At 45.2% G+C, this 144,179-nt stretch overlaps 1 protein-coding gene across 1 annotated transcript; it reads right to left on the bottom strand.

Annotated features, from left to right (window-relative positions):
- Positions 1-41,421: 41,421 nt before the first annotated feature.
- col6a1 (collagen, type VI, alpha 1) lies at positions 41,422-123,528 on the bottom strand. The gene is made up of 35 exons (XM_068036125.1): positions 123,182-123,528; positions 122,561-122,690; positions 117,376-117,579; positions 115,704-115,863; positions 110,314-110,427; positions 108,574-108,594; positions 108,443-108,463; positions 108,295-108,339; positions 104,259-104,312; positions 102,616-102,660; positions 102,503-102,529; positions 101,025-101,051; positions 100,851-100,895; positions 99,491-99,544; positions 97,589-97,651; positions 94,300-94,362; positions 92,834-92,887; positions 92,046-92,081; positions 90,652-90,714; positions 89,770-89,832; positions 86,466-86,528; positions 85,211-85,273; positions 82,140-82,190; positions 80,490-80,525; positions 76,802-76,864; positions 69,775-69,840; positions 62,625-62,660; positions 62,450-62,486; positions 60,888-60,896; positions 59,779-59,912; positions 57,414-57,523; positions 50,153-50,333; positions 46,566-46,737; positions 46,370-46,399; positions 41,422-44,633 (listed from the first exon to the last, which is right to left on the bottom strand). The coding sequence occupies exons 1-35, from the start codon at positions 123,267-123,269 to the stop codon at positions 44,032-44,034; spliced, it is 3,030 nt and encodes a 1,009-aa protein (XP_067892226.1). The 5' UTR covers positions 123,270-123,528; the 3' UTR covers positions 41,422-44,031.
- Between the last annotated feature and the right edge of the window lie 20,651 nt (positions 123,529-144,179).

Raw genomic sequence — 144,179 nt, 5'->3', positions numbered from 1 at the left:
TCTATCAAACACGACTCATACCTCATTCATAGCTTCACCCCACCCTCACACACTTAACACTGCTAGAAGCTGCACACTCACATCTCACAGATTGCACACACTGTCAGCTGTTCAACTGTGGCAGGCATATCACCCAAAAGCATTGCACCACATTCACCATCGCAATTCCCTCTGTCTTGCAGGACAAGGTGGCGCATAATCAGAGGCAGCAGTATCTAACTTGTGGGGACCAGGAAGAGCTGCATGTCCTCATTCCCATGGAGGAGGCGATGCTGAATATCATTGCTGCAGTCATGACTGAGGGGGGCTGAAACCACCGAGGATGATGGTATGTTCCTACCTAATCCACCTTCTCACATCAGACTTCACTCTCATCCCAGAATCTGTTACGATTTACAATCTACACCTCTTCCTTAACTGCCATTCTCTCATCTCAACACTGCCCTTGTGCCTTTTACTTTCAGATAACCAAGAAGTGCTGGCTGGCTAAGCAATGGTGTAGGAGGCCTAGAGGAAGAAGAGACTAATGAATAAGAAACACCATCACTCAGTCTGGCACTTGCAGCGACCAGCCCTGTGCAAACTTTAGAAAGTCGCATGAGAGGTGGGATCTATATGTGGTGAGTCATTGGGCATGAGTGACCTGCAGCCAGGGCAGGATAGAGGACGGCATGGGTGCCAATTTCCTGAAGTGCGAGGCTGCACACCAGCTCGACTGTAAACATTCAGCTGAGAACTTCAATGGGACAGTGTACAGAGAAAGGCTCCTGCAGATTACTAGGATTGCTGTGGCGCCCCCTCCCCCCCCCCCCCGCCAGGGGAGTGGTAGTGGGTCCATGGAGCATGAACCTCCTGTCATCTCTCAGGATACAACGTTCGTGCTCCCACCACTGCCACTCCGCCAATGCCCTTGCTGGTGCCTGTCAACCAGCTAGCCCAGACTGCTGCCGTCCATGCCAAGGCGATGCAGTTTGAAGCCGGGTCTCTAGACCCAGAGCTGCTCAAGGGTGTCCTGCAAGGCCATCTGCAGTCTCTGCCAGTGAACGTCAGCAGCCTTCCACCAGCCATGCAACAGCCCCTGGGGTAGCACTGCGTAGGACAGGTAAAGGCACTTGCAAGATAGGCAATAAGGGGATGCACAAGGGTGATTAGTGGAGTTTAGTATGGAATATTGGATGCATTGTTGGATAAAGTTGGTCTGGAATGGTTGTTTTGTGGTAGAGGATGCTGTGATGCTCTGTAACACAGCGATTCTAAACTCTGGGACTGTTGTACAATAGGGATCTGGAGTTGTATTCATGGGGACCATCATCGAATGATGCACTCATGGACAGCCTGGCCAGAACGTGGATGTGTTAGCTGCCTCCTCCCCACCACCTCCTCCCCTTCCTTGCCCTCCTGTGTGCTCATCAAATTCCTGGTGGTAAGGGCTGTGCCCTCATGGTGGTGGAGGATACAACAGACCACCATGAATCAGGACACCTGCTTTGTCAAATACTGGTGGGCTTGTCCAGAGTGGTCAAGGCAGTGGAACCATTGCTTCACCACCCCAATCGGCTGTTGGATGACATTCCTTGTAGCAGCATGGCTCTCACTGCTCATACGCTGGCCACGTCTGGTTGATTTGCGAAGTGGAATCATGAGCCAGGTGTAGAGCAGATAGCCCTTGTTACCCAGCAATCATCCTCTGGTTTGACATGGTGGCTGAAAGATTGCTGGAACAGTGGACTGGTGCAGAATGAAAGCGTGATGACTGCTGATAGGGTAGCGGGCATTCATCAGCATGATGTCTGACCTTGGTCACACACTAACTGCTCATTCAGCGAGTGGTAACCTTTATGGTTATGAATTGAGATGCAGCTCCCCAAAGCCACATGTGTGCAGTTGAAGACGCCCTGCAACATGGGGAAGCCCACTATCCTGGAAAAGACACACGTGTGATGTCCCCATTGTTGGCAGACAGTGCCTTTGTCACCTCTCTGATGCAGCAACAGAGGGCGAACTGGCAGATGTTAGCTATGTCGCCTGTTCCAGACTGGAAGAATTCCGGAGCAGAGAGATTCAGGGCCACAGTCACCTTCACCACCAGTGGTAACACCGTCCTCACATGGCGCTGAGGCTACAGGTGTGGCTGCAAGAGGTGGTAGTATTCAGTGAGCACCCCTTTGTGAATTGCAGATGGCAAACGCACTGCTCCTGGCTTAGGTGGAGGTAAGAGAAGTTCTCCTGGAAGACCCTAGGTGGATAAGGCCTCCTGCAGAGAGCCCTTCTCCCTCTCCTCTTCCTCTTCCTCCTTCCTCTGTGAGCAGCCTGTGCTCTTTGCTGCCTCTGCTCCCTCTCATGCTGCATGAGGGGAATTCCCCATGCGGATGAACATATGTTCAACTGTGCATGTTTAAGAGAGGGTGTTAACTAGGGAAGCGAGTTTGAAAATGGCAACACAGGCATTAAATCAGCGTGAGACACTGACTGACATCACAATCTGCTGACTCTGCATACTTACAGCGCATGCTTGTAATTCCCATGTAAGGCCCTCACCAAGATGGCGCTTGGTGTGAGCTGCGCTGGAAGTGAGCGGAATCAGCGCAGACGCATTTTGGTACTAAAGCGGCAGCAATAACACCAAAACTACTAGCGCTACAGAGCCCAATTGTGTGACCCCAATTTTCCAGGGCTCTTCAGTGATGCAAAGGGGTGAAAGTTATGCTGCATAAAGCTCTGGTTAGACAGTACCTGGAGTAGTGTGTTCAGTTCTGGGCACTGCACCTCAGGATGGGTATATTGGCTTTGGAGGGGGTGCAGCAAAGATACACCAGAATGATACAAGCACTAAAAAGATTAAAAATTATGAGGACAGGTTGCATAGACTATGTTTGTATTCCCATAAATAGGGAATGTTAAAGATGATTAAAAGAGTTGATAGGATAGATAGAGAGACGCTATTTCCTCTGATGGGGGAATGCAGATTAAGGGGGCATAACCGTAATATTAGAGTTTGGTCATCCAGGGTGATTATAGAATGACTACAGCACAGAAGGAGGCCATTCTGCACCAGCTCTCTGCAAGAGCAATTTCGCTGGTACCTTTCCTTGTAGCCCTGCAATTCTTTTCCCTTCAGGTACTTATCCAATTCCCTCTTGAAAGCCACAATAGAATCTGCCTCCACTACCCTTTCAGGCTGTGAATTCCAGATCCTAAACACTCACTGCCTAAAAATGCTTTTCCTCTTGTTGCCTTTGGTTCTTTTGCCAATCACCTTATATTGATGTCCTCTGGTTCTTGATCCTATCACCAATGGTAACAGTTTCTCTCTATCTATTCTGTCTAACCCCCTTATGATTTTGAACATCTCTATCAAATCTCCTCTTAATCTTCTCTCCTCTAAGGAGAACAATCCCAGCTTCTCCAATCTATCCATGCAAGTGAAGTCTCTCATCCCTGGAAACATTCTCGTACAGCTTTTCTGCACCCTCTCTACAGCCTTCACATAATTTGTAAAGGGCGGTGCCCAGGATTGGACATAATACTCCATTGGAGATCAAACCAATGGTGTATAAAGGTTTACCATCACATCCTTGCTGGATCTCGGGCTTTATAAATAGAGACATAGAGTTCTTCAGTTACATGGATAGATTGGCGAAGCTGGGGTTGTTCTCCAAATGGCCAAGGCGGGGTCACCCCAGCTTTTGAGCCTGCTGTCAGGACCCCCGCAGCGAGAACAAAATTCTGGCCGATGATTCCATGATCACCCTCCTCAACCTTCCCTGGTACCTCATCACAAACGCATCATGTTGGTCAAACACAATTTGCCTTTAACAAATCTGTGCTGGCTATCCTTAATTAATCACATTTGCCCACATGACTTTTAATTTAGTCTCAGATTACTGTTTCTGAAAGCTTTCCCAGCACCAAGGTTAAACTGACTGGCCTGTAGTTGCTGGGTTTATCCTTACACCCTTTTTTGAGCAAGGATGTAACATTTGCAATTCTCCAGTCCTCTGGCACCACCTCTGGATTTAAGGCAGATTGGAAGATTATGGCCAGTGCCTCTACAATTTCCACCCTTACTTCCCTCAGCATCCTTGGATGCATCTCATCAGGTCCTGGTGACTTATCAACTTTAGTACAGCCAGCCTTTATAATACCTCCTTTTTATCAATGTTTAGCCCACCCAGTAAATGTCAATGATATCAGGAGGCACTTTTTCACACAAAGGAGAGTGGAAAACTGGAACTTTGTCCCCAAAAAGCTGTTGAAGCTGCAGATCAGCTGAAAATTTCAAAACTGAGATTGATAGATCTTTGTTAGGCAAGGGCATTAACAGATACGGAGTAAAAACAGGTAGCTGGAGTTGAGATATAGATGAGCTATGTCCTAGTTGAATGATGGAACAGGCTCGATGGGATGAATGGCCTACTCCTGTTCCTATGACATCAGGAAGAGAACACTCTGGGATAACCCTCTGCTGCCAACCATTCTTCACCTCTCACCAACCATTCTATATGGGTGTACAAGGCCAGCAATAGGGCTTAATCCTCTTTAAATAACAATTATACAGGTATTAGAATTAGAATTAGAACATTACAGCGCAGTACAGGCCCTTCGGCCCTCGATGTTGCGCCGACCATCTGACCTACACTATTCCATTTTCATCCATATGTCTATCCAATGACCACTTAAATGCCATTAAAGTTGGCGAGTCTACTACTGTTGCAAGGCAGGGCGTTCCACGCTCCTACTACTCTCTGCGTAAAGAAACTACCTCTGACATCTGTCCTATATCTTTCACCCCTCAACTTAAAGCTATGTCCCCTCGTGTTTGCCATCATCATCCGAGGAAAAAGACTCTCACTATCCACCCTATCTAACCCTCTGATTATCTTGTATGTCTCTATTAAGTCACCTCTCCTCCTCCTTCTCTCTAACGAAAACAACCCCAAGTCCCTCACCCTTTCCTCGTAAGACCTTCCTTCCATACCAGGCAACATCCTAGTAAATCTCCTCTGCACCCTTTCCAAAGCTTCCACATCCTTCCTATAATGCGGTGACCAGAACTGCACGCAATACTCAAGGTGCGGCCTCACCAGAGTTTTGTACAGCTGCATCATGACCTCGTGGCTCCGAAACTCGATCCCCCTACTAATAAAAGCTAACACACCATATGCCTTCTTAACAGCCCTATTAACCTGGGTAGCAACTTTCAGGGATTTATGTACCTGGACACCAAGATCTCTCTGCTCATCTACACTACCAAGAATCTTCCCATTAGCCCAGTACTCTGCATTGCTGTTACTCCTTCCAAAGTGAATCACCTCACACTTCTCCGCATTAAACTCCATTTGCCATCTCTCAGCCCAGCTCTGCAGCCTATCTATGTCCCTCTGTACCCTACAACACCCTTCGACACTATCCACAACTCCACCGACCTTCGTGTCATCCGCAAATTTACTAACCCACCCTTCTGCACCCTCTTCCAGGTCATTTATAAAAATGACAAACAGCAGTGGCCCCAAAACAGAACCTTGCGGTACACCACTAGTAACTAAACTCCAGGATGAACATTTGCCATCAACCACCACCCTCTGTCTTCTTTCAGCTAGCCAATTTCTGATCCAAAGCTCTAAATCACCTTCAACCCCATACTTCCGTATTTTCTGCAATAGCCTACCGTGGGGAACCTTATCAAACGCCTTACTGAAATCCGTATACACCACATCCACGGCTTTACCCTCATCCACCTGTTTGGTCACCTTCTCGAAAAACTCAATAAGGTTTGTGAGGCACGACCTACCTTTCACAAAACCGTGCTGACTGTCGCAAATGAACTTATTCTTTTCAAGATGATTATAAATCCTGTCTCTTATAACCTTTTCCAACATTTTACCCACAACCGAAGTAAGGCTCACAGGTCTATAATTACCAGGGCTGTCTCTACTCCCCTTCTTGAACAAGGGGACAACATTTGCTATCCTCCAGTCCTCCGGCACTACTCCTGTCGACAATGACGACATAAAGATCAACAACAACGGCTCTGCAATCTCCTCCCTGGCTTCCCAGAGAATCCTAGGATAAATCCCATCTGGCCCAGGGGACTTATCTATTTTCACTCTTTCCAAAATTGCTAACACCTCCTCCTTGTGAATCTCAATCCCATCTAGCCTAGTAGGCTGTATCTCAGTAATCTCCTCGGCAACATTTTCTTTCTCTACTGTAAATACTGACGAAAAATATTCATTTAACGCTTCCCCTATCTCCTCTGATTCCGTACACAACTTCCCACTACTATCCTTGATTGGCCCTGTTCTAACTCTTATCATTCTTTTATTCCTGATATACCTATAGAAAGCCTTAGGGTTTTCTTTGATCCTATCCGCCAATGACTTCTCGTGTCCTCTCCTTGCTCTTCTTAGCCCTCCCTTTAGATCCTTCCTGGCTAGCTTGTAACTCTCAAGCGCCCTAACTGAGCCTTCACGTCTCATCCTAACATAAGCCGCCCTCTTCCTCTTGACAAGCGCTTCAACTTCTTGAGTAAACCACGGCTCCCTCGCTCGACAACTTCCTCCCTGCCTGACAGGTACATACTTATCAAGGACACGCATTAGCTGCTCCTTGAATAAGCTCCACATTTCGTTTGTGCCCATCCCCTGCAGTTTCCTTCCCCATCCTACACATCCTAAATCTTGCCTAATCGCGTCATAATTTCCTTTCCCCCAGCTATAATTCTTGCCCTGCGGTATATACCTGTCCCTGCCCATCGCTAAGGTAAACCTAACCGAATTGTGATCACTATCGCCAAAGTGCTCACCTACATCTAAATCGAACACCTGGCCGGGTTCATTACCCAGTACCAAATCCAATGTGGCATCGCCCCTGGTTGGCCTGTCCACATACTGTGTCAGAAAACCCTCCTGCACACACTGGACAAAAACAGACCCATCTAAAGTACTCGAACTATAGTATTTCCAGTCAATATTTGGAAAGTTAAAGTCCCCCATAACCACTACCCTGTTACTCTCGCTCCTGTCGAGAATCATCTTCGCTATCCTTTCCTCTACATCTCTGGAACTATTCGGAGGTCTATAGAAAACTCCCAACAGGGTGACCTCTCCTCTCCTGTTTCTGACCTTGGCCCATACTACCTCAGTAGACGAGTCCTCAAACGTCCTTTCTGCTGCTGTAATACTTTCCTTGATTAACAATGCCACACCCCCCCCCTCTTTTACCCTCTTCTCTGTTCTTACTGAAACATCTAAATCCCGGAACCTGCAACATCCATTCCTGCCCCTGCTCTACCCATGTCTCTGAAATGGCCACAACATCAGGATCCCAGGTACCAACCCATGCTGCAAGCTCACCCACCTTATTCCGGATGCTCCTGGCGTTGAAGTAGACACACTTTAAACCAAGTTCTTGCTTGCCAGTGCCCTCTTGCGTCCCTGTAACCTTATCCCCTACCTCACTACTCTCAACAGCCTGTACACTGGAACTACAATTTAGGTTCCCATTCCCCTGCTGATTTAGTTTAAACCCCCCCGAAGAGCACTAGCAAATCTCCCTCCCAGGATATTGGTACCCCTCTGGTTCAGGTGAAGACCATCCTGTTTGTAGAGGTCCCACCTACCCCAGAAAGAGCCCCAATTATCCAGGAAACCAAAACCCTCCCTCCTACACCATCCCTGCAGCCACGTGTTCAACTCCTCTCTCTCCCTATTCCTCTCTTCGCTAGCACGTGGCACGGGCAACAACCCAGAGATAATAACTCTGGTTGTTCTCGCTCTAAGCTTCCACCCTAGCTCCCTGAATTTCTGCCTTAAATCCCCATCTCTCTTCCTACCTATGTCGTTGGTGCCTATGTGGACCACGACTTGGGGGTGCTCCCCCTCCCCCTTAAGGATCCCAAAAACACGATCAGAGACATCACGTACCCTGGCACCTGGGAGGCAACACACCAACCGTGAGTCTCTCTCGTTCCCACAGAACCTCCTATCTGTTCCCCTAACTATGGAGTCCCCAATGACTAATGCTCTGCTCCTCTTCCCCTTTCCCTTCTGAGCAACAGGGACAGACTCTGTGCCAGAGACCTGCACCCCATTGCTTACCCCTGGTAAGTCGTCCCCCTCAACAGTATCCAAAACGGTATACCTGTTGTTGAGGGAAACGGCCTCAGACTATTAAGCAGATTACTGACTCTGCTTGCTAACCCTATATTGGAATTATGTTTATATAGTGCCTACCACATCCTCAGGATGTCCCAAAGTGCTTTACAGACAATGAAGTACTTTTGAAGTGTAATCACTGTTGTAATGTAGGAAACGCAGAAGCCAATTTGCACACAGCAAGATCCCACAAAATGTGACAATGACCCAGATAGTCTGTTTGCATAATATTATTTGAGGGATAAATATCCTTCCATGACAACATGCACTGCACTGTACGGTTTGATGGCTCCACTTCCAACAGCTTCAGAGTGAAGAATGGAGTGAAAGAGGATTCTGTCCTAGCCCCCATTCTGTTTGACACCTTCTTCTCCCTGATCCTGATCTTCGCCTTCCCTGCAGATATGGAAGTAATCTACTGGCACACTAGGTCAGATGGCAAGCTCTACAATCTATCAAGGCTGAAAGCGCAGATAATACGCTGATGATGCTGCGCAAGTCGCTGACACAGAAACTCAGCTACAAAGACTCACGGACTGTCTCTCCCATGCCTGTAACTTATTCTCCTTGACCATAAGCATCAAGAAAACCATGGTCATGGGACAAGATGTTGCATCTCTGCCCCTGATCACACTAAATAACTCCCCACTGAAAGTGATTAGCAAATTCTGCTACCTTGGTCCACAATGATAGACAATCTGTCTCTTGATGCAGAGCTCGATACACGCATCGGGAAAGCAGCTGCCACCTATAGCCAACTTGGGAAACACGCATGGGATAACACCAAGCTGACCCTGAGGACCAAGTTGATGGTTTATAAGGCCTGTGTTCTCAGCACCTTGCTGTATGGCTGTGAAACATGGGTGACATGCAGCTACCAGGAAAAGAAGCTCAATAATTTCCATCTTCACTGTCTGAGGCACATTATGGGTATATCTTAGCAGGACAAAAATCACAAATGCGACAGTCCTCTCAAGGGCAGAGCTCCCAAGTGTGTTGGCACTAATCAAACAGAGGCGGCTTCAGTGGATCGGACACATCCGCAGGATGGAAGATGGTCGCATACCCAAGGACCTTCCATATGGTAAAGTAGCCGGGGCCAGACAACCAGTGGGACGCCCAAAGCTCCACTTCAAGGATGCTTACAAGCGTGACATGATGGTCCTAAATGTCGAATATCGTACTTGGAAGTCACTAGCTGGTGAAAGAAGGAAATGGCGTCACATCCTGTGGACTGGTGAGCACTCCCACTATGACCAGTTGCATAGCAGCTTGGCAACAGGTACCAATGCTGAAAACAACGACTGGCAAAGTCACTTGGCAGCTTCACGTGCAGCATTTGTGGCAGAACCTGCCTCTCAAGGATTGGCCTGCCTAGGCATCAACAACGATGCTCCAAGAGAAGACACCCCATCGAAATGGATTGTTTGCTATGTCCGTCATCTTTCATAGATGGAAGGATGCCAACCTCCTAATATTGTCCAGGATACCCAGGAGAACTCCCCTGCTGTTCTTCAAAATAGTGCTGTGAGACAGCAAACTGGATCTTGGTTTAACATGACCCAAGCAGAACCCTAAGCAGAGTTAGTAGATGACAGATTCCCAGAGGGTTTATTTTGTGTTTTGCTTTCATGTTTCTCCCATTTGTTTGAGGACAGTTTATACTTGGGGCGATTCACCAGTTTGCTGAAAGCAAGATGTGTTGCAAGTCTCAGATCTTTTGTTGTTTTGAGTCTCATTAAGCGACTGGAAAATTCCTCGGAGAGTTGTGGTTGATGGTCATTTCCTTTCTAAAGTCGTGGATAAATTCACTGAGTAGCTTGTAGAATTCTTGTCATATGGTTTCCCACTCTGCAATACATTGTAGGCTTTATTTGTGGGAATTCTCTCAGGATGAAGGCTCTCCTTTTTTGACCTTTGTGTGTTGACCACTGGTTAAGTGTGAGCAATCTCATGAGCATTGACTTAAGTCACTCTTTGGTTTCTTTGCTGCTTTTCAGATGTCCAGTGTCACTTTCTCTTTCCTGAATAATAAGTAACAAGAGTGATCATATTTACATGATGTGTTGTCAGGTTAAAATATCTCAAAGTATTTTGCCCACACAGCGAAGCGATGTAGGCAGATGCGGTAGCCATTTTGCACACTGCAAGATCCCATCAAATGAATGAGCTTACATCTATCTTTGATGACATCATCTGAGGGAGGAATGCTGACAAAGATTCCAGGAGAACACTCGCTCTTCTTCCCAGCAGGGCCACTGACACCCACCCAGAGACAAGCAGATGGCAATCAGTTAACATTCACATCCCTTGCACTTAAGTTAGTTTTACAGCTTGGTCCAGAAATATTGGCACTGTAAACAGCTACATGAAGTGGCCCAAGCTTGGAAGGCAAAAAGTGACACTCAGCACTATTTTTATTCGTTCATGGAACATGAGCATCATTGGCAAGGCCAGTATTTGTTAAAGGTGCTATATATATTGTTGTTGTTGTTGTAATCCCTTATTGCCCTTGAGAAGGTTGCAGTGAGCTGCCTTCTTGAACTGCTGCAGTCCACCTGGTATAGGTACACCAACAGTGCTGTTAGGAAGGGAGTTCCAGGATTTTGACCCAGCAACAGTGAAGCATTGGTGATATATTTCCAAGTCAGGATGGTGTGTGAACTTGCAGGTGGTGGTGTTCCCATGCATCTGCTGCCCTTGTCCTTCTAAATGGCAGAGGACGCGGGTTTAGAAGGTGCTGTCAAAGAAGCCTTGGTGAGTTGCTGCCTTGCATCTTGTAGATGGTACACACTGCTGCCACTGTGAATGTTGAAGGTGGTGGATGGGGTGCCAATCAAGTGGGTTGCTTTGTCCTGGATGGTGTCGAGCTTCTTGAGTGTTGTTGGAGCTGCACCCATCCAGGCAAGTGGAGAGTATTCCATCACACTCCTGACTTGTGCCTTGTAGATGGTGGACAGGCTTTGGGAAGTTGGAGGTGAGTTAGGCACCACAGAATTCTAGCCTCTGACCTTCTCTTATAGCCACAGTATTTATATGACTGTTCCAGTCTCAGGTTAATGGTAACCACCCCACCCCACCTCAGGATGTTGATAGTGGGGTTTCAGTAATGGTAATGCTGTTGACTGTCAAGGGAGATGGTTAGATTCTCTCTTGTTGGAGATGGTCATTGCCTGGCACATGTGTGATGTAAATGTTACTTGCCACTTACCAGCCCAAGCCTGGATGTTGTTCAGAGTTTGATGCAGGCGGGTAAGGATTGCTTCAGTATCTGTGGAGTAGCGAATGGTGCTGAACATTGTACAATCATCAGCAAACATCCCCTTTCTGACCTTATGTTGGAGGGAAAGTCATTGATGAAGCAGCTGAAGGTAGCTGAGCCTAGGACACTACCCTGAGGAACTCCTGCAGTGATGTCCTGAGGCTGAGATAATTGATCTCCAACAACAACAACCATCTTCCTTTGTGTTAGGTATGACTCCAACCAGTGGAGAGTTTTCCCCCTGATTTCCATTGACTTCAATTTTGCTGGGGCTCCTTGATGCTACACTCGGTCAAATGCTGCCTTGATGTCAAGGGCAGTCACTCTCAACTCAGCTCTGGAATTGAGCTCTTTTGCCATGTTTGGACCAAGGCTATAATGAGGTCAGGAGCCGAGTGGCCCTGGCAGAACCCAAACTGAGCATCAGTGAGCAAGTTATTGCTGAGTAAGTGCTGCTTAATAATATTGTTGTAGACACCTTCCATCACTTTGCTGATGATTGAGAGTAGACTAATGGGGCAGTAATTGGCCAGGTTGGATTTGTTCTGCCTTTTGTGTACAGGACATACCTGGACAACTTTCCACATTTTCGGACAGATGCCAGTGTTGTAGCTGTACTGGATCAGCTTGGCCAGGGGCGCGGCTAGTTCTGGAGCACAAGTCTTCACTACTACAGCCAGGATGTTGTCAGGGCCCATAAACTTTGCAGTATCCAGTGCCTTCAGCCATTTTTTGATATCATGTGGAATGAATTGTATTGGCTGAAGGCTAGCATCTATGATGTTGTGACCTCAGGATGAGGCCGAGATCCACTTGGTACTTCTGGCTGAAGATGGATGCAAATGCTTCAGCCTTGTCTTTTGCACTGATGTGCTGGGCTCCCCCATCATTGAGGATGGTGATATTTGTGGAGCCAACTCCTCCAGTTAGTTGTTTAATTGTCCACCACCATTCACAACAGGACGTGGCAGGACTGCAAAGCTTAGATATGATCGGTTGGTTGTGGGATCGCTTAACTCTATTGCATGCTGTTTCCACTGTTTAGTATGCATGTAGTCCTGTGTTATAGCTTCACCGGATTGACACCTCATTTTTAGGTGTGCCTGGTGCTGCTGCTTTAAGATAGTGGAACTGGTGCGCACTCTGAGTTGTTCCCATTCCTGGTGGGAAACGGTTCTCTGCACCATCTGCTTCTGAGTCTTGTGAAATGAGCCTAGGATTGAAACAAATTTCACCACAACACATATGGGAAACAGCTGGTTAAGAAGTGAGGCAGACTTTCAACAAATGATAAAAGTTGAAGGATTGAAGTCAAGTCATTCGTGATATCTTTTGAAGCAGTCATTTTATCTGTTGCCAATTTGCACTGTATTGGCTGAAAATCTTTTGTAGATCACAAGCATCTTGCATTGGTATCATGGTCTCACTTTCTAGTTCTTAAATTGCAAGAGTTGTGATAGTTTGACAATCTTTCCAATTGGATAATGCATTCTGAGAGCAATTTAATGACTAAACAGGCACAGGCAGGCACCCAAAATTAATCTTCGTGCTCAATATTATGTCGCATCAAATTTACAGCACAGATTCAGGCCATTCAGCCCAACTGGTCTATACTAGTGTTTATGCTCCACATAAGCCTCCTCCCACCCTACTTCATCTCCCCCTATTTCTTTCTCCCTCATGTACTCATGTTGCTTCCCCTTAAACACATCTGTGCTATTTACCTCAACCACTCCATGTGGCAGTGAGTTCCACATTCTGACAGCTTATTTTATTTATTTATTTTTTTAATTTAGAGATACAGCACCAAAACAGGCCCTTCGGCCCACCGAGTCTGTGCCGACCAACAAGCACCCATTTATACTAATCCTACATTAACCCCATATTCTCTACCACATCCCCACCATTCTCCTACCACCTACCTGCACTAGGAGCAATTTACAATGGCCAATTTACATATCAACCTGCAAGTCTTTGGCTGTGGGAGGAAACCGAAGCACCCGGTGGAAACCCACACAGACACAGGGAGAACTTGCAAACTCCCCACAGGCAGTACCCAGAATTGAACCCGGGTCGCTGGAGCTGTGAGGCTGCGGTGCTAACCACTGTGCCGCCCACAAAATGACCATGGCAGGGTTTGAACCTACAATCTTCTGATAACTTCACTAAACACACCAAAGTTAGACGCCTTATCCATTAGGCCATACAACCATTAGCTTATTCTTTGGGTAAAGATGTTTCTCCTGAATTCCCTATTGAATTTATTAATGTCTATCTTATATTTATGACCTTTACTTTTGGACTTTCCCACAAGTGAAAACATCTTGTTTACGTCTACCCTGTCAAACCCTTCCATCATTTTAAAGTCTCCTATTAGGTTACCCCTTGGCCTACTCTTTTCTAGAGCAAAGAACATTAAAGGATTGCTCCATATGGGCTGGAAAATAACTGAAACAACGTATGCCTGATCTTTGGGATTCCTCAATTTTTTTTTCAAGGAAATCGCTTTTAGAACTCACGCCTGGATTTCATCCCTCTCTTACTTTTCCTGGAATAATTATAGTTGGCAAGGTTCATAATTTAAAGAAGGTGCAGTAGGCCTTTTTGATGTCTGAGGTTCTCCCTTCCAACGCCCGCCCCCCCACCCACACACACATATTTCCAAGATAACTCTAAAATAGTTCCTTTATGGGTATAATTGTGCAATAGAGAGATCTAACCTGCTTAAACACCACCAGTTCCCAAATTAACACATTTCATAAAAAATATAAGAAGACATGGAATAAAAAGATAAGGGGATGAAACTTAATCATTCACTGCGCAATCTTCAGAAATTACATAAATTTACTGAGGCAAGCTGTTAAATATCAGTAAATTTAGTGCCATTTAAACAGTAGTAGAGATGGTAGATCACAATGATGAAAAAAATCCCAACTAAATTTCAACAAAATGCATTGACCTAGAAATTGCCTGTTTTTCGGGCACTTTATGGACACCTAAAGCCCCAAAACAACAGGAAGATAGATTGTGCACACTTTAACTGGATATCTGGCGTCTGCCATATTCGGTAAGGAAAATCAAGAGGCGTCCTTTTCCACATCTGAAGCAGGCGTTAGGCTCTTTGCATATGCAAATAAGGGGCCTAGCACTGTTCGAATCTTCTGCTCCAATGTTGGTTTGCCTTGAGGCAACAAGTACCATTGCAGGTGCCACTCAGGGAAACCAGCATTGGGGATCCCCTGCAGCAAATAAGGCAAAAAACTAAACTGAATGTCAGCACCTCTGCTCCTCCTGACCCTTGATTTCCCCCTCTCCCAAGCAACACTGCTCCTGACCTCTGAACCATCCTACCTCTGCCTCTCACCTGATCGTGGACCCCCCGCCTCCTTTCCTGACCTCCAATCACCCTCCCCCAAGGCCCAGAACCCCTGATCTCCCTCACCACTGATCTCTGACCCCAACGCCCTAAAACCCTAATCTACCTCTGTCCCCTTCACCTAAGCCCTGACTCCCAATTTACCATGCTCCCAATCCCCCCAACACACAGCCCTGAAATCCCTGGACCTGCATTGTCTACCGCCCTCCCTCCTAAACCCCCATACCCGCCACCATTGCTGGATCCACTTTGCTGACAGCTATTGTGCCATGCAGACTCCTTCGGCGTAAGGTGCTTGTCTTTCGATCCCCCAAGCATCCATAAATAAACCCTCCTAAATATCTGTGTCAGTGTTTCTGCTTAGTACAAATTCCTGCTGGAAATCATTCCGGAGACACTTTCATGTCTGTAATTGGAATTACATAGGCATTGGAATATATTACCACACATTTGTAAGATAGTTGAAATTCTCCTCTCATTTGGAATGGCTGTATTAATGTAGCGCTTTTGTGCACACAAGAGATTAACCAAGGTTTCCCAGCATGAAGGATGTCAAAAGTGGAGAAAACACTCGCTCCTCACTTTATGGCCTAGAAATTTGGCCATTGTTCGGAGCTAAATGATGTTACGGCCAGGTGGTCTTGGGGTCCCTCTCAGCCTTCACCTGGTCTTACAGGGTTTAATTTTAAACACACCGTGTTTTCAGCTCCCCCTTGGTGAATCCTTTTTCATCGCTTTCTAATTATCAGGCAAAGAAACCAGCACAAACAGGATTTCTCAGGTATTAAACTTAAACTCTAATTCGGTTAACACCTACAGATACACACACGCACACGCTAGCATGCACATGCGATACACACATGCAGATAGAGACAGAAAGAAAACAGAAGAAATAAAATGGAAAAGTTTGCGGCAATATCTGAGGAGGTTTTTTGTGTTATGGTTCTTCGAGCTCACTGTAGTGTCCTTTATTGTAGGTAGATCTTGTTTTTTGTTGGGGCCCAGTATTCTTCTTAAACCTTGTTCGCTGGAGGAGACTTTTCTCTCTTGGGATTCATGTGTCTTCAGTGGATCTGGAGTTCCATGAGAAAGAGATGGGAGCAGGCAGACAGGAGAGGCTGAGCGAGCCAGCCAGGAGAGATCTTCTCAGTCCAGGAGCATTCTGCTTTCTGCCCAAATTGTTTGTACAAATTCAAAAAACTCACGTTGCCCAGCAGGTTAGTCATGTGACTAGCTGGTTTGACCATGTCCATTTGTGTATTTAGCCATCTTAGCAGTCAACCTGGAATGCGAGCTCTCCCACCTTCAATGTCTGGTGATCAAAAGTCCATTGGGGGTTGAATGTCAGGGAATGGCTGCTTTGTTCTTCCAAACACTGTCTGTTAATACACAATCTGGCAATTTTTTTTGAAGTAAGTCCTTTCGTCACTTCAACAACAGTTTGAAATTTAATGTCCATGTGGTGAAATTAATATGCCTCATTCTTGGAAGGTGGGGGCCTGCATGACAATGACCAACTCAGCTCCAAATATGGTAGGCAGGATGTGTGCACGCATTTCTTGCCCACCATATTGGATCAGGTAGTCATACTGCTGTCAGGAGAGCACATTGATAACATTCAAAGGTGGTAATAATTCTCCATTCTTGATTGCCTGAACTCGCACAGCACCATGTGATAATTACCATCAGGGAACCACCCATACCTAACCAAATATGTAACTGGGTGGAGCAGGAGATTCAGTTGGTGGCAGCCTTGCCTCTGAGTCAGAATCACAGGTTCAAGTCCCACTCCAGTTCAGTACTGAGGTGTCGGAGGTGTCGTCTTTCAGATGAGCTGACAAACCCCAGGTCCTCAGGTGGACATTAAAGATCCCACGACACGATTTTGAGGAAGAGCAGGGGCGTACTCCTCATAGCTACCTTGACTACACCTCCTCACACCCTGTTTCCTGTAAGGACTCCATTCCATTCTCCCAGTTTCTCCATCTCCGATGCATCTGTTCTGATGATACAATCTTTCACAACAGCAATTCTGACATGTCTTCCTTTTTCCTCAACCGAGCATTCCACCCCCCCTCCACTGTGGTTGACAGGGCCCTCAACCGTGTTCATCCCATTTCCTGCACTTCTGCCCTCACCCCTTCCCCTCCCTCCCAGAACCACGACAGGGTTCCCCTTGTCCTCACTTTCCACCTCACCAGCCTTCACATCCAAAAGATCATCATACGCCATTTCCGCCACCTCCAGCTTGATGCCACTACTAAACACATATGCCCTTCCCCGACCCTGTCAGCATTCCGAAGGGATTGCTCCCACCGCGATACCCTGGTCCATCACCCCCGACACCTCATCCCCTTCCCACGGCATCTTCCCCTGCAATTGCAGGAGGTGTAATACCCGCCCTTTTACCTCCTCTCTCCTCACTATCCCAAGCCCCAAACACTCCTTTCAGGTGAAGCAGCGATTTACTTGCGCTTCCTTCAATTTAGTATACTGTATCGCTGCGCACAAAGCAGTCTCCTCTACAATGGGGAGACCAAACACAGATTGGGTGACCGTTTTGCGGAACACCTCCGCTCAGTCCAAAAGCATGACCCTGAGCTTCCGGTCGCTTGCCATTTCAACACAACACCCTGCTCTCACGCCAACATTTCTGACTTTTGTCTGCTCCAGCGTTCCAGTGAACATCAACGCAAGCTCGAGGCACAGCGCCTGATCTTTCGATTAGGCAGTCAACAACCTTGCAGACTGAACACTGAGTTCGATAACTTCAGAGCATGACTGGCCCTTTTTAAAAATATTTTATTTTATTGTTTAACCATGTGCCTGTCTTTCATGTAGTCAGAGCTGCTCATTATTCTGCTATTAACACTCTCTCTGGACTAATGCTTTGTCTTTCACCACAAGCATTAACACTCTCTTTGCCTTTGTCCCAGGACAGCTTTGTTATTTAATCTCTCCTGCCCTCTGCCCTAGCACACACCTTTCCCTTTGTTCTCTTCCCCAAGCTCTCCCCCCACCCCGCCACCCTTCACTTGCTTAAAACCTAATTGGTCAAACAGCTAGATTTTGTTTTTTTTTATTTTTGAGATACAGCACTGAAACAGGCCCACTGAGTCTGTGCCGACCAACAACCACCCATTTATACTAACCCGACAGTAATCCCATATTCCCTACCATCTACCTACACTAGGGGCAATTTACAACGGCCAATTTACCTATCACCTGCAAGTCTTTGGCTGTGGGAGGAAACCGGAGAACCCGGCGAAAACCCACGCGGTCACAGGGAGAACTTGCAAACTCCGCACAGGCAGTACCCAGAATCGAACCCGGGTCCCTGGAGCTGTGAGGCTGCGGTGCTAACCACTGCGCCACTGTGCCGCCCTATGGAATATCTTAAAGGAAGAGAGAGAGGTGGAAAGGTGGAGGGGTTTAGGAAGGAAATTCCAGAGTTTAGGACCTCGGCAACTGAAGGCATGGCCACCAATCGTGGAGCAATGAAAACCAGGAATGTGCAAGGCAAGCGGGCTCGAGGAGATTACAGAGATAGGGACAGGTGAGCTCATGGAGAGATTTGAAAACAAGGATGAGAATTTAAAGCTCCAGTTGTTGCTGGGCTGGGAGCCAATGTAGGTCAGTGAGCACAGGGGTGATGGACGAATGAGACTTGGTGCCAGTTCCCATGACTTACTTAACACGTACTTAACACACATGCCATGTTTTTGAGTGAGCTACTGTGTTGCTCTCTTGGGCCATGCATGGATGAGGAGACTTGCCCTGACACCTTGGCCTGTGTGGAAACTGTCTACCCCTGGGGACAGTGGGGGAGGTGCAGAGATTGGTGGGGGACAGGCGGGGTGTTGGGTGCTGGTGAAAGAGAGGTGTTAATCGCAGCCAAGCTGTCAGATGTATAATGGGATGTAATTGAACCCTTATCTTCCTTAGTGCATCAGACCATTTGGGCTGAATTATCGCCACGGAGGCGTGAAACTACAGCCTCCTTTGGGGTAGAAACCCACCTACAAGGGGGAAACTGATTAAAGTCACAATTTTCATGGGGGAAGCCTTTAACTGATGTGGAGACATGTTCCCTCTCCAACTACAGCCAGTGAGGCTGAGAGGAGAGGTGGGTCAGATGAAGCGTGGGACTCATTTACACTCCCCATGGCAACCATCACTAAGGCTGCTGGTTGTCCTGAAGAAGAGAATTGTACATCATGTCAAAGCCTTCCCCTGATCCAAGGGGAGGTGAGATGACTGAAGGAAACCGGAGGCCTAGCACCTGAGGTAGGACTGCCCCTCGCTTAATTGATGTGGACCTCAATCTAATATTGGAGACCATGAGAAAGAGGAGGGAGGCCTCTTCCCGCAGGGTGGCAGGAGGAGGCCATCAGCTGAAACCAAGGAGTCCTAGCTCCAGATTGCTGCCGCCATCAGCGGCATCAGAGACCCATATGTGGCATAATTCAGAGTGTATGCAAGCCACAGGGTAGCATGGACTGGTCAGTTGCAGTGATAGTGCAGAGGTTCTTGCCAACTGCGCCTCAGCTGGTGTCCTCTGCCAGGCATCGGCATACCTGGCAAGGGCTGAGGATGACATGAAGGAGGCTGAGGGTGCCACCTCTCACAAAGCACCTTCATCAACCTCTGCCTCCTTGGCCACTGTCATGCTGGGCTCCCACCTGTCAAGAATGAGGCATATTAATTTCGCCATATGGACAGTAAATTTCAAATTGTTGCTGGGAAGAAGAGAAGGCCTATTCCAAGAGCTGCCACACACCTGGCTGGAAGACATTTGCATACCAATAGGGACAAGAGAGGTTACTTCCCTTATCCACTAATCCTAAAATAGACTTTGATCACCAGGTACTGTGTATAAGAGGAGACATTCCGGGGTCTACTAGGACAAGAGAATCCACAAACACAGAAGTGGTTACACCAGTTGGTCACGTGACTAACCTATTGGCCAACTTGGGGAGTTTTTTGAATTGTACAGACAGTTCGAACTCAGAGAGATTGTTTGCTCCTGGAGTGAGAAGACCTCTCCTGTCTGCTCCCATCTCTTTTTCACAAGCCTCTGGACCCACTGAAGACACGTGAACCTCAAGAGAAAAACGTTTCCTACATCAAACAAGGTTTAAGACGAATACTGGGCCCCAATGAAAAGCAAGACCTAGCTACAATCAAGGACTCGACAGCAAGCTCGAAGAACCGTAACCAAAACCATCTTCAGATATTGCCTCAGACTTTTCCACTTTGTTTTCTTCTGCTCTTTTCTGTCTCTATCTGCATATGTGTATCGCGTATGCATGCTGGCGTGGGCACGTCGCATATCCATAGGCGTTAACCGAAGTAGAGTTTAAGTTTAATAAAGTTCAACCTTTCTTCTTTAAACCTAAGAAAGCCTGTTTGTGCTGGCTTCTTTGCTTTACAATTGGAAAGCAGCGAACAAGGATTCATCAGGGGGGAACTAAAAACACGATGTGTTTAAATTTAAACTCTGTTATGGTAAGACCAGGTGAAAGCTGAGAGGGAACCCCAGACCCTTTCTCACCTGGTCGTAACACCACTCTGACTTTGGGAACCTCTATGCAGCAGGGCCAAGTGACAGAGGCTGCCCCTGCCATGATGCAGGTGCAGCAGCCTCTGGAGACACTCTTATGGGCACCTCCACGACAAGGACCATCGCCACATGTATATCAGCCACAAGCCGAGACGGGCGAGCAGGCTGCCTCCACCTCCTCTGAGACTCCCAAGGGAAGCACTGCACAGAAGTGGATGAACGGAGAGGTCACTGCATCGTGCTGAGCACTAAGTTGGTCACTGCTGTGTCTTCTTATAGTCTCTGTGAGCTGATTTCCTTTCTATACACTTTAGAAATGATGACACATCAATGCACACATCTGGGACTCCTTTCTTTGCTGCCATAACAGGAAAAATGGTATAAGATGGTGAAGGAGGTAATAGGTTCCTCCACAGTGAGGGCAAAGCCTCTGGACAGATATGCTTCCTCCATTGGTGGTAAGTGATTAGATGTTCCAGGCTGCGTCTTCCATGCATGTGTTGGCACAGGTATCTCAGACTCCCTTCCATGCCATGCCCCTCAACCTAGGTCATGTTATATGTTGGTTCTGTACACTGCCTCCTTATTTAGTCTAGCCAGAGAGATTCTTAGTCTGTAGTAGTTAAAGATTAATGTTTATTTAATTATAACTATTTACACTCCACTCTTGCCTGTGTGACTCCTCCAAAAGCCAAGCCATATCTATTCTCAAGTCTCTCGCACATGATCTCTTACATCATCATCGTAGGAGGTATTCTTTACACTCTCTCAAAATCAGCCCTTTCAGACCCATATACGACAGATCAGAGGAGCTCAGTTGAAAAATTCCTGAATAAGGAGATCCCTGACATTCATGGCATCCTAACAAGCCCTTCACACTCTGAGCCGTGCCCAGCCATCTCGCTGTGCTGCCGGGGCACCTCTCTGTTCAGCATCATCTCTCTTTGCCTCCACTTCTTCCTCCTGTCTCACCTCCTGCTCCTACTGTTCCCCTGATAGATGTCTCCTTCCAGGACCTCACTGGTTTCAAGGTCCGTACCTTTCTGGAAGGCCATATTATGAAGAACATAGCAGACGACCACAATCAGCGAGATACTTGCAGGAGGGAATTGGAGGGCACTACCCGACCAGTCCAGGCACTGGAATGGCATCTTCAGAAGCCCAATGGCCTGCTCAATGGTTGTCCTGCTAAGCGGGTGGTATTGGCTGTATCACCTCTGTGCCTCTGTCTGGGGTTCCTTTAGAGGGGTGAGTAGCCATGTGTTCAAGGGGTATCACTTGTCCCCTAGGATCCATCCACATACTTTGGAGGTTGGAGTGAAGATCTGAGGCAGCCTGGACTGCTGGAGGATAAAGGAGTCATGCCAGGAAAGTGTGCACACATGGAGGAAGCACTTGTTATGGTCACAGACCAGCTGAACAGTGAGGGAGTGGAAGTCCTTCCTGTAGATGAATCTCACAGGTGTCATGACTGGGTGCCATGATGGCCACATGGGTGCAATCGATGATGCCCTGCACCTGGGGCAATCCAGTGATGGTGACGAAATCCACTGCCCTCTGTCCCTGTGGGACTGCTTCTGTCCTGGATTGAATCTACTGTCCAGCTCTGGCAAAGAGGGCATCAGTGACCTGTGAGATGAGGAGGTGTGCTGCTGCTTGAGAGATGCCTCTAAGGTCCGCAGCTGATCCTTGGAAGGAGTCAGAAGTGAAGTTCAAGGCCACAGTGACTTTGACGGCCACTCACAGGCCATTGCAACCAGTGCTGCGAGGTGCAAGGTCTTTGGTGACGAGGTCACAGATGTCTTTGACCATCTGTCTGGAGAGTGGCAGTCTCCTGTGGCACTAGATCTCTGTCATCTCCAGGTAGCTCCATCTTTGGTGGTAGATCCTGTGTCAAAGGTATAGCCTCCATTGCCTTCCTGCCCCTCTTTCCTCTCCCGTGCCCTCCTGCTGCCCAGGGTTCCCTGCTTCCTATGAAAGATATTGCACCTCATAGCCATTGGGCCCAAAATCTGACAGTCGTGTCCTTTTTGCCAGCTGGAGCCTTTCTTCTGGGCAGGTGGCCGCTCAATTGTCCTTGGCAGTCTTACCGCCTGCTCTTCTGCCCCCACGATGCAGGGAGGTGCTGACCCAGTCCAAAGCCCGGGCACTGAGTGCCCACTCTCTGTCCCCTGTCCAGCACCAAGAGCACCCCTTTACCAAGTGCCGAGTCCACCTTTGACCCGCTGACTCTCTTACAGGCCTAAGGTGATACTCTAGAGCAGCCGTGACAGGTTCTCCACTCTTTACCTGCCTCTCTTCAGCTGATTCAAAAGATGCACGTAACCCATGCGTGCCTTTAAAAATTGCAACATCCAACCTTGACAATGGACTTAGTGAGATTTTATACTGCTTTAATTGGCCTCAATTGGGAGGAGAGTGGGATTCCTCTCCCACCCTCCCCCTGCGCTGGTTATCATTGCCAGCACCAGGAATGAGATACTGTAACTGGCACACTGGCTGGTGTTGGCATTTCTGGGGCACCAACCACCTCCCCCCCACAACCCCCATCTCCCTTCCTGCCTTCGGGGGCCGGAAGAGGCCCAAAAGTTCAGCCCGTTGTCTCTCCCTGTCTCTTTCTGTTAAAATTGAGGCGTTTGCCTAACCAGAAGCTAATGTAGGGCAGCGAGCACAGGGTGATAAGCAAATGCCACTTGGTGTGAATTAGGATGCGGGCAGCAGAGTTTTGGGTAAATTGAAGTAGATCCTGATTGATCTGTGCCTCAGCTCATTTTGATCAGTTGTTAATCCCAGTTGGAGTCATACTTCCAAATTACACCAAGCCTTCATACCATAGCATGATCTTAAACATTTTCTTGGGTGTGAGAGGTAACAATCCACAGTAAAAAGGTTCTTTTTCTTTTAAGAAACTGGGTTCATTTCAATCACAACTCTTGGGTGAGCAGCTTCTGCATCTCTGCTTCTGAAAGAGCCACCAGTGGGGCCTCCTGAAACAAGGTGCCCCATACAACAGAGGCCAAAACCTGGCCCCTTAGCAACAAGTTATTTTCTGAAAAGAAAACAAGTTCTTACTGACAGCTTCACACCTCCCAACACTGCTTGGCTGCCATACATCTAACTTTGTCTGGCTCCACTGCATTCTATATCATTCCTGGCAGCCCAGCTTCCAATTAAAACACATTGACTGTAGCCGGGGCTTGCGCCAACATCCCGCTTTGAATTTGGCAAATGTGACCAGCCAAACAGTGATTTACTAACATGAAAATAATGCCTTAAACGTGTCTTTACCTTACCAAGCCAAGCTGAGGGCCAGGTTAAAGAGTACAGCTCCTTAAAGAACACATCTGAGCATAGTCTGTGCCTGACCTAATCCAGTAAATGGCATCTTCCATTCAATAATGGATCTGCATTACTGTTACAGCCATGTGGGTGGTTATCACTGTTCAACTCCCAATTGACCGCAGCAAGTGTTTTTGTTACTAGGACTTTTACCCCTTTGTGTTTTATTTGTTAAATGAACAGACAGCAATAGGTTTTCTTGTAGGTTTAAAACAGAAGGTTAATTATTTATTGAGAAACATTCACTCTCCCGAAATTGTTGCAACCACACCCACACACATATTCACTTGTGCGCACACACACATTCACACAAACAAACACACAAGAAGAGACAGATAGAGAGAAAAAGGGTAAGTGGTTTAAAGTGAGGTAGGTGTTCGGGGTTCACGGTAACCTGTTGAATCTTCTCGGAGGTCAATTTCTCTTTCAAGTTGCAGGCCGGGGCTGTTTGTAGATTTCTCTGTTGGTTGAAATTTCAGTCTGGAGACAGGGGATCACCTACCATTCTCTGCTGCACAGGTTGAAGTGTAGAACTCACAGCAGGGCACCTTCTTTCTGGATTTTCTCCCAGCTCTCAGCTAGAAAGGCTTTGGTGATGTCTGTTCTGATTTTCCCTCTCTCTCTCCATACAGCTTGTCTTAAGGGCAAAATGGTCTCAGATCCTGCCTCTGTTGGGGGACATAGATCTTCCTCCCTGTGGTGATCGGCAATGACCCAGGATGTTGCTACTTCACACCTTCTTTGTTTCAGAAGAACCCATTCAATTCAAAAATGTCTCTTGATGAGTTCAGGATGAATGTAATTGACACCTTTTCATTAGAATGTATCCTTTTGTCCTTGCCAGACAGTAAGACCCTTTTAATATACGGTTTTTACCTCAGGCGGCCATTGTTTCCAGCATTGTCCACTTTTTAAAAGAAAAGCCCATTTTTATAACTCTTCCGTTTGGGTTCTTGTATTTTCAATTGCTGCACTTTGCGTGGGCATGGCAATTACAAAGATATCTTCCTAATCTTGCTCCTGAATGGCCTCGCCCTAATTTTAAGGTTTTGGGTGACAGATTGGTCAGTGCTGTTTTTTGGTTGTGGGGATCACGGATTTATGACCTGCCCGCATGTTGCCATGGAAACAGGCAACATTCAAATTCCGTGCTGCCTCCTCATTTGAATGATGGGAACTTGTTGTTCATGTGGCACACGCTGTTGGTTGGCTCCCCGTTCAACAGGGGGCCTAAGAGCGTGGGAAGCTCGCACATGTCCCAACTAGCCTCCAGCACTTAAAGGCAATCTGTCCCTTTTAAAAGGAAGTTGCATCAAATTACAGAACGCTGCTGCTGAATGATATCAGTGTAAATCTAAACAAGAGAAGCCCGCTGACTGCAAATTGTCATTATTTGCACAAATAGCTACTCCTGTACAGCTGGTTCTCAGTCTAATAAAATATTAGGTATTTTCACTTTACTAAATAATACTATATAATGCTCATGACGTGAATGTGTTGCATGTAAGCATTGTTTTAACGATGCTTTTACGAAAACATGTAATTATTTACAGTAGCAATTTGACGATCATTTCACTGGTGTAGACAATGATGAGACAGAACAAATCAAAGATAAAGGATAAACATATCTCCACTAACATCATAGTGTTTGCCAACTGAGCTGCTTTTAATGCGGTTAAAGGTTGCTTGTGAATAGCATACATCCCCAATCACTTTACAGATCACATCCAAAACAAACAACTACTGGCCAGATTAGTATTAACAGCAGTCGCACCATATTTAGATGTTTAACAGGCTCAAGGCAGTGTATTATTTTAATTTAAAAAAGAAGTAATTTCCCATAAACAGACATGTTTCCTTCCCACCAATTCTCCTATAGGGTACTCACTCAAACCTAACGTTTTTGGGAATATTTTACAGAGCTGTGCAAACCCAGTCCAATTCCTTAGTATTATTTAATCCTTTGCGGTTTTTACATTATTTGCAACATGGTGGAAAATTTAAGTAAGTCAAACTGACAACTTTTCCATGATTACAGGGGTCAAACCATCAAGAGATTACTATAAACAGAAAATGCTGGAAATACTCTGCAGGCCAAGCAGTGTTAGAACGGGACTTGCTCTCTGTATGAGTCCAAATTGAATGCACCCGAGTATCACAGCAGCAACACCTCTCTTCTCAAGCAGAAAGGAAATGTAAGAACAACATTAACTACATTAATTTATACAAAGCGGATGCCTTATCTTTTTATTCTTTTTTTCTCCCTTGTGTTTTTTTCTCTCTCTCTCTCTCTCTCTCACCCACCGGAGAGCTTATTTCGTGCACACCCCCTGAAAGGCTCTGTAGACTCCCCGGGCGTCCGTGGACCCCAGGAGGGCAAACCGCTGCACTAGCAGACTGGGCCTTATGAAGACGGTCATCATTGTCAGCCACAATGCAGAACGAGCAGCCCGTCCCCCCAGCATCTTTGGGACAGTCTCGACCTCTTTCCCGGGCACACGTGTGTGTTTAGGAAAAAAACAAAATTGCGAAACTTGCAAGTCCTAGCCAAGATCATGAGCAACGCTCAGAAATCGCATCTCTCACAATGAATTTGCAAGAGCTGTCACCTCTGTCTGTAGATATCCCTTGATGAAGTATAAACAGGCCCTTCTGTAAAATATAGAACTTAAAAGTTTAATCGTCCCTTACAACTCATCCCCTTTACACCAGAGATCCTTCTTGCTGATCTCTTTAGTAGTATGGTGACCTGTTCTACTTGTACAGATGTCAACTCTCTCATTTAATCTTAAATCTTGCATATCTACTGTCTCCCCTCCACTCACAAACCTACTGGATTCTCTTAGTCCTAGGCCAGTCAAATCTTATTAGCCTTAGTAGCCAAATATTTAGTTTATTGGTTAGAGGGTTGGTTTTAGTGGTTAGAATTTTAGAGTTCAACTATTTTAATGTTAGCTAAACAGTTAAATTGTCTTTAAGCAAAAAAAAAGTTAGGACATGTCACAGATCAATTTGTGTGTCCTGGAAAGCCACATATGCAGATTTAATAGTCAGGGAGTTTTTGGCATCGAGAAGTGGCTGATGTCATTACATATAGTGGACATGGGAAGCTGAGAGTCTCATTGGGTAGCATGTCTCAGCTGGTATTCATCCCACTGCTGCAGAGAGTTGAAGAGGAGAGGGAGTGGGTCATCACCAGGCAAATTGAGGATCAGGCAGGCAGTACAGGAGTTGCCTGGGATTCATTGTTGAATAACAGTGAGGGTGGCAACACTTCAGAGGAGTGCAGTCAGAAGCGAATCCATGGACACAGTGGCAGACGCAGCTGCACAGGTGGGCCCGAGAAAGTTTAGAAATGCAGCTGTTATGGGGGACACTGTGGCCAGGGGGATAGACAATGGTTTCTGCCACTGCAGGCGTGAGTCCCAATTGGTATGTTCCCTCCTTGGTGCCAGTGTCAAGGACATCACTGAATTGGTGCAGGATATTCTGCAAGGAGAGGAAGAGCAGGCAGAAATCATGGTCCATGTTGGGATCTAATGACATAGGTAGGAAAAGGGTTGAGGTCCTTCAGGCAACGTTTCAGGAGTTCAGAAGGAGATTACGGAGAAGGGCCTCAAAGGTAATAATCTCAGGATTACTCCCAGTACCACATGCTAATGAGTACAGAAACAGGAAGATAGTGTGGGTGATTGCAGAGCTGGAGAAGGAGGGAGGGCTTCAGATGTGGTGGGACCTGTTCTGAGGCAAGAGGGGCTTGTACAAGCTGGACGGGTTGCACCTAAGCAAGGCTGGGACCAATGTCCTTGCCGAGAGGTTAATTAGCGATGTTGAGAGGGTTTAAACTCATTTGTCATGGGGCTGGGCACTAGGACAGAGCTGCAAAGAGGAGAGACAAGGTGCATAGAAAACTTGGAGGGACATAGAGCAACGGACAAAGAATAATGTAGAATGAGCAGGAATTAGATGGGGGAAATGTTACAAATGAGATTGACAAGTTGCCACATTAGGTTATAATATAGTGGTTGCAATGTATACTTGGCTTAAACATGGGCAGGAATGGGAACTAAACATTTCTGGCTACAATGTATTCAGAAGGAATAATGAAGGAAATAGATGGAGGAAGGGGTGGGGCAGCATTGGTCAAGGATAGTATTACAGTTGTAGAGAGGGGCAATATACTAGATGGTTCAACGACTGAATTTATTTGCTTGCAGTTAAGGAACAGAAAAGGAGCTGTTACAATACTAAGTATTTACAATAGACACCCAAAATAGTAAGAAGGCGATAGAGGAGCAAATCTGCAGGTAGATTTCAGAGAAATGTAAAAACAATACAGCAGTAATTTTCAGGGACTTCAATTGTCCGAACATAGGGGAAAAATAGTGTAAAGAGTAAGGAAGGTGAGGCAATCTTAAAATGTGCACAGGAGAACTTTCTAAATCAGTGCGCTTCTAGCTCAATGAGGAAGGAAGTAGTGCTGGATCTAGTTCTGCAAGTACAGCAAGTGGAGTGTGTAAACATCTGGGTATAATAAAATGAGGCTCAAAATAGTTATGGCAATGAACAAAAAAAATCAACAGTGAAAATACCCAACTGGGAGAGAGATAAACTCAGTGATTTGAGAAAACAAGGAGTACAGGTGGCCTGGAAACAGGAAATGAGTATTGGCAAGTCTTAAAGGCCGAGATAGTTCAGGTCTGAAGTATATTCCTATAAGGAGGAAAGATGGGACGTGCAAAGCTTAGAGCTCCCCGGATAACAAGGAAACAGAGGGTTAAAATGAAACAGTAAAAGGAGGCTTATCACAAATGTCAACTACAGAATACAATTAAAAGCCAGGTAGAGTGTAGGGGCAAATTGAAAAAGAATGTAAGGGTAAAGAGAAAATATGAGCAAAGATTGGCAGGTAGCATAAAACAGAACCCAAAAATCTTTTACAAACATGTAAAACATAAAGATAGTTAAAGGGACCAACAAGGAAATCTAGTGGAGGCAGAGGGCATGACTGAGGTCCTGAATGACTGCTTTACAACAAATGTTTAATGTCACAGTAGAGGAGGAGGGAGTTAGAGATATTGGACAAGGTAAAAATAGAAAGGAGCTGCTAATGAGGTTAGCATCGCTCAAAGCGAACAGGTCACCCAATCCAGATAGAATGCATCCTAAGTTGCTGATAGGGTGGAAATAACAGGAACACTGGCCACAATCTTCCAATACTCCATGGATATGGGAATGGTGACAGAGGACTGGAGGACTGCAAATTTTACACCTTTGTTCAAAAACAGAAGTCGAAGACAGTTTGTTCTATCAGTACAAATGGAGTGGCGCAGTGGTTAGCACTGCAGCCTCACAGCTCCAGTGACCTGGCTTCAGTTCTGGGTATTGCCTGTGTGGAGTTTGCAAGTTCTCCCTGTGACCGCATGGGTTTCCGCCGGGTGCTCCGGTTTCCTCCCACAGCCAAAGACTTGCAGGTTGATAGGTAAATTGGCCATTATAAATTGCCCCTAGTGCAGATAGGTGGTAGGAGAATGGTGGGGATGTGGTAGGGAATATGGGATTAATGTAGGATTAGTATAAATGGGTGGTTGTTGGTCAGCACAGACTCGGTGGGCCAAAGTGCCTGTTTCAGTGCTGTATCTCGAAATAAATAAACACACAGCAATGTATAGACACAACTGGTGTTGGCACCTGACGAAAGAGCTCTCAACCATTTAAAATGAAGGAATAGGATTTTAGTCTGTTTATTATTATCTCTCAAAATTCTAAAAAAAAGTCAAGCCAACACGGAGATCTCTGGTAATTTAAATTGAAGAAAGGGAAGTCAGAATGTGACAATCTTTTATCCCTCAAAAACTCTAAAGTCAGATTGATTCTGTTCAAAGTGTTTACAAGTTGTTAATTGTTGAAATTCGCTGGAGAAGGAAAGCAACATTCTGTAAGGACTTCAAGCAACATTCTGTGAGGACTTCAAGCAACGTTCTGAGTACTTCAAGCAACATTGGACTGTAAATTTGCAAGGGCTCTAATTTTTTCTATTTTGAATGTTGTTTATATCTTCATAGTGTTTAAGACTTTAGTTCTTCTAATTAAAGAGTCATAAAGAGCATATAGCTCTTGTTTGACACCAGTGCTGCCATTTTGGACCTTGCTGCTCTAGTTAATGCTCTCTCTTAAACACGCACAGCTGTACATGTGTTTAGCAGCAGGAAGGAGATCCCCAACAGTGCTATTTAAAGGCATCAACAACGATTTGCAGTTAGTTGCTTATTATTTTCTTCTGGCAGTTTGAATTTATTGAAGAGCTGGATGTTTGGGGGAGGTGCTTAAAGTTGGTGAAGTCGGCAGGGAGTGGTGCTACAAATCACGAAGACATTGGCTGTGACTGCAAGGATTCTGGATGCATTCGTTTCTCCCAGTCATAGGTGCCATAGTAGCTATCCTCCCTGGGCTTTTACAGGAGAGGAAGATGGTGCAGAGGCAGAAAAGAAGAAGACAGGCTGTTCACAGAGGAAGGAGGAGGGCTCTCTGCAGGAGGCCTTATCCACCTGGGGTCTTCCGGGAGCACTTCTCTTTCCTCCACCTAAGCCAGGAGCAGTGTGTTCACCATCTGCAATTCACAAAGGAGTGCTCACTGAATGCTGCCACCTCTTGGAACCAGACCATCAGCCTCAGCGCCGTACAAGGATGGTGTTACCAATGGTGGTGAAGGTGACCGTGGCCCTAAATCTCTCTGCTTCAGAATTCTTCCAGTTGACATATCTAACATCTACCAGTTCGCCCTCTGTTTCTGCACCAGCGACAAAGGCACTGTCTGCCAACAGAGGGGACTTCATTGTGTTCTGTCTGATCTTATAGGAGCAGGTGGAGCACACGTGTGTCTTTTCCAGGATAACAGGCTTCCCCATGTTGCAGAGTATCATCAACTGCACACGTGTGGCTTTTGGGGCACTGCATCTCAATGCTGAAGTATATCGCAATCAGAAAGGTTACCACTCATGCAATGAGCAGTTGGTGTGTGACCACGTTCAGACGTCATGCTGATGATTTTTGGTTTTACTAAAAGGAAATCCAGTTTGACAAATTTATTAGAGTTTTCTCAGGATGTAAATAGTATGGTAGATAAAGGGGAACCAGTAGATGCAGTATACCTGGATTTCCAAAAAGGCATGTGATAAGGTGCCACACAAAAGGTTAATTTGCAAGATAAGGGCTCATGGAGTTTGGGGTAATATATTAGCGTGGATAGATGATTGGGTAACAGACAGGAAGCAACGAGTGGGCATAAACAGGGCATTTTCAAGTTGGCAGGCAATGAATAGTGGAGTTCTGCAAGAATCAGTGCTGGGACCTCAGCTATTTACACTCTATATTAATAACTTAGATGACACAGAGTAATGTATCTAAGTTTGCTGATGTTGCAAAAGTAGATGGAAAGGTAAGCTGCGGGGAGGACACAGAGAGGCTGCAAAGAGATATAGACAGGTTATGTGAGTGGGCAACATGATGGTAGATGGAGTATAATGTAGAGAAGTGTGAAGTTATGCACTTTGGTTGTAAGAATAAAAAAGCAGAACATTTTTTAAAAGGTGGGCAACTTGTAAGTATTGATCTTCAAAGAGACTTGGGCGTGCTTGTACAAGAAACATAGAAAATTAACATGCAGGTATAGCAAGCAATTTGGAGGGCAAATGGCATGTTGGCCTTTATCGCAAAAGGATCGGAGTACAAGAATAATGAAGTATTGCTACAATTGTACAGGGTTTTGGTGAGACCATATCTGGAATACTGTGTGCAGTTTTGATCTCCACATTTAAGAAAGGATAGTTACTTGCATTGGAGGCAGTGCAGCGAAGGTTCACTAGATTGGTCCCTAGGATGGGGGAGTTGTCCTATGATAAGTAAATTAGGCCTGTATTCTTTGGAGTTTAGAAGAATGAGAGGTGATTTCATTGAATCATATAAGATTCTAAAGCAGCTTGATAGGGTAGATATTGGGAGATTGTTTACGCTGGTTGGAAAATCTAAAGCATGGGGGCAAAGTCTCAGGATGAGGGGCTGATCACTCAGGACTGAGATGAGGAGAAATTACTACACTCAAAGGGTTGTGAATCTTTGGAATCCTCTACCCAAGAAGGCCATAGATGCTCCATCATTGAATACATTTAAAGCTGGGATAGGCAGATTTTTGGTCTCTCAGGAACTCAAGGGGTATGGCGAGCAGGCAGGAAAGTAGAATTGAATCCTAAGATCAGACCTGATTGTTTTGAATGGCGGAGCAGCCTCGATGGACCATATGGTCTATTCCTACTCCTATTTCTTGTGGTCTTGTGTATGAATGCCCACTACCCTAACAGCAGTCATCATGCTTTCGTTCTACATCAGTCCACTATTTCATCAATCTTTCAGCCACCACATCAAACCCGAGGTGCTGCTGGGCGATGAGAGTTATCAGCTGTAGATTTGGCTGATGACCCGTCCATATCCCAATCATACATGGTCAGCAATCATAATGAGAGCCATGCTGCCACGAGAAACATCTTTGAGCAGACAATTAGGGTGTTGAAGCAAAGGTTTTGCCTTTACTTGTCCTAGCGCTCCGATGCAGGGTGTTACGGAAATGTCTCTGTGTTTTTTAAATATATTTTTTGAGGATTCATTTTTGAAAGATTGAAGAAAGGTTAAACTTTGGAGTTTTCAAAGGGGGTCATGTAAAGGCCACTTGACTTTGAAAAACAGTCCCTGGAATTTTTTTTTTAAAAAGGGCACTGAGAGGTCTTGTGAGGAAAACAAGCCTTTCCGTGAAACCGCCTGACTTCCAAGAACAACAAGCCTTTCTGGGATAAAAGCAAGAAATGCTGGAAATACACAGCAGGTCTGGCAGCATCTGTGGAAAGAGAAGCACAGTTGACGTTTCAGGTCAGTGACCCTTCTTCGGAACCCTTTCGGAAGCCTTTCTGGGAAACCATCTGACTTCCAGCTCAGTAAATATACTGAGACTTGGTTGAGGGAAGGGCATGATTGGCAACTAAATATCCCAGGATATCGATGCTTCAGGCGGGATAGAGAGGAAGGCAAAAGGGGTGGAGGAGTTGCATTACTGGTCAAAGAGGATATCACAGCTGTGCTGAAGGAGGGCACTATGGAGGACTCGAGCAGTGAGGCAATATGGACAGAACTCAGAAATAGGAAGGGTGCGGTAACAATGTTGGGGCTGTACTACAGGCCTCCCAACAGCGAGCGTGAGATAGAGGTACAAATATGTAAACAGATTATGGAAAGATGTAGGAGCAACAGGGTGGTGGTGATAGGAGATTTTAATTTTCCCAACATTGACTGGGATTCACTTAGTGTTAGAGGTCTAGATGGAGCAGAATTTGTAAGGAGCATCCAGGAGGGTTTTTTAGAGCAATATGTAAATAGTCCAACTCGGGAAGGGGCCGTACTGGACCTGGTGTTGGGGAATGAGCCCGGCCAGGTGTTTGAAGTTTCAGTAGGGGACTACTTTGGGAATAGTGATCACAATTCCGTAAGCTTTAAAATACTCATGGACAAAGACGAGAGTGGTCCTAAAGGAAGAGTGCTAAATTGGGAGAAGGCCAACTATACCAAAATTCGGCAGGAGCTGGGGAATGTATTAGAATTAGAATTAGAATATTACAGCGCAGTACAGGCCCTTCGGCCCTCGATGTTGCGCCGAGCTGTGAAACCATCTGACCTACACTATTCCATTTTCATCCATGTGTCTATCCAATGTCCACTTAAATGCCCTTAAAGTTGGCGAATCTACTACTGCTGCAGGCAGGGCATTCCACGCCCTTACTACTCTCTGAGTAAAGAAACTACCTCTCACATCTGTCCTATATCTATCACCCCTCAACTTGAAGCTATGTCCCCTCGTGTTTGCCATCACCATCCGAGGAAAAAGACGCTCACTATCCACCCTATCTAACCCTCTGATTATCTTATATGTCTCTATTAAGTCACCTCTCCTCCTCCTTCTCTCCAACGAAAACAACCTCAAGTCCCTCAGCCTTTCCTCGTAAGACCTTCCCTCCATACCAGGCAACATCCTAGTAAATCTCCTCTGCACCCTTTCCATAGCTTCCACATCCTTTCTATAATGCGGTGACCAGAACTGCACGCAATACTCCAGGTGCGGTCTCACCAGAGTCTTGTACAGCTGCAGCATGACCTCGTGGCTCCGAAACTCGATCCCCCTACTAATAAAAGCTAACACACCATATGCCTTCTTAACAGCCCTATTAACCTGGTTAGCAACCTTCAGGGATTTATGCACCTGGACACCAAGATCTCTCTGCTCATCTACACTAACAAGAATCTTCCCATTAGCCCAGTACTCTGCATTCCTGTTACTCCTTCCAAAGTGAATCACCTCACACTTTTCCGCATTAAACTCCATTTGCCATCTCTCAGCCCAGCTCTGCAGCCTATCTATGTCTCTCTGTACCCTACAACATCCTTCGGCACTATCCACAACTCCACCGACCTTAGTGTCATCTGCAAATTTACTAACCCACCCTTCTACACCCTCTTCCAGGTCATTTATAAAAATGACAAACAGCAATGGCCCCAAAACAGATCCTTGCGGTACACCACTAGTAACTAAACTCCAGGATGAACATTTGCCATCAACCGCCACCCTCTGTCTTCTTTCAGCTAGCCAATTTCTGATCCAAAGCTCTAAATCACCTTCAACCCCATACTTCCGTATTTTCTGCAATAGCCTACCGTGGGGAACCTTATCAAACGCCTTACTGAAATCCATATACACCACATCCACTGCTTTACCCTCATCCACCTGTTTGGTCACCTTCTCGAAAAACTCAATAAGGTTTGTGAGGCACGACCTACCCGTCACAAAACCGTGCTGACTATCTCTAATGTACTTATTCTTTTCAAGATGATTATAAATCCTGTCTCTTATAACCTTTTCCAACATTTTACCCACAACCGAAGTAAGGCTCACAGGTCTATAATTACCAGGGCTGTCTCTACTCCCCTTCTTGAACAAGGGGACAACATTTGCAATCCTCCAGTCTTCCGGCACTGTAGATTGGGAGCAGCTGTTTGAAGGTAAATCCACATGTGATATGTGGGAGGCTTTTAAAGAGAGGTTGATTAGCGTGCAGGAGAGACATGTTCCTGTGAAAATGAGGGATAGAAATGGCAAGATTAGGGAACCATGGATGACAGGTGAAATTGTGAGACTAGCTAAGAGGAAAAAGGAAGCATACATAAGGTCTAGGAGGCTGAAGAAAGACGAAGCTTTGAAAGAATATCGGGAATGTAGGACCAATCTGAAACGAGGAATTAAGAGGGCTAAAAGGGGTCATGAAATATCTTTAGCAAACAGGGTTAAAGAAAATCCCAAAGCCTTTTATTCATATATAAGGAGAAAGAGGGTAACTAGAGAAAGGATTGGCCCACTAAAGGACAAAGGAGGAATGTTATGCTTGGAGTCAGAGAAAATGGGTGAGATTCTAAACGAGTACTTTGCATCGGTATTCACCGAGGAGAGGGACATGACGGATGTTGAGGTTAGGAACAGATGTTTGATTACTCTAGGTCAAGTCGGCATAAGGAGGGAGGAAGTGTTGGGTATTCTAAAAGGCATTAAGGTGGACAAGTCCCCAGGTCCGGATGGGATCTATCCCAGGTTACTGAGGGAAGCGAGAGAGGAAATAGCTGGGGCCTTAACAGATATCTTTGCAGCATCCTTAAACACGGGTGAGGTCCCGGAGGACTGGAGAATTTCTAATGTAGTCCCCTTGTTTAATAAGGGTAGCAGGGATAATCCAGGTAATTATAGACCGGTGAGCCTGACGTCAGTGGTAGGGAAGCTGCTGGAGAAGATACTGAGGGATAGGATCTATTCCCATTTGGAAGAAAATGGGCTTATCAGTGATAGGCAACATGGTTTTGTGCAGGGAAGGTCATGTCTTACCAATTTAATAGAATTCTTTGAGGAAGTGACAAAGTTGATTGATGAGGGAAGGGCTGTCGATGTCATATACATAGACTTCAGTAAGGCGTTTGATAAGGTTCCCCATGGCAGGCTGATGGAGAAAGTGAAGGCGCATGGGGTCCAAGGTGCACTAGCTAGATGGATAAAGAACTGGCTGGGCAACAGGAGACAGAGAGTAGCAGTAGAAGGGAGTTTCTCAAAATGGAGACGTGTGACCAGTGGTGTTCCACAGGGATCCGTGCTGGGACCACTGTTGTTTGTGATATACATTAATGATTTGGAGGAAAGTATAGGTGGACTGATTAGCAAGTTTGCAGACGACACTAAGATTTGTGGAGTAGCAGATAGTGAAGGGGACTGTCAGAGAATACAGCAGAATATAGATAGATTGGAGAGTTGGGCAGAGAAATGGCAGATGGAGTTCAATCAGGGCAAATGCGAGGTGATGCATTTTGGAAGATCCAATTCAAGAGTGAACTATACAGTAAATGGAAAAGTCCTGGGGAAAATTGATGTCCAGAGAGATTTGGGTGTTCAGGTCCACTGTTCCCTGAAGGTGGCAACGCAGGTAAATAGAGTGGTCAAGAAGGCATACGGCATGCTTTCCTTCATCGGACGGGGTATTGAGTACAAGAGTTGGCAGGTCATGTTACAGTTGTATAGGACTTTGGTTCGGCCACATTTGCAATACTGCGTGCAGTTCTGGTCGCCACATTACCAAAAGGATGTGGATGCTTTGGAGAGGGTGCAGAGGAGGTTCACCAGGATGTTGCCTGGTATGGAGGGCGCTAGCTATGAAGAGAGGTTGAGTAGATTAGGATTATTTTCATTAGAAAGACAGAGGTTGAGGGGGGACCTGATTGAGGTGTACAAAATCATGAGAGGTATAGACAGGGTGGATAGCAAGAGGCTTTTTCCCAGAGTGGGGGATTCAATTACGAGAGGACACGAGTTCAAAGTGAAAGGGGAAAAGTTTAGGGGGGATATGCGTGGAAAGTTCTTTACGCAGAGGGTGGTGGGTGCCTGGAACGCGTTGCCAGCGGAGGTGGTAGATGCGGGCACGATGGCGTCTTTTAAGATGTATCTAGACAGATACATGAATGGGCAGGAAGAAAAGAGATACAGACCCTTAGAAAATAGGCGACATGTTTAGATAGAGGATCTGGATCGGCGCAGGCTTGGAGGGGCAAAGGGCCTGTTCCTGTGCTGTAATTTTCTTTGTTCTTTGTTCTAAACAACAGACAACTTTGGACACCTGGAGAAGTTGTTTACAAATAAGTGAAAGGTCAAGATTGATGGAGGTCAAAAGGTTGCCCTCCTGTTGTCGGTTTCACTTTTGAATTGTTTTGAGTTGGGGTTGAACTGTATAAAATAAGGAAGAGAACTTCAGAGGAGAGAAGAGAATTCCCAAGGAAGCAGAGAAGACCACAACACCGCTCAGCTTTCAGGCACCTCTCTAAAAGACCCTGAGAATTCCACTATGTCAACTCATCTCGTCTCCTGTCTTTGAAGAAAAGCTGCTAAATTAATTCTCAATGCTGCCTGAAAAGAACTTCTCTAAAAGATCCCAGTGAGCCATCTACGTGTACACGGAGGCCTGACTGTATGCCAGTTTCGGAATACAACATATCTCATCTGCTGTTTGTTCAAAAATGAGCAAATATTCAGCCCAAGTGTGTTTTTTTTGTCTGTAATTGAGCTCTAAAAACAAAAATCCCTTTATTTTTCTGGTTAACTGATGTATGTGTGTGTGTGAGTGTGAGGTGATTAAGGTAAAAAGGGAACTTTAATATTTCAATCTGTGTGTTTATGCTTTACTTCATTACTGGTTTAGACTTGTTTTATAATAAACAGATAATTTTGTTAAAAGCAAAATTCTGTAGATGCTGGAAATCTGAACTAAAAACAGAAAGTGCTGGAAATACTCAGCAGGTCAGGCAGCATCTGTGGAGAGAGAAGCAGAGCTAACGTTTCACGTCTGTGAACTTTCATCTTTTCAATTTTGTTGTTTATTAAAGAAACCTGGTTGGTGTTTTATTCTGGGATAAAAATAGGGTTGACCGTATTGGTAAGTGGGAAAAAATGTAAATATATGTTGTAACCCATGGAGAAGTGGAACTAGAATAAACAGTGCTCTTCTCCAGCCTTGGTCATAACAAGGGGTAACCCAATGGCTGCAGCCTTACATTGAAGGAGAATGCAGGACACCCTGGAGCTGCCCGGGGCCTAGAAGGCCCAACATCAGACTGCACCATCTCAGCATGCGCAGCATTATTCTGGGCTGGCTGAGAGGCATCAGCAAATGCACTATCGGAGTGGCAGGGGTGGGAGCATGAATGCTGTCATCCTGACAGAAGACAGTAGGTTTGTGCTACAGGGAACCGCTGCCACTCGCCTAAAGTGGTGCCTCAGTAATCGTACTAATCTGTTGGAGGACAGATTGTTGGACTGCTGTGAGACCCTTTGAGCACTGGCATCCACAGCCATGTTGGCAGTAGCCTGGGCTTGCATGGCAACAAGCTGAGATTTCATGACTTCAGCCTGAACTTCCACTGCAACACTCTGATGGCTTCTGCTTGATCTGCAATGGAAGCTGAGACATCATCCATCAGTCAGCTCCCCAAGTGCTCTCGTGGAATTGGTCACCACTTCCACACTGGAAAGGATGGCTCTGTGCAAAGCCCTGTGCCAAGTTGGAGTTGGACTCCTCCATGCTCCATGACAATGACACAGGCTTTCTGGCAGGCCTGCCAATGCACCAAGCATTTCTGTGTGCATGCCCATTAGCCTTTTTTTGTACATTGCACCAACAAAGTCCTCATCTGAGTCCTCTGCCGCAGAACCTGTGTGCGACCTCACCCTCTGGGGAACTGACACCTACATTATCCTCTCTTCCTTCCCTGGCTGTACCCCACTCATGCCCAATGACTCACCATGTGTCGTTCCAAACTCTATGCTACCCTTTAACGTTCATGCAGTGCCAGTATTTGAGCTGGTGGCTGAGAGTGTGAGATATAGTGATGGCGTTCCTTCTTCATCGTCAGTCTCTTCTGACTCTGTGCCTTCAGCCTCCTGCCCCACTGCTTGGCCAGGCAGCCCTTCCTGAGTGCATGAAAATGTAAAAACACAAGGGCAGGGTTGGGGTGATGGAACTGGGGAGTAAGTAAGTGATGCAGATTGTAAATCATAACAGATTCTGGGATAAGGGTGAAGTTTGATGTGAGAAAGTGAACGAGGCAGGAACATACCAAAATCCTCGATGTCTCTGCCCTGCCGCTGGCCACTTCCTCAGCAGCGGCCGCTGCAATTATTCCTAGCACCGTCTCATCCATGGGGGTGAGCAGATGCAGCCGTGCCTGTCCCCCGCTGGTTAGCTGCTGCCACCAGCACGTATTATGGGATTCCTTGTTCTGCAAGAGAGAAGTGCGTCAGCAAGTGTGGCGCAATGTGTTTGGGTGATGTGCCTGCCACAGTTAAATAGCTGGAAGTGTGTGAAAGCTATGAGACGTGAGTGTGCGGCCTGTAGCAATTCTAAATGTGTGTGGGTGAAATGAGGCTATGAGCATGATTTGAGTTGTGGTTATAGAGATTTTTGGTAGGTAAGTGAAAGAAGTTTAGTGAATGGAGCCATTTGTGAGGCTAATGGTGCAGTTGTTAGGATATGGCACGTGAAGGTACATTCACTGACCTTGACCATTCGTGTGAGGTAATTAAACTTCTTTCTGCACTGCATCCAGGTCCGTGTGGCCAGACTCCTGGCATTGATTGTAATGGCTACCTGATGTAGCCGTCTGAGTATCTGCCTGGAGGGTCCCCTGAGGGAAGAGGACCTCTCTCCTCCTGTCCACCTCCTGCGCCAAGGTCTTCCGCAAGGCATCTGAGAACATTGGAGCAACTCTCTGCCCTGTTGTGCAATTTCCATATGTTCTTGCTGGTCTTTAACTCTTCTGCAACCAGTTCCAGCGCCAGAATGCACCTGACCTTTAAGAGGGGCCATCTGGTTTGAAGTAATATAGGCTAGCCTATTAATGGTGCCAGCCTTGCACAAACCTGGGCCCCCTGCTGAAGTGTGCAGCCACTCAACAGTGAGTTTAGCACTGGGATGCATGCCACCATCATTATATAATTAGCAGGCAGCATGAAGCTTATGTGTTACCTGTATCATTTTGAATGAACGCAGGTTAATCGTGCATTGTAAACTCTCATCCGATTTTGGGGGTTATCCTATTTCGCCCCCATCGAGGTGGTGGTGAATGGATGTTTCCTGACTGGAGAGAAGTACGCAGCAGGTTTCTCCAGGGGTTAGTAGAGGGACCGTTGCTTTTCTTGTTATCTTGAATTTGGGTATAGGGAGTACAGTTCCGAAGATTGCAGATGATCCAAAATTTGGCAATGCAGTAAATAGTGAGCAGGATAGCAGTAGATTTCAGAAGAACACAGTCAGTCCGGTGAAATGGGCTGACACAAGGCAGATGTAATTTAATGTGGATAAATGTGAAGTGATGCACTTTGGGAGAAACAGCATGCAGAGGCAGTATAATCTAAAAGGTGCTATTTTGAGGGGGGGGTGCAAGACCAGGGGGACATAGCAGGGTGCATATTCACAAATCCTTGAAGGTGGACGGGGATCTTGAAAAAGCTTAAGGGGTAAATAGGGGCTTTGAATACAAAAACAAGGAAGTCATGCTAAACCTGTACTTGAATAGAACTAATTTTCAGGATTATGGGGAAAAAGCTGGGGAGTCGGACTAAACTGGATAGCTCTTTCAAAGAGACAGCACAGGCATGATGGGCTGAATGGCTCCCTTCTGTGCGCTATGTCTACATAGTACTATTCACACACCAGAAAACAGCAGATGCAGATTACTTCCACTTCCGTAATATTACCTGTCTCCACGCCTGCCTCAGCCCATCTGCTCCTAAAACCCTCAACCATGCTTGTATTACCTCCAGGCTCAACTGTTCCAATTTTCTCCTGGCCGACCTCCCATTATCCACCCAAAACTTGAGCTCATCCAAAACTCTGTTGCCCACATCCTAACTCGCACCGTTCCATTTACCCACCACCCCTGTGCTTGCCAATTTACACTGGCTCCCAATCCAGCAACACCTCAATTTTAGGCTTCTCATCCTTGTTTTCAAATCCCTCCACAGCCTCGCCCCTCCCTATCACTATAATCTCCTCCAGCCCCATTACTCTCCAAGATCTCTGTGCTGCTCCAATTCTAGCCTCTGTGCATCCTTGATTTTAATCGCCCCACCATTAGTGGCTATTCCTTCCGTTGTCTCAGCCTTAAACTCTGGAATTCCATCCTTAAACCCCTGCGCCTCTCCTACCCCTCTCTCCTCTCATTGAAGACACTCCTTGCAATCTACCTCTTTCATCCTAATATCTCCTTCTGTGGCTCATGTCAAATTCTGTTTGATAACACTCTGTGAAGTGCATTAAGTATTTTACGACATTAAAAGTGCTAAATAAATGCAAGTTGTTGTTATTGTTTTTGAATATGAAGAATAAGGTGATACAAAGGAGCATGTGGTTGCTAGCCATCAACTAGGTTGAGATGGATGGTCAACCATCTTACTCATGAGAGCAGCACTTAGTTGAGTCATTTAACATTTAACACAAAGAGTTGCTCCGTTAACCTAGTGCCAACAGTATTATAACACAGATGTGCTAAATAAAGTACAAGAAGAAATTTAAATACCAAAGGAAGTTGCCAGACAGTTATATAATGGCAGTGAATGTGAAAACCTTTTATTTAGTACTGATGACCTAATCCATATATGATCCCCAACTGTGTCATTACAAAGGCAACTGCAAACATGATACAGATCACGTAAAAAAAGTCTATATTTTACAAGTACAAAATGAGTTCTGCAAAATACAAATAGATTAAAGCAGATTTTATCTCACACATGGTCCAAAAAGTGACTTGTGTTGTATGGTTCTTCGAGGTCACCCTCTATGCTCATAGCACCAATATAAGATTACTTTAAAGTAAAATTTATTTACATTCAAAAGGGTTACTTGTTGTTCATAACACAGTTTATACATTAAAGGAAAAAGTTGAATGGTTAGGTCTCAGCATGTATGCAGCTTCCGAAGCATTCTCCTAGAATCATTCTCTACGGTATTAAACACCGACCAAGGATCCATTTGTTCTCATCCGTAAAAGTTATATCTTCATTTTACAGAAATGTTAAATAATCTATTGAGTAACATTTTCTCTCTTTCTGCAAAAGCATTTTCCTTCACCATCTTTCACGGCAAACATAGGGGGTGAGGAAAAGATCACAGCCCATGTATTATGCACAACCATGCAAGTTGATACCTGCTTTATATCGAAGCAATGATGGCAGATCTGGGAATTGTTGCTAGACCCCAGTAAGCCTATCCCCTTTCTGTAAATCAGCCTCCTTCGCACTGCATCCTTCAATCGCTGCTCCCTTCAGGACATCCAATTGTCTCTTAATCCCTATTTATACACATCCAATTTTCCCTTGACCTCATTTATAACTCTCCCTTCCCTAATGCTTATTGGACATTTTGATGTAAACAGCAGTTGTTATTGCACATAAAAAAGCAGAAGCAGTCTGTTTCTCTCAAATATTTATTTCCTTTTCATTATCTACAAGAATAACTTTGGGAGAATGACTTAAACCGCACTTGTACTGCCGCTGAGTACTGACATTTTAGGTCATATTGGTGGACTATAAACAACTAATTGCTTAATCACAAGACGTCCTTCCAACTTCCTTACTCAAAGCATTAAGCTCAGCAGATAAATGCACAAATAGCCTTAAGGTCATGTGGCCTGAAACAATGGATCACATGACCTTTACTCAATGATTCGTAGAAAATCTGACCGTTGAAATATCCTTAAATTCAGTCCAAGCCTTGGGTTGAATTTTAAGAATGTCATGGGAACATTTTCAACCATCGTTTTGTTACAAGGTTGGAGTACAACACAGATCTTCAGTGATCTAGTGGAATAGCTATTGAGATGCTTATTTCATTACACAGATGTAAGTTCAGCGCTATCTGTCCATTCTGTCAGCTAACAGTTGACTAAATTCTGTTACTTTTTGGCTCACCTTAGTCATAGTTTATTTGCCCCTAAAGGAATTCTCTCCAACTGTTAAGATGCGCATAGAATATCTTATCAAGAGACACCAAAGAGTTTAGGTCCCACTGGGACTTCCAGAGCAATAGAGCTTTCTATTAAGTCCCACTTCTTTCATGAGTTCTGATCCTACGAAGGCCGCACAAGGGAGTAAATAGCCAAAAGTGAAACAATTTTTCTAAAAGTAGCAGCGCGACTAGCAAGGCTTCTGATATGTTTCACATGTACTCGTAGCAATTCTTTAGAGACTGAATTGAGGGCATGAAGGGCACAAAGCAGGAGCGACATTTGCCTGAACTGGGAGGCCCCGAGGCCACACTGTGATTGGGCCTCACACTTTGAATACATAATCTGGGTGAGTTGTCAGTGCCTGTCATGCCTCCACAGGCAGCTCGCTCTTGTGAAGACTGCTGAATTGTGGCCGTCTGCCTCGCCAGCAGCCACCCTCAGGTAAGTACTGAGGTGGGGCGAGGCAATGACAGTGACAGGGGAGGGGGGTGGGGATTGTGCTGTTTGTGACTGGCAAGAGTGAACTTACCTTTTTGGTGACGGCTGTTTATTAGGCCACATACATGCCAGGAAAACGTGAGCCGAGCAGGTCCAGTGCCCACTGGCTCAGAGCCGCCCAGTTTCTTAGAGTGGTTCTAAAACACACCTTAGGCCCCTCATTGGCACATGCAAGGAGCCGGATGCCTATTTTAGGCTGTCCCAGATGCCTGAAAATCAACCCAAGCCAATAGGCTATTTTCAGGCCTTCATGGTGCGCTGTCAAATTGGTCAGTTTTACCCCCATTTTATGTCCAGAAAATGGGTGTAATGAGGGCCAATTTCTACCCCATAGTTTTTTAAAAGTAGTCCCAAGGCAGCTTATTTGGCTACTATTAGAACATGCAAAGAAAACTACCCTGACTCACCTTAAATTTGGGAAAGTGCGTTTTTGCTGGCTGTGCACAGAGCAGGAATGGGAAGGCAAGGTCTACCCACCCTCCCAGTCAAAACAGAATAGACAGAGGGTATGGTGCTATAAGGGGAAGAGGAGTACACATGGGAGAAGAATTGAATGGTGCGGGGACACTGCAGGGGGAGTAGAATTCCTGAAAGCAAATTCTCTTCATAAAGTAAATACAAATCCTAAGAAAGCAATTTACCAAAGAAAGTAACCACCTTATCAAAATGAGTAAAATAGAAGAGCTTAGAGGGCTTAAGAATTTCTTCATTGTTAATCAAGTGATATTTGTTTGGTAATAGTTTGGTAAAATACACCTTTCAAAAGGGTGGGGTAATCCTTCACCCGGAAGAGATGCCGAGCACCGTGATCCACATCATAGTCAGTTGCCCTGCCGGCTACCAAAGCCCGGAGATTGTTCTCGTGGACATGGTCGCCTACAGCAATGACGAACACATCAATTTTATTCGTTCTTGCTTCCTGTGCCTGCTGTTCTATGGCGCGCACCAGATCTCCCTGGGATCTGCCATCGGTGAACAAGAGGATCTTCCTCTTGGCGTTCCGACTGTTGGCCTGGTAGTTTGCAATCACACGGTTCAGGGCAGCCCCGACATCAGTCGCACCATTCATGAACTCCATTTGTTCTATCCTTTCTGCAAGCTGCTCTGAGGTATCGGAGAACTGCACCTCAATCGCCTGGTTTTTGCTGTACTGAACTACTGAGAGGCGCACCGAGCTGCCACGTTTGACCTTCGCCTCTAGGAACCGGTCTGCCAGCCGCTTGACAAAGGTTTTGGTGGTCTCAAAGTTCTTGCTCCCAACGCTGGTGGAACTGTCAACCAGGAAGGTGATGTCATTTGAGGTGTTGAATTGAACTGCGGAGAAAACAGTAACTGTTAATGCTTTCAGCAAGTCCCCTTCACCCATCACCCCTGTGCTCGCTGACCTACAATTAGCTCGTGGTCCAGCAACACCGTAAATGTAAAATTCTTATCCTTCTGTTCAAATCCCTCAATGGCCTCACCCCTCCCTATCTCTGTAACCTCTTCCAGTCCTACAATTCTCTGCGATCTCTGCACTCCACCAATTCTGGCCTTCTGCATATCGCTGAACTTTGATAAGGCTCTTTGATAACACCTTGTGGCGTTTTACTATGTTAAAAGCACTGTGTAAATCCAAATTGTTATTGTAACGACAGAGTATATGGTGGGGAGCAACAGCACTAAGGATTTTTTTTTTAAATAGGGTTTAGTTGGGTTTTGTAAAGTAGACATGGTTCTGCCGGATGGTGGGAAAGGCACCCCTCCAGTCGGGCAAATTTGTAACTTTGACCCTACAATATTGGAGAGTTTTGGATGAACTGCAGTTCCTGGAGGGTGCAGAGCGGGAGGCTGGCCAGGATAGCATTGGAATAGTCAAGTCTGGAGGTAACAGTGAAGAGCCTCCATTTGAACCACCAATGCGAATGCATCAGCAACTGTCAATTTTGTGATGGCAAACTGAAATCAGTGTTTTAGCTTTTCACGATGAATGGCATTGTGGGATGGTGCTCTAACACCCAGCCAACCAAGTTGGTGTGTTGGACTTTAACAAACAAGATTCTGGATTGGAGACCATCACCTCTCAGAACACCTACATACAGACATCTCCAGAGCCAAATGTTCTTAATGCTACATGCAGTTCAATGGATCAGAAGTCAATTGCCAGAGGGCACAAAACATGTTAGTTTAATGCACAAAGCCTGTTAATTGGGCACTGGCATTAGTAAGTGGTGCTTTGGAAGATATTATACAACAGCACTTTATACCAACACCCAGGTAAATGGACTAAGAATATGGTAGAATTACCTTATTGTAGTCGAAAGAAATCATTGAATTAAACTGGGTTAATGCATTCATTGAAAATGAATGTATTGCATTGCACTGTTTCCACACATACACTGGGTGAGACGCAGCTAATCAGTTCACAAGACTGCAAGATGGTTTCAGATCAACAAAGCCATTCAAGCATCCCAGGTTATTGTCCAGAAAATCCTGCACCACAGAATCTCACTGCCTGGGCAATGATTCCAGAGTTCCTGCCATCACTGCACTACACAGAATCCGGTTCCCCACGTCGATCGTGCTGTGTGGGAAGAAGCTCCTGGAACTGTCGGCCAGGGCCTCTGCCACAGTTGCAGCCTGACGGGATTTTAACATCTGGACCAAGGCGGGAGGAGCTGGTGGCTTTTGCAAGAACTCCTTTTGGGTCAGCAGGAGTGTGTCCCTCCAGCTCCACCCCCCCCCCCCCTTGATCATGGTGGAACACTCCCTCCCACTCTAAGCAGCTGCAAACTTATCCCACCAACCCTCCACCACAATCGACTCTAGACCCATCTCCCCCACCACCCAAATCCGCCTTCTAGGAACCATTCCCACAGGCCCCTGGTTGTGGACATCAATGCCAAATTCCTGCTTCTGCTCAAACATAGCTAAATCCACTATCATTATGATCTTCCAGGCTTCCATGTCCCCTGACTCTCCAGGTGGGCTGACACAACACCCCCCCTCCCTTACTTTAAATTCAGAGCCTTTGCCCATTTCATAAGGAAACACATTGTTGATATACTTACTGGGGCAGGAATAGTCTGGGCACTTCTTTTCTGTAAAAGTAAACATGAAATGTTAATGAAAAGTCAAGATGTACATTAACATTTGCACTTAAAACCCAATAAAAATAAGGAGCATAGGGCCTAACTCTGAGGGAAAGGCCTTGAGCGTGAGAAACAAATCAACGGGGGCTGTCCTCCGAGCTGGGCTGTGACATACCTTTGCAGATGAATGCAGTCACGTTTTCAAGGAAGGCATCTTCCAGCAGCTCCATGAAGTTGTCGCGCTGCAAACTTAGCCCGGGAGTTGCAGATGTTTCGCAAGAGATCTGTTTCAGCGTTTCAGAGGCTGGTTCATTTCGGAAAATGTCGCTCACGCCAACTGAGACCACCTGGAACACAACAAGGAGTCACTGAGTGACCTAGGCAGGAAGTCTAAGTGGTTTAAGGAAGGGATTGTCAGGGGGCAGTGCTGTGAGGGCAGAAGGGTCCGCTGGAACAGTTGAGCTGGGAAGGGGGGAGATGCACAGTTGACTGGAGTCAGACGAGCAGTTGGATGTCGGGTTAGAAAAGGATGCAGAAGTATGGTGGGGTGAATCTATGAAAGGATTTCTAAATCAAAAGCAACAACTTGCATTTGTACTTTATGTAGTAAGGACATATAGGGCAGGTGAATAAAAGCTTGGTCAAAAAGGTAGGATTTAAGGAGCATCTTAAAGGGGGAGAAAGAGGTAGAGAGGTTTAGGGAGGGAGTTCCAGAGCTTAGGGCCTAGACAATTGAATGCATGGCCTCTAAAAGAAGGGTGAAGTATATTGCAGATATACAAGAAACCAGAATTGGAGGAGTGCAGAGATTTCGGAGCATTGTAGGGCTGAATTTTAAATTCAAAGCATTTCCAGACTGGGAGTCACTGTAGATCAGTGAACGCATGGTTAATGGGTGTGTGGGACTTGATGTGAACCAGGGTACGGGCAGAAGAGTTTTGGATGAACTCAAGTTTATGAAGGACCGGAGGTGAGAACCCAGCCAAGAGAGCTTTGGAACAGTCAAGTCTGGAGGTAACCAAAGCCTGGTGTGCTGAGGTAGTGGCAGAGAAGCGGGGTTTGTGAAGCCAATATATTAGGCAGCATGGAGACAAAGGGAATGTGAGGTGGATGGGATGGTAGCAAGTAGGACTTAGTATGAGGTCGGATGCAGATGGCAGAGTTTTGGATGAGTTTTTGTAATGTTGGAAAGTTGAACCTTGAGATGACAGCATATTGATGAGGCACGCCTTGTTATGTAGGTGGAAATGAAAAGTGATTGATAGTATACAGGGCATTTGAAGCTCAGCTCATGGTCAAATCAAAATGTACAAATTTCTTCTCTCCTGATTGTGTGGTCTCTGCCTGTGCATTTAGTAACCTTTCACTGCTTCACTGGAGTGAACCTTCCTTATGTTTGAGTCCAGAGGGTGAGTGGGGGGGGGAGGAATATTCAGCTGTGGGGAGTATCACAGCTGAGCCAGATTTGGTCCTCACTTGAAGCTAGAAATTACCATGGCTACATTAATGAACAAATGCTTAACCTGCTTGCCCAGCAGTCCTCTGTCCATTACTTTAATAGAAGCATTGTGCTGTTTATTTTAAATGGGTTACTGCTCAGTTACAATAGTGGACAAACAAATATCAGATTGGCTGCCGCAGATCTCTCCACTCCTCTGACTCTGGGCTCTGCTGCATGTCCCCTCCCTTCCCCCCAGCATTGGTGGCTGTACTTTCAATCACTTAGGCCCCACAGTGTGGAATTCCCCCCAAACCTCTCTTCCTCTCCACCTCCCTTTCTTCCTTTTAGACCCTCCTTAAACCTTGCTGCTCTGACCACTCTCCTAATATTGCTTCATTTGTTTCAGCATCCTTTCATGTCTGAGTGCAAACCAGCAAAGCATATCTGGATGATTTTCTATGCTAAAGACATTAGGGAAAGATGGTGGTGTAGTGGTAATGTCACTAAACTAATAACCCAGAGGTGCAATCCAGAGCCCCAGGCCAATGCCCTGGGAACAAGGGTTCAAATCCCACATTGCAGCTGATGAAATTTACTTAATAAAAAAAATCTGGAATTGAGAGCTTGTCTCAGTAATGGTGCTATGAAACTAGCATCAATTGTCGTAAAAACCCATCTGGTTCACCTTTGCCTTTCGGGAAGGAAATCTGCCATCCTTACCTGGTCTGGCCTATAGGTGACTCCAGACCCACAGCAACGTGGTTGACTCTGAATTGCCTTCCTGCTGAAATGGCCTAGCAAGCCACTCAGTTGTCAAGGACAATTAGGGATGGGCTACGAATGTTGGCTTGGCCAGTGATGCCCACATTGCATGAAAGAATCAAAAAAAAAGTTATATAAATGCAAATTGTTCCTGCTGGGTATTTTAAACATTCTTTCCCTAAGGTCACCTTTTGATGTACATTCACACAAAAAAACAACTTGCATTTATATAGTGCCTTTAACATAGTAAAAATATCCCAAATTGTTTCACAGGGACATCGTCAAGGAAAATCTGACACCAAGCCACACAAGGACATATTAGGGCTGGTTACCACAAGCTTGGTAAAGAGGTAGGTTTTAAAGAGCGTCTTAAAGTAAGAGACAGTCATAAAGAAATTTGAGGAAGGAATTTCTGAGTTTAGGGCCGAGACAACTGAAGGTACAGCCAGCAATGGTGGGGTGAAGTGAATAATGGATTCACAAGAGGCCAGAATTGGAGGAGCGCAGACGTCATGGAGGTTTGTAGCGTTGCAGGAGGTTGTGGACATATGGAGAGATGGTTACAGAGGTATGGAGGGCGAGCCCATGAAAGGGTTTGAGAATTTTTAAATTCAGGTATTGTCAGACCCTGGAGCAAATGTAGGTCAGTGAGCACAAGAATCATGGGGGAATGGGACAAGTTCACAAATACCTGCACACATGCACGCACACACTTTCCAGTCACAGGCTAGCAATCAGAAATCGGCACACTGGTTGACTGGTTCTCCTCTCCTGCACCCTGGTGCCCATTACGATACCCGACCTACTACTCCAGTTGGGGATCTGTTGGCTCAATGCAACTTAACTCACTGACCAGCTGGGTTAAGGTCCCAGCGGGTGAACAGCTTAACAGTACGCCTGGCAGGACTTTGACTCATTGGGCCAGCTGGAGGGAGCTTCCCTCCTTTTAATACACGTGATCAAACAACAATATTGCTGCAAGGAGAGAACAGTAAGACAAAAATGGATAGAACCAAGAAATAGACTCATAGAATTTTAAGCGCAGAAGGAGACCATTCGGCCCATTGTGCCTGTGCCAGCTCTTTGACAAAGCTATCCAATTAGTCCCACTCCCTTGCTCTTTCCCCATAGCCCTGTGAATATTTCCTTTTCAAGTATTTATTCATTTGAAAGTTACTATTGAATCGCTTCCACCCCCTTTCAGGCAGTGCATTCCAGATCATAACAACTCACTGCATAGAGAAAAAAACTCCCTATCTCCTCTCCGGTTCTTTTGCCAGAGAGTCATTATGACACAGAAGGAGGCCTTTCGGCCCATCGAGTCCCTGCCAATAACATTAAATCTGTGTCCTCTGGTTACTGACCCTCCTGCCAGCAGAAACAGTTTCTCCTCATTTACTCTATCAAAATTCTTCATGATTTTGAAGACCTCTATCAAATCTCCCCTTAACCTTCCCTGCTCTAAAGAGAACCATCCCAGCTTCTCTGGTCTCTCCAAGTAATGAAAATGAAAGATAATGTTGATTATAAAAGTAGGGAATGATGGAAAGGAACCATACATTAGCTGTGTTACAGAGTGATGACAACGATTTGGGATCTCTCAAAATGTCTGTTCGCCCATCTGTGAGCACCAGAGCAATCTTCGCTTGGTTAATTGATCCCTTGAAGGCGGTCTTTGACCAGTCCAGCGCTGTTCCAGTAAATGTTCCTCCAGCAATCCATTTGAGGCTCTTGATTGCACTAGAAATTAAAAAGAAATTCCACCCTTTTTACTATAAGATTTTTCCAGCAACTTCCCCAATCTTTTCCCCCTCCCTGTGCGCCCCTGAAGGCCAGAGTTCAGCTCCATGGAAAGCAACCAGTCTCCAAATCATACCCATGTGGCCGCTTGATCACACCCGAGGATTGACAGTGGATGCTGGTAGAATGTCTCATCATGGAGAACTTCACAGCCCTGATTTCACCCAGGCTGCACTCATCCATAGAGCCAGTTAGAGTCCCTGAACATCCATCACGAGATGGAACCCCTGCTGATTTCTCTTCCCTTGCCCAAGTCCTGTAGCCTAGAGTGGCATAGCTGCTGCAATGGTTGGGTGGAATCTCACTGCCCTTAAAGATTTTCTGAGGTCAGGACCAAAAGCGGGTCCCGAACCCACTGGTCATGCCTGGCCGCCCGCTCACGCGGTCTTACCGGAGGCAGCCAATTAAGAGGCCGCTTCTGGAAGCGCCATACAAGTAACGATGGAGCACAGGACATGAACACGGCTAGGCCAATGGGAGGGCCCACAGAGTTGTCTGGCCAGCAGCCCCAGTGGAAGAGGTGGGCATTACTGCGGCAGGCAGGAGGACACAAAGGGACCTCAGGATGGAGGCACCTGCAGAAGCTATATGAAATTATTAAAATCATTTGTGGCCACGGCTGCCAGGCCATCATTGTGGAGGGAGACCACAGGATGGCCTGTGGCCATAGCTCTGGCCCCGTGGCAGAATCAGCTCCAGGGGGTGTGGGTGTTGATAAATAAAGGAGACCTGGCTGGGCCCTCCTGTCTACTGCTGAGAGGTCGCCTCCAGGCACCTGCTGGGCTTTGCACGTAGCGTGGGGCCTGTCCTCCGCTGGTGAGATTCCCCCAACCAGAGCGGCCACTCTAGGCTACAGGACCTGGGCAATGGAAGGGAAACCGCTACTTGGCAGGTAGCCATTTCCATTCCTCACCCACCTCCGGCAAGACCGTCCAGAAGCGGGAACGCGTTGGCACACTGACCCGATGGCAAACTTTCGGTTTTCCCTCCTGGTCCTGCCTCCAGTCCCGCCTACGCAGGTCTCATAAGATTCCACCCTTTGCGTCCTGCTAACCCCGCATGAAAAGGGATCTCCAAATCCACTGTTAATTGTCCTAATGTTAGCTTTGATATTTCTCACTTCCCAACAGTCTCTTTAATGCTCTGGCTACTTTATACCTAGCTGTATTGAGCAGCACTATAGTGGTCTGGCTAGGAAGTAGGAAGATGGCAAAAGAAGGAAGCCATTCAGCTGTACAAACTTGTTCGATCAACCAATTACATCATTTCTGATCTCTATCTTAACACCATCTACACGCCTTGGTTCCACATCCCTTAATATCCTTATCTAACAAAAATTTAGCAATCCCAGTTTTGAAAGTTTCAATTGCCCCCATCCTCAACAGCTTTGTTGGGGAGAGAGTTCCAGATTTCCATTACCTTTTGTGTGAAGAAGTGCTTCCTGACATCACCCCTGAATGGACTAGCCCTAATTTTAAGATGATGCCCCCTTGTCCTGGACTCCCCCACCAGAGGAAATAGTTATTCTCTATCGACCCTATCAAATCCCTTAATCATTTTAAACATCACAATTAGATCGCTCATTAATCTTATATACATAAGGGAACACAAGCCTAGTCTAATGCAACCTTTCCTCATAATTTAACCCTTTTCACCCCAGTAATGTTCAGGTAAATCTGAACTGCAGCCGCTCCAAGGAAAATATACCCTTGCTGAGGTATGGGGCCCTGATCAGAACACAGTACTCCAGATGGGGTCTTACCAAAGCTTTACACAAAGGTAGAATAACTTTCATCCCTTTGTATTCCAAAAAAAAATGCTGACCCAGCTTCTAGCAGAAAAATGTCAAACTTCAATGCTACGACTGAATCCCAGATGGGAGTGTTAGGCAGCAACAGGGATTCAGTCCTATAATCACACCAGTGCAAACAGTTCCTTCCCTTCTACTCTATCAAAACCCCTCATAATTTTGAATCACAGAAATCACAGAATAATACAGTGCAGAAGAGGCCCTTCGACCCATCGAGTCTGCACCGATGCATTAAAGACACCTGACTTGGCTACCTAATCCCATTTGCCAGCACTTGACCCATAGCCTTGAATGTTATGACGTGCCAAGTGCCCAAGGTACTTTTTAAAGGATATGAGGCAACCTGCCTCTACCACCCTCCCAGGCAGGGCAATCCAGACCGTCACCACCCTCCGGGTAAAAAAGTTCTTCCTCAAGTCCCCCTTTAACCTCCCGCCCCTCACAAACTTGTGACCCCTCATAACTGACCCTTCAACTAAGGGGAACAGCTGCTCCCTATCCACCCTGTCCATGCCCCTCATAATCTTGTTCACCTCGATCAGGTCACCCCTCAGTCTTCTCTGCTCCAGTGAAAACAACCCAAGCCTATCCAACCTCTCTTCATAGCTTAAATGTTCCATCCCAGGCAACATCCTGGTGAATCACCTCTGCACCCCCTCCAATGCAATCACATCCTTCCTATAATGTGGCGACCAGAATTGCACACAGTACTCCAGCTGTGGCCTTGAACACCTCTATTAAGTGTCCATTTAACCTTCCCTGCTCCAAGGGAAACAATCCCAGCTTCTCTCATCTCCCCAGATGACTGACATCCCTCATATCTGGAACTATTTGAGTAATTTTCCTCTGCACCTTCTCCAAGGCCATGACATCCCTCATAAAGTGTGTTGCCTGGAATTGGAGATAATGGGCTGAACTTTATAGAGCCCTTGACGTCGGGAACGGTGGCAGGGGCATGAAGATTGCTCTGGATGAAGCCTGCCACCAACCTCAACGTTGGCAGGGCCTGTCACGATCTGGAAGGCAATGGCGAGGCCTCGTGGCGGCACCCCCACCGCTCGACGACTGGACCGCCATTAAAATATTCAAATTATTTTACATACCTGATTTAATTGCAAGCCCGCCTCCGCCTCCGGTCCCATTGCGATTTCCGTGCCGCGAGCCAGCACTCCCGTGCCTTCCAATCCCCATCTGGGGAATTGAGGCGTGACACTGGTTGGGAGCGGGGAGGAGGTCAGTTTTACTGTGCGGGGGTGGGAAGGGGAGCAGCGATAAAGTCTTCCCATTGGTGGAGGGGATGGTGGAAAGGGACAAAGTTTATAGTTGATGCACCCTGACGGGTGGGGGGGGAAAGATCATTTGAAAAAGAAATGTTTTGGGCTGTAGAAGGCAAGTATTTAATAATGTGGTTATTTGCGGGGGTGGGGAGGGGGAATGGGAGAGGTGCAAAAATACCAGTGTTAATTTGTTTAATAAATGTTTAATGGTTTTGTCAAAAATCCTGGAAGCGCTCAAAGCCCTTTAAAAATGGCGATAGCGCCTGCATGTAGGCAGCCGACGCCATTGCCAGTGACAGACTGATCGCCCCCTCCATGTGATTGGGGAGGGCGGCCCTCCCCAGCTATTTAAATGAGCCACCCTGCTTGGAATCGCGGCAGCTCTTTGGCGTGCATCCCAGGTGTGCGGGCTGCCATTTTTCTTGCCCGCTGCAGATAATCCAGCCCAATAGTCCAGTTGAGGCCTAGCTAGTTACTTATAAAGATTCACCATAACTTCCTTAACCAAAGTTAACCAAGCAAAATTCTGAAATATCTATATATCTGCACATCATACTATTAACATGGTCTTCCGCCACAAAGTTCAGGCATCATTCACTCATATTTGATTATCTCAGTTGATATTTCTCGATATAACCTTCAAACCCATTTCCAACTAGATATTTATCCAGCATCTTTTGGAAGGACTTATCAATACAACATTAATTACTGGATACAGAAACAGAAAAAGTTTGAAAAGACACAGCCTGGCAATCAGTATTTGCAGCAAAAGGGTAAAGTTTGGGCTGTGTCCTTCTTCAGAATAGATGTGAGACAACGTCCAACACATTAACCTGCTCTGTGTGGAGAGACACTGTCCAACACATTAACCTGCTCTGTGTGGAGAGACACTGTCCAACACATTAACCTGCTCTGTGTGGATAGACACTGTCCAACACATTAACCTGCTCTGTGTGCACAGACACCGTCCAACACATTAACCTGCTCTGTGTGCACAGACACTGTCCAACACATTAACCTGCCCCGTGTGCACAGACATCGTCCAACACATTAACCTGCTCTGTGTGGAGAGACACCGTCCAACACATTAACCTGCTCTGTGTGTACAGACACTGTCCAACACATTAACCTGCTCTGTGTGCACAGACACTGTCCAACACATTAACCTGCTCTGTGTGTACAGACACTGTCCAACACATTAACCTGCCCTGTGTGGACAGACACCGTCCAACACATTAACCTGCTCTGTGTGTACAGACACTGTCCAACACATTAACCTGCTCTGTGTGCACAGACACTGTCCAACACATTAACCTGCTCTGTGTGGAGAGACACTGTCCAACACATTAACCTGCTCTGTGTGGATAGACACTGTCCAACACATTAACCTGCTCTGTGTGCACAGACACCGTCCAACACATTAACCTGCTCTGTGTGGAGAGACACTGTCCAACACATTAACCTGCTCTGTGTGTACAGACACTGTCCAACACATTAACCTGCTCTGTGTGGATAGACACTGTCCAACACATTAACCTGCTCTGTGTGCACAGACACTGTCCAACACATTAACCTGCTCTGTGTGCACAGACACTGTCCAACACATTAACCTGCTCTGTGTGGATAGACACTGTCCAACACATTAACCTGCTCTGTGTGCACAGACACTGTCCAACACATTAACCTGCTCTGTGTGGATAGACACTGTCCAACACATTAACCTGCTCTGTGTGGATAGACACTGTCCAACACATTAACCTGCTCTGTGTGTACAGACACTGTCCAACACATTAACCTGCTCTGTGTGTACAGACACTGTCCAACACATTAACCTGCTCTGTGTGGATAGACACTGTCCAACACATTAACCTGCTCTGTGTGCACAGACACTGTCCAACACATTAACCTGCTCTGTGTGCACAGACACTGTCCAACACATTAACCTGCTCTGTGTGGATAGACACTGTCCAACACATTAACCTGCTCTGTGTGGATAGACACTGTCCAACACATTAAACTGCTCTGTGTGCACAGACACCGTCCAACACATTAACCTGCTCTGTGTGCACAGACACTGTCCAACACATTAACCTGCCCCGTGTGCACAGACATCGTCCAACACATTAACCTGCCCTGTGTGTACAGACACTGTCCAACACATTAACCTGCCCTGTGTGGACAGACACTGTCCAACACATTAACCTGCTCTGTGTGGATAGACACTGTCCAACACATTAACCTGCTCTGTGTGGATAGACACTGTCCAACACATTAACCTGCTCTGTGTGCACAGACACTGTCCAACACATTAACCTGCCCTGTGTGGACAGACACTGTCCAACACATTAACCTGCCCTGTGTGCACAGACACTGTCCAACACATTAACCTGCCCTGTGTGTACAGACACCGTCCAACACATTAACCTGCCCTGTGTGGACAGACACTGTCCAACACATTAACCTGCCCTGTGTGGACAGACACTGTCCAACACATTAACCTGCTCTGTGTGGACAGACACTGTCCAACACATTAACCTGCTCTGTGTGGACAGACACTGTCCAACACATTAACCTGCTCTGTGTGGACAGACACTGTCCAACACATTAACCTGCTCTGTGTGGACAGACACTGTCCAACACATTAACCTGCCCTGTGTGGACAGACACTGTCCAACACATTAACCTGCCCTGTGTGGACAGACACTGTCCAACACATTAACCTGCTCTGTGTGCACAGACACCGTCCAACACATTAACCTGCCCTGTGTGTACAGACACAGTCCAACACATTAACCTGCCCTGTGTGTACAGACACTGTCCAACACATTAACCTGCCCCGTGTGCACAGACACTGTCCAACACATTAACCTGCCCCGTGTGTACAGACACTGTCCAACACATTAACCTGCCCTGTGTGTACAGACACAGTCCAACACATTAACCTGCCCTGTGTGTACAGACACTGTCCAACACATTAACCTGCCCTGTGTGTACAGACACAGTCCAACACATTAACCTGCCCTGTGTGCACAGACACTGTCCAACACATTAACCTGCCCTGTGTGTACAGACACTGTCCAACACATTAACCTGCCCCGTGTGCACAGACACTGTCCAACACATTAACCTGCCCTGTGTGTACAGACACAGTCCAACACATTAACCTGCCCTGTGTGTACAGACACTGTCCAACACATTAACCTGCCCCGTGTGCACAGACACTGTCCAACACATTAACCTGCCCTGTGTGTACAGACACAGTCCAACACATTAACCTGCCCTGTGTGTACAGACACTGTCCAACACATTAACCTGCCCCGTGTGCACAGACACTGTCCAACACATTAACCTGCCCTGTGTGTACAGACACAGTCCAACACATTAACCTGCCCTGTGTGTACAGACACTGTCCAACACATTAACCTGCCCTGTGTGTACAGACACAGTCCAACACATTAACCTGCCCTGTGTGTACAGACACAGTCCAACACATTAACCTGCCCTGTGTGCACAGACACCGTCCAACACATTTAACCTGCCCTTTTCTATCTATTATGGCTTCTTGCACATTCCTAATTTTCATCGCTCCAACATTAATCCCTTATGTTGCTTGAGGTGAGTGCTCTTCTTGCTAACAGTCTACGCTAAATTGACACCTTATATCTACAATGTCTGTACCTCTCAGCATTTTATATAATTGAATCAGCCCCCAGGCAATGGAAATCATCCCTGCAATGAATCAAGTTCACCTCCCCGTATTTCCTTTCTTAACTGATAGGCCAATGTGTTTTATTTGCTCTTTTCCCTTTTCTCTGAAGCCTTTCTAATGCACCAATGTCCTTTTAGTGAGAAAGATATAGATCATACCATCTTTAGCAATAAGGAAATATAAATCTAAGAACCAGACCATCAATCAAGACGTGTGACACGTACGCTTTCAGCTCAGCTGGAGAATTAATGTTTGGATCCATCATTGAGACCAACTCCTCAGTTCCTGCGTGACTGTACTGGACAACTCCAACGTTGGACTCCTTGCCATCAAACTACAAAAGCCAAAGAAAGAGAAGAGTTAGTACACACAGGCCACTGAACTTAAAGCAGGCTTAACATGAACAGGCTTCATGCAAGATAAAGTTCAATGTGGGCAAGTGTGAGGCCCTCCAAATTAGAGTTAAGAAAGATAAATCTTCTAAATTGTGAGGAACTAGGAACTGTAGAGGAGCAAAGCGATTTGGGAGTCTCAGTACACAAATCATTAAAAGCCAGGAAATAAGTACAAATCTAATCAGAAAGACTAATGGAATGTTGGCCCTTCCTTAAAGGGGTGGGATATATAGAGGAGAGAAAGTTATTCTTCAGTTGTATAGATTTGCTCAGGCCCCAACTGGACTCTTACTTTCAGTTTTTGACACCGCACTTCATGAAGAAGTGCAGTGCAGATTCATCAGAACGATACAGGGGCTAAAAGGGTTAAGTTCTGAGGACAGGCCTGTATTCCTTGAGTATAGAAGATTCTGGGTTGATTTAATTGAGATGTGTAAAGTGTTAATAAGATTTGACAGGATAGATACTGAGTAACAATTTCCTCTGGCGGAGGAATCAAGAATGTACAGCCTTAATCTTAAAAGTAGAGCTAGACCATTTAAGAGTGAAATCAGGAAGCCCTTTTTTCACACAAAGGGTACTGCATATCTGGAATTCTCTCAAGTCTGGTAAATGAAGTTGAGGTACAGATCAGCCATGAACTAATTGAATGGCAGAGCAGGCTCAAGGGACTGTTTCTATGTTCCTAAGGTTACTCTTATTAAAAGCAAATGGGTATGAAACAAACTCTTGCAGTGTGCAAATTTTAGATTAGCATTATTGTGAATTCCTAGCAAAAATGCAATGGGGCTTTTTCTAGTTGTCAATGACGTGTTGTCTCCTGATGATAAGGGGCAGCATTCTGCATTCCCAAGTCTGATCAAAATCATTGGCATATCCATTGGGGACCTGTCTTCTAAAGAAACATATTAATAAACTACACAAAGTAGGAGAGGTTGGAACTTTTACTCACTGCTGTTCCGCATTTCATGTAAAATTGTTTTAAATCTGTTTTGTATTTAAGCAAGGCAAGTAGAATACCAGTTGACAATTAGACAGGATTTAACAGTCCCAGTACACCCTTAAAGCAACATTACTGACATGTTGGACATTATAGTTACCAAGTCCACACTTTGATTGGAGTAGATCCAACGCTCGTGCTCTGATTTAACTTTACATTCTAGCAACAAACAAGCTTAAAGTCCACAGTGGCATGAAAATATGATTTAACTCAAAGACTTTTACAACTTCAAACCCAAATCTGCCCCCATTGAGGTGACTATTTTCTAGATTTCTGCTCGTTTGCACTGTATCCTTAGACAAAATTCAAATCTAAGATCACACCCCACAAATGGGCGGCACAGTGGCGCAGTGGTTAGCACCGCAGCCTCACAGCTCCAGCGACCCGGGTTCAATTCTGGGTACTGCCTGTGTGGAGTTTGCAAGTTCTCCCTGTGTCTGCGTGGGTTTTCTCCGGGTGCTCCGGTTTCCTCCCACAGCCAAAAGACTTGCAGGTTGATAGGTAAATTGGCCATTATAAATTGCCCCTAGTATAGGTAGCTGGTAGGGAAATATAGGGACAGGTGGGGATGTGGTAGGAATATGGGATTAGTGTAGGATTAGTATAAATGTGTGGTTGATGGTCGGCACAGACTCGGTGGGCCGAAGGGCCTGTTTCAGTGCTGTATCTCTAAAAAAAAAAGATTTGCATATCTGTAGTTTGTTCTGAACGTAACATGAATGCCAAAATTGCTCTTTCCTTTGGGGCTGTCTTTTTTGCTGTTTTTTTGCAGTATATTTGGAGATTGTAATTTAATTTGAAACCAAATTGCCCAAAAGATGCCAGTGGGTAAAAAAAGAGTTCATCTAACTGACCATCAGACTGCCAAACCCTCCCACAATTGAGATCTGCTATTTTCTTTACCTCAGGACTGCAATCTCATGCTTAGAATGACTTTGTTGTTAATTCTCTGGATTTCCTTTATAAACTATGGTTTAAGAGAGGGCTTTCACTGTGGATATTGGGATAGTCCCACCTCTGGACGCGTTAGGGTTATGATTTATTTATGATTTATTTCTTTGAAACATGAAAACAGTGAGAAGCAATACCATCCAATATTGAAACATTAACTATTGGAATGTATCATATCAAAGAAGTAGAAATTCAGTCTGCCTTTCTATTGGTAGGTCATCAAACTCAAAGATTTGATCTCACCCTGATTTTTTCATCCCTGCTCAGTCTTTCGATCACCGTGATTATAAACTGTTTGGCTAGAGCGAAGTTTTGGTCTCCGATACTCTCTGAGCTGTCCACTACAAAGAGGAGGTCAATGGGCCCACACTTGCACTCTGCAAGGAAGAGAATTGGTCAATAATCTTCAATACAACTCTCTCTGAAGTGATTTTCAATCACCATCAGGCTCTATATTTCTTCCAATACTTCTGTGCAATCGAGCTCTCCCAAACTCCCACCTCAGTATTGTGAAGTCTCTGTATTTCTTTGACGGTCTTCTGTTTAATAGAGAGCTTTCACTACTGCCGTGGATGCTGGTTGTGCAATCAAGGTGGGTCAGTGGAATTAAGATACAGATCAGCCATGATCTAATTAAATGTTGGAACAGCACGAGGGGCTGAATGGGCTCCTCCTGCTCCTATGTTCCTATAAGAATGAGAATGAATGCCAGTTGGCCCAACTTAGTTCATCTATCCACACAGGTTTACTCCCAACAACACAGTATCCAACTTTTTTTTGCCATAAAGCTTTCTTCTAATATTTCCCTGATGTTGAGACGTCTGTGAAAAACAGGAAATAAGCTCTTTCATGTCAGCTACATTCCTCCTTTGATTGATTCTTTCAGTCTAGTATCTGTAATGCACTAGAATCGTTTTGTTTTAAAATGGACTTGGATGTCCTGGGGTCATTGACCTTAGTAGAAAGGGAGCTCTCAGCAGTAAAGTCCATGTTTTGACCTTGCATTAGAGATCATTGTGGTTGAAGCTCGAACGTGAAGGAGTAACCTTGTTCAGGTCTGAAACCTTATTGATGGCAGCTCCCCTGCCTCTATTAACAGTTCCCCATTTCCAGTGCATTGTCTGAAACAGTCTGATTCATACTGACTGTCAGGGACTGATTGTGAAGGGCATGCCTCAAAATTGCAGTCAAACTGAGATGAAGCACTGACACTAACTAAGCAAGGGAACATATATAAATACTCATGACCCTAATGGGAAAATCAAGGAAACTTGAAAAAGGGTAGAGATTATCAGTGATAAGCAGCGATCAAAAACAGCCTTTCCTGTATCAAAATAATTCAATCTACTCACCACAGCAAGCTGTGAAAAAGAGGAGAAAGGAAAATTAGCAAACTGACTTGAATGACTGTTCACAGCCTTAATAATAAGATAAACAGGGGTGAGAAATTGATATTTTATTTTGCATACAGCCAATTGGTCACCTCATGTTGCACCTGATCGTCGTATCATGCATTCCCACCTAAGGCACTCTAAAACATGGAGAGCGCAGGCTCGGGAGGGGCAGCTCCACCCAATTCTGGTTGCTTAACACAAAAGCTTTACAGGACAATTGTCTCCTACTTTGCATTCTTGACAGTTGAGGCTTCCCACCAGGAATGCATATTAGTAATAAGAGCATGGACTACACGTCCAGGTTCCTTACACTAGGAGCTCCAGCTTTCAATTGCATCTTATGGCCCTTGTGTCCATGCTATAAATGCTGGGATACCCTCAACATCTATCACTGCTCTCTCATTTTGTCTCTGCAGGAGCAACAGGAGAGTGAATAACGCAGATTCGGCAGCGGTCCACAGCTACTGGGCCTGAAACAGAAGTCTGGATAGATATGGAGTAACTCAGCTCCTAATTCCCCAATGCCTGATCACAAGGCACAAGTTAGGAGTGTACTGGAATGATCCAATCCTGTGTGCTCAGTAGATTGTGTGCATGTGTTGCTGAATTTCAGATATGTGCTCCCACTGGGCGAGGCTCCCAAACAGGAGACTGACATCTGAAAATTAACCTCTTGTCTTTGGATTGAAGGACTACATTTAGAATGGCTGTGCCATCTTGGGCATGGGTCGAGGGATTTGTGGCATGGCTCTACTCTGTATCACCCCATGATGCCGTTTACTGCCACACCAATGAACCTAAGATTGCTATGCAGAGGATGGTAAGGGGTGCCCACAGATACTTGGTATATGGTACAGTGCCATCCAGTTCATGAAGGAGAAACAAGTTCTGAACAACAAGTCTTCAGTGCAACAGAAAATGTTTAATAGCAACCAGAAACAGGAACCTGAGCTTATTTTGGGCCATCCTTAGTCCAAGTGTGCTGATGTCAAGTGGAGATCCCTGACTGCTGCCCTGTCTGAGGTCTAAGAACTTAGACCTAGGACCTTCAGGATAAAGCCTGGCTACCCAACTAGACCCAACTAGACCCGACTACCTGTGTCGGGTTTGGGTCGGGTCGAAATTCCGAGTCCAGCTTTCGGGGTTGGGTCGGGTTGGGCTGGACACTGCTTCCGGGAAGTCAAAGGATCAGGCTTACTCTTGATTCCCCACAACTTCAGCTGCAGGAATAGCCTGCTGCCAGAATAGATGAAGAAGATTCGGGTCGGGTTGGGTCGGGTCAGGCACAAAATAAAATTAAAGGGCTCGGGCTTGGGTCGGGTTCGGGTTGGCTGTGGTCAGGTTGGGCCTGGGTTGGGTTTTCATTTTATACCCAAGCAAGGCTTTACTTCATGATCCACGCAGCTCAGTACCACAATAGAGCAGTGCACTTTTCAGCTGAGCTTTGAGGTAAGAAGTTGATACCTCAGCACTTTCTATTGGGTCCTGCTGTGAAAAAGTTTGAGTGATTGTCTACTTACAGCACATGCGTTTAATGATGTCCAATATTTCACATTCCTGCAAAAAAAAAGGAGGATTAGGAATCTTAGGTCACACTTCTAATCCATTACAACCTTCTACCTTTATTCAATGATTGAGAGTGTGTTAACATATCTGTTTGTATTAAAATGTTAAAGGAGGTCACCGCATACGTACAGAAGGTCCTGGTGGTCCAGGAGGTCCGGCAGGTCCCTGAAAATAGAGCAGAACAAATAAGACAAGATTGCTATTACTCAAACTGCAGTGGTTATTTCATTGACTTTGCTTTTACAACTTTGTTCATCTGCATATCATTTTATGCTTTACAATAAAAAGGCTGTTTCATTCTAACTGGGCAGAAGTAGTCAAATAAAGGCTGCATGTCACAAAAAATTCACTTCACACCATGACTCCTTAATCTATTTGAGTCAATCTCTAACTTGCTGGTAACTCATTAGCCTTTTTGCCCCAATCTTAATGGCTGGTTTGAAGACCATTTTCAAGAGTGTTTAGTTTTTTAGTTTAGTTTAGAGTTACAGCACTGAAACAGGCCCTTCGGCCCACCGAGTCTGTGCCGACCATCAACCACCCATTTATACTAATCCTACACTAATCCAATATTCCTACCACATCGCCCCCTGTCCCTATATTTCCCTACCACCTACCTATACTAGGGGCAATTTATAATGGGCAATTACCCTATCAACCTGCAAGTCTTTGGCCTGTGGGAGGAAACCGGAGCACCCGGAGAAAACCCACGCAGACACAGGGAGAACTTGCAAACTCCACACAGGCTGTACCCAGAATTGAACCCGGGTCGCTGGAGCTGTGAGGCTGCCGTGCTAACCACTGCGCCACTGTGCCGCCCCAGTGCTGTAACATGTTAGTTTCACAGACTAATGGGACATGGGTCAACACCCAGGTTCCTTACACTAGGACCTCCTGTTTTCAATTGCATCTTATGACTATTGTGTCCATGCTATAAATGCTGGGATACCCTCAACGCCTATCGCTGCTGTCTTGTTTCGCCTCTCCAGGACCAATAGGAGAGTTAAGAATGCAGATTTGGCAGCAGTCCACAGTTACTGGGCCTAAAATAGAAGTATTGATAGAAACCCAGCTCCTGACTCCCCAAAGCCTGTCCACCACCTTAAACATTCACTCCCTCCGCCACTGGTGCTTAGTGGCAGCAGTGTGTATCATCTACAAGATGCACTGCAGCAATTCGCCAAGACTTCTTCCACAGAACCTTCCAAACCCGAGCCCTCTACCACCTAGAAGGACAAGGGCAGCAGACGCATGGGAACACCACCATCTGCAAGTTCCCCTCCAAGCCACACAGCATCCTGACTTGGAACTATATCACTGTTCATTCACTGTCACTGGGTGAAAATCCTGGAACTCCCTCCGTAACAGCACTGTGGGTGTACCGACACCACATGGACTGCAGCAGTTCAAGGCGACAGCTCATCAACACCTTCTCAAGGGCAATTAGGGATGGGCAACAAATGCTGTCCTTGCCAGTGATGCCCACATCCCATAAAAAAAAATCTGGCAAGATCATCAGGGGAATATTGTGCTTCAATCTTACATGGCCTTTAAGGTGGCTTAAAGGAATAAGATGGACGATGGCATGATGCAAGAACAAAGCAAAGGAAAATGGATTCTCAAAATGGGTTCAAATGGCAGTCTTTCCCAACACAACCAATATTGGAACAAAGCAGTGCAGGCCTACATTGTAATAAACTAGTCTTTCACTTAGTAATGACAATGTATCATCTGGCTCTGATTTAGCTTAACTTTAGAAATGATCTTTCAATATTTTGGTTTGCAGTATCTGGCAAGGTATCCCTCCAACGAACCACAAACAGTTGGAAGGGTGAACTGAATCTTTATGGATTTCACTATGTTGAACACTTGCTTATACTATTGAATGGCTTTACCAGCGAGAGGTGGGGGCAGGAGGGGTGTGGGCGGGGTGGTGGTAAATGATGGCTGCGGTATCAAACATGGCTGATGCCAGTGCTCCACATCTGCCCTTTAACTTAGGTCCTGACTGTGCCTGTGCCAAGGAACTTACTTGTTCCCTACCAACCTTCAAAAACTGTTCATCTGCCAACATCTTCTCACACACATTCTATCCTGGCGCATGTGCAGTTATTTATTTTCCTTTACTCTTTTTCTTAGCCTTGTCCTGTAAAAACCGCACTGATGGCAGGTGGGCGCAAAATTGGAATTCTTTTGTGGCAGCCCAGGAGGTGCCAAGGGCCAACAACAGTTTGTAGTGGAAGGAAAATCCACAGTGTTTGAAGCCACCACATTAACGGGCTTACCTTGGGCTGCATTTGTTACGTTTGGGCCATCAAAGTCACATTCAGGAATGAGGTCCTGGCCTAAATGCAGGAGTATTACCAACTGAGCCAAGCCATTACTTACTAAACATGTTAGTGACATCAAAGACCAGTACTACACCTATCGTTATCTTCTATTATACTGGTGGGTATTCCATGGCATTGCCGATTACCAAGGAGAAGGAAAGTAACATCACGTCAAGTGAAACAATGCAGGTTATTCGCCTGTCAAATTCTATTTGTCTCTCTTGAAGCCTGCGAAGTCTACTCAATGTTAAATAAACACCAGGCAGGTTTGTTCAAAGGTAAATTGAGGTAGCTAGAAATGGATTAATTTGATCGTCCTTTCAAGTGCTGTCACAATGGGCTATATGGCCTCCTGTGCTGTAAAATGCTTTGATTCTCACTTTGCTTATGGTAAGGTCAATTAAGAGCCTGCAGATATTGTGGCCCCGGAATAAATGTGTAGTGTATGAGCTTTCCGACCATTCGAGGTAGTGGTCTCGAACTCAGACAAATATTCTGAAGTCAGGCCCATTTCTATATTGGGGCTGGGAGATCACCGCTGAGGGAGAGTGGAGGAAATGGCAGCTTCTGCTGGACCGGGGTGGCTGCAACATCTTAAAGGGCCATGCAGGCTCCAAAGAAAGACCTATGTTGGCACCACTGATGGAGATTGCACAAGAAAGCAAGGTGGATCTGTCAGTCTAAAGCCCTCTTTCAATTTGTGGCTGTTGTAGCCATTTAAACTTTTTCTCATTTTAGGAGCGCATGTCGACTACATGCCTGTTGCACATGAGCATAGGTTAGATGCAGCATCACTGAGGTTCGATGAATTAAGCCACAATTCTATAGGCACACATCCATACTTGAGCAGAAACATCCCGGCCTCCCACTGCAGCAATAAAATGCTTGGGGAACCAGAAGTGTGAGTTCTGACCCATTTGCCACCCCTGTATGTTGAGTTGCTGCCAGGGACTCGGGCAGTATTCAGCAGATCATCTCACCCTGTGGAACCATGGGGTTAGTCTTTCTCTTCATTGCCACTAGCAACAAAACAGTGGGACAAGTTTACTCAGGCAACTTCCATTCCGAGAATGGACATAAACACCTTCATGTAAAATATTGACGCAAAAGCGTGACAATAGGAAGGTTTTGGAGACAGGAAGTGCATGCATGGTTAAAGGGTGGCGTAATGGTACCAATGGTGACAGAGGATGGAGGGAAGATTGGTGAGGGGAGGAGTGAAAAGGGAGGGGGAAGGGGGAGACGAGGAAGTGGTTGTGGCAGAGAGGTGAAGGAGGAGGTGGGAGAAACAATGGAGGGTTGGAGAACAGAGAGGAGGAGATGGGGGAACAGAGGAGGGAAAAAAGGAGTCTGGGGGAGGAAAAGGGAGAAGGAGGAAAGATGGAATGAGGAGAGTGAAAACAAGAGGAAAGGGAGATTAGGAAAGGGGAGATTAGAAAAGGAGGGGAGGGAAGGATGAGTGTAAGAGAGGAGGGGAGGGGTATCAATATGAAGGGAAGAGGGACACAATAAGGTACTGTTTAATGGACCCCCTGGGAAATCTTTTCAGAGCAAGGGATTGGAGCGGTGGGGGTGTGGGGAGTCACTGCTAATGACTGGGAAATTGAACCAATGGGTAGATAGTGTTGGGTGGGGGTGGGAGTTGGATGGTGTTGGACTGTTGATGAAGGCGGATTCAGTTCAGGAGGGATTGATGCATAGACATGCAGCCATGGGGAGGAGAACAACAAGACTGTTGAGGGGGTGTGTGCGCTGTGGAAGGAAAATGTAATCAGGGTCGGGGGGGGGGCAACATTAGGGTGGGGGGTGGGGGGAGAATTACTGTGAATGGGGAAAAGGAAGCAGGGAAGGTCTAGCCCAGAGTGGGAGCTTCCGCCAATCGAGGGGGGGGGGGGGGCTGGGGGAGGGGGAGGGGGCTGTCAGTGGGTGGGTTGGAACAGGAAATGCAACTATTGCGTGGCAGCGCTGAGGATTGGAGGTTTGATGGAAAACATGTGGCCAGTAGTGAGCTAATGGGAATTGGAACCAGCAACCACTATTTTCAGAGCAAACATTTCATTCTTCCCCTTCTGAAGTTTTTGTCCAGAGCTCTATTTGGTCTCCCTTGGGTCCTCCGCTTAACATTCATTCCCCTGTCTTCAGTCAACCATATTGGATTCAGCTGCTTTATATTTCTAATGAAACAGATTTCCTTTGATGCTTTCTGTCTCACTTGCTTTGAGGATTCAATCAAGCTCTCGGTTTGGCTGTCAGGTAATGTCCGGCTGTTTCCACTGCTATGGCATTCCTGAAGAGCTGGGCCTAAAGGTTTACAGGAAGACTCCCCCTGGATTGCAATCGGGTGGACTCTTCGACTTCAGGATTCCTGATTTTCACCGTGATTTTTGACCATAATGTTCTGAGAAAGAGGCACAGCTGGAACATGCCGATGGGAATGTTCCGGAATTGCTTTGGGGCAGTATTGATGGATGATGGTAGTGCCTCACCCACATCTGCTGCTCTGTTGTGTGTCCCGTTATAGTCAATGTGCTGAGCCCATCCTAAAGGGTGCAAACATCAATCTTTCCACTTAGGAATGTCAGCTTCCCGCCTACAAGGTTAAGAGTCCCCCACAAAGAATCATAAAAAAAGTACAGCACAGAAGGAGGCCATTCAGCCCATCGCGTCTGCACGGCCGAATAAACTATCCACCCAAACTAATCCCACCTTCCAACACCTGATCCATAGCCCCGCAGGTTACAGCACCTCAGATACATGCCCAGGGACCTTTTAAAAGAATTGAGGGTCTCTGCCTCCACCACCATTCCTGACAGTGAATTCCAGACACACACCACCCACTGGGTGAAAAAGTCTCCCCTCATGTCCCCTCTAATCCTTCTACCAATCACCTTAAATCTGTGTCCCCTGGTAACTGCCCTCCCTGCCAGGGGAAACAGGTCCTTTCTGTCCACTCTATCTAGACCCCTCATAATTTTGTACACCTCAATCCAGTCATCCCCTCAGCCTCCTCAGTTCCAGGGGAAACAACCCTAGCCTATCCAATCTTTCCTCATAGCTGTAACCTTCAAGCCCTGGCGACACTCTTGTAAATCTCCTCTGTACTCTCTCCAGAGCAATTTTGTCCTTTCTGTAATGTGGTGACCAGAACTGTATGCAATACTCCAGCTGTGGCCTAACGCTCTATACAGTTCCAGCATCACATCCCTGCTTTTGTACTGTATACCTCGGCCAATAAAGGAAAGCATTCCATTTTACATGGCTGCGTCACTGATGCACTTAACAGGATCCGAGTCAACAAGGGCCAACATCAATTTCTCAGGGCAACTACTGATGACAGTAAATGAGTATTATGTCCAGTTCTGGGTTCCGTACTTTAGGAATGATGTGAAGGAATTAGAGATGGTGCAGAAAAGATTCACGAGAATGATTCCAGGGATGAGGAACTTCAGTTATGAAGAGAGATTGGAGAAGTAGGGACTGTTTTCCTTGGAGAAGAGAAGGCTGAGAGGTGATTTGATAGAGGTATTCAAAATCATGAGGGCTCTGGATAGACTAGATAGAGGGAAACTGTTCCCACTCACAAAAGGATCAAGAACGAGAGGGTACAGATTTAAAATAATTGGTAAAAGAAGCAAAAGCGACATGAGGAATAGCTTTTTCAGACAGTGAGTGGATAGGGTCTGGAATGCACTGCCTGAGTGTGCTGTGAAAGCAGGTTCAATTGAAGCATTCAAAAGGGAATTAGATTGTTATATGAAAAGGAAGAATGTGCAGGGTTACGGGGAGAAAGTGGGGGAATGGAACCGAGTGAATTGCTCTTTCGGAGAGCCGGTGTGGACACGATGGGTCGAATGGTCTCCTTCTGTGCTGTAACAATTCTGTGATCCTGTGTCCTGAAGTAATAGGGCACTAGGGCCATGGGAAGTGGATGGTGGCCTCCACCTGGGCTCCATATAATTGGATACGAGTGACCCTGATTAAGCAAACAGGTAAGGAGATATATTTACAGCAAATATGTCAGATTTGGGGCACAGCATCAGGGCAGAGAGACATCAGCCGCTGGCGAGCTTTGAGTAAGTATATTTTGTAACAATAAAAGTGTGCACAAGCTGAACTGCCTTTAGCTGAATGGATACAGTGGGCTTTGTGAACACAAAGAAAGTGACACAAGTGCTGGCCATCCTGAGACAAGGGGCACTTGTTCACAGCGACCACCGCCAGTGTCGCCCACATCCAGGCGACACAAAGCCAGTTGCGGCCTCACAGGGCACTGCAGACGGGCATAGCTGTCTATGTCATTGGATGCTACCAGGGTACAGCACATCTTCTGCATGGTCAGGTAACCAGCCAGTTTAAGGTTTCCATACCCTGGGGTGTGGGAGAATGGTGACAAATCGACAGCCGTGCAATGCTCCACTGTGTTTACGATGGTTCTGGTCACAAAGCGGGGACAGCCTGAAATCGTGGAACTGGCTGGCAACACGGTTGCATTCTGTGTCCATCTAAAAAGGGCGTGCTGGGGGATGGGGGTGGTGGTGCTTGGCAGAATGCTGCTTCATCGCGCTCCTTTCCTGTAGAGTACGCAAGCTTGGCGCGTTCAACATGGCAGAGTTTGGATCTCCAAAGCCGAATGTGATGCTAGGGAGTAGCAATGGGTCTGTACTGTGTGGGCCACTCCGCTTACAGGTGGAAGTGCAGTCAGCTGTGTGAGATCTTACCCAGTGGGATTCAATGGTGCCATGGCATGGCAAAGCAAAACCCATTTTAAATAAAATGGAGTGCTACATGAGAGCGCTTTTTCGGTCTAAATGCAATTCCATCATTGATGTAGGAAAAGATACCACCCATGACCTGACCCATGCCCCCACTCAATACATATCACCCTTTGCCAGGCTTCCCTTCAAGCAAGTAAACTCATCCACGATTAAACAAGGTGTGAAACTCCTTACCGGATTCCCCTCTGCTCCTCTGTAACCCTTGGCCCCTTTCCGTCCGTTTTCACCGGGAACATCATTCTGAGAAAGAAGCACAGAGAAGAGAGTTTGCTTGGTTAGCAATATGCATTTTTAATCTGGAAACACAAGCTACTTAGCTAAACGTAGGATCAGGCTCTTCCACCTTTAGAACTAATGCAGACAAATCTGTCGTCCAGGGACAAAACAAAAACTGCTTTACGCCTCCGTTCCTGAAACTGCTGAGCTGCTCTTGGGTACTTGGCACAAGTAACCAGACTTCAGTTTTGATTTCTGATAAGGGAGTGCTATTGTACTTGTGCTGTGGCTCAGTGGGTAGCACTGTCTCCTCTGGGTCAGGACAATGTGGGTACAAGTTCCACTCCAGGGACATAACCACTAAATCTAGGCTGACACTCCAGTGCAGTACTGAAGGACAGCTGCACTGTCTTTTGGATGAGGTGTTTAACCGAGGGCTGTTTTGCCCTCTCGGGTGCACATAAAAGATTCCATGGCACTGTTGTGAAGAAAGGCAGGGAAGTTCTCCTGGGGTGCTGGGCAATATTTATTGCTTGAATCAGATCACTAAAAACGAGTATCTGACAATGATCTCATTGTTGTTTGTAGGATCTTGCTGCGCACAAATTGGCTGCTGTGTTTCCTACATTGCAATGAGTGACTGCACTTCAGAGAGTACTTCATTGGCTACAAAGTACTTTGGGATGTCCTGGGGTTGGAAAAGGCGCTGTGGAAAATGCAAGTCTTTCTTTAAATGCTCCAGGACAAGACAAGACTATGCTTAGATTCTTGTCTTCTTGTGTGAGCTCTAGACGGAGAATGTTCATTGCCTTACTGGGCAGTAACATATTGCTGAACTTCTCACCCCAATCAATTTTCATTGCTGGCACACTCTGGTATGTCCAAACAGGAATTATATCATCATTTGGTGCTCATTGCAAGAGCAAACTGTTTAGAAATGCAGGCCAGATAGTTTACAAAGTTGTCGTCGGCGGTGTATGCTGCTTGGGATATTACATGGACAGAATGCACAGTTTGCTTGGAATCGCTTGCACCTTGTTGACATGTAAAAACAGAATAAACTCATGGGCATCGCTACCAGCTTTCCTAAGCATCGCAGGCTGGATTCTCACCTGAATCGTCAGCCGTATTGGCACCGAATGGGGAGTACAATGGAGTTAAATGCATTCTCAAAAGCTAAGCCTCAGAACCGCTGTTAAAAGCTACTCCACCATATATAAAATTGAGTAGGAGCAGCAGCTTGCTTTCAGAGAAGGCCACCCAGTAGCTATGGTTACCAACCTTCCAGGATTGTCTTGGAGTCTCCAGGAATTGGAGCTTAATCTCCAGGACACTGCAGTGAGCAACCTCGGGAGTTGTAAAAAAAATTGCATGTGTTTTTTTATTCATTTTCTATCGATACTTTCGTTTGTTAATTATAAAAATATTGAAGATGAGGAAAAAGGACTGACAGTCAAGAATCAACCAATTGTAATGAGGATGAATGAGTTGGGCGACCAATGGCAGGACAGTGGTGGGGGTTGAGGGGCGGGACAGTTGGAGGCAGGAGATTGGTCATGTGATCATACCTCCAGGAATAGTTTCAACCAGACCTGACAATCCTACCAGGTACTAAGCAGCTCGCTGATATTTTTAATCATTTCCTCTCCTAAGGTACTGTTCCCTTCCCCTTCAAACCTGCTATCATCAGCTCTCTTCCTCAGAAAACCCAGCCTTGGCCTCTCTGTCCCTGCACCCTCTTACCCCAGTTCCAGTCTCCTATTCCTCTCCAAAGGCTTTGAACGTGTTGTCGCCTCCCAAATCTGTGCCCATCCCATGCCATGTTACTGAAACAGCCCTAATCAAAGTCACAAATGACATCCCATGTGACTGTGCCCATAGTAAACTATCCCTCCTCATCCTTCTTGACCTGTCTGCAGCCTTTAGCACTATTATCCTGCAGAGTGGGATAGCCCTCGTCTGCCTCCCATTCTTAGCTGTCCAGTCTTCATCAGAGAATTGCCTACAATGGCTTCTCCTCCTGCTCCTACACCATTACCTCTGGAGTTCCCCAATGATCTATATTTGACCTCCTCCTATTTCTCATTTACATTTTGCCACTTGCAATGTCAGCTTCCATACGTACACTAGGCTGTAAGATCTAGAATTCCCTCCCTACACCTTTCCGTGTCTTAACCTCTCTCTCCTCCTTTTAAGTCGCGCCTTAAAGCCTAGCTCTTTGACCAAGTTTTCGAGCGCCTGTCCTAACATCTTCTGATGTGGCTCAATGTCAAATCTTGTCTGATAATGCTCTTACAAATCCCATTGAGGCATTTCACTCTGTTAAACGCACTACATGAATGCAAGTTGTTGTGAGAACAGGGCATTTTTTTGTAAAAGACGGCATGCTTTGGATACATGAGGAGAGCAGTTTCCAAGTACGCAATGGGCCTTTTATCAGTGGGTGTACAACCCTCCCCAGCAACCACCCCTCCCAACCACCACCCACCACCCCCCCCCCCCCCCCACCCCAGACCACGTAATGGTCATGACCTGAAGCAAAGGATGTGGGCCTAGTACTGAGCACAATGGGTTGGATTCCTGGAAGCAGGTTAAGTCATTCATCTACACTTAGAAATATGGAACTTAGAAAGGAGTACAGTGATCACTTTACCCTTCTGTTACAAAGAAACCCCACAAGAAGATACATAATACAGGAAATGGAGCCCTTGTTGATGAATTAGGTGCCTGAAACTTGGCCAGGTCCATGCACCTGGGATTTGTGTTGGTTAAGCTTTGCCAAAGCACGATTCAAAATTAGCCATTGTCTAAGGGGACAGGGCATAAACAGCTGTTTAAATGGTCTGCTCACTCTGGACAACAGCGCACATCTGGTGCTCACTATTTACATTCAGAATAGCAAGGCTTAGTGTGGAGAGCAGCTGATCACAGACTCGGGAAGGCTAGGGTTACTAACCCACAAGAATTGTCCTGGCATCTGTGGGAATTAAGGATTAATTTCCTGTGAATTAGCTGCGAGCCCTCTCAAGTGGGTATAAGTGATCCTGCATTATTTGAAGAAGAGTAAGGGAGTTCAACCTGGTGTCCTGGCCAATGTCTAAGCCTCAAACAACATCACTAAAACAGAAAATCTGGTCGTTTATCCAACTGCTGTTTGTGAGGCCTCATTGTGGGCAAATTGGCTGTTGTGATTCGCTGCCATACAAGCGTGAGTACTTCATTGGCCGTGAGTACCAGGAGTACTTCATTGGCCGGGCACCACTTTGGGATGCCCTGAGGTGATGAAAAACACTATAGAAATGCAAGTATTTCTTCTCTTGATTCCTCCCTTCCTGCCCCAAAGGCAGCGACTCCTGGCTCTGGTTGAGCAGGTGTAGTCAATGCTCCAGTATCTCAGCCAAGTGCTCATTCTTCATGTACAAGCTTAGGCAGTGACTTTTCTTTTCTTTTCATGGGATGTGGGAGTCGCAGGCCAGGCCAGCATTTATTGCCCATCCCTAATTGCCCTTGAACTGAGTGGCTTTCTAGGCCATTTTGAGGGCATGTAAGAGTCAACCACATTGCTGTGGATCCGGAGTCACATGTAGGCCAGACCAGGTAAGGACAGCAGATTTCCTTCCCTAAAGGACATTAGTGAACCAGATGGGTTTTTACAACAATCGACAATGGTTTCATGGCCATCATTATACCAGCTTTAAATTCCAGATTTATTAATTGAATTCAAATTCCACCTTCTGCTGTGGTGGGATTCGAACCCATGTCCCCAGAGCAATACCTGGGTCTCTGGGTTACTAGTCCAGTGACAATACCAGTACGCCACCACCTTCCCCTGGCAGGTTATTCAAACATGGGACGGTTGTGGGGCAGAGGTGGGCAGGGAAGTGATTACAGAGGATGGACCCAGTGATAAACTTGATTCTGTTTTCTACTGTCTATCCAAACACGCCCTCGGGTAGAGGGCTCATTTGCTTGGTGACCTTTTTGACCCTCTCCTCTCGAGCCAAAGCGATACCACGACCCACAGAAAAGCCCCTATTACTGCACCGATTGCGATCGACTGCGACCTTGTGGTATGCGTCACTGGGTACTGCATGGGGGAAAAGGGAGACGGAGAGGGGGAAAGGGCAAAAGGAACGACTGTCTCTAACTCTGTGATTATGCAAAAGCAAAAAGTTTAATGCCAAGGTTATCACGCTCATTTTTGCTGCCCAATATTCTTGATCAAATTTTAGGCCCAGCAGAATGGTTTGAATCCCAAAACAGTTCAGAAAAAACAAACAATCATTGCCAAGAAAATAAGGAAGAATTAGTTTTTTTTTTGCAACCTGTCCTCCTGGAGCCAAGGCAAAGAAGCCAGCTCAACTTTTTTCTAACCCTAGGGCTTTATGGCAGCTTTAAAAAGGGCCAGAAAATAGTTTCTGGGCCCATTTGGCATAATATTGCTTGCAGCTTATCCCTAACTGATAGAGGCACCAGCCTGTAAGCTACTGAGCCACACATAGCTGATAGCCAACAACAGCACCTTGCATTTCTATAGTGCCTTTAAAGTTTTAAAACATCCCAAAGCTCTTCACAGGAGTGTTATCAAAGATTGACACTGAGCCATATAAGGAGATATTAAAACAAGTGACCAAAAGAGGTAGGTTTTCAGCAGAGTCGTAAAGGAGGAGAGGGAGGAAGTGAAGAGGAAGAGGTTTAGGGATGGAATCCCAGAGCTGAAGGCACGACCACCCCAAAGGTAGGGTGAAGAAAGTCGGTGGTACACGAGAGTCTAGAATTGAAGGAATGTACAGCTCTCGGAGGGCTATAGGGCTGAAGGAGGTGAAAGATAGTTGGGGCAAGGCCATTGGAGGAATTTGAGCTCCCCAACTGTTGCCTGGGAAATTAGCCAGGCATTGCCTCAGCTCGTCTGCTGCTGAAACCCTCATCCTTGCAATTGTTACCTCTAGAGTTGACTATTCCAATAATCCCCTGGCCGACCTCCCATCTTCCACTCTGCATAAACTTCAGCTCATCCAAAACTCCGCTGCACCAAGCTCCATTCACCCATCACCCCTGTGTCCTCTGACCTACACTGGCTCCCTGCCTGGCAAGGGCTCAATTTAAAAATTTTATTCATGTTTTCAAATTCCTCCATGGCTCTGCCCTCTCTGTCCCTGTAATCTTCTCCAGCCCTCCATGATGTTGGTGCTTGTCCAATTCTGGTCTTGTGCGATACCGATTTCGATCGCTCCACCTTTAGCAATTCCTTAAATCTCTCTGCCTCTCTACCTCGCTGTCCTTTCAGACACAGCTTAAAACCTGCCTCTTTTGTCCTAATATCTCCCTATGTCACTTGGTGTCAAATTTTCGTTGATGACACTCCTGTGAAGTGCCTTGGAATGTCTTGGTGTGTTAAAGGCATTATATAAATGCATATTGCTGCTGTCGGTGCCTGTGGAAATGTACACGACCTTTGGAAGAGGAGAGTTTTTAAAAAAAGGCATAAAAACAGAATCCTGGTCATGCTGCCTCATCCCTCGTTCCCTGACATCGCTATACTTTCTGAGAGGTCGCTCGAGGTATGATATTTTTACATCGATGGCATCATGTAAATGGAAGTTTTTTAGGGTGTCAGTCACTACCTGCCGTGTGTTCTAAAGAGGTCTGGAAGTCGGATGGAATCACAAAAATCAAGGGCTTTAATGTATTCACCAGATCTTGATGCAACATTTTTAGCTCTTATATTACTGATCATGAATTCCAAAATATCTCTTCCCTTCAGCTGAGAAAATACTTAAGGTTTCGGTCAGACTCTGAAATCAAATGTAGCCTTTTACAGAACACCCCTGTCTCCCAGCTCATGTTGGAGTTTGTTTCCAGGAAAAGGAAGGGGCCAGAAGGAGGGTGAAGGCCACCTTCTCCACGCACGAGCCTGTTGAGTGTCAGTGGACTTTCCACTGGGGTGGCATCACGCCTAAGCATAATTCTCACCTTCCCATCAATAGGAGGGACTCTAGATGGTTTCTCCCCACTTGGGGCACTGAAGCCAATTGCACTGCTTTCACTTCGGGTCTGATTTCAGGATATCGCATCCGGTACAGACCATTAAGGGATATGGAACCAAGGTGGGTAAATGGAATTGAGGTACAGATCAGCCATGATCTGACTGAATGGCGAAACAGGCTTGAGGGGCTGAATCGCCTACTCCGGTTAATATGTCTTTATTATTAAAGATAAAACCTGGGGCCTTCTGCTCTTTATTGGCTTGGGGCAGAATGAGCTATTATTCGTAAGCACCTATGGGGGCTCAAAGATGCAATATTTTAATTGGTGGAATACCACCCCTTTAAACATGATACAATTAAAGGGTCGCTATCTATGTGTTTAAGAAATGTGTTTTTTTCTGGGTATGGCAGGAAGAAGGTTTGTTTCAATCCAGGTTTATGTAAATTTATTTATGTAAATCCCATTACAATTTAGCCTCAACAGATCGAGGCAAAGATGCTCTGATGTTACATGCTTAATTACCCCCTCTCCTGAAATGGTTGCCAATTGTGATCGGACGTATTCTTAGAGGTTTCATCACATGGCTGCATGCCACCTAACGTCTCCCATCACCCATGTTTTTAGAACTAATAAATGCAAGCGTTAAAAAGAAAATGGAAAAAAAAACAGTTTTTTTCTTCAATGATTTTTACACATGCCTAGAAATTCGGTCATGTATTGCCATTTAATTGGGCATTTCGCAGCCTCCAAAGGCTACATAATGGCAGCAGGAGGCCCAAAATAGGCATACCCAAACTTCTAGGCCACGGTCAGCACACACGCACCTGATGGAGATGAGGCCACTTCAGGGAAACAATGATAGTTCACTTTGATAGAATAAATGACCTTGGGATCAGAGTTCCATTCAAAATCTTTCCCTCCAAAACCAAGTGACGAAACGTGCCAAAAATCAGCAAACACCCCTCCCTGCTGCTTCTCTTCACAAGTCATCACTTACATCAGCACCGGGGTCTCCGGGTTCACCATCGTCACCTTTAGCGCCTGAGAAGCCTCTTGTTCCCTAAGCGAGAGACAAAAAAACATGAGACACAAAAGAGGCCATTTTCATCTCAAAGAGTTTCTGAATTCCTGTTGGAATCTGTCACTTTATAGTTTAAAAAGGAGATAATGAACAACTCATGTGCAGTGAGGAAATAAGAAGAGGCAGTTTTTCGTGCGTTCCTTTTTTTAAAAGCAGACTTTTGGGTATCTGGTAATGTTTCTCGAACAGATTGCAATCACAGGCATCTGTTCCATGTTGCTCAGGAGTGTCAAGTTCAAATTATGGCTTGCTAATCCTAAGCATGATGTTCCACTTTTTGTCAAACATCGCTGCTCTGGGTGTAGCATGTCGTTTTCGCAATGGGGAGTGACAGCACTTGTGCCTGCCCACACCTTCTCAGAATGGCTGCTCCCCTTCCTCGCATGATGTAGGATTCCTTGTGAGCATGGAGGGTCGGCGGTGGGTGGTGTCCCTGAGTGGCAGCAGGCCACATTATTTTTATGGGCCCATGCAGCTACACTCCTGCGCTAAAAATGGTTCAAGGCTTATCATTGGCTGGGCCTCTTCTCTTCCATCACCCGTGGAGCTCGTCAGAGTGCGCATGGTGCAGGCTCTGAGCAGTTCCAACCAAAAATGGCAATCGGGGGCCTTTTTACGTCAGAGGACCCCGATTCCCATATTAATAGGGGCTGATCACCTGAAACGGGAAGGAGTTTTGCACACCCAGACACCGTTTTCAAAATGGAGCTGCTGTGTTGCCAGTGTTAACAGGCCAGTAAGGAGACTGATCTCATTCTGAGGGCATTAGCACCCAGTTAATGCCAGGTGAGGCCATTCAAACTTGACCCTATTAGTTTAGTTTAGAGATACAGCACTGAAACAGGCCCTTCGGCCCACCGAGTCTGTGCCAACCATCAACCACCCATCCATACTAATCCTACACTAATTCCATATTCCTACCACATCCCCACCTGTCCCTATATTTCCCTACCACCTACCTATACTAGGGGCAATTTATAACGGCCAATTTACCTATCAACCTGCAAGTCTTTGGCATATGGGAGGAAACCGGAGCACCCGGAGGAAACCCACGCAGACACAGAGAGAACTTGCAAACTCCACACAGGCAGTACCCAGAATTGAACCCGGGTCGCTGGAGCTGTGAGGCTGCGGTGCTAAACACTGCGCCACTGTGCCGCCTATTGTTTTCTAATCATGCCCACAGTTTACCCTGAATCCCCAGAGCTTTATGGCTGACTAGTAACCTTTCATGAGAGACTTTGTCAACAGCCTTTTGGAAATCCAGGGGCACATTCTGTCAGAGGGATTTCCGCAGCCCACTTTGAATGTCACTATCTCAAAGTCGGGGAGGTTGATCAGACAGAACCTTCTGATTCTGAATGTTTATCAGACTGTTGTGCTGATCCTCAAGTTCACTGCCGATAATCAGTTCCATGCTTTGACATTAACGGGGTTGGGGGTGGGGATGTGTGGCGGTGGGGTGGTGAGACTAATGGGTTGAACTTTCCCAGCCCCACAGAGATGGGTTTGGAGGCGGGACCTGGAGTAAAATTAGAGAATCTCACGTTGGGGGAACACCTCCCGCTGATGCTTTCCCGCATCTGAGTGATCTTGCCAGAGGCAGGGTCTGACCGACACCGGACACGTGCCCGGTAGCTGCAGAGTAGCTAATTAAGATCAACTAAGTCTTCAAACTGGGGCAAACTGGTGACACTGCCAGGGCGGACAGGTCCCCCGCTGAGGCGGAAATCCGACTGTTGCCTGGAGGAATCATCAATGCCTCCTTTAAGTCACCACCCCCCCCCCCACCCCCCAGAGCTGTGGGGATTAGAGATCCACTGCCACCGTCACAGAGCCTCCTGTGAAGGGGCTTCCCTCTCCACAATGATGGCCTGGCAGCTGCGGCCATGCTTTTGACAGTTTTAGAAGTCTTCAGAGAGTGCCTCTATCTTGAAGTGCCCTCAGGGTCTCCTACCTACATCGGCAGTGCCCACCTTCCCCAGTGGGGCTACTGGCCGCCCATTGCCTCGGGTGCTCTGGTTGGCCCTCCCGCCTGTGCAGCGTCACCACTGTCTTTAATTAGATAGGGCTCCCAGAGGTACGCAGATCGCGCGGGGGCCAAGGCCCAGACACCATCGGGATTGGGACCCGCATATGGTTCCGACATCAGGGTCCCAAACGCCCACTGGAAAATTCAGCTCAGTATGTCTGTTGTTGTCTGTGTCTGTTTGAACATAGGTACCACATTAACCATCCTAGTGGTACCTCTGCAGAATCCAGTAATTCCTTCAGAATGGTTGTCAAATCTCCGCCCAAGTCTCTTTCAGCTCTTTGGGATAAATACCACAGGTCACTAAGGAAATATTTTTTCCAAGCATTCTTGGCCCATCGATAACTTCTATCTCATTGATATCAAGGTCATTAATATAACTTACCCGCTTGGAGAGAACACATTACTCATTTCTATCCGAGTTATTCTGAATATAGTGTGGAATGTTAACGGTTGGGGGTGGTATAATCAGATATCAGATCGACCGCCCATTATACAGCCTTTACTCCAAAGGGAAATTGGGCTGGGGTTATAACAGGTGCTATCAGATAAACTGCCCATTCGACACCCCCTTTAACTGGAAGGAAAATTGGGTGGGGGGTATAATGGGCATTACTCCAACATTCAGCAGGTCTGGCAGCATCTGTGGAAAGAGAAGCAGAGTTAACGTTTCGGGTCAGTGACCCTTCTTCGGAACCGGAACCCTTCCGAAGAAGGGTCACTGACCCGAAACGTTAACTCTGCTTCTCTTTTCACAGATGCTGCCAGACCTGCTGAGTGGTTCCAGCATTTCTTGTTTTTATTTCAGATTTCCAGCATCCGCAGTATTTTGCTTTTATTACTCCAACATTGCCTGTTTTATGCCCTTAACCGAAGGTGAAAGTTCTGGTGATTCAGTATCCTGTACTCACCCTCAGTATCAATTGTATTTGTATTGTTCTCACCTCACCTCTTTCCTGACTGTGCGGTATTGGAAGAATATTTCACTGTTACATACGCCTCTGCTGCTTAGCTTTCCCTCTGTGTCTCTTTGCTCATCTGATTACTCTCTGAACTCTTTCCTGCATTCTCATGTTCAGCCCAGGGAACCCCCCGTCTTTCTCTCCATGAGATTGGTAGAGATTATTTTTCCTATGTCTGGTCTATCAAAATTTTGTGGGTTTGCTGCCAGCTCCCAGGCTAATGGGAGCGTAGAGACGAAGTTCAGTATAAAAGTGCCTTTTTCGTCAAGTGCCAGCCTCCCTTAGCTCACTGTGTAATAAAGAGATCCAAATCATAGCGGAAGGCAGTCACAAGAGGCTGGATCCTTGTGATTAACTTGCAGGACAAAGGAGGAACGTGGCTCGACTGTTGACTCAGAGCCACAATTTCAAGGGTCTGCCAGCAGCTGGTTCCTTGCAGGTGATGATGGGATAATCTTGTTTTGCTGTTAGCCACTCTTTTCCGGTGTTCAAATTGCCTTCACTGACATAAGTCATGGTGCTGAATAAACATGCAAACTCCCTAACTGAAACTTGAACAGAATATATAATGTGATCTATGGTAGCCTAGGAGTTAGGAATGGCAACTTACATTAGGTCCCGGGTTTCCTTGTATGCCTGGAATTCCCTATTGGCAAGAGGAACAAAAGGTTTATCAGAGTTACCACTTTATATTAGAATGTATCAGCACAGAACAGACAGTGCAACTACCTCGTCTAGCAGTCAGGCGGAGAAGATTTAAACTATTTCCATTTCATTTGCACCATTACAATGATATGATTGATCTACTTCAATAGGAGTCCTTCCAATTGACAGAGGAAGGGGCAGCTCCACATCTGAAGACCTTGAGGCAAACAGGTTTTGTGTCCCTCACTTATCCTCTTTCGTCAGACTATGGTCCCAACACCCAAGGGCAAAGGCATGAAGCTGCCACCCCCCTGAAGGCTCTGTGAGTTTATCCAGTGAGTAGCTGAATCCATACAGGTCAGGAGCGACCTGGGTTCAATCCTTAATTTGTGTAGTGTTGGCTTGTCTCATGCAAACCATAATTTGGAACACTACAACAGGTTTTAGTGCTCTATGGTTAGGGTAAGTAAGCTGCTCTGTTAGGTGACAATAGATTCTGCAATGTATTGGTCTATTCTACATTGTGTCTTATACCTGAAGTGGTGTATTGATCGATGACATGGAGTGCTGGAGTTACATTTTGAAAATATCAGCTTAACTTTGTAGAACAAGTTCATAGGACATTGGAGACTGTACCAGCCATGAGTCTAAATCTCAAGTTTACTTAACAATAGAACTATAGATTTTTGTGGCCACTCTAAGGAGGTGTCAGGCACATAATACTGTGCTCTATCCTCTTCTCCCAAAGGCTGGGATGTTCAAGCAGGTTATTTAACTGGAAAGGAGACTACAACTTCTTCTTTCTCCTATACATTATACACTATATACTAGTACACTATACACCTACACTTTTCATCAGAAGTCACTGATATTGATCAGGAGCAGGGCCCCTCCTCGCCTGGGATCGGGGACTTGGGGGGTGGTGGGGGCGGTGGTGAGGTGGTGGGCTATGAAGCCAACAGTAGCGTTGATCAATGAACTCAGCTCAGACTGATTGAAGGAACTTTCTGGCAGTAGTACACCAAGTTGTACACCCATTAAGGCATCAAAAACATATGTCCCTTTTTGCGTGCACAGGTACACTATTTGTAAAAGGTTCAGTGGGTAGCACTCTTGCCTTGACTCAGAAGGTTGTGGGATCAAGTCCCAACCTAGAGTCTTGAAAACATAGCCTAGGATACCATTCCAGTGCAGTGCTGAGGGAGTGCTGCACTTTTGGAGGTGCTGCCTTTTTTGCATAAGACTTTAAACCGAGACTCTGTCTGCCCTCTCAGATGGACGTATAAGATCCATGGCACTATTTTGAAGAAGAGCAGGGGAGTTATCTCCAGTACACTGGCCCAATATTTATTACTTAACCAACATCTCTAAAACTAATTATTTGGTCATTATCATATTGCTGTTTGTGGGAGCTTGCTGTCTGCAAATTGGCAGCTGCATTTCCTACATTCCAACAGTGACTACACTTCAAAAGTACTTCATTGACTGTAAAGCACTTTGGGATGTCCTGAGGTAAAAACACTTTACTTTTGACAACCTTATAAAAACACAAGATGTAGGAAGTGCGAAGCAGGAGTTACTGATTAAGCCATTGAAACAAGCGCTCGTCACTTACGGGTAATCCGGGGGGACCCCTTGTCCCGTTGCCTGGACTACCAGAGTCTCCCTGTCATCAATAAGAAAGATGAGGAGAATGTTAAAATAAAATTAAAGGTTCAAGTGAAACTTCAAACAAGTCTAGTCAGCAGCTAACGATTTGATCTGGTCTATATCTGTTGCATCGTAGAATGTTTACACACACAAATATTCAGCCCTTTGAGGTCCTCACCAATGTTTCACTGCACCTGAGCCACTTAGTCTCATCCCATGCTTTTGCTCACTCACATACCCTTAACTCGTCCTCTTTTTCCGGGAAGGATCAAATTCCCTTTGAAAAGAGCTTCAACAATGAATTCCAAATTCTAAGCACTCTCTGTGTAAAGAAATGTCCTCTAACCTTCCATTAATTTTTGGATTAAATTGGTCACCTCTCATTTTGCCTAACTGACCAGTGAAAACTATCTTGAACTATTTACCTCATCATCCACGACGTGAACCTTAACCTCTCAGCCCTCGTACAAAAAGGGCCAATCTCTTACAGCTTTCTTCTTGGCTGTAATCCCTCATCTCTGAGCAACATCCCACTGAATTGACGGAGGGAAATTTTAACCAGAGGTGCCAGGTGGGGAAACAATGGGGTTGGGTGGAACGTTGGTTTTACACCCCCCCCACCCCCACCACCCCCCCAACAATATTGCCCTCCGTTGGCTTCAATGAGACTCATTTAAATTTACTTGGTGAGCTGCAGGTGCCTTAATGCAACTCGACAGATGGTAGACTGGAAATGGATCTAGAGCTGCCACTAGCAAGGTAGGTTGTGGTGGTGGGGGGTGGGGGGCGTTGGTGTGGCACGTCCCAAGGGCAGTGGTGGCTCCCATTATTTGTGTGGGTCTTGGAGGCACACTCCTGCTCCTCTGGGGACCACAGAAATAATTCAAGGTTTTCCTTTGCCGGGCCTCTTTCGTTCCAACGCACGAGGAATTGTGCAGGCTCTGGCCAGTTCCTACCTCATATAGCAATCAGGATCCCATTTATGACATAGAACCCCAAGTCCCATATTACAAGGAACTGATTGCCTGAAGTGGGCGGGAGCTTTGAAAACCCAAATGCAGGCCCATTCAAAATGGAGCTGCCCACACTGCTGGTGTTAATGGGGGCAGTAAGGAAATCGATCCCATTCTGTGACCATTCCTGTCCCATTAATGCCAAGTGAGGGCACTCAAAATGGAGCCCATAATGTGGGATTGGACTCAGTGTAGACCTGCTTCCCATCCCTGCAGGACATTTGTGAAGTAGTTAGGTTTTTATGGCAATCGGAGAGCTTTCATGGTTCATTTCCGGTGTCAATTCACAAATTAACAGATTTATTAGATTCAGTTTCACAAAGAGCTACATTGGGATTTGAACTGGGTTGCTAGCCCAGATTACCATTACTGTCATCCAGTATTTCTCTACTCACATGGCTACATGCACCTTATTTCCATTATCTTGTGGAGGAGGCTGGGGTTCACTCACTGACCTACCAAATTCTACAAGGGTGTATGGAAGATACTGTGACTCATTTCCCTGCCTGCACAATTACCAGGGGAAGGGGTGGTGTGGAACCATTTTCAGCTCACTCGCCTTTTATCCTGCAAAGAAAGTTGTGTGAGGGAGTCTGCAGCTCTTCCAATCATCTTGCGAGCTGAGGTATTTGGCCTATCAAGTCTTCACCTGCAACTCCTCTGGTTGAAGAATTCCAGGGAGCAGAATCACTTCCCACCCAATCCTACGCTATAGAATTCCCCAACCTTTCATAAACTTTAATTCAGGGCTTGGCAGCGATATTAACATTCCTCGTCGGCCAGTTCTCACAGGTTATTGAGCAGCTGAATTCCTGCCTGATCTACCCAAGTCAATGATAAAAAGTGATAAATTTGCTACCTGTAACTCCGAATTGAAATGCGGATTCCTTTACTGGCATTGCAATATATCTGTCTTGGGGAGCACGAACAAATCTGCAACTTCACTTCTTGTGGTAAGTGATTAAGAGTGTACTGACTCCTTCCAATTGCTCCATTGCTCTGATCTTCCACCCACGGATTCTGTCTCCAATTCCCTTTCCTCCAACAGCTCTGTAAACTCCCTCAGTGACTTCAGTGCTGTCTCCTGCCCCCTTCCCCCTAAACCAAAAGTCTTTACAATGTGCTTCCAAATCTCTGTAGACTCCTGATGTGGGACCACGCCCTTCTTCCTGAGACAGACAAGTTTGATGGGGCAGGAGGGAAGAAGGGTGCACTCAGAGCTGCCTTGTAGAGCAGAACTCAGGACCTCAGTGATAGAGGGAATCTCGATCCAAATGAGAAAAGTGAACAAGTCAGGAGTGCAATGGAATACTCTCCGCTGGCCTAGATTGGTGCAGCTGCAACAACACTTCGAAACTCAACACCATCCAGGACAAAGCAGCCCACTTGATTGGCATCCCATCCATCACTTTAAACATCCACTGTTTCCACTACCACCACATTGGCTGCAGTGTGTACCATCTACAAGATACACTACAACAAGTCACCAAGGTTTCTTTGGCAGCATCTCCCAAACCTGCAATCTCCACTGTCTAGAAGGACAAGGGCAGCAGGCACATGGCAAACACATCACATTCAAGTTCCCTCCAAATTACACACCATCCGACTTGGAACTATATCACTGTTCCTTCATCACCACTGGGGCAAAATCCCAGAACCCCCTACCTAACAGCACTGTGGGTGTACCTTCATCACACAGACTGCAGTGGTTCAAGAAGGAACTTCACCTTCTGAAGGGCAACTAGAGATGGGCAATAAATGAGGGCCTTGTTAGCTATGCCCACATCCCAATGATGAATGTAAAAATAACATTCTTCTCGCTAATACCACAGTATAATTTCAGGGTCTAGGGCCTTTAACCTTTGCAGTGATGACCAGGAGGAAATGAAGTGTTAAGTCCACTGCTGTCAAAAGGCCTCTACCTGAAAGATTAACTTGACTTTTCTTTTTCAGATGCTGACAGGCCTTCTGTGTATGAAAGACATTTTATGCTTCTAAATCTAGTTATTGTGCATTTTCTTACCATATCACCCATTGGGCCTGGATCACCAGGGTAGCCCTTTGGACCCTTGGGGCCCCTGGATCCCTGCAGGATAGATAAAGCATCAATTAGTCCTTTAAGAATCCTTACTTACAAATTCAGAATAGACCAAAAGGAAGAAAATATATCGCGTGCCTTTAATTGAATTATTGAGGAGGTGGTCACTGCAATTCCTGCCAGGTTTGTGGCATATTCTATTTGCCATATCTCAGCGACTCTATTGGATAACATTCCTCTCAAAGTGAGGTGTCTCAGCTCATGGAGGAGTCTGATTTTGGTCTGCGTTGCCTCTTAGCAAATATTTCTCTTGTCTGCATTGGTGTCGATAATTTCAGTTTAACCCATAGTAAAACACCCAAGGCACAAACTGAGGTTCAGGATTTTTTCTAAGGGGTCAATTCTCACGGGTCCAACGTCCTCACTTTTACAAAGAGGCAGGCTTTTACCATTGAAGTAAAGAGGACACTGGTGTGCTAGAGAGCACAACCGAGAATAAACAAGCTAGGCATTGTCCATGATGATCTGGGACAATGGGGCATTCATTATAGGGTTGGTGCACACCCCATTGCAGCCTGGCAACTCCTGGCTGCCAATATCTGATCCAGATGAAGATAGGTCCATGGGTTAGAGGAAGGGAAGTCCCATGTCTGCAGGTGGTGTGGGGTGGCTGGGAGACTGTTGGTAGCTCATACTGGTCTTCGGGAGTCTGGAGGCGAACAACAGCCGCTCTCAACCCCATAAAGATAAAGAGGAACTTACCTCTGGAACCCATTTTGACTCGGCCGGCGGCTGATACCTCTCAGAACATGCACCGCCCGGTCTAGGCCAGTCCAAAAACGGCAATCACGGTCCTATGTACACGATAGGGTCCCAATTTGCATTATAAATCGGTATAGTGCCTGACTCGTGGCCATTCAGGCTGCCCAGGGAACGGGAGGTGTGGGCTGTGTTGGTGCCCACCATTTTCAGGATGCCTCTGACTGCTGCGTCCAAGGAGGCTGGAGGCCTGAAAATTCACCTCAAAATGTTTGTGGAACAGCGCCTGACAAACTCTGTTCAAAGAGGAGAGCAGCATGATCACTGGTCGGGCATTCCTACCTGATTCTCCCCACAGTGTGTGAGTGGGCCTGGTTGCCAAGGTTCGGCCCAGTCTTTAAGGGCCAGCAATGAAGCATCAGATTAGGTACACCGGCCAAATCTATACCGGAATTAAATTGTTAAAGTAAATGGTACAAACCTCTTGTCCTGGACGCCCCATATCGCCTTTAAATCCTCTAGGTCCTGGTCGGCCAGGCTCCCCCTGGAACAAAAGAAAGCGGTGTAAGAGGGCCACTGGACAGCACATCATGTAAAAGGAGTGCTTGTGGGGGCAGGTGGGCCTACTGTGCCAGTCTTGTATTGAGTTAACAAAGATACACCGATGGCTCACTGCCAACCTTCTCAAGGGCAACAATGAATGGGCAATAAATTGCTAGCGATGCCCACATCCTGAGAATAAATAATTTGTTCATCAAGAGCTGAGACAGTGGCTGATGTTTCCTTCTCTAGCTCAAATGCTAATTTGAATTGTAGAGTCTCAAACTACTGCCCTGAGCTACTGCCACACTGACCTGTGCATGCTCAGATATTTGCACAGGCAGAACTGCCGCTCAAATATTAGGGGCATAAATGTTTAGCGATCGGGGACAGGAGAATCTCTGCTCTCTTAAGTGGTGAAATTGAGGCTAGCAAGTGAGTCCAACCTGCTTGATGGCACATTGGATTGACACTCTACATGGTGTTATGCTAAAGTGGTGTGAAACAACAGCTTTACTCTGGAGTCTGATCAGGTCAGACTCTAAGTCTGGATCTATAGTGCCAGTTCAGGTTTGGTGTGAAGCAAAAGTCACTCGCACTCACGCTAAACTCGCAGGCCTGGAAATCTTTGAGCCTGCTTACATCTTTCTCGTAGAATTTCTGGATTACAGCAGGAGGTCAGGAAAACTCTGTAAACATGCCCACAAGTCCCATAATTAGTTTAGAGATACAGCACTGAAACAGGCCCTTCGGCCCACCGAGTCTGTGCCGACCATCAACCACACATTTATACTAATCCTACACTAATCCCATATTCCTACCACATCCTCACCTGTCCCTATATTTCCCTACCACCTACCTATACTAGTGACAATTTATAATGGCCAATTCACCTATTAACCTGCAAGTCTTTTTTGGCTGTGGGAGGAAACCGGAGCACCCGGAGAAAACCCACACAGACACAGGGAGAACTTGCAAATTAAATACAGGGACATGGGTACTGCCACTTTTTACTTTTCACCACTACTTTGAGATACATTATTGACTCTTACAGTAACTTTCCTGAATTTATGTTAAATGCACAGCTTCAAGGTTTGGCAAACATATGGGCATATCCGCTTTTGGATAGTTTAGTGCATCTGGTGTGCGTTATGCTGTTGAAAATTCCAGAATGGTTTGGTTACCATGGTTTCTGGCCTTTATTAGTCTACAGTGCTGCAAATCATATTAAAATGCTCGAGCATTCTGTTTTTACTGGGTCGCATTTGTTGTAATAAACACCCTGGGGCAAAAATTGATTATGATCTGTTTTATGGGCGAGCATGCATTACGTGCACCCCCCCACCACCCCCACCGTCCCCCCCTCCTCCCCCCCGGCAACAGGATGCACTAGGTTCGTCTGAAACTGGATCTCATCTGAATCATTTGGAAAGGCTGCCAATGCCTGTTGGACCAAAAAGCAGCTTGCCCATTGCCAACATTCAAATTTTGACCACCTGTCCTGCCAACAGGGGCCCCTTTGGTAAACCCCAGAAAGGATGGGGGAACGTGGAATGGTGGCGGGGAAGGAGAGCAGGACGGGGGTGGGGAGGATTGATCATGGGACAGCAGCAGCCCTCAGGTGTACTGCAGAGCTGAGAGGTGCAGTGCTGGCTCCACATCAAGTACACAAACAAATTTACTCACTGTTTTGGTTGCTGCCATTGGAAGGCCGCATCCAAACCAGTAAAAGCAGAATGGAGTAAGCCCAACCCCTGCTCTGCTCAAGGCAGCCCCGTTTCCCAGAGGAGCCCTTAAACAGCTGTTAGGCCTGGCATTAACAAAGGCAAAAGGCCTCACACCTGTTTTAGGTGGCTGCCAGCGATGCCTGAAAAACTGACCGACCCAATAGGGAATTGGATTTTTTTTTTCAGCTGCCACTGGGGCCCAGGAGAGAGCTTGAAACTGGTTCTTTTGTCCCTTGTCCTAAGCCTAAGTTCCTCTGGTGGGGGAGTCCAGAACAAGGGGGCATAACCTGAAAATTAGAGCTGGGCCATTCAGAAGGCAAATCAGGAAGCACTTCTTCACATAATGGGTAGTGGAAATCTGGAACTCTGCCTGTCAGTAAGCTGTTGAGACTGGAGTTCAATTGGACCTTTCAAGACTGAGGGATTCCAGCTGCACGGTCGGGTTGGAGAGGCTGGGGTTGTTCTCCTTGGAGCAAAGGAGATTGAAAGAGATTTGATAGAGGTGTACAAGATTATGACAGGTTTCGATAAGGTAAACAAAGAAAAGCTGTTCCCATTAGCTGTTTGTACAAGGACTAGGGACATAGATTTCAGGTTTTTAGGTAAAGGGGGATGTAAGGAAGAGCTTTTTAACGCAGTGAGTGGTAGTGACCTGGAACTTGCTGTCTGTGAGGGTAGTGGAAGGGGAGACGATCAATAATTTCAAAAAGAAATTGGATGGGCACTTGAGCAAAATAAACTTACAGGGCTATGGGGATAAAGCAGGGGAAGGGGCCCGATTGGATTGCTCTACAGCGAGCCGGCATGAACTCAATTGGCCGAATGACCTCCTTCTGTGCTGTAATGACTCTATGACTCTATCACAGAGATTGCTAGATTTTTGCTGGTTAAGGGTAAGCACTATGGAGCCAAAGGCAGGTAAATGGAGTTGAGATACTGATCAGTCATGATCTGATTTAGTGGGTGAACAGGCTTGAGGGGCCGAATGGCCTCCTCCTGTTCTTGTGTTCTCTCCCGAGGTCTGACACAAATATCTCATTGAGAAACCTTGCATATGTCAAATAGAGCAGGGAGCTAAGGGCTAGAGTCAGAAACAACTAGCTGGATGGTAACCTGCCTGATATCTGACACAACAAACTTCAAAAGCTTCATCTCTAATCTAAATTGCTGATACATTAGACAAAGTAAAAGTATTGCCTGCTTCAAAGTGTTCCTACACTGAGGCAAATCGACATCTGTTTCATAGCAAAAAATCTTGAACATGTGTATTGCAGACGTGAACAAGCCCCTACCAAGTATCACTTTCTGCCCAATATCACCTATGGGCATAGTATGAGAGGAGCTTATGAACAATGTAAGTGTACACACTGCATTTTTCTCATCACATGGTTACACCGTGAGAGAAACATAAGACGTAATCTTAATTAGTGAGTAGCAATCAATGGGAGGAGATCCATTGATAAATGAATGAATTACTCCTCTATTTCAGTATGAGGTATCAGCTAAGAATATATTTACCGTCTCTCCACTGAGTCCAGGAGGACCTTCATGTCCTTGTTGACCATCAGGACCGATGTCTCCCTGTAAAGCAAAGTAATAGAAAATACATGTGACATTGCTGCAATTTACATCAATGCTGATCATGCACTCATTTTACCTGCTCTTTTCTTCACTATCTCTCAGCACTTCTGTTGCTTGTCTTCACCCACAGTATGCAAAGTGAGGCAGGATGGAAAAGGCTCACATTATCCTGGTTATATCCAAGGTAGGCCAACTCCCAACCAAAGGATGGGACGTGGCATCAATCGGCAGACGTTCTTTCAGTGACTGCATGACTTTTGACAGAGAACGTCTTTGGAGACCAGGTGGGTTGTTCTTTGTGATGGAGACTACCAGCCCTCCAGAATGTGAACTCTATTTGATCAGTTATCCACTTTCATAGAAGCATTGAGTATAGAAGATCAGGGAGTGATTTAATTGAGGTGTCGAAAATGATTAAAGGATTTGATAGGGTAGACAGAGAGAAACTGTTTCCTCTGGTGGGGGAGTCCAGAACAAGGGGGCATAAACTTAAAAGTAGAGCCAAGCCGTTCAGGGGTGATGTCAGGAAGCACTTCCTCACACACAAAGGGGAGTTGAAATCTGAAACTCTGTCCCCCAAAAAGCTGCTGAGGCTGGAGGTCAAGTGAAAATTTCAAAATTGAGATTGATAGATTTTGTTTTGAGTAAGGATATTAAGGGATTATGGAAACAAGGTGGGTAAATAGAGTTAAGATACAGATCAGCCATGATCTAATTGAATGGCAGAACAGGCTTGAGGGGCTGAATGGCCTCCTGCTGTTCCTATGTTCCTATATTGTTTACCATCAATTCTTTCCAATGCCTTTTAATCTTAGTTACCTTAGGACCCCTAGCTCCTCTTGAACCTGGAGGTCCAGGTAGCCCTGGTTCACCGGGACGACCCTAGAGAATAGAAGAAGTAAGTTATAATATTACTCAGGCAAACATTTGGATGAGGCAGTGACCATCTTAAGTTGTACAGATGTGTGCTAGTAATGGTGATACATCAATGTAAGGAACTTTAGCGTAGGATTTTGCCAGCCTTCCCCCACCCCACCTCAGCGCTAAATAGGAGCAGCATACACGAAGCCCAGACACCGAATCCCTGGGAGTACTTGCCACAGATTATTTATGTGGCCTAGAGAAACCCCAACAAAGGCCCAGTCTCTTGGAAAGGTCGCGCATTCAGACATCGGGATCTTTAGATCAACAGCTAGAAGGTTTCCATTCGACTTTAACATCCTAGTGGGCATTGAATGGATTTGAGGTCTCCTTATCTTAATTCTTCAATCTATTCAAAGGGACACCCTCAGCAATCGATCAGCTTCCCCTTGGGACTTTGGCAAGGTCCGCTGTGGGACCCAGCTCTCAGCCGGCATGAGTTCCACTGGTGAATTTAAAGGGGCATACCGGACGGAATTCGTGGAGTAGCCTGGGAGGTCACTCATTCAAGTCCTCTTGGCATAGGAGGGGTGAGTGGAAGAACTACACTCAGTCCTGTCCCCAACACTGGAATTTATCTTGCCTCTGTAAAGTGGGTGGAGTCCCAGCAGAGCCAGTGGGAAATACCCATTCTCTGGCCTTGGCCCCATCCGAATTTATGGCTCATTGTGTTCATGTTTAAATGGACAGATCGCAGGATGGCCAATTCATTGTCCGGTACCTTTTCCAAATGGAGCTTATATGTAAGAGTTTCCGATAGAAAAACCTAAATTCCTCTGCGTGCTATTTTTAAAAACATGAGCATTGATCTATTTAAAGTGAACACACTAAGACCTGTGTTAAACAGCACAAAGTGGGATCTGGCAAATGCGCATTGAGGGATTCTCTTGTGCACTATCTTAACACAGTTGTTTCCTATTGTTTATGCAAATACACTAACCAATGTGCTTCTGGAGGAAATTAAACTCCTTAGGTTGTTTATAATAAGTACATTTCTTTCTCATTTTCATTCACCTCTTCAGTGGAAGAAGATTAGATAGTCCTTACTGTTGATTAAGGGTTTCCAGAGAGGCTGTACCGACTAATGCAAGCCACATACACATTCACAGCAGACATGCAAAATTTGACATTAAATTATGTGAGGGACATAACATGCAAAGAAAAATAAATCAATTTTGCATTTGAGAAGTGGTGCAGTTCTCTCTTGTGTAACTCAAATATACCAGGAATTGACTGGGTTGATCCGCTGGTCAAATAGCTCCTGGCTGAGCATGAAAAACCATTCCAATTACCTGCCCGCCGATTTCGCCGTCATTTCCTGGAGGACCCTGTGCAGAAAAACAAACATTTATCAACAACAAATCGTACAATATTGAAACTTGGAAAGAAAATCTTCCCTTCTTGTGTGTGAGTAAACTCTGGGTAACTCATTATATGTGCCCCAGTGAGGGTTGGTGTCGTCCTTTGTATCTTCACACTGTTCCCTTGTAGGACAGCGTGAAGAATTCAAAGGCTGACTAACGGTCTGACAACCCATACCATGAATACTCCTTCCACGGAAATAACCATTTGTGCACCAGCTCATAGGTTCATTAGTCCAGTGCAGCTCCCTTAGTCAGAATAATAGACCCACTGGACACAATTATCCCAGTTGGACATCAACCCAGAATTCAGAACCAGGGCCTGAGTGGGGCTGTCCGCCAAAGGGTTGCTCTCATTAAAAATGGCACCTGTGGGTTATTCACATTGCATTACAGCCCTGCCAGCAAGACTACAGGTGTTCAATGCTTGCATTGGGGACAGTCCTTTTTCCAATTTTTTCCCCCTCTCTCCTGTACGTACTGACTTTTGCTTCCATATCCATGGATACGGTTCCACAGATGTTAGCTACTCTCCAGTGCCCTTGCTTGACCAATGATAACCAGTACAATTACATATCACAAATTAAACGTTTTGTTGTTCTAGTCCTGGAACATTGGGCAGCAATGTGAAATCCTAATACAAGGCCACTCTGAGCCAGGATTCTCCTGTCCATTGCTAAATGAGCCGAGAAAAGCAGGAAAAGGAGAAAATTACTCACATCATCGCCTCGCTCTCCAGGATCTCCATTACTTCCTCTTGGACCAGGATTCCCCTGTTCACACAAAATGCAAATGCCATATTCAGTGTTTGTGACGGTTCAACACAAGATTTCCTCTCATCACCACCTTAGCAACACTGCAAATGTGCTAATAAAGATTCCCGCTGGCCAGTAGTAAAATCACAACCAGTTTATGAAAGAGATAAACCAAGAACAGAACTTGAACCCCAATTTGAGGGCCAGCAGCTCTGCAGCCTCACCACCGATAGTGGTGGCTGCTGCTGAGGCTGCAGGGAGAAAGAGAGGGGGCCTCCATGTTGAGGTGCCCTCGAAGGGCCAGCGAGAATTTTATTTAATGTGCTGGGGCCAGGCAGGCAGGCCCGATGATTGGAGGGGTGAACCCTCCAGTGGTGATGGTGGAGCTGTGGGGGCAGTCCTTGCCACCGGTGGGCCCCTCCATGGGACATGGAGTCCCAGAAAGGAAGGGCCCCCACCCACCCCCCCACCTCCATCCAACCCTGGAAACCGCTGGGAGGTCATCTTTATAAACTTGGCGGTCTCCCCACATGTCATGGGGCCATTCCAACACTGGTAATATGCTGCTGGGGGGCATAAAATGCCCATTAATAGACTGCTTCCGCTTTCCAGGGAGACGAGTTGTTGCCGTTCCCCACCTTTCAAAATATCCCGTGGTGGAGGAAAGATGTCAGGCTTCCCTCCTGATGCCTTCCACCGCCATTTTACCAGCATTCCCACATCCCAGCCCGTCTCCAATGTGTTGGTAAAATCCAACTGCAATGTCATAGGAACAAGGTCCATTTTCTCCTCCTTGTTAATTAATCAATCTTTTTATTCCCTTCTGGCCTGATCTCTCAGTCGAGCTCTGATCAACCCATCATTTTTTGACATGTGACAGTCAAATCGGTAGATGGACAGAGCTCTTGGCCTTAATCCCCTCAGCACAGGTTACTAAACACAGTGACATGATGAGCGATGATTAATACTAATGCTCTTAATGTCACCTTATTAATAGCAAACTGATGACTAAACAAACAGGAGAAAGAATTTTGTTTTTTGGGTGAATTGTACACTGGGCAAGCTGGGTTTATGAGGAGAATGGAATGTTTCCCCATTGCAGGCATTGAGTGCCAGCATTCCACGGGTACATAGCAGAGGCAACTGCAGCATAAAGCACCCTATATGCTGCCTCACCCCATATGTCTCTGGCCCAACCTCAAGGGAGCACCTCTGTCCACAGCAGTGACAATGTGCAGGTCCCACAGCCACCACCTTCTGCTCTTTCTGAGTTAGATTGCCAATTGGGGGCACTTTTGTGGCCATATTCAAAGTGACCAAACAGAGTAAATAAACTGGCCCTGGATTGACACTGCACAAACTCAAATCGTAGAAACAACACCCACTTGACTCAGATGCCAGGAACCTGGGGTGGATTTGAATGAACAGACCTTATCTCCTGGTCTCCCAACGTGTCCAGGTCGTCCTGACTCTCCATCTAAGCCGGGCTCACCCTGGGTAAAGAATCAAACAGGTAGTTATTCCATAGAACAAAATGTTGTGTATATTTTGACATAATTGTTCAGCACTCGTGCAAAGCAGGTTTGCTTCACACAACAGGCTGGTGCTTTGTGTGATGAACGCGAATTTGTTGAATCCCTTCGAGAGAGAGCTGAACCTGTTTTTGGCTGGGGGAGGGTGGGGGAGATCATCACGAACAGGAGGTAGACATCTGGTAATGTTAGTCAGGGTCAGAGTGCTCTCCTGGACTAGTTTTGAATCCCTAAGTTGGGTGGGAGAGGAATGTTCCACATTTTTCCCCCTTAATTGATCCCGGGTTTTTATCGGGTATTTTGCCTCACGCAACAGATCACATGGTTTCGGAGTGTGTGTATATTGTGGTATGTGGGACAGGACTGGATGGATCAGGGGATCTTTATTCCTGTCTGTCGTTATTCCTGCATTTGATGATAATAATGTGGTGTAGTGTCAAGCAGATGTAAGGCCCAAAATAAGACCAACGGAAAGTGAACACAAGGTTATCTCATTCAAGGCCTTGCTCCGATGTAGTGTCTGACTCGGGAATTTTATTGCATCTAGAAGCCTCGCACTAGCCTCACCGTTGGACCCTTGTTCTCACAACATTTTCATTTTTCTATCCTCGAAATGAAGTCAGTTCCGCTCAGCCTCCCTCAGCTAAGTGGAGGAGATAATGGTGTACTGGTAGGGGAAGGGGGGGAGCATGTTCATGATTGCATTAATTAGCATGTGGCAGCAATGCTGTAATACTTATACACAATGGCGTGGGCCATGGGTGTCTGTGCTGTGTGAAACCAGTCACTGTTCTAACCGTCCCCTTTCAATGCATTCATGTTTAAACAAGCCTGTGTCATATTACAAATCCTATTGGGGAGCTGACGAGCCAAATTGACTTTATAGGTATTTTTGTGGGGGGGGAGTAAACAGGCCCTGGTAATTTGTACATTCTATATTTTTTAGAGAGTGACCACTATCTCATTGTAATGTTGAACCAGTGGCGTGCAATGTTCACTGTGGCCATGTATTTTTTGGGGCCACGTGTCCATTGTCTTGTGGCAGCACCGAGCCTGTCACTTGATTCAGACCTCATGACAAGGTAGGCCATTTTGTATGAAAAAGGAAGTTATACATCTTTCAAAATGGCAAATGGTTGAGGAACAAACAACAGAAATATCCAGGGCCCCTCGACTGCTTCCCAGCTGCCACTACATGGAGATACCTTTCACTGCTTTCGATGAGGCCTGGTTCATTCCTGTGCAACCATCGCCTGTAAACTGTTGACTCAACGTTTTGCTAATGTCTTCGTAAAACCTTCACTCTGCTAGATGTTGTTTAAGACCCAGAGGCCTTTTAAAACTTTAGAAAAACAAAAGGAAATGAGGACATGTTAATGTCCCGCTGAAGCAGCCCTGGCCTGGCTCATGAATAAACCCCTCCTAACAAGAGTAAACACAGGGACTCCTTAAAGTTTCCTTGCTCACATATGTGACATTGACATGCGCTCCATCCAAAATCAGCATTGGATCACATCGCCTATAAGATTCTGCTCAGTATGAGTGTTCTAAAAATACAAAATTTCAATAAGTATTACAATAATTCTCCATGCTCAATGAAAATGGGGGAAGCTGTCGAGACTAAGAATTATTAAGTGTTTACTGTGCAGCTCTAGACAAGTTCATCAAATGAACCAAATCCGATCGATTGAATAGGGAGGCATTAACTGGCATCAAGAACTACTTTTATATAGCGACAGTCAGTCACCTGATAAAAGATGCTCCAATCCCTGTGAAGGTATATTTGAGCCAGCTCGATGCTGAAAATGGCCTACAATCCTGACGCTTTTTTCCTCCCTCCCATTTTCCCCAGCCCACAGATGCTGATTCATACTGGCCTACCTTTCCAAGGGTACCAGCAACCCTTCTGTATCTTACTCAATTGGGCTGCTGTTCCTATGTCAATGAGCTATTCGGCTGTGAGAGGCAGCATTGCCAAACCATTTCCACACCTCGCCCCACCATCACCGCCCCAGCCACCCACAAACCACACCCCCCCCACACCCCGATTCCGCCTTGCACCCCGTGTCCACACCTGCAAATTTTCCAATCAGGAACAGTAACACCTGGTTGATTTTGACTTCCTAGCTCAACTGCAGTTGCCGAGACACTACCCATCTTTATACGGTGTCAAGAACCTTACCAAACAAACAACCGCAAAGATTAGCAGAGGGAAGGATCAGCTGTACCTGCCCTGGTCCAACAAAGGAATTTTTAATACAGTCATCAGAGCAATGGCTGGATGTACTCCCTTTTCCCCCATGCCCCTCAGTATCACAAGCAGTTGTTAAATCATTTAACATTTATCCTTGGATTAAACCCCCACTTGGTGGCAATCGGTTTCTTGTTTTAAAGATTAAAGCCCCAAAAAAGTGGCACTTCAGTAAAACCAGTTGATCATCAAGGATGGCTGGTTAGCTCAGAGGTGGCTGGTTAGCTTAGGGACAACTGGTTAGTTTTGGGTTGAGTGGTTAGTTTTTGGGTGACTGGTTATTCAGTTGGTTTGAGCATGGTGTCAATAATACTCAGGGCCACAGGTTCAGTCCCTGCGCTGGCCACTTAACCATGCTTAGTGGTGGTTTGCTTAAGATGTAGCAGATATACAGGCAACAAGATCTGCATTATATTATAGGCTGTCCATGGTTGCAAATTGCTTTCATGAGTCAGCAATGGTCTTTTCCTCTGCTGCTGCATTTTTTAACGTTTGGGTTTCTCAAAATATTTTCCAAACTCTCTGCTGTGTGCTTACAAACCCAGCCCGTGGGGCAGGCCAGTGTCAAGCATGAAGGGTGCCAGCCAGCCAGCCTCCTGAGGGGATCTCTCATCACTTTGGCTTCAGCACTTTCCAGCAGCACACTGGGACATGAAGCTGGGGTCAAGCTGTCAACTTCCTCTCAACGCACAGCCCAAATTGCTGCAAGAGCGATGGTGTACCCATGACCAAAAGTCACTTTGGATCCCGATCCTTCATTTTTTTCCTTAGTGTGAGGCATAAAAAGGATATAAATTACTCAAAATTAAAGAGTTGGCAACCCTGACAACCAGCTGAGGTCAGGTGTCATGCAGCTGTGACGTTTTTTGAGGAATGGTTGGTGAAGAGGCCTTTCTTTACAACAATATCCATATACCCTTCTTGATAAAGTCATACCTTTTGTCCTTTATTTCCAAATGGACCTGGATCACCTTTGAGGCCTTGTTGTCCTGATAGACCCTATGAGGGAAAAGATTTCAAAAGATTTGTAGTTAATGTCTCTCTTGCTATTAAGTGACTAAACACCCAGAGCAATATTTCAATCTCCATTTACTTAGACTAACCAGAAACAGGCACTTTTACCCGAGGGCATCTGATATAGGACATAGGGAGTGTTGTAACAATACTACAGAAGTAATCCAGCCACATATCAAATAGGGTTGCCAACTCTGGCTGGACATTTAGCTGGAGGTCTCATCACATGACCTTCCACCTCAAATACCCCGCGCCCCCCCAACACTCCCGCAATTGGTCACCTGGCATGTCCAATCCTCATGACACACCGTCTTCCCAGCCAATTAGAGACAGGCTCTTGGTTACTCAATTGGATGATTCTTGACTGTCAGCCAAATAGTCTTTTATCCTCATCTCCAATATTTTTACAATTAACAAATCAGGAAAAATGAAAAAAAAATCCACACAAATTTTTAACATCCCCATGGTTTTTCTCCCTGTGTTGCTCACAGCAGTATCCTGGACATTAATCTTTCATTCCTGGAGACACCAGGACAAATTTGGAGGGTGGGCAACCCTAATATCAAGTGGTAGTGAGTGCATGTCATACATCTGAGCCTCTCCCCACTGCAGATCTAAGGGCTCCCAGATGTTTCTAGTTGATGATGTGAACCTTGTGCTTCAAGATGTTCTTGACCAACTCATCCAAGTGGAGGCCTCCCAGTTTATCACACAGAGGAGGACAGGTCTTCTCTATGGACAGTTGGTGTAGGTCCAGTGAGCTCTGGTTAATGTTCTATATGCAATGGATGGAGGAATCTCCAGAAGCTATCGTACACCTGACAGGGCCTGAGAGCATTGGAAGATATGGAGAAGAAGGCAAAATGATAAGGCTAATCCTTAACACTCTTCCAGTAAAACTCAGTGTCTACATGAAAGTTGTGAAATTATTGAGTAGCTGCCTTCTATTTTGTGACAGTGTAAACGTCAATATGGGACTATTTCCCCATTCAGTGATGGAAGAGAAAGATAGAATGAAGCCTTAAAGAATCAATATTGTGCAACAAGGACAATGTGGCCAGACAAAGGACAGAATTAGGATTAGATATTTCACCAAAGTTGCTTTGCATGGTTTAAGGTTTGGGGATAACTTGTGTAACAGTGGGAGATCTATAAAATATAATTCCGAAAAGGAGTTCTAGTTTCCGTAGCTATTAAATGAGCTTTGAAACCGCGACAGCATGTGTACCCAGCTGTTTCTCCAAATTCCCCACATTTGCAGAGACCTGTATTTTTTAAATATTCAACATTGGGCATCGCTGGCAAGGCCAGCATTTATTATTACCCATCCCTAGCCGCCCCGAGAAGGTGATGGTGGGCCGCTTTCTTGACCCACTGGTAGCAGTTTGATACAACTGAGTTGCTCACTAGGCCATTTCAGAGGGCAATTAAGAGTCAACCATTGATACCAGCTTTTTACTTTGAATGGAATTCTGATTCTCAAACTGTCAGAGTGGATTTCGGACTCCCAATTTCTGAATTATTAGACCAAGCCAATCGTTATTCCACCAACTTTGCAGAGCACAATCTTTCCCGTTTCGGGGGCCGTATGTGTGTCCAGTGCCCATATTTCAAATACCGGCCCAGGTCACACAGCAAACAGTTCGGGCCCTCACTCACAGGCTTGTACTTCAACTACAGCACAGATGCTGCGTTCAAATTCACAATGTAATATTTTGATCAGAAAGAAAAGTATCAGTGGCATTTGTCATGGATCAACAGCCATTTACCAAGTACTGGAAATGTTTTCACAAGCAAAAGTCCAAAGCCGAGCACCACACTTACAGGAGGTCCTGCTGACCCGATGCAGCCTGGCAGGCCAGAATACCCGAGCTCCCCCTGATGAGACAAAAAGCATAAAAATATTCAACTCCGTGTCATAACAATTTAAAAAATGCCCATCCCTCATTGCCCTGAGAAGATGGTGGTGACTTGTTAGACTACTTTGGAAGATGGTTAGGGACGGCAATTTTACTTTCCTGAAAGATGTTACTGAACCAGTTGGGTTTTGACAAAGAGTTTCACGGTGACATTTACTAATACCAGCTCATTACGAGCAGATTTTTAATGCTGAATTCAAATTCTCAAACTGCGATGGAGGACTGAAACTTTTGTTCACCCTGGATTATTAATCCAGGTCTCTGGATTTCTAGACCAGTGACATAACCACTACGCTACAGAACTTCACTCATTACACAGCACACAAAAAGATCCCAAAACAGCCAGTGAGTTGAATAGCCAGTTAAACCGCTCTGTTGGTTTTAGGACAGTGGGAAAACCTTTTGTTCTTTTTTGAGAAGAGCCACAGGGCTCCTTAATGTTCACCTGAGCTAGCTGACAAGATCTCAATTTAACATCTCATACTAAAGGATGGCATCTCCAATAATGCAGCACTCACTCACTGGAAGCTAAAACATGTCCCAGGCCTGAAGTGTGGCATAGAACCAGCAACTTTCCAAATCCAGGGCAAGAGTGCCAACAACTGACCTAACCCTCACTATCTTACACAGGGACACGTTAAATGGCGCAATAGGGTTAAATGGTTTACAGACAGAGGATGATTTTAACCACCCATTGGGAAACAGACTGAAATCAATGGACAGTAATATTGGGCAGATGTAAAACAGCATCCTCATGGGTTCCTGCCCGAGTTAGGTTAAAATGTTTCTCTCTGCTTGACCAATTGTTTTGGACTTGTTCTCTCTGGTGATATATTTAGGTAGAGTAACCATTAGGAGGGATGTAACAGCAGAGGTAAATGATATAATAAATGGCTATGTAACATGCATTGGAGAGTTCTGCAAAACTGTTTGCTTTATCCTGTTGGAGTAGGGACCAGTGATTGCTGTTCAGGATAGCGTGAGTGGGCTGCACAACTGCCTTTATGCTGAAATGCAGAATGTCAGAGAGGGAAAAACAAAAATTATCTCAAAAGGTCACTGCAAAACTACAAATCTCTTTCTATTTTGTTTCTAATCTCTGATAGAAATAGGATTGCTTTTTTGTCTATACAGTTTGTTCAGGATGGGCTTTATTCACTGCCAATCTTTTATCACTGGCTGTGCCTAATCGTAGGTTGGTTGCTTTCTCTGAACGAGGGGTCTTTAAAGCAATATTTGACCCCACAGTACTCAGTCTCTCTTACCTTCTGACCATCTTTCCCATCTCTTCCAGGGTACCCCTTTGCACCCTAAAACCATCAGGTAGAACAGAAAGAGATATCAATTAGTACAGGGAAGAATACAAGTGAGACTTTTAAATGCTTTGCCTTAGGACAACAAACTCTTTTAAATCCTGAGATGATTCAAATTCCTCTAACCTTGGTTCCTTTGTATCCACGGTCACCCTGGAAAAGGAAATACACAGTTAAGCAAGTGCATCCTTTGCGTGCTTTTCCTGTCAGTTTATTTCATATCCTGAACATGATTGCTATAGCACTTTGTTAAAGACAATTCCCCTGCCCTGGGGATACTGGATTACCCTCCCCTGGGGATACTGGATTCACCCCTCCTCTGGTGATACTGGATCCCCCTTCTCTAGTGATACTGGATCCCCCTCCACTGGTGATTATGGATCTCCTCCTTCCCTGGTGATACTGGATCCACCACTTCCCTGCCAATACAAAGATGTCCACTTGGTATTGTCAGGTCATTGTAGATCTCTCCTCCCTCTACCCGACTACAATGAATTACAAGCCAGTATGTTACCCCAGATGGAGGTATGGTGGAGAGTGGCACCAGGATTCTGTGCCTCTACCTGGAGGAAATGGGGTGGTAGATGTCTGGAAATGGCATTGGTTCGCTTACCACCCCCTTTGCGTTGGCACTGCAACCACTGCCATCTTCAATAGTGTCCTGAGAAGGCTCAGCAGGGTGCCTGCCTATTTCAGACTAGAAGCCACCTGCTTCGGCCACAGAGCAGCACCAATGGGCAACGGGCAGTGACGCATTTGGCTAACACTTGCATTTCACTCCGACTAATTAGGGTCGAGGTAAGGCTTCCCTTAACCTTCAGAGTTTCATTAAGTTTCCTTGCCAAGAGCTGGTAAAGCTTGGCCTGTGTGGGACATGTAAGCTTGAAGGCCAAAAGGGTTTGGATTTGTGGAGGTGCCCCTCAGGAGATCAATCCTTTCCAGGTGGGAGCATGGGGTCGCACAGATTGGTAGAGCAGACCACTGGGGCACTGACGCTTGAAGCCTGGGTCATTGCATGGGGAAGAAATGATCTGATTTGGGTTAATTAGAATATAGAATCACACAGCACAGAAGGAGGCCATTCGGCCCATCATGTCTGTGCCGGCTCTTTAAAGAGCAATCCAATCAGTCCCACTCCCCGACTCTTTCCCTGTTCGCCGGCAAGTATCTATAACCATCCCATTTTGAAAGTTACTATTGAATCTGCTTCCACCACCCTTTCAGGCAGTGCATTCCAGTTCACAACAACTCACTGCGGAAAAAAAAAATCCTCACCTTCCCTCTGGTTCTTTTGCTAATTATCTTAAATTTGTGTCCTCTACTTACGAACTGTCCAGCCCCTTTCTCCTTATTTACTCTATCAAGACTCTTCATAATTTTGAACAACTCTGTTAAATCTCCCCTTAACCTTCTATGCCCTAAGAAGAACAATCACAGATTCTGCTCTATATTGTATATATAATGTAGAATAGAAACTTGGATCTATATATATATATGTTACATATTATATATGTTCTACAATATCTATAATGAAGAGGGGCCTCAATCACTGGATAGTAAGAATGAAACTGTAATTTTGTGATAAAATTAATTAACAGCCTTACCTTAGGTCCACGTTCTCCTTTGTCACCCTGTTGGCAAAAAAGATGGAGGTGTCAGATGCCATACTGTGAAATAAGACATTAGCTCCTTGTAGTAATGCAATCCAGCTGGTTACCTTCATGCCCGGATGACCGGCTGGTCCAACATCACCAGCGTTACCCTGAAATAAAGAAAAAATAATTTGTCAGTGATAAGAGAATAAATTCAAACAAATAATTGGTCGAACTTAGTCTGTTGCTTCAGTTTGCTGGAAATTACAGTTACAGTTACCATTGGATATTCGCCTGTGTGGTGTTAAGGCAGGGTTAACCCATTTAAAATAAGCAGATTAATCATCTGGTCCAAAATAAGAGGAATGTCACAAGAGTGCTTCCACTGATATCATCGCCTCTAGTTGTCAGGCTGCCCCAACACTAAGGGGGCGGGAATCGGATCAGGCAAAACAACAGGAGGCATGTGCTTGGGGAATTCGAAGGCATTACAAAAGAGAAAGGGAAAATGTAAAGTTGAGAGGTGAAAAAGAAACGAGAAAATGAATGCGTAGGGCAGATTATGAGATCTTGTTGAAATGGTTTGTGTTTGGGATTGGTCAACTATGATCTAATTAAATGGCGGAACAGGCTCGAGGAGTTGAATGCTCTCCTCCTGTTCCTATATTCCTATACTGATATCGCTAAACTCACTGTTCTGTCATGGCTACAATGTCAGCTGTAAACCCCTGTCCCCTATCGATGCGAGGAAGATTATATTCAGGTGCCAACATGGGTCAAAGCCAACCGGCAGTCGTGCTTATGCTATATTTCAACACGTACGTGTGCACAATGCTTGCTTACACTGTCTTCAGGGCTCTTTGTTGAATTTACACCAGGACCTGCTTACTGTAAACCGATTGCACTGTGTGGTATATGGTAGCGGTTTTGCTCCTGGTTTGAATGCCAGGAAAGCATTCCAGCAATTTAGGCGCAAAGATCAGTGTGCTCGATTTGCAGTCTGCATGGTTTTCACAGCCCTGTATTAGGAGCAGTGAATTTGCCCCAATATCAGAAGACAGGTAATGATCAAGAAGGCCTTTCAACCCATTTGGTTTAATCCTTCTTGACAGCCAACCTATTTTAGTATAAGGGTAACAGGACCCTGGTTTAACACCTCAGACCATGGATGCTGTCTCAGATGAGCCATTCAACGCCAACCCTGAAGGGTCGGCCTAGATCATTGTGCTTAAGCTGGCAATAGGACTTGAACCCACAATTCTCTGACCTAAAAGTGAGAATGCTAACAATAAACCCAAATTGCTACTGAGTGCATTGAGCACAGGTATATTTAAATAGCCCAGAGCACCCAATTCTGAAAGTAGAGTGAAATGTTTTGAATGTAGAGGAACTGAGATTGCCAAATTTTAAAATGTGCTAACATCTGTATGAAAATAGCACAAGCAGGAATGTCACCTGAGTGCATGCTGTAGAGGGGGGGGGGGGTGGTTAGATATTTGTAGTGTACAGGAGGAGGGTGAGGTTCTTGCAAGGCCACGAAGGATTGCACAGGAAATTAAATAATTACAACTCTGTAAATCATGTCTGATATCAGGACAGTACAGAATAATATTTATTGAAATAAGCAGTATAAAGTATAATCGTTGAATTGGAAAATATAACTGTCTTGTGTGAAAAATAACATTAAGAATAGGCCTTTCCAAACCAGGTATACTGGACACATTCTGATGACTCATTTACAGTAATGTTGCCGGGCTTCCGTACTTACCATAGGCCCAGGTGGGCCTATCGGGCCATGAGAGCCTCGACGTCCATCTGAACCCTGTTGGGAAAGAACACATTGTACATTTTAGCTTTTAGCAGCAACTAGTGCAAAATGCAATGCTTGTTGTACAATGAAGATCGATATCTTAAACTGCTCGTGTGCATTGTGAGCAGTAAAATGAACAGCCTGAATAAATTGCTCTGTAAATTCATGAAATCATTCCTGTTAATTAAAAAGGTGGGAGGGCTTTCAATACTGAATGACGAGCATTTGTTTGGATTTGGCTCTGATTTATGATAACATTGATATTGTCAATTGAAGTTCATATATCTGATATCGTCAATAAGGGTGAAATATGAGAGCTGTTGTACTCTATTTCATTCTTTATATAAAGCCCAGGATCCCATATGCTTTTTTAAATGCCTTATTGACTTGTCCTTCTGCCTTCAAGGACTTGTGTACCTACACCCTGTTCTCTCTGTCTCTCTGTTCCTGCACCCACTTTCAAATGTGCACATTGTCTTTGCCACATGTATGCACACAGTGGGCTGAATTTAGTGAGCCTGTCGCGGTTCCAGGCGGTGGACCCAGAAGTGGGCACCGTTCCCACTAGTCACATGGGCGGCCGACCCACCATAATCACAGGGAGGGCAGCCAATTTACATAATGGAGGCATGGGGCCCAGCCAATCATGCAGCGGGGGCGGAATGCGAGACGCCAAATACAGTGTTGGATGACTGCGGGGAAGGTGCTGGCACCATATTTAAAGCCCTGTTTGCATTGCTGCCTCAGGCTCATTTGCTGCTTAATGTTCGCTACTGAGACCGGTGTTGCAGTGACTCTGGACCATCCCCCAAGAGGTGGAACCCGCAGAATGGCAGGGGCAAGTCACAGACTAGCCCCACGGTTTAGCAATGCCTCCCTCGAGGTTCTCCTCAAGGCTGCAAGGGAAAGGTGGGAGGTCCTCTACCCTAGCAATGGCAAGAAAAGGCCCTCCCGCCTGACCAAACAAGCCTGGATGGAGATCGCAGAGGAGGTCAGAAGCCGTCGGGTCACCCCCTGGACATGGGTACAGTGCCGCAAGAGGGTCAACAATCTCCTTCATTCTGCCAAGGTAACGGCTCCATACCTCTCTCTTTTTTAATGATTGCAAGTGGCTATGCAGGAGGATGTGGAAAATGGGGAGGGAGGCACTACAACAGCGCTGACAGGGTGTTAGGTATCACCTCATCCTGACAGATGAGCTGCATCTCGTCTTTCACATTTCATCTCCATTAACTCCCCTGAGAGTTGACAGCAGCATGAGCTATATGTGATATCCCAATAGGGGATGAGGGGCTGATGTTGCTGAATTGTCATGTTCATCTCTCTGCGAAGTATGACTATCTCCCTCTTTCCACTTGCAGGGCAAGAGGGCTCATAACAAGAGGGAGACATCACAGACTGGTGAGGCACCCCAGGCTTCAGGCCTCTCTCCACAGCTGAGGAGGAGGCATTAGAATTGGTGGGGACCCAGGGCGGCCAAGCCATATTAGATGGTGAGACTGGAGTCTCTGCACAAGAGAGCGAGGATTGTCTTCCATCAACATACAGTTCACTTCTGGAGACCTACATCACATGGTTGGCATGATGAGCTCTGCACAGCCTAATGCACATATGTTTGTGTTCTCTCATGCAGGTCGGTGTCTGTAGAAAACTCCAGCAGAAGGGGGACAGCTGTCCACCTCTGAGGAGGAACCGCTGTCAGAGGATGTACAAACCCATGACTCTCCTGCACCTTCCACCAGTGCAGATACTTTCACCTCGGTGGGTTTCTGCTCGGCGGTAGAATCAAGGTCACAAGCTGGTGAAAGCATTGCACACGTACCCGAGCAGCTGGCTGAGGCTGAGACAGCCGAGGCCACTGATAGTTGGAGGACTGTGGGTGGCCAGGCCCATACTGAGTACCAAGATGACGATGAGCCTCTGGTGTTGACAACATGCGGTAGCCATATCCTCAGTGAGTAGCCCTTGTCCCTGAGAATCCATCCCTGAAGGTGAGTTGGGGGCCAGAAAAGCTGTGGCACCAGGGACTGTCGAAGTATGTAGGTATCATGGCTGCTTCCCGGGAAGTGGGCACACACCTGCAGGAAACACTTTTGGTGGTCGCAGACCAGTTGAGCGTTGCTGGAATGAAAGCCCTTCCTGTTGATGAAGGTGACTGGCTGGCCTGTTGGATCCTTGATGGTCACATCTGTGCAATCTATCACATCTTGCACCTGGGGCAATCCAACAATGGCCCCAAATCCGATGGTCCTCTCGGCCTGACTATCAGGGTCAGTCTGGTAGCGCACATAGTTGCCAGCTGTCTTGGATAGGGCATTGGTCACCTCCTTAATGCAGCAGTCGGCCGCTGCCTGGGAGACCCCACACATGTTCCCAGTGGAACCTTGGAATGATCCAGATGTGTAAAGGTTAACCACCACAGTGATGTTCAAGGCCAGTGGCATTGGATGACCCCCAAATCCCATAGGTCACAACTCGTCCTGCAGCATGGAGCATAAATCCGTGACAGCCTCCCTGGAGAGGTGTAGTCTTCGCTGACAATGCCACTCGGACATTTGGAGGTAGTTGATTTGAGTCCAGTACACTCACTGGCGCAAGTGGGCCCTTCTTCACATGGCCAACTGCTGTTGCTCTTGTTGTGGAGCTTCACGGGCAGGCACTGCTGCATCCTGGGCTTTCCTCCATCAGAGTCTCTTCATCTTGCCATGGGGGTCCAAAAAGACAGGGTGTATGAGAACCAAGCCGGGTGATCAGTGGGCCTCCAGAGCACTGTCGATGCAGAGACGACCTTGCCTTGACAGCTGTGCTTTTGCTGCTTCTTCCAGCAGACTCCCTGATAGCTTTCAGTGCCCACCCTTGCTAATAGTCGACCCTCTTATCCAGCAGTATGGGCAGACAAACATCTCACCCAAAAGTCTGGTCACCCAATATAGCCACCCAAACCCAAGACCCCCCTTGTATAGCACCCGACACCCCGACACCCCCTTGCAGAGCACCCGACACCCTGACCCCTGCCCTTGCAGAGCTCCCGAGACCTCGACACCCCCTTGCAGAGCACCCGACACCCTGATCCCCGCCCTTGCAGAGCACCCGACACCCCGACCCCCGCCCTTGCAGAGCACCCGAGCACCCGATCCTTGCAGAACACCTGAGACCCAACCCCACCCCTTGCAGAGCGCCCGAGACCCCAATCCTTGAAAAGCACCCAAGACCCAACCCCATCGCTTGCAGAGCACCCAAGACCCTGACCTCCCTTGCAGACCACCCAAGACTACGAACACCCTTGCAGAGCACACAGCACTGTGGGTCGACAATGGCCTTCACTTCCCTCTCCCCACTAAGTTGTGCTGGTCATAGCCACCTACTTGACGCAGGACTGAGGCCGGAAATCCAAAGGCACCCGAGGGCCCTCCGTCGTCCACTTAATCCCAAGCCCCCATTGAACTGCGATGAATTCGATGCTGATGTATTAAAAATGTTCTACAATTTAAATTACATTTCCATCACGTCGGGGCAGTGATGTCACCTTGGTGGTTTCCCGCCACTGACTAAATCAGGAACTGATGTCACGACACCGGATTTCCAGGCAGTACTTCTGACAGGATTCTCCACATCCGCCCACCGCTCCCACACCCCCTCCACCACCATTCCAACTCCAAATGGCTGCACTAAGTTCAGCCCTGTGTTTTTCTTCAAAAATACCTGTCAGTTGAACAGTGAGACTAAATCACAAAAGGCACACAACAGCTCCCAACAGACTCTAGCCCAGACCATCGTGGGCTATGACTTGTGAGAAGGGCTATGATACCTGCACTGGGCTCATTGGCTTCTGGCAAACATTTCCAAAGACCTGGGAAACTTGGGATGGTCCAGTAATCCTTGAAATGATGGATAGCCTTCATATTACTTCATAGTACTTCATACCAATGTTGTAACTGTTAGCTACAACTATACTCCCCTCTCCTAAATACATCATAAGACCTGAGACACTAACCTTTTCTCCCCAATCACCATTGATTCCAGGCATTCCTCTCCGTGGCTGTAAGAAATAAAATGTTTTCGTGTAAATGGGTCCCCTTAAAGCAACAAGGTAGAAAACCAATTTTGGTATTGCAAAAAAGCTTCTCTTGAAGACAACCTACCTGGCACTCAAAGGAGCAACACTGCAGGTCAAAAGAAACATTGAATGAATATAAATACTCAGACACACAAAATACATACTAATAAATCCCTTCAAATAATTTGAAATCAAATTTGAGTTGATACAACATACCACAGGCTCCACTTCATCATGCTGTAAGTGAGAAAGGGAAGAGATTAGACCTATTTGAATATTTAGAATAAGAGTGGTTACCCTAGACAATTGTGGCAATGTATTAGATTTAGCTACAGGCTAGAAATCCAATATTATCAAATATCTACATTATATATATTGAACACTGGAATCAGTATTTGTTAGTCTTTCCTGGTCACTGTCTCAGTAACATCATTAACATACTGATCTCCTCTGATCATTATTCCTGATGAAATAATAATGCTTTTATTTCAGCAATAGTCAATATAGCAAACGGTGAACAAACATTGAAATTAGTAAGCATTTGGAATGAGTGTGTGTCGAAAATAGTGGGATAATGGACAGTGAAGGTGGGAAATAGTGAACATTGGGGAAGGGCGAAGATAGGAAACAATGAATGTAGGAATTCCTACTGCTACATTCACAATGTTAACACAAAATCTAGAAATGGCTGCTAGTAATAATGATGTACATGTGTTTAATACATTTGTAAAAAAGTCCTCGATCTGCTATTTTAATGCAGGTGAGTTAATATAAACAGGTCATACCTCCGGTTAAGAGTGGACAGCAGAATGCATTAAGAATGAATCTGCTAATATTGCTAAGTTTAACTTCCACCCTATAGAGACTGGAGGATACATTCGCTTGTAGAGGCTACAACTCTTTTGGGAATATTATCAAATATCAAATATAAATTGCACATTTTCTATTAGACCCAAATATTGTCAACTCTAATTTGAGAACAGTTTGAAGCACAGACAATTATGAAGAAGCTGCCGCCCAAATATTAGAACAATAGGATCATAGAAAAATTATGGCACAGGAGGCGGCCATTCAGCCCATCGTGTCTGTGCTGGCCGGATAAACTAGCTGCCCAATCTAATCTCACCTTCCAGCTAGTTTATGCGGCCAGCACAGACACGTTGGGCTGAATGGTCACCTCCTGTGCCCCAATTTTTCTTTGGTTCTATGATCTGTAGCCTTGCAGGTTACAGCACTTCAGGTGCATATTTGTCATAATAAGTGTATATTTCATGTGTAAACCTCTCCTGATATTGTATTAACAGTTTTTTAGTTAGTAGACCTTGTACTAAATAAAAGTTGCTTGGATTCTTCTCTTATTTGGAATTCTGCGTTGATAAAGATGAGGGATATCAGCGCTGAGACACCCAGTGTTAGTATCCCAGGTATAACACGGTTGGACTCAGAGAAACATTCCCTCTAGTCAACCCCAAGGACGGGTATTCGGTTGCCATCCTGGAAAGAGAGACCCCTGAATGAGACATTGTGACATTTCTCCAAGTACTACAGGAGCCATCCTGTAGTTCCCTGGAAGGGGGTTGCCAATTCAAGGTGGTTTTCTTTGATGACACCTCCTAGGTCCTGGATCGGGACTGACCCTAGCTCATTTCATATGGCACCATTGCTGCTTGGGATTATTTCATTTGTGACACTCAATGGCCAATGAATGGAGACCTTGATCACCATGCACAGGCATGTGGCATATCAGGACTTTCTGAAGGTGAAGTCCAGCATTGTAGCTTTGTGGTGAGAGACTTCTATCTACATTGGTACAGATGGGCCAAATTTATAAATGGGCACTGCCAGGAGCCCCAGTGGGAAACTAAGACTCCCTGCTGAGAGTTTCCATTCATAAAGTCAGACCTAAAATGCTCTTGTGAAATATATCCCCAAGATTGTAGAGCATGGAATACTCACGATTGTTTGGAGAATGCTTTCGATTGTATTGTTTAACTCCACCTCACTGAGAATAGTTGCTGTGTAGTTACGTCGATATCTGGCATCAGTAGCAATCAGATTGAGCCTCGCTTCCTGAAACAAAATTAAATTAATAATCTCAAGCTCGAGGGGAAAACATGGAAAACTCAACATTTTAATCTCGCATGTCACTGGTTCCCATTAGTTCATCTTTCACTACTCTTCATTGTAAGCTTATATCCTCTTCCTGTTTGTGTCTGCAATTCACAGCAGGAACAGCCTGAACACATAGTTCCTCAGGCTGGTCATAATAGCATTTATACTGGATCTGAATCCAATTTATAGACAAACAAGAGTTTCTTGTAAGCACAGCCTAACTGCATAATAAGAAGCCATGGTGTTTCCTTTGCTAAGATAAACCAGCTTTCCACACAATATGTTGAAATCAAGACACAAAGCACAGTTTATTACTATAATTCATTATTTTCATTGCCTCAAAGTTGTGGAACTCCTTATCCAGCTCACTCCCTCTGGCAATTGCCAATGTTATGAACACTCAAACTGGATGCTGCCTAAACATAATGCCCTGATTCACCTCATCTCTTATTCCACTCTTTTCAACCTTGTTGGCATCCTGTACTTTGGACTTCATTTACACATTAACATAGATGTATATTGGATCAGAGAAGACTACTGGGATCCATCTGACTTTTCTTAAGGTTTCTCACTTTTAAAAAAAAACAAGAGTGGTAAACAAAATCCTCGCATTTCCCCATTATCTACCTTCATTAGACTCCCATTGTTCAACAGTAGAAGGCAAAAGAGTGACTTGCTCCGGGCATCTCCTAATACTACTTTCTAACTACCCATTGAGAGTGCACTAGAGTGGCAGGGCATGCTTCTCTCCCTTTCCCGCTCCACAGTGGACTGCTTGAGGGCTGAAATCATTACAGCTTGGAACTGAACAATCCGCTTCAGTTTAGATTTTCTCTCTTGTGCCTTCTCCAAATACACATGTGCACATTCTTCCTCCTCTCTCCACCATGCTTTGTTTAAGGTGTGTTTCATTGTGCCACCTCTGCCTCGAACTCAATCCTTCCCAGGAGCTCTGAGCTGTGAAACTCCTTTTCCCCCTCAGTCTTTCCTTCCCTCTACAAACTAAAGGTCCTTAAGAAAGTTTTAGGTGACACCTAATCACAATGGCTTAATCTCGTTAGCTCTTTTCAATCTTGGTGTGTGTTGCAGTATAGGTTTTGGCCCTTGATATCTCAAGCCTACACCTCATTATTTCTACGAACATATGAACATATGAACTAGGCCCCTCGAGCCTGCTCTGCCATTCTACAAGATCATGGCTGATCTGTTTGTGGACACAACTCCACTTTCCTGCCTATTCCCAATACTCTTTGACCTCCTTGTTTGTCAAGAATCTGTCGAACTCTGCCTTAAAAACATTCAATGATCCTGCCTCCACCACTCTCCGGGGAAGAAAGTTCCACAGACTCACGACCCTCTGAGAGAAAGAAATTCTCATCTCTATCTTAAATGAGTGACCCCTTATTTTTAAACTGTGCCCCCTGGTTTTAGTCTCTCTCACAAAGGGAAACATCCTTTCAACATCCACTCTGTCAAGTCCCCTCAGGATCTAACATGTTTCAATAAGATCACCTCTCATTCTTCAAAACTCCAATGAATACAGACCCAACTTGTCCAACCTTTCCTCATAAGATAACCCTCTCATTCCAGGAATCAGTTGAGTGAACCTTCTCTGAACCGCTTCCAATGCAATTAAATCCTTTCTTAAGTAAGGAGACCAAAACTGTACACAATACTCTAGATGTAGTCTCACCAATTCCCTGTACAACTGTAGCAAAACATCTCTACTTTTATATTCCATTCCCCTTGCAATAAACAACAACATTACATTTGCCTTCTTAATCACTTGCTGTACCTGCACACTAACTTTTTGTGTTTCATGTATTAGGACACACAGATCCCTCTGCATCTCAGAATTCTGCAATCTCTCTCCATTTAAATAATATGTTGCTTTTCAATTTTTCCAGCCAAAGTGGACAAGTTCACATTTTCCCACACTATACCACATCTGCCAAATCTTTGCCCACTCACTTAATCTATCTATATCCTTTTGCAGACTCCTTATGTCCTCTTCACAACTTATTCTCCTACCTTTCTTTGTGTCATCAGCAAATTTAGCAACCATACTTTCTGTTCCTTTATGCAAGTCATTGATATAGATTGTAAATAGTTGAAGCCCCTGTTGCATTCCACTATTAAAGCTTGCCAACCTGAAAACAACTCATTATACCTACTCTCTGTTTCCTGTTAGCTAACCAATCCTCTATCCATGCCAATATGTTACCCCTTATACCATGGGCTCTTATTTTGTCTCGTAACCTTTGACGTAGCATCTTGTCAAATGCCTTCTGGAAATCCAAGTACACCACATCCACAAGTTCCCCTTTATCCACATTGCTTATTACTTCCTCAAAGAACACTAATAAATTAGTTAAACACAATTTCCCTTTCACAAAGCCATGTTGAGTCTGCCTGATTGCATTGAGATTTTTTTTAATGACCTGCTATTGGGCGGCACAGCGGCGCAGTGGTTAGCACCGCAGCCTCACAGCTCCAGTGACCCGGGTTCAATTCTGAGTACTGCCTGTGTGGAGTTTGCAAGTTCTCCCTGTGTTTGCGTGGGTTTCCTCTGGGTGCTCCGGTTTCCTCCCGAATGCCAAAGACTTGCAGGTTGATAGGTAAATTGGCCATTAGCAATTGCCCCTAGTGTAGGTAGGTGGTAGGGAAATATAGGGACAGGTGGGGATGTGGTAGGAATATGGGATTAGTGTAGCATTAGTATAAATGGGTGACTGATGGTCAGCACAGACTCGGTGGGCCAAAGGGCCTGTTTCAGTGCTGTATCTCTAAACTAAACTAAAAAAACCTCCTTAACAATAGATTCCAGCATTTTCTCTATGACAGATCTTAAGCGAAGTGGCCTGTAATTTCCTGCTTTCTGTCTTCCTCCTTTTTTGAATAATGGAGTTACATTTTCTATCCTCCAATCTGTTGGGATTTTTCCAGAATCTGGAGAATTTTGGAAAATTAAAACCAATACATCCACTATCTCAGCAGCCAATTATTTTAAGATGCTAGGATGAAGTCCATCAGGCCCAGGGGACTTGTCAGCTTTTAGTTTTAGTAATTTTCTCAGTACCATTTTCCTGGTGATGGTAATTATTTTAAGTTCCTCCCTCCCTTTCAACTCTTAGAGTCACAGAGTCATAGAGAGATACAGCACTGAAACAGGCCCTTCGGCCCACCGAGTCTGTGCCGACCAACAACCACCCATTTATACTAATCCTACATTAATCCCATATTCCCTACCACATTCCGACCTTCCCTTAATTCTCCTACTACCTACCTATACTAGGGGCAATTTACAATGGCCAATTTACCCATCAACCTGCAAGTCTTTGGCTGTGGGAGGAAACCGGAGCACCTCGATTCACAATTATTTCTGGGATGTGATTTGTATCCTCTACAGTGAAGACAAATGCAAAATATCTGTTCAGTTCCTCCACCATTTCCTTATTTTCCATTATTAATTCCCCAGGCTCACTTGCTAGAGGGCCAACACTCAGCTTACTTACTCTTTTCCTTTTTAAGTACCTGTTAGAAACTCTTACCATCCATTTTTATATTTCTAGCTAGCTTTCTCTCGTACTCTAATTTCTCTCTCATTATTCTTTTAGTCATTCTTTGCTGTTTTTGATATTCTGTCCAATCTTCTGACCTGCCAGTACTCTTCACTGAATTGTATGCCATTTCTTTCAATTTGATACTATCTTTAACTTAGCCACGGATGGTGCGTCCTTCTCCTAGAGTCTTTCTGACTGGAATGTATCTTTTCTGAGTGTTATGAAATATCTCCTTAAATATCTGCCACTGCATCTCTACTGACCTATCCCTTAACCTAACTTCCCAGTTTACTTTAGCCAGTTCTGTCCTCAAACTCTCTTGGGCCCCTCCCTGCTGCCAGGAGTGGCAGATTGTTTTCTCTCTGTGGCCACCTGCACAACTCCATTATCAGTCAGTGGGATTTATAGCTCCCGGTAGCTCCCATCAATGCTTCCTTCTCTTCTTAAAGTGCTTCACTTCACACTGAGGCCGAGAATTGGCAAAATTCACCTTCAAACAAAGATTCAAAAGCAGGAGTCAAACCCACATACTCCAAATGCTCTGCTGCTAAACTTTGAGGCTCTAAACTGTTAGTAACATGGATGCAAGTGCTGGGCCACAAAGTGTTGCACCAGTTTATGCATTCACTGGCAATAGCAATGATTCTTAGCTCAAATATAGGACAGGTTAGCACTCCCACTACACTGGTCCATTGATGAGGCTAAGCTTAGGGCTTTAGAGGAGTGCTTTTTATTTGCACCAGTGTGGCTTTCTTATGGCTTCTCTGAATTATATCTTCCCAGTTATCCGTGAACCTGTGGGAAACCACATAGGGTGGGATTGGTGTCACATGCAGGCCAGACTGGCTAGAGCTGGCAGGGGCCACGGTTGAGCTTTTAACACCAGTCTGGTAGCTTTTATGGTCATTTTTCTGGTACCATCCCGAAATCACCAGATTTATTGAATTCAGTTTGCGGATGTGAACTCCTGCATTATGGGTTTTTACCCAGTACCATAAGCACTAGTTTACTGCACCCTGTCAGTTCGTTAAAGTTAGGTTTGCATTTGCTTTGAATTTTTGTGTTCACTTTCTGCTTTAACACGATTTATCGCTTTATTGCCACTATTACATGTGAGCACATTTAAGATTGTTTAAGGTTTACAAGGATGATACCAGAACAGAGAGGTTATACCTCTCAGCAAAAATTGAACAGGCTGGGATTCTTTTCTTTAGAAAAGAGAACGCTGAGGGATGAACTAATAGAGATCTTTCAGTTTATGAATGGGTTTGACAGGGTCGACGTATAGAAGATGTTTCCACTTGCATCGGAGTTCAAAACTAAGGGTCATAAATATAAGATAGTCATTAATAAATTCAATAGGGCATTCAGGAGAAACTTCTTTTCTCAGACAGTGGTTAGAATGTGGAACTCACTACCACATGGAGTAGTTGAGGCAAATAGCATTTAAGGGGAAGCTAGATAAGCTCATGCAGGAGAAAAGGGGAAAAAGAATATGTTGATAGGGTTAGATGAGGTATGGTGGCAGGAGACTCATATGGAGGATAAACACCAGCATAGACCAGTTAGGCCGAATGACCTGTTTCTGTGCTGTAAATTCCATCTAAAACTACATGGCGTGCTTAAGTAACAGAGAAGGAAAGATTATACCATGAGCAATTATAGACGTACTAGGTGATCTGGCGTGATGGCCACAGAAAATATCTTTATCCCCTGGTTCTTTGCATCAGACGCTGCATTGTCTAACCCTCCACATGGCTCCTTGTATCCTTCGATTGGGTGTCCATCTGTTACTACAATCATGTATTTGTTCTCCCGGTGATGAGAGCCACTAGAATGAGAGACATTTTATGTTGTTTATATTATCTGTTTGCTTCTCTGCAAGTGTAAAGATACAAGAAAAGCCTGAATATCCGTGGTTCCTCTGGCCTGCCATCTCATTGTCCACCAGAACTTCTTAACAAATGAAAGGGCATCCAATTTGAAATAAAATAGAGACATTCACAATGGAGATTGGGTGAACCATTGCTAGCCCACTGGGGGTGGGGAAATGTCCCAACCATAATCAATCTCCAGTGCCATCTTCTATACATGTCTACCTGCTCATGGTTGTGATATATCAATTGAAATGAACCTCTGACCAACGTGGCCTGGACTGTCCCAAGGTCCATCAGAAGCAATCAAAGATCAGCTGGAAAAACATAGATTTCCACGCATCATTAATAATCTTTCTTTTACAAATGGGAGAAGTGTATTTGTCAGCATGTTGATGATGTGGTGCTATCGTTCAACAAAAAACAGAGCTTCAGCCTAGCCCTTACAGATGCATGAAGAAAGGCTGACTGTCGCCACTCTCCTCAGCTTTTCTTTACCACGCAAAGCAATATACATTATTCAAGTAACCTGTGCACAATGGATGACCACTTACAAAGGTGTTGAAGGAATAGAGGGGTGAGGATGAACCACTGTCTTAAAGACCACAGGTTCAATCGAACACTGGGATGCATTCATAAGGACTTTGATTACAAGTTAGCAGAAGTTATTTTGTTAAGTCATAACTCATTGGTAAGATCCCACTTGGAATGTTCTATCTTATTTGGGGCAACTTAGCTGTAAAAGGGCAGTGTTGTATTGAAGATGGTCCGGGGAAGGGTGACAAAGTTAATTCTGGGATTCAAACTGCAGAAGTACGGAACTGGACTGAGAAAATTGAACCTGCACTCATCTTGAGACAATAAAACCAAGATGGGGCATGATCCAGGTCTTTAACCATCTAGAAGAATATTACATAACGTAGAAAGTGCCAGGTGGCCATACGACAAACTCATTGATCCATATATTACCCTATTTTTGCAATGCAATGGTTACTATGTTAATGAACTCCTTTAAAGAACAGTTGGGAAATATTTGGTGGAAAATGGTTTGAAGATTATAGGGGTACGGATGGGTATGTAGAGGGGATGCTCCTATATATAGAACAGAACCTAGACCTAGCACCAAGACCTCTGGCATTGATGACTGCACTGATCTGATAGTGAGAACCAATGTGGACATAGCCCCAACATAACCCATCATAGCAATAATGGCACATCTCCCTGGCACAGTAACTGTTGGTTCTCTTTGACAACAGCATGCGTACAGCATTGGTATAAGTACCCCAAACTAAGGGCAGTACAGTTCTGATGTAACCTAGCTACTGACATCATTAGAGGTTCAACATTGAAGTGAAACCCTTGTGCTGTCACTGACCTTGAACCCACAGAGAGGCTGCATTTGCACAGGAAATTAAATGTGTATTTCCCCGTCTTATTCCCCAATAGTACAATTCTGAAAGTACCCTTACCCCAGCAGAAGCTCTTCGGCTCCGTCCCGTATGGCACAGTCTGTGTATGTGCCTTTGCCAATGTAAGCCATTTGATTGACGTTCTCAATCATAGCTTTCTTTTCACTCAGACTCATAAAACGGAGAGGGTGGATCTTCTTCACGATGTCACTGTAGTGTAGCGCTCCAGCATTCCATTCCAGTGTCTGATCACAGCGGTAATACCTGAAAAAGACAGAATCCTCGTGTTATTCACATCAGTTTCTTCTGCCCCATTATCCACTTGTCTTCACCTTACGAAAAGCGCCTTTGGGGAGCATTTTGAATTTGAGCGCAGTCCCTGGGAATAAAAATAGTGAGAGAGAAAGAAAGAGAGAGAGAGATGTAAAGCAGGCTGCCAATTCGCGATGATCTGTTTTACACTTACGCACAAAGTCAAGATTACTTCCTCCACACACCGATGGGGGTAAGTTCCACTTTTGTTGATAGACTAAAATGGGCGACATTAACGCAATTGTACCCGGGCAAGGAGTCAGAAATAGATGATGGGACATGTGAGAGATTATTAATAACACTTCTGACAACCTACAATTATACTGCAGGATGTAGGACCTTGGCCAATCGTGGGTTTCACTTGCTCAGGTACACCAGTATGATTAAACCGGGTTAACAATTGCCTTAAAATGAATGCATGGAGGGACATTATGCAAACGCAATATTCAGTGCAGCTACCATAGCAACCTAAGGCCACAGTTAACAAAAAACTGAAATTGTATTAGTGATGCATTTAAGATAATACTAATGCAGGCTGGGGAGTTGTTGATGGACCTTGATCCTTGCTTATACTGAGAAAATTTCTCTATAAGAAAATCCTAACCATATGGAAGGGTCTTTGCTGGAGCAAACTAAGTCAATCCCACTGCCCTGCTTGCTCCCTTAGGTCTGCCTTTGTGTCAAAGATCTATCCTATTTTCCTTTAAAAGATACAATTGTCTCTGCCTCAACCTGTCCCTTATGACAGCCTGTTATGCAAAGAAATTTCTCCTAACCTCTCTCTTCAATCTCTTTGTGTCTTATTTTATAGATGATCTGTTTTTGTCATTGATTCCCCAACCACAAGAAATAGCCTTTCCCTATTCGCTCTACTGAAACCTTCCATAACTTAAAAATGCCTATTAAATCTCGACTTAGCCTTCTCTGCTCCAGTGGGAAATAGGAACATAGGAACAGGAGGAGGCCACTCAGCCCCTTTAGCTCGTTCCACCATTCAGTTAGATCGTGGCTGATCTGTGCCTTAATTCCATTTACTGCCTTGATTTCTTATCTCTTAATACCTTTACCTACTAAAAATCTATCAATTTTCAATTGCCCCCCAGCCTCAACAGCTTTTTGCTTATGCTAGTATCCCAAGTCTTTCCTCATAACTGTCATTTCTTATTTCTGGTATAATCCTGGTGAACTTACATTGGGCTGGAATTTATACTGTCGCCGACGAAAACAATGGCGGCCCACCCATACGGGCCACACACCGTGATATTAAATGCGGTGGCTCATTTAAATAGCCGGGGAAGACCCGCCCACCCTGATGATGTGCGCAGGCGCTGATGCCATTTTTAAAGGGCTTTGAGCCCTACCATTCAATTTAAATATTTAAAGAGAGATTGATTTAAAAAAATTAAATCAATTAATCTTGCCCCTCTTCCCCCTCCCAATAACCATGGATTTAATAACCTGCCCTCTCCCCACCAAAACACTGACCTTGTACATCTGACTTCCCCCCCCCCCCCCCCCCACCAACGTGCATCAACTATCAACTTTACAGAGCCTCGATTTAATGTCCCATCCAAAAGACAGCACTTCTGCCAGTGTAGCATTCCTTCAGTACTGCACTTGGGGTGCCAGCCTAGGACTTTGTGCTCAAGTCTCTAGAGTGAAACTTTAACCCACAATCTGTTGACACAGAGGGGAGAGTGCTACCCACTGAGCCGTGGCTGATTCTGATTAAAGTAAGTGAGTACTCCAAGGTAGCAGGAATCAAATCATCATAAAATCTCACCTTCTGACAAGGATCATCATTTATGAATGGGAACAAGAATCAGATAGTCATCTTGTGGATTGAGGATTGAACAGCTAGTTTAGTTTACGAATGGGGCACAGAGTGCCAAAACTGCCACTGGGCATGGGAATTCTTCCTGCTCAGCTCTAGTTAACCCCGCCAGCTAGTGGTCTAATAGAGTGGTAGCCCTAAGTGGGCCAACAGTTGGAATCTCTGTGGTGGAAACTGCATGACTTCAACTGGTTAAACTCCAGCAGGACTCCTGTGCACACCTAAACCTTGGCTTGTATGAACCTGAGCTGCCTCATTGTAATATCTGGCCTCGTTCTTACAGGGTTATCTGGGACATATATAAATTCTATGGAGACTCTGGATGTGTCAGACACTAAGCAAACCAAAACAAGTCCTTTACTCAGCTTATAACTTACCATCCCACCATAAAACAGAAGCAAGTAAATGTCAGGCTCTGTCTAATATCTAATGGCCCTCCAACAACTTTCACTTTTTAAAAATTCATTCTTAGGATTTGAGCATGACCGGCAAGGCCAGCATTTATTTCCCATCGCTAGTTGCCTTTGAGTAGATGGTAGTGAGTCACATTGTTAACCGCAATACTAGAGTTGGGCTATTTGTTTTCAACATAATGACTCATGCACAATGCCTGTGTGCTTTTTTGATAAGTTCTCCCAGTGGGTGAGTCTCCCTGCTTGGAATTCAGTGCTCCCCAACAAGCAATGAGACAATAACCAAATCATCTATATTTAGATGCGGGATAAATATTGCCCAGGAAGAAATCCCCTGCTCTTCTTCAAGAGCATGCTATGGGATCATTTATATCCACCTCAGTTTAATCATCTGAATGACAGTACCTCTGACAAATCAGCACTCCTTCAGTGCTGGCCTAGCAACTCCATGGAACAGGTCTTGAACCCATAACCTTCTGACATAGGTACTACCCACTGAGCCACTACTGACACCTAATAAGCTCAATTAGCAATGCTTTCACCAACAAATGTTTGTGAACTTGGATTTCAGATTCCAAGGGTTTAATCGCAAGACCTAAATTTGTTATTCTTGACTGCCGTACCAGCACAGACACAATGATCTAAGGTTGATGCTGCACAGTAACAAAACCTCCCAGAACAGAGTCACATTGGACACTCAATAAATTGGATAACATACCAGAAACTGCCACACACACCTTGAGAAGATCATTTACTAACCAGATGGAGCGACATGTTATTTTCTACCTTGAGATAACACTGAGTGAAGTTTCATTGTGAAAATAACAATCTCACGATAAAACTGGTTCTCAGCCAGGTTTAAAACACTGTAAATTTAGAGGCTCGTGTAGTATTTCAACATACTGCAAATAGGAAATGACCTCAAGGTGTCTTGTGCACCCTTCACAGAACTGGCAATAATTACCCTGCAGCATTTCTGAAGTAGTAATGTGTCAGCTGTGGCTCAGCGGGTGACCCTCTTATATCTGAGTTAGAGAGCTGTGGGTTCAAATCTGACTCGCAGGGACCTGAGTGCCTAAATCTAGGCTGACATTCTAATTGTAGTACTGACGGAGTCTTGGCTGTCTCTCACATGAAATGTCAAATCCAGGCCCTGTATACTCGCCTGCTGCAAAAGGTTCTGTGGCAGCAGTGAAAGAGCTATAGCAGGGTTTGTCAGGGCCAATATTTATTTCTCAATCAACATCACTTCAAAGCAGATTTGTCAGGCGTTATCACATTGCAGTTTGCTAACCAGAGGGCACAGATTTCAGGTGGTTGGAGAAAGAGCCAGAGGCAAGATGAGGCGAATTTTCTTTTACTCGGCATGTATTTAATCTTCAGTGCAGTACCTGAAAGGTAGTGGAATCAGATTCAATTGTAACTTTCGAAAATGAATTCGAAAAAGACTTGAAGGAGAAAAAAATTGCAGGGCTATGGGGGAATAGGGCTAAATAAATAGCTCTTTCACAGGCATGATGGGCCAAATGACCTCCTTCTGTGCTATTATGATCCTATGATTACAACAGTGACGACATTATTTTTAAAAAGTACGTTTTTGGCTATAAAAGGATTTAGGACGTCCTGAGTTCATGAAAGGAACTTTCTAAATGCTAGTTCTTTTGACTTTGATTTCTATGGTGTTAGTATGCACATTGTTTTGATTAGCATTGAAACTTTCCATAAGACAATTTACTGTAGCAACAATTTTCTTTTCACATTGAGAGATCTGTAGGAGAACTAGTAGGGCATGTGGTTTGTTATCCCCTTTCAAATGCTTGGTTTTCATTGCTCCAACATTGGCGGCCATGTCTTCAGCTGCCTAGGCCCTAAACTTAATAATTCCCTCTCTGAACTGCTCCATCTCCCTCTTCTCCTTTAAGACGCTCCTTAAAATTTACCATGTTGACCAAGCTTTTGACCACCTGTCCTAATATCTTCTTACGTAGCTTAGTGTCAAATTTTGTCTGATTATGCTGTGCAGTGCCTTGGGATATACAAATGGAAGTTGTTGTTATCAGCCAATGTTTTCACTAAAATAAAAGCAAAATACTGCGGGTGCTGTTCCTAGTTCCGAAGAAGGGTCACTGACCCGAAACCTTAACTCTGCTTCTCTTTCCACAGATGCTGCCAGACCTGCTGAGTGGTTCCAGCATTTCTTGTTTTTATTTCAGATTTCCAGCATCCGCAGTATTTTGCTTTTATTTCAACGTTTTCACTGCCTTGATGCCGAACTGTGGGGCCCAGGCCACAAATGGTGCTGCATGTGTTAAAGGCAGCAGCCTGTATGATTTGCCACCAGCCCTGCTTAATAGATAGCATCACAATTAAAATGGCCATTTGGCCACTGGCAGCAGATTCAAATCGTCTCCCATCAACAGAGAATAATGCCATTATTGCTGTCACATCAGGAAGGAAGCAATGCGACGGGGAGAGATCACAAAAGGGATATACATGTATAGATAGATAATTTTAAAATATGGAAATAATTGGAGAAAGAACCAGTTTAATTGAAGGTAGCCATTCTCACCCAAGCTGCAGCACCACCTTCAGATGCAACAGGAATTACAAGTAGTCACTTCTTCCCATTTTTGCTATTTAGTTCGGACAAGTACAGCGACAGGATGTAATAACAAAGAATAATTACCAGTTGTGCAACTTGTCGACAAAATTTGTGGTGAACTTCTTGACAAGATCTACAAGGGATCCATAGGGCTGGACTCTTAAAGCGACACTCTCGGATGTGTCCAGCACAAAGAATAGATCGACAGGGCAATCTGTGAAAACAAGGGAATGATAGGAATACCTGACACTTGGAACATATCAAGGTTAGGCTTAAAGCTGTCACCCTCTTAAAGCTTCAGCAAAATTGCTTTGCTGAAATTTGCAAATGAATCATCACCCCTGTTGAGATACAAGTAATTATTTCTACCTTTTTGTATAACTTGTAAATCTGATTGTTTTACACTGGAGAGAAACCCATAAACAAACAAGACATGTTAAGAAACATGGAATAGCAAAAGGGAATCACCCACAACAGGCACAAGGTTTCAACATCATGTCTTAGTTTTTATTTTACACACTTTAAGTCCAGTTTGCAAGTTAAAAGTTGCATGCTTTAATGAAGAAAGTGCAATAAGAATTCACTTAATGTTGATTTCACAGGACCTCCTGTATTAAATTTAAACCAAAGGCAATCTGTTATTTCTAAAGAATTCTTTTACGAACAGGTCAAACTTTCTCTGTGAAAAAGACTGGAAGCACCCACCTGAATGATATCCACGGTCCTGTTGTGCCAGTAGAAAGTTCCATGTGGAGCAAAGTTGGAACAGGAGGAATAATATTCTCAAAGCCATGGCTTCCACTGCTGTAGTGGGCTTGTGTGCTGAGCACACGGTGAGTGAGGGAGAATCTAGACAGAGAAAAGGGCAGTGAGAGCGGCGAAGAGGCTGAGAAAAGGAGTTGAAGTCTTCGTCTCTGCTTCAGACAGAGATCAACTGCGAAGTAGGCTGGCCCTAAGCAGCCAGCCAGGAACTAGGAATGGGATAAAAGTATGTGGTCTCCATACAGCTGTGTGAACTATCCAGCTGCCAACAGCTTTACTCCAGTAAAGTAACTACCCTCAATTTTTACAGGCTAACCGACAAGTTTGTGTTTTGCAAACACATTTGAAACATACATATCTATATGTTCATTAAACAAATGTGAATTTTTAAAAATTTAATCTGCAAGAATTCAGTGTCGGGAACCCCCCTTAATCCCCCACCCCTTCAAAGACACGCCCATCAATGTTGGCAGTTATAACTTGCAGTGCACTATAAGCATGTACATGTGGATCTAGACTTAAACAGGCTGTTGTTCTGTGTGAGAGACTTAAACTGGCCCCATCACCACCCCTACATCACTGGACGTATTTCCGTGGAGAGGCTGTTTCTACAGGAGAGTCAGTAACCAGAGGACACAGATTTAAGATAATGGGGAGAGATGCAGCGAGATGTTATGCGCTGGAATGCACTGCCTGAAAACAGAGTTAATAGTAACTTACAAAAGGGAATTGGATGTAGGCTTGAAAAAGAAAAATGTACAGAGTTATGGGGAATGATATGGGAGTGGGCCCAATTGGATAGCTCTTTCAAAGCAAAGGCAGATGGGCCAATGGGCTGTATGATTCAGTGACATTGGATTCTGCGACTTTTACCAATTTTATTCTCACATATCCAATGCACTTGCACTAATGTAATTTCAGGCTGCTGTTAATGCTGCAGTCAGAATGCTGCTGTTTTAGGAGTGGGGAAAAGCCATTAAAATCGACAGGCTCATCCTTCCATGATAGATCAACCCTCCCTCACCATATTCTCCTCAGCTCCTCCTTTCTACACATTGAAACCAAAAAAGGCAAAATAGTGCGAATGCTGGAAATCTGAGGAAAAGTCACCAACCTGAAACATTGGTCCCAATAGTTATGGGGAGACAGGGCTGCAGCATGGTAGCTGGGGTGGGAGGGAGGTGGTGGGTGAGCTCGGAAGCCTCATTTAAATATTATAATGAACTGATCCTGCCTCTCTGAGATGGGACTCATGCATGTCTTGCACCCCATTGCCATAAACATGGCAGCAGGCAGCGTACGCAGCAGATTGGGGTTGTGTTTCACAATTTTTAATTTTTAATCCCCTCCTGACCCTCTCCTGTCTGTCATAGGGTGGTGGGGGAGGGGATGTGGTGGTAAATACTGACCTCACAACCTCTGTTGGCATAGAAACTGGCCATTCAGCACAACTGGTCTATGCCAATGTTTATGCCCCATGCTAACCTCCTCCCACCCCTCTTTATCTAACCTGATCAGCCTAACCTTCTATTCCTTTCTCCCTCATGTACTTATCTAGGCACCTTGTATATGATCAGTTTTAGCTCAGATGGTTGCACACTCGCTTCTAAGTTAGAAAGTTGAGGGTTTAAATCCTACACGAGGATTTGGGCAAAAAAGTCAAGGCTCTCACTCCTGTGCAGCACTGAGCAAGTGCTGCACTGTTGGAGGTGTTGTCCTTTTGGTGAAATGTTTAATCAAGGCCCTGTCTGCCCTCTCCAGTGGATGTAAAAGATCCCAGGGCACTATCTTAAGGAACAGCAGGGGAATTCTCCCTGGTGTCCTGGCCAATATTTATCACTCAATCAACTTCACAAAAAACAGATTATCTGGTCATTCTCCCCTTGCTGTTTGTGGGAGCTTGCTGTGCGCAAATTAGCTACTGCATTCTTTTTTATTCGTTCGGGGGATGTGGACAACGCTGGCTCTGCTAGCATTTACTGGCCAGCCCTAATTGCCCTTGGGAAGGTGGTGGTGAGCTGCCTTCTTGAACTGCTGCAGTCCATGTGAGGTAGGTACACCAACAGTGCTGTTAGGAAGGGAGTTCCAGGATTTTGATCCAGCGACAGTGAAGGAACGGTGATATAGTTCCAAGTCAGGATGGTGTGTGGCTTGGAGGGGAACTTGCAGGTGGTGGTGTTCCCATGCATCTGCTGCCCTTGTCCTTCTAGGTGGTAGAGGTTGCGGGTTTGGAAGGTGCTGTCTAAGGAGCCTTGGTGAGTTGCTGTAGTGCATCTTGTAGATGGTACACACTGCTGTCACTATGCGTCAGTGGTGGAGGGAGTGAATGTTGGAGATGGTGGATGGGGTGCCAATCAAGTGGGTTGCTTTGTGGGATGGTGTCAAGCTTCTTGAGTGTTGTTGGAGCTACACCCATCTAGGCAAGTGGAGAATATTCCATCACACTGCTGACCTGTGCCTTGTAGATGGTGGACAGGAATTGGGGAGACAGGAGGTGAGTTACCCGCTGCAGAATTCTGAATTCTGAGCCTCTGACCTGCTCTTGTAGCCACAGCATTTATGTGGCTGGTCCAGTTCAGTTTCTGGTCAATGCTGATCTCCAGGATGTTGATAGTGGGAGATTCAGCGATGGTAATGCCATTGAACGCAAGGGGAGATGGTTAGATTCTCTCTTATTTGAGATGGTCATTGCCTGGCACTTGTGTGGCGTGAACGTTACTTGCCACTTATCAGCCCAAGCCTGAATGTTGTTCAGGTCTTGCAGCATCAGGACACGGGCTGCTTCAGTATCTGAGGAGTTGTGAATGGTACTGAACATTGTGCAACATCAGCGAACATCCCCAATTCTGACCTTATGATGGCGGGAAGGTCATTGATGAAGCAGCTGAAGATGGTTGGGACTAGTACACTACCCTCTAACAACCACAAACATCTTCTTTTGTGCTACATGACAACAAGGATTAAACTTCAAAAGTACTTCCTTTGAGACATCCAGTGGTCATGAAAGGTGCTATATAAATGCAAGTGTTTCTTTAAATGCACTTACATTCTTTGCCTCAACTACTCCTCTGGTAGCGAGTTCCACATTCCTGGGTAAAGAAGTTCTTCATTTGTCTTTGGGTTTTGATCACAGACACGAGCACCTAAATTTCTGTTATGATCAGGTGTGGAGGGGTCGAAAGGCTCCCGTCCTGTCCCTCTCCTTTTTTGTCTGCTGCATCTTTATTTCTTTTAAGCGGTGCATAAGCTTACCAATCAGTGAATGTTTAACCCTTTCTGTGCTATTATCATAAATGAACCAATTGGACAGATTTTTTTGAGTTTAAACAAGAAAGTGGTTAGTTTATTGTACTTAAAACTAAAACCCGATCTAACTAAACTAATAAACTACACTCCAGCTTTCACACACACACACACACACACAAAGAATCACACACACACAAATAGGTTACAGGATAGAGAAAAATAGATTGGTTGGATTAGAGTCCAGAACAATAAAATCTGTGGAGTCTGGTATTTCAGTTGTCTTCTGGATGAACTCTGTGGCCCTGAGGTTTCTGGCCGCTAGATGTGGCCAACTGTTTGAGGGTTTTCTTGGAGACAGTGATGCAGATGGTTTTCTTCCTGGGTCTCTGTCTACTGCAATGAGTGGCTTGGATGATTGCAGCCAGTAGGCAGGGTTTGAACTTGCAAGGTTGCCTGGAGAGAGAGAGAGATAGTAATCCCACTTGGGTCCTTCATTGGTCAATTTCAGGTGCTTGTCTGTCTGTAGAGAGAAGGAGTGGATAATTTGACACAGATGGTGAGTGTCACATGATGGCCCAATGTATTCTCTCATTTGCAATTTAATTAGATCAGGTCTAAGAATTCCAATATCTCTCAGGGTCCCATTGTTTCAGTGATTACCCTTTGAGTGGTCCATCGCCACCAGCGTTAATGTTCCCAAGAGTGCCTTTAATGTCTTGTTAATGAAGTTAGGGCAGGTAGCCCATTCAAAATTCTCAGGCCATTGTTCTGGTTGGAGATTTACTAGACTTACATCGCCACCTCAATATATTGGAATGTAGGATATTTCGATGCAAATTGCAGTGGCCATTTTAGCTGATAGCAGTCATCTTTTATCGGTTCTTAGTCTCCTGTTTCTTTTAAAGTTTAATTCAGGTTTCCAATCGATGGATTAAAAAAGCATCATTCAGCATAGCACATGTTCATGACACCTCCACACAATGCGGAATGAAATGTAATGACAGGAGCATTTCATTATAAGATTGTAGGTACAAAAGAGAAACTGTACACACACATTCATCTTCAAACACTCACTTCTCAATCTCACACTGCCATAGCTATGCTCTGGTTTAGTTTTCATGATTCTGCGTTGAGTTATACTCTGGATAACATATCAGCCATCACATTGTTTTTTCCTGAAATGTAGGTAATTAGGGATGAATGGGTCTTTTTCCGAATGGCAGGCAGTGACTAGTGGGGTACCGCAGGGATTGGTGCTAGGACCCCAGCTATTCACAATATGTATTAATGATTTAGATGAGGGAACTAAATGTAATATCTCCAAATTTGCAGATGACACAAAACTGGGTGGGAGGGTGAGCTGTGAGGAGGATGCAGAGAGGCTTCAGGGTGCTTTGGACAAGTTGAGTGAGTGGGCTAATGCATGGCAGATGCAGTGTAATGTGGATAAATGTGAGGTTATCCACTTTGGTAGCAAAAACAGGGAGGCAAATTATTATCTGAACAGCTATAAACTGAGAGAGGGGAATATGCAGCGAGACCTGGGTGTTCTCGTACACCAGTCACTGAAGGTAAGCATGCAGGTGCAACAGGCGGTAAAAAAGGCAAATGGTGTGTTGGTCTTCATAGCGAGAGGAGTGGAGTCCAGGAGCAGGGATGTCTTGCTGCAATTATACAGGGCCTTGGTGAGGCCACACCTGGAATATTGTGTGCAGTTTTGGTCTCCTTATCTGAGGAAGGATGTTCCTGCTATAGAGGGAGTGCAGCCAAGGTTTACCAGACTGATTCCTGGGATGGCAGGACTGATGTATGGGGAGAGTTGGAGTCGGTTAGGAGTATATTCGCTGGAGTTCAGAAGAGTGAGGGGGGATCTCACAGAAACCTATAAAATTCTAACAGGACTTGACAGGGTAGATGCAGGAAGGATGTTCCTGATGGCAGGGGAGTCCAGAACCAGGGGTCATAGTCTAAGGATACGGGTAAACCTTTCAGGACTGAGATGAATGAGGAGAAATTTTTTCACCCAGAGAGTGGTGAGCCTGTGGAATTCACTACCACAGAAAGCAGTTGAGGCCAAAACATTGCATGTTTTCAAGAAGGAGTTAGATATAGCTCTTGGGTCCAAAGGGATCAAAGGGTATGAGGTGAAAGCTGGAACAGGTTACTGAGTTGGATGATCAGCCATGATCATAATGAATGGTGGAACAGGCTCAAACGGCCGAATGGCCTACTCCAGCTCCTATTTTCTATGTTTCTATGTTTTCAAGTGGTAGGGTTCCAAAAGCAGGCTCCATCAAAATTCTGATTTTTGAATTTCCCCACAAAGTTTAAAGGATTATGGCCGGTATAGACTATCGTCTCTCTATATCCATTTTGGATATAGATCTCAAAGTGCTGGACAGATAGAAACATTCCTAGCGTTTTCTTTTCCACAGTGGAATACCTCTTTTGGTGTTGGTTTAATTTGTTGGAGAAGTAACTAACTTGTCTTTCAATGCCTGACTCATCATCTTGAAGAGGTCGGCCCTAGTTCACTAGCATTAACTGCTACTTTAAATGGTTCATTAAAATTTGAAGCTTCCAGCACCGGTTAATTGGTTAAGATGGCTTTTAGCCTCTTGAAAGCTCTTTGGCACCTCCCTGACCACACTACCTTTGCTTCTTTCTGTAATAAGTCTATCAATAGGGTGGCTATAGTGCTGAAGTTTGGGACAAACTTGCTGTAAAACCCACACATCCCCAAAAATCGCATTATTCCTCGTTGGGTCGTGGGGATGGGAAAAATCCATCCTCGCCTGTACTTTTGCTGCTCTGCGCAGCACTCGCCCCCTGACCTACAACATGCCCTAGGTAGGTTACTTGAGTTTTAGCAAACTCACTCTTTGCAAGCTTTACCAATAGGTCAGCTGACTGTAACCTTCGGACAAGGGCTTCTAACTGGTCTAGGTGGTCCCCCCAGGTGTCACTGTACACTAACTGATCATCCAGGTACACTACACAGTTGAGTAGGCCCGCCACTACCTGGTCATCAGCCTTTGGAAGGTGGCTGGGGCATTTCTGAATCCAAAGGGCATCATCCGGCACTGGAATAGGCTGTCTGGGCTGACAAAGGCTGAGATCTCTTTGGCTTGGTGTTCAGGGAACCTGCCAGTATCCTTTTAGCATGTCTATCTTGGTTATGCAGGTGGCATTTCCTACTCTATCAATACAGTCTCCCAGGCGGGGAATTGGGTAGGAGTCTGCTCGGGCCACTGCATTAACCTTCCTGCAATCAATGCAGAGCCATGTTGAGCCATCGGGCTTGGGCATAAGCACAACTGAGGAACTCCAGCTGCTCTGGCTGGGCTCAATCAGCTTGTGTTCCAGCATATACTGAATTTCCTTCCGAACCTGGGTCAGTTTCTGGGACCCAGGCGATCGGCTTGTTGCTTTATGGGAGGGGTCTCTCCTATGTCCACATTGTGTAGGATTAGGGTCGTGCACCCTGGTTTGTTCCTGAAGATCTCTTTAAATGCTCTGAGCAGCCTTGTTAGGTCTCCTCTCGATTCTGTATTTAAATAGTAGAGTATGGTGTCTAATTTACCTAACATTTCAGTGTTGGCTAACCGGACAGTAGGGCGTTCGATTTGGGAATCATCCAGGAATCCCTCTAACTCGTCTCACTGTCCTTTTTGTCCTCCTCCCTCCTTACTGCCTGACAGACCTGTGCTTGTTTGTCCCTTTCCCAGCTGTGATACTGCTTTAACATATTGCTGTGGCACAGCCTTTGTTTTTTCCTACTGTCTGGGGTGTCCCAAAAACTTCTCCTTGATTAGTTTAAGAGAACCTGTCACCTCATGTCCATAAACTAATTCAAAGGGACTAAAGCTGGTGGACTCATTTGGTGAGTCCCCCGTGGCAAACAGAAGAAATCCCAGTCCTTTGTCCCAGTCATGGGGGTACTCATTGCTGTATAGCCTGATCATTGTCTTTCGCGTCTGATGTTACCGTTCCAAAGCCCCTTGTGACTGTGGGTGGGAGGCGGAGGACTTTAGTTGGGTTATGCCCAGATTACCCATGACCTTTTGAAAGATACCAGAATGAAATTAGTGCCCTGAAATCGACTGGATCTCAGCAGGCAGCCCATATCAGGTGAAGAATTGGGTTAGCCCATCCACCACTACCTTGGCAGAGATAGTTCTTAGGGGAATGGTCTCTGAGAATTGGGTAGCCACATCCATAATGGTGAGAAGATACTGGTAGCTCCCTTTTGTTTTGGCAGGGGTCCCACACAATCCACCTCCACTCTGCTGAATCATTCCCCAAAAGCTGGTATGGGAATTTGGGGTGCAGGTTTAATTGCAGGTTGGGGCTTCCCCACAATCTGGCGCGTGTGGTAATTTTGCAGAACTCCACCACATCCTTGTGGAATTGTGGCCAGTGAAAATGCTGTCTTATGCAGGCTTGGGTTTTTCGGTTACCAACATGTCCAGCCATTGGAAGTTTGTGGGCTATTCTTAGTATTTCCATATGGTAGCTCGACGGCACCACTATCTGGTGAACCACTGTCCACTCTTCATCCACATGTCTGTGAGGAGGTCTCCACTTCTTCATCCACCTCATCTTTTAAATAGTAGCACTCTGGGACTTCCTCTGCTTCAGCTTCAGTTTGGGCAGTTTGTGCTAACTTTTTTAACACTGGTTCGGCTTGCTGAGCCTCAACCAGGTTTAACACATCCTTTGGGTCCTCTAACTTCCCAAAGAAGGTTTCAGATAACCAGACAGCAGGGTCATCTGTCTGCAGTGCCAGTTCAGCCTCCTCTGATGCAGCTTGTTTGGCCAAGGACTGGGTCACCACACGGTCAGGGAAAATGCTGGGGACCTTTTCCTGTAACTGCTCTGTCTCCCTGACCTCTTTCGGTCTCCCTAAGACGACTGGGGAAGCTACCACCTTTGCCCCCACCAGATCATTACCCAGGAGCAGATCGACCCCATTCACAGATAAACTAAGGACAATCCCCATGGTTACCGATCCTGAAACAAGGTCACACTCCAGGTGCACCTGATATAAACGTATGGGCATATACTTTCCTCCAAGACCATTTACCAATACTCTAGCATTCAATGCACTCTCTGGAGGAAAGATCATTCCTTTTGCCAGCAGAAAGGATTATGTGGCCCCTGTATCCCTAAATATGACTATGGGCTTACTTGCCTCACTTAAGGGATATGGGGTCACTTTTCCTCCGGACACAAAATCCTGGTAACTCTCAGGAATTTTGTTAAGTTTTCCCACATTCACAGCGGTATGTTTACTGGGCCTTACGTCCGCAGTTAAAGCCACAGCCTGGACTGCTGTACCCCTTTTCCTGTACTGGTCTGGTGTACTCTCATTAATCCTACAGATTTTCCCCTTAATTTTCAGCAGTCAGCTTGAAGGTGACTTTCCTTGTTACAATGGAAACACACAGGCTTTCAGGTGTCACTCCTGTTCTCAGCACCATCATTTTTGGCTTGAGGAGGCCCCCTTGTGTGTCTTGCTTTCCTTTCTTGCCCGTGGCTGTTCCGGGTTCTATCACCCTTACATCTTTTATCCTTTTCAGGATTTTGGAAGTGACTGGGGAAGGGTTTCCCTTGGGGTAAGGGCTTGTGAACAAGCATAAATTCATCAGCTAGGTTGCTGCCTGCCTGGCTTTTGGAACCTATTGTTCATCCATGTGGGTTTTTATGGAAAGAGGAAGCGTGTTTTTGAACTCTTCGGGAAGGATCACCTCTCTCACGTTTTTGTAGGTGGACTCTATCTTAAGTGCTCCATTGATCAAAACCAAGTTGTTTAACTCTTTCGAACTCAAGGTAAGTTTGTTCATGCTGCTTTCAGAGGGTTTGAAATTTTTGGTGTAATGCCTCCAGTACCAGCTTGTATGCACTCAGGATAGGATATTTGGTCATCTCATAGTCTTATGAACTCTCATCAGGCAACAATGAATAAACCTTAGGGCTTTTTCTGTTAGTTTGCTCTGGATTAACAGGGTCCAGTCCTCTCCTGGCCACTTCAGCTGTTTTGAAATCTTTTCAAAAGAGATGAAAAATGCTTCCACATCCCCCTCATTGAACTTTGGTATCAATTGGGACAACTTCAAGAGTTCAGCTCTCAGTCTTGAGCTAGGGGTAGTTCCCTTCCTAGCGGTGCCTTCACTGGATGCATTCAGTCTTCCCCTAGTTAGTTTGAGCTGCCTTAACTCCCTTTGGAAAGCCCTTTCTTTTTCTCTTTCCTGAAACTCTCTCTCCTCTTTCTCCATCTGGAATTCTAATTCTAGCCTCCTCTGTTCTAGCTGTATCTTAGCTAACGTTACTTTGTCTGTTTCTGACTCTAAGCCGGTCTCCGATTCTTCAGTTTCAAGGGCAAAATGGTTGGCCACAAGTTTTAGGATGCCGGGTTTCCTAACTTTTGGACGGATAGTAGTCTTTAACTGCTCAGCCACATTCCTCAACTCTTCAACAGATAGGGTTTTTAAACTGTTCCAAGTTACTTCACTCTGTTGTAAGTACTGGTCTTGAATGTGGACATTTTAGTATTCTAGCACTGAAAACCACAAGAAAACCTGTAATGAAGTTTATAATTTTTGCTAGGGATCAATTTGGTTTCCCTTTTTCAATTTCTCGTTTGTCTTTGGGTTTTGATCATGGACACAAGCCTCTAGATTTCTGTTACGATAAGGTCAAGAGGGGTCAAAAGGCTCCCCTCTTTCCCTCTCCTTGCTTGACTGCAACAGGGTTTATTTCTTTTAAACAGTGCATATGCTTACCAATTCAGTTTAACCCATTATGTGCCATGATCATAAAATAACCAAACGGACCGGTTTTCTTGAGTGTAAACAAGAAAGCGGTTAGTTTATTGTTCTAATAACCAAAACCCAAACTAAACAAACTAATAAACGATGCTCCAACTTTCCCACACACATGAGAATCACATACACACAAATAGGTTACAGCATGCAGTAGAATAGATTTGTTGGATTAGAGTTCAGAACAATAAAAAAATACAGTCTGTGGAGTCTGGTAATTCAGTTGTCTTCCAGCTGAGCTCAGTGGTCCTGAAGTTTCTGGCCAGATGTGGCCAACTGGTTCAGGGCTTTTTTGCAGACAGGTTTTCTTCCCAGGGTCTCCGTCTGCAGTAATAAGAGGCTTGGATGATTGCAGTCAGCAGGCAGGGCTTGAACTTGCAAGGTCACCTGGAGAGAGAGGGAGGGACCCCATTTGGGTCCTTCACTGGTCAATCTCAGGTGCGTGTCTGTCTGCAGAGAGAAGGAAGAGCTAATTTCACACAGATGGTAAGTCTGTCACATGATGGCCTAGTGTATGCACTCTTTTTCAACTTAATTAGATCAGGTCTAAGAATTCCAATCTCTCTCAGGGTCCCATTTTTTCAGTGATTACTCTTTGATTGGTCCATCTCCACCAGTCTTAATGTTCCCAAGATTGCCTTTAATGTCTTGCTGATGAAGATAGGGCAGGAAATCCATTCAAAATTCTCAAGCCATTGTTCTGATCGGAGATTTACCAGACTCATGTCTCCACCTCAATACATTGGAATGTAGGGTATTTAAATGCAAATTGCGGTGGCCATTTTAGCTATTAGCAGTCATCATTTATCAGTTTTTTGTCTCCTTTTTTTTAAAAGCTTAGTTCAGGTTTCCAAATCATCATTCGGCATAGCACATGTTCATGACATTATATTCACGGTCCCTGGTTCTGGTCTCCCCTACAAGTGGAAACATCTTCTCTACATATACCATATCAAAGTCTTTCATTATCTTAAGTACATGTATCAGGTCAGGTGAAACTGAAAACCGAAAGAAATGATTCTAAACGGTTTGCTCCAAGTATGAACAAAATTCTATCATCGGTCAGGCTGATCTAGTACAGAGACAGATTTCATAACAGGTTATATTAAACGTACAACTGATCAGTAGTATTTCCTCATGAGATTGTGAAGCATTGAGCAACAAACTTATAGTACTTTTACTTTGCCTGGTTGGTTTTGGAATAGTGATGTTGTACAACCTTCCATGTAGTGCCAACTGTGACTCGGTTGCTATCACTCATATCTCAGAATCAGATGGTTGTGGGCTCAAGTTTCCCTGCAGCTACTTGAACCCAAAGTCTAGACTGAAATTTCTGTTCCCACTGAGGAGTGCTGCACTGTATGAGGTGCTGTCTGAAAGCAAAGTCCTGTCTGCCTGCTCAGGTGGACATAAAATATCCCATGATACTGTTTGAAGAAAAGCAGAGAAAATCTACCCAATGCCCTGGGCAACATTTATCCCTCAATCAACATCACTAGAACAGGTTATCTGGTCATTTATCTCATTGCTTATGTGATCTTGCTGTGCGCACATTGACTGCTGTGTTTCCTGCATGACCAACTGTGATGATACTTCAAAAGTACTTCATTAGCTGTGATGTGCTTTGGGAGGTCATGAGGTCATGAAAAGTGCTATATAAATGCAAGTATTTCTTTCATTATTTCTACTTCTCAATAACACTTGAAAGGGTATGTAATTGTGCCTTAAATCTCCCTCACTAAATATTGAGCATAAAGTAACAGTTACAATTTCTCGCCTAGTGCATAAATACAGTGGGGGTCCTCAGTGCTCTTGTGTCTTGTTCAACTCGAATACAGATGGGATGTGTCTGAATGCCAAACAACTACTGAACAAATAGTAACTGGGATGGTGTCCATGAGCGTAGGCTGCAGGAAAGCAGACAGTTCTATTCGTCTTACTCATTGAATACTTTGGAAACAAAATGTTACCATTAAACATATTTCAATGTCAAGTAAACTTTCAATAGCAACTCATCCTGAAAATCCAGCTTCATTCTGTCTCACCATTCCCTGCTCACTGTCAAGATGTTCCATTACATAGCTATTTGCAATTGGCTGCTCGGCTGGTAAACTTCATGTTGGATGGTAAGGATAGGAAAGACTTTCTTTTTGTCTGGCAAGGCTTTTATCTATATATTTATCAACTCTCAACTTCATCTATAGATTCATCTCTCTCAGCTTCATCTACCAGTCCACCTCTCTTTGTGTGTTTAGTATTTTAATGGTTAGTGGTAAGCTTGAGTTAGGAAGGATTTAATATTCATGCAGATAAGCTAAAGGAAACCAAGCTAAGTGATTAAATTCCAATTGCATTTAAAGACGCTGATAACTGATAAAAAAGCTAAGTAATTAATCACTGTAACAAATTACTAGTTTATTTAACATCAAGCTAAAATCCACCTAATTAATAAATCTAGCCCTCAAATGACCAATTAGTTCCAGGAATCTACTACAGATAAGTAACAAATTAATTAAAAGCAGTGCAGGCTGTGTGCCAGGATTGCAGTATGTGGGAGTTTGTGGCCAAAGAGACGATCGTAGACTGCCACATCTGCAAGAAACGTCTCTGCCTTGAGACACTCCAGCTCAGAGTCATTGAGCTGGAGTCGGAGCTACGTACACTCCATCACAAAAGGGACATGGAGGAATTGCTACTAGTAAATTTACTCCAAGGTACTGTCACACACCAGAGAAAAGTACAGGTGTAGTACAATGTGAATGTCAGGAGCTCTATTTAAAGGGCTCATCCACTACATATGTTACCGGCTTGTTCTCTTAGGCTGCTGCTTGTGCAGCATCTGAAAGAAAAAGGGGGAACTGGAGGTAATAATTTGTAGCAAGGAGCCAGATGTAGTCGGATTAACTGAAACATGGTTTAATAAAGAACAGGACTGACAGTTAAATATCGCAGGATGTATCATATTTAGGAGAGGATAGGGAAGGAAGAAGGAGGCGGGGTAGCTGTACTAATTAGAGACAATATAATGGCAGTAGAAAAAAAGAGCATAACTAACATTGATAGATACAGAATTCACAGGAATAAAGGATAAGAAAGGATTCATCATGTTAATAGGGTTAATCTACAGACCACTTAATAGCAGAAGGAATAAATATGTAGGGAAATTTATGAAATGATTAGAAGACATTGAATAATAATCTTGGGAGATTTTGATTCCCCCCCAGATAAATCGGCATGAAGAAGTAGGGAAAGGCTTAAAGGGAATGGAGCTTTTACAGTGCATTTAGGACTCCTTTCTCACCCAGTACAAAAGAAGCCCAACAAGAAAGGAATCACTCCTGTGTCTAGTAGTGGGAAATTAATAGCACAAGTCAGGAGTGTGATGAAATACTCTGCACTTGCCTGGGTGGGTGCAACTCCAACAACGTTCAAGAAGCTCAACACCATCAAGGACAAGGACAACTTGATTGGCACACCTTAAACATTCACTCCCTCCACCCTTGACACACAGAGACAGCAGTCTGTACCATCTACAAGATGCACTGCAGCAACTCGCCACACCTCCTTTGATAGCACCTTCCAAACCCACGACCTCTACTACCTAGAAAGGCAAGGGCAGCAGATGCATGGAAACACCACCACCTGCAAGTTCCCCTCCAAGTCTCATACCATCCTGACTTGGAGTTATATTGCTGCCCCTTCACTGTCACTGGGTCATAATCCTGGAACTCCCTTCCTAATAGCACTGTGGATCTACCTACACCAGATGGACTACAGCAGTTCAAGAAGGCAGCTCACCACCACCTTCTCAAGGGCAATTAGCATTGGCAGCAACAACCTCATCCCATGAACAAATAAAAGAAAAATGAACCAGAGCAGATAAGAGAGGTAAGTGCAGGGGTACATCTGAGCAACAGCAATCATAATATAATAAGGTTGAAATAATGATTGGGTAAGACATAAGTAAGACTAAGACCAAAGGAATAGTTTGGAAAAAGCTAATTTTGGAGGATGAGAAAGAAACAAGGGAAAGTAAACTGTAAAAAAGTGACAGATAAAGTGATAGAACAGCAGCAGGAAATATTTAAAATGGTGATCAATAGGCTTTAGGAGAAATATAGTCCATTAAAAAACAAGATAACAAGACAAAATTGAAACTAAAGATAAAAGCACATACTAATTACATAGATAATAAAGGAGTGGATGACAATAGGGAATCTGAAGAGGTTAGGAAAGAAGTTAAACAAATAATAAAGAAAGCAAAAAGGAAGTACAAAATTAAATTATCGAAGAATATAGAAAAAAATAGTATTTAACAAAGACATAGGTAACAAGAAAAGTCAGAATAGGGTTAGGGCCACTAACCGATGCACAGCATAAACTCACAGATATTGACAGCGAAATGGCAGAAATACTGATATACTTTGCTTCAGTATTTAACAGGACATTAGAAAATGATGGACGAAGGGATATAATGACATTTACGATAGAAAGGGTAGAGATATGAAATAAAGTATTCCAACTTAGAGAGGATAAAACTTCTCATCCAGATGGATTGCATCCATGAACATTAAAAGCAGTTAGGGAAGAGACAGTGGAGGCATTTTTACATATATAAAAGTTCAGTAGGAAAGGGAATTCTGCCAGCGAATTGGCAAACAACTAATGTTATTCCTATATTTAAAAAGGGAGATTGAACAAGTCCAGGGAACTGTAGATCAGTTTAGAAGAAAACAGGTAGTCAAGGGTAATGTTAGATAGGGATAATATTATAAATGAAAATAAGGAAATGGCAGACTTGTTGAATAATTACTTTGTATCAGTCTTCACAGTAAAGGAAGAAGACAATATATCAGACATTCTGAGGAAATTAATAATGAGTCAAGGTCTGAACTCACTGAAGCAAGAAAACAGTGTTAGAGAAAATCAAGTGACTAAAGGCTGATAAATGCCCAGGTCCTGTGGGTTTCTACCCAGGATTTTATAGGAAGTAAGTGAAGAAATCAGAGACGCTTTAGCCATAATTTTCCAAAGCGCTCTCAATTCAGGAATTGTCTCTTTAGTTTTTAAAACTGCAAATGTAACTCAATCATTTAAGGAGGGTGTGAGAGAGAAACCAGGAAATTATAGACCTGTCATGATAACATCTGTTATGGGGATGCTATTCGAATCTATAATTAAGGACAAAGTGGTTGAATATTTAGAGAAATTTCAGCTGATTAGAGAGAACCAACTTGGATTTGTAATGGATGGGTCATGTCTAACAAACCTAAGTGAATCTTTTGAGGAAGTAACTTATGTAGCACACAGGGGAATGTCTATAGGTATAGTTTATATTGACTTCCAGAAGGCATTCAATAAGGTTCCACTTAAGAGATTGTTAGCTAAAATTAAAGCTCATGAAATTGAAGGTAAATTGTTAATCAGGTTAGGAGATTGGTTAGATGGTAGAGGACAGGGAGTAGGGATAATGGGTATGTGCTGGAATTGGAAGAAAGATCCACAAGGATCTGTGTTGGGGCTTCAATGATTCGCTATATTTGTTAATGACTGAGATAACATAATAAAGAGGCATATATCTAAAACTGCCAATGGCACAAGTATGGCTCATACAGTAAATAGCCAAGGCAGATGGATGGAGTTAAGATACAGATCAACCATGGTTTCATTAAACGATGGAACAGGCTCAAGGGGCTGAATGGCCTAATGGTGTTCATGTCTTCCAATTTGTTGCTAAGGGGTTGTCAGCAAAAGTGGTTGATGACAGGATACCAGGCTCATTTAAAGAATTGCTAAATGTTGTATTGGGAAAAAAGGCATGTTTACATTCTGGAAGGATAAGATCAAGTGGGTTGAAGAACATTCTGCACCCTAACCGATCGAAGAAAAATGGAATTTGGCCATCTAATGGAGAGTCTAATGAGAAGCTTTTTATGTTGTTTGATGCAACATAAATTAGATGTGTGGAGTTCAGTTGATTGAAGATCTCAAACAGGTTTATTAACATCTAACAAGCATATACAGTACAGAGCTATTTATTTACAGGACTTGCCTCTTGATGTTACAGTTACAGAGTGAGACTGGCATGTAGTCACATGACTGCATCCTAGTACTCAGCTCACTAGCATTCTAAGACTTTAAAGGGACATCACTCTTAAATGCAATCACACAACATGCAGTGCCATTGGGTTTTGGATAACCATATAGTTATAGATGCAACCTGATCTTCCCACTTTACCATCATCTTTAGTGCTTGGTTCCTAAGCTTAGCCTCTTTCCCTGTTACACATACTCATACCCTCTTTCTCTCTGACTCGCTCATCCACTCTTTCTCCGTGTTGTTCTGTCCTAACTCATATCTCCCCTTCTTCCTTCCTCTTTCTCTCCGTCTCAATCTATCCTTGACTTTCCCTCTCTTTCTAGTGCTTTCTTCTTCCCTACTTACTCTTTTTCCCAACAGTCCAGACAGTAGCATAGTGTCAAACTTGAATTATGATTCACATTATTTGCTTCTAACCATTTGCCTTGTTTTAATTAAAACCAGAACAGAAAAGGCTGCAGACACTCAACAGATGAGTTGATCTCTTGGGTGTGCAAACTTTTTGTCAAAACTGGAAGATATAGGGTTGTCAACTATCCAGGTCTATCCTGCAGATTCAAGGAATTGAAGATTGATCTCCTGGACACTACTGAGAGCAAACCAAGAGAAAAATCATAGATGCACTTAAAAAGATGCATTAAAAAGGTTTTTTTTTTCATTTTATTTGAGCACTTCTGTTTATTAGTTATGGAAAAATTTTGGGCATCGATTAAAATGCAGTTTGACTGGGTGGGCGGTTGGAATTGGGAGGCCGTGTGATAAAACCTCCAGAGAATGCATCCAACCATAACAATTAAAACAATATTAGGCAGGAACTGAAGAATTTAGATTGGGGGCAGCTGTTTGAGGGTAAATCAACATCTGACATGTGGGAGTCTTTCAAACGTCAGCTGATTAGAATCCAGGACTAGCATGTTCCTGTGAGGAAGAAAGACAAGTTTGGCAAGTTTCGGGAAGCTTGGATAACATGGGATATTGTGAGCCTAGTCAAAAAGAAAAAGGAAGCATTTGTAAGGGCTGGAAGGCTAGGAACAGATGAAGCACTTGAGGAATATAAAGACAGTAGGAAGGAACTTAAGCAAGGAGTTAGGAGGGCTAAAAGGGGTCATGAAAAGTCATTGGCAAACAGGATTAAGGAAAATCCCAAGGCTTTTTATACATATATAAAGAGCAAGAGGGTAACCAGGGAAAGGGTTGGCCCACTCAAGGACAGAGATGGGAATCTATGCGTGGAGCCAGAGGAAATGGGCGAGGTGCTAAATGAGTACTTTGCATCAGTATTCACCAAAGAGAAGGACTTGGTGCATGCTGAGCCTAGGGAAGGGAGGGCAGATAGTCTCAGTCATCTCATTATCAAAAAGGAGGAGGTGTTGGGTGTCTTGCAAAGCATTAAGGTAGATAAGTCCCCAGGGCCTGATGGGATCTACCCTAGAATACTGAGGGAGGCAAGGGAAGAAATTGCTGGGGCCTTGACAGAAATCTTTACATCCTCATTGGCTACAGGTGAGGTCCCAGAGGACTGGAGACTAGCCAATGTTGTGCCTTTGTTTAAGAAGGGTGGCAAGGATAATCCAGGAAATTATAGGCCGGTGAGCCTTACGTCAGTGGTAGGGAAACTATTAGAGACGATTATTCGGGACAGGATTTACTCCCATTTGGAAACAAACAAACTTATTAGCGAGAGACAGCATGGTTTTGTGAAGGGGAGGTCATGTCTTACTAATTTGATTGAGTTTTTTGAGGAAGTGACGAAGATGATTGATGAAGGAAGGATGGTGGATGTTGTCTATATAGACTTCAGTAAAGCCTTTGACAAGGTCCCGCATGGCAGACTGGTACAAAAGGTGAAGTCACACGGGATCAGAGGTGAGCTGGCAAGATGGATACAGAACTGGCTCAGTCACAGAAGACAGAGGGTATCAGTGGATGGGTGTTTTTCTGAATGGAGGAATGTGACTGGTGGTGTTCCGCAGGGATCAGTGCTGGGACCTTTGCAGTTTGTAGTATATATAAATGATTTGGAGGAAAATGTAGCTGGTCTGATTAGTAAGTTTGTGGACGACACAAAGGTTGGTGGAGTTGCAGATAATGATGAGGATTGTCAGAGGATACAGTAGGATATAGATCGGTTGTAGACTTGGGCGGAGAAATGGCCGATGGAGTTTAATCCGGACAAATGTGAGGTAATGCATTTTGGAAGGTCTAATGCAGGTGGGAGGTATACAGTAAATGGCAGAACCTTTAGGAGTATTGACAGACAGAAACATCTGGGCGTACAGGTCCACAGGTCACTGAAAGTGGCAACGCAGGTGGATACGGTAGTCAAGAAGGCATACGGCATGCTTGCCTTCATCGGTCGGAGCATAGAGTATAAAAATTGGCAAGTTATGTTGCAGCTGTACAGAACCTTAGTTGGGCCACACTTAGAATATTGCATGCAACTCTGGTCGCCACACTACCAGAAGGACGTGGAGGCTTTGGAGAGGGTACAGAGGAGGTTTACCAGGATGTTGCCTGGTCTGAAGGGCATTAGCTGTGAGGAGAGGTTGGAAAAACTCAGATTGTTTTCACTGGAACGACGGAGGTGGAGGGGCGACATGATAGAGGTTTACAAAGTTATGAGCGGCATGGACAGAGTGGATAGTCAGAAGCTTTTTCCCAGGGTGGAAGAGTCAGTTACTAAGGGACATAGGTTTAAGGTGCGAGGGGCAAAGTTTAGAGGGGATGTGTGAGGCAAGTTCTTTACACAGAGGGTGGTGAGTGCCTGGAACTTGCTGCCAGGGGAGGTGGTGGAAGCAGATACGGTAGCGACGTTTAAGAGACATCTTGACAAATACATGAATAGGAAGGGAATAGAGGGATATGGGCCCCGGAAGTGCAGAAGGTGTTAGTTTAGGCAGGCATCAAGATCGGCGCAGGCTTGGAGGGCCGAATGGCCTGTTCCTGTGCTGTACTGTTCTTTGTTCTTTGTTCTTTTGACAACTCTAGGAAGATATTACCAATGAACAGAACAAAGGGAAGGGGCAGGACATCTTGTCTTGAAAATACTCATGCTTCCCTTTGCAGACACCTATTTCCTCCTTCCCCATTTCTTCAGCTATTAACACACTCGCTTTCTCAAATATGCCTTATTTCTTTGATTTCTCTTATTATGCCACTTAACCATCTCCTGTTCTCCATTTAAGCACTTTACTGAGTCAGAAGATCATGGGGTCAAGTCTTACTCCAGAATCTGGGTTGACCCTGCAGTGTGGTACTGCAGCAGCACTGCATTATCAGTTAACAATCCATCCCGCTCACTGACACCCATTGCTGCTCTTCTACTCTTGTCATATCATTTTCCTGAAGGCTGAAAGCCACAGCAGGTGACAGGCAACAATATAGAGGAGAGGACAATGGTGCTTTGAAATAAAGTTTATGGTGCTTGAAAATAAAAGTGACAATTTAACACAGTGTTAAACACCCAAGTGATTTCCCTTGTGCAACTACAAATTCTTTCTCTTTCTTTTCCTATTACTCCCACATGGTAATACCCCTGTGGCTTCAACTATGCCAGAGACAGGCTGAGGTGCTGAACGGCCAAGGCAAGGCTTCCTCTATCCAATTTAAACTGAAATACTGAGGGCTGAATTTACTGTTCGCATCACGGTCTCGGCAGCAGATCCGGAAGTGGGTGGCGGGCAGACAATTATCATAATGGAGGTGCGGAGACTATCCAATTACATGATGGGACAGGCTGCAAGATGCTGATGACTCCGGAGCAGATGCTGGCGCGATATTGCAAGCCCTGCCAGCCCTGGAGTGATTGTGACTCCTGGATAGGAGGTCCTCTTCCTATGGAGATCGCAGAGGAGGTCCGAAGCCGTGGGGTCACTCCCCAAACATGGGTGCAGTGTAGGAAGAGAGCCAACGACCTCCTTCATTCTGCCAAGGTGAGTGCTCCATACCTCTCTTCTCGTTGGGGCTTGCATGTGACAACACAGAAGGCAGCAGGACATGGGGAGGGAGGCACCACAAAGGCATTGACAAAGGGAGTTAGGTATCACCTGATCCTGACAGATGCATGGCTGCATCTTGGCCACAGGCCAACTTCATTCACAGCTCACCCCCATTAACTCCCCTGAGACCGGGGATGAGCCATGTAGGAAACCCCAGCAGGAGGTGAGGGATTGCCATTAGCAGAACTGTTCTCTCACTTTATCAGCGAAGTCTCACTGTCTCCCTTTTTACACATGCTGGAGAAGCAGGCCCATAACAACAGGGAGACCTTAAGGACTGACAGAGGAATTCTAGATACACAGCCTCTGTCGACAGCTGAGGAGGAGGCACTGGAATTAATGGGGACACAGGGCGGCTGCTCAATAGCCGATTGTGAGACTGGAGTCTCCGCGCAAGTGAGTGAGGATTGTCTTCATTTGACATCCAACACACTTCTGGAGATCTACACCATATATGGCTGGCGTGATGAGATCGACATTGCATAACGCACACATGTTTGTGTTTTCTCATGCAGGTCGGCGTCCGCAGGAGGCTCCATCAGAAGGGGGACAGGCATCAACCTCTGAGGAGCAGCAGTTAGAGGATGCACCGTCACATGACTCTCCTGCATCTTCCACAAATACTTGCTCAGCTGTAGAATCAGGGTCACAAACTGGTGAGAGCACCGCACACGTGCCTGAGCAATTGGCTGAGGCTGAGACAGCCGAGGCCACTTGCGGTCGGAGGACTGTTGCGGGGGTGGAGTAGGCCTATGCTGAGCCCCGGGCTCATG

The sequence above is a fragment of the Heterodontus francisci genome, chromosome 7 (assembly GCF_036365525.1).
Source record: "Heterodontus francisci isolate sHetFra1 chromosome 7, sHetFra1.hap1, whole genome shotgun sequence".
Taxonomy (NCBI): Eukaryota; Metazoa; Chordata; class Chondrichthyes; order Heterodontiformes; family Heterodontidae; genus Heterodontus; species Heterodontus francisci.
This window is presented reverse-complemented; position numbering and strand designations above follow the sequence as displayed.

Coding starts and splice junctions, on each gene's coding strand:
- col6a1 (XM_068036125.1), bottom strand. CDS start 123,269: ATGGCTTTGAGAATATTATTCCTCCTGTTCCAACTTTGCTCCACATGG. Junction 57,524..59,778: donor GCAGGGATGAAAAAATCAGG/GTGAGATCAAAT, acceptor TGGCTTTTGTAG/TTTGATGGCAAGGAGTCCAA. Junction 46,400..46,565: donor GACTGCATTCATCTGCAAAG/GTATGTCACAGC, acceptor TTACTTTTACAG/AAAAGAAGTGCCCAGACTAT.